The sequence below is a fragment of the Triticum urartu genome, chromosome 1A (genome assembly GCF_056163025.1).
Source record: "Triticum urartu cultivar PI428250 chromosome 1A, HENAU_Tu73, whole genome shotgun sequence".
In the NCBI taxonomy this organism is placed as follows: Eukaryota; Viridiplantae; Streptophyta; class Magnoliopsida; order Poales; family Poaceae; genus Triticum; species Triticum urartu.
In genome coordinates, this window is record NC_141873.1 from 66,006,679 (window position 1) to 66,150,857 (window position 144,179).

General features: G+C 42.9%; 2 protein-coding genes and 2 pseudogenes across 3 annotated transcripts; all 4 read left to right on the plus strand.

Moving 5' to 3' along the window:
• Positions 1-888: 888 nt before the first annotated feature.
• Positions 889-1,924, plus strand: LOC147990048 (zinc finger BED domain-containing protein RICESLEEPER 3-like). Its single transcript, XM_087521730.1, has 2 exons — positions 889-1,749; positions 1,847-1,924. Exons 1-2 carry the CDS (start codon positions 889-891, stop codon positions 1,922-1,924), a joined length of 939 nt encoding a protein of 312 aa, XP_087377856.1.
• Positions 1,925-31,149: 29,225 nt separating this feature from the next.
• On the plus strand, positions 31,150-32,202 carry LOC147990049 (uncharacterized). The gene has a single exon (XM_087521774.1). It carries the CDS (start codon positions 31,255-31,257, stop codon positions 32,110-32,112), a length of 858 nt encoding a protein of 285 aa, XP_087377900.1. The 5' UTR covers positions 31,150-31,254; the 3' UTR covers positions 32,113-32,202.
• A 246-nt stretch (positions 32,203-32,448) lies between these two features.
• Positions 32,449-34,867, plus strand: LOC147990050 (endoglucanase 14-like; annotated as a pseudogene).
• A 7,032-nt stretch (positions 34,868-41,899) lies between these two features.
• On the plus strand, positions 41,900-44,420 carry LOC125555782 (endoglucanase 14-like; annotated as a pseudogene). Its single transcript, XR_015611685.1, has 6 exons — positions 41,900-41,989; positions 42,103-42,321; positions 42,445-42,864; positions 43,295-43,381; positions 43,471-43,623; positions 43,713-44,420. The product of XR_015611685.1 is annotated as an endoglucanase 14-like (transcript).
• Positions 44,421-144,179: the final 99,759 nt, after the last annotated feature.

Here is a 144,179-nt window from a genome sequence, read left to right on the forward strand (position 1 = left end):
GGATATTGTTCAGTCCCCTGGAGGTGAGACTGATGTGTTTGTTGTTAGTTCAGAAGAAGACAATGCAAGAACAGGAGAGAAACGAAAGAAAGGGGTGAAAGTCAAGCGCAAGGTCACTACCAAGGGCAGTAGCAAGTCCAGTACTAGCAGGGAGAGTTCAGATTGTTGGACTTTTTTTGAGAAGGTGAAGGTGAAATCAGAAAAGGATCCTAAGGTTGAAGAGTTGAAGGCAAAGTGCATGCATTGCCACAATTTATACATATATGTTCAAGGTTCAAGCACCACAACACTTAATAGGCATATGAAGAAGTGTAAGATCTTCAAGAACAAGGTTGCGACGAAACTTATACAATCACGGCTTGGGTACAAGCCGTCCAATGTTAGAGGTGAATCCGGTCTTCCTCTAGGTGTGCCATCCAATGGGTATGAGCACACAACTATGAAGGACATTGGAGGATGCAGACTCGTGTGCTTGCGTTCATGGAGTTGGACCCCCCTCACAGTGGAAACGTCATGGCTGTTGCGTTGTTTGAATGTGTGACTGAATGGAAGATAGAAAACAAGATAGTGTCCATCACACTAGACAATGGATCAAACAATGATTCAGCTGTTAGAGATTTGAAGGCAATGTTTTCTGTTCGAAGAGGGACAGACCTTGAAGCCAAATATTTCCATGTCCGGTGTTGTGCTCACATTGTCAACTTGGTAGTGCAGGATGGGACAGCCTGCATGAGCACTTTGGTAACGAACCTAAGGGAGACAGTGAAGTACTTCAAGAAGTCCCCTTCCCGGCTACACAAATTTGTTGAGATTTGCAGGAGTTTAGGCCTTAAAATTGGAGCGCATTTGACCCTAGATGTTTGCACGAGGTGGAGTTCTACATACAAGATGTTGGAAACTGGCCGACCATATAGGCAAGCCTTGGTGTCTTATGCTGATTCGGATGCCAAGTACAAGTGGAAGCCTACAAACAAAGAATGGGATATGTTTCAGCTTATTGAACCATTGTTGTTTGCTTTTGCTAGAGTGACTACAGCCTTTTCAGGTCAATCCTATCCCACCGCCAACATATTTTACCCCCACATTGTGAGTATCAAAATTGCTTTGAGAAAAGCCATGGTTCATAAGGACAAAACCTACAATGCTATGGGACATGCTATGATGGACAAGTTCAACAAATATTGGGAAGAACCAAACAATGTCATGGTTCTTGCCACTTTCCTGGATCCAAGGTACAAAATGAAGTACGTGGATTGGTGCTTTGGGCAGATCTATGATGAGGATAAGGCTGAAACTGAGTTGTCTGCATTCAAGAAAGATTTGGACAAGTTGTATGAGAAATTTGATTCTCAAAAGAGGCAAGCTGAACCTCAATGCAAGAATACTTGCAATACAAGTACCTCAATGCCACCTGCAGATTCTGAGTTTCTCTCATTCTTATCATCCACTTCTACAAAACGATCTAAGAGTGAATTGAGAAACTATATGGATGATGCAAATGAGGGTATGGTCGCCACTTTCAATCTGCTAGAGTGGTGGAAGGTGAATGCACTTAGGTATCCTGTTTTGGCAAACATGGCAAGAAGATTCTTAACTATCCCTGCTAGCTCGGTGTCTTCTGAATCCACTTTTAGCACCGGTGGAAGAATTCTGGATGATTATCGAAGCTCTCTAAAACCATACATGGTGGAGGCATTGGTGTGTGGCGGAAGCTATATCAAGGGTGCTCACAAAGACTTAAATGTGTTGGTATGATTTTGATCTATGCTTTATGTCGTATGATTTCAATATGCATCATGTTATTGCCATAAACTAAAAATCTAATGGCTAACTTGCACAAAACTAGGATGTGGAAGAAGATGATGAGGAGGAGGATGTGGAGAAGGTCAAATTGCCTAAAAGTGTGGCAGATTGCAACTACTAGTAAGTATGTTACTTGTAAGATTTTTTTAGTTTACTTTTGTTACTTGTAGGCTTTTCTTATTTACAATAACCATTGTTACATGTAGGATACATTGTAGGGAGAAGACCATCAAGATGCATTTGTTAAATTTGCACATGGAAGTAAATCAAGCAATGGATCTATATTGGTCATCACCCTTGAATGATGGAGTTCTTGCATGGCTTATGTTTCCTGAACTTTAGATGTGACATATGTCAACTTCTCAACCTTGGACTATTAAGTTTATGTTGTCATTGAACTTTGAACTATGGATGTGACATATGTCATCTTATTTTGCTAAACTCATGAATGGTTTATGTTCATCTCAATTTCTTCAGTGTTGTACAAACTTGGGTGCATTTGATGTCCAAATTTCAGTGTACTTGTTGTCCAAACCTGTGTGTATTTTTCTGTCAATAGTTTCAGACATTCAGTGTTAATGCTGTCCAAACTTGGGTGTACATGCTGTCAAAGTTTTAGGCTTTCAGTGTTGATGATGTCCAAAGTTAGCACTTGGGTGTATTTGCTGTCAAAGTTAGCACTTAGCACATATAAATACTACTATATTAGGAAGAGAGGGAGTAGTCTGCACGCTGATGTGCAGTGCACACGAACTGCCGAGTTGGACCGAGCCAGCACACAGCTCGGGTCGAGCATGCTACTTAGGCTCGCCTGAGCAGTTAGCTCGGGCTGGCTCGGCTCGTGCTGGGCGAGCTAATGGCTGGCTCGGCCCGAGCTCGGCTCGGCTCGGCTCGCGTCCAGGTATAGCTTCGCCAAGCTCATTATGTTAGGTACTACACCATAAACCTCATGAGCCCAGAGGTAACATGTGCGCCCCACACCACATTGCACCTGCATTTCAGATAGTAGATTAGATGTCTCCACTTTTTAAACTGACAGAAGTTGAACTTCAAAGTGCAATCCTAAATCCCTACAATTGAATGAATTGCCGATTTGGGTAGTATTATGATGTGATACGTTTCCAACGTATCTATAATTTTTTATTGTTCCATGTTGTTATATTATTAATTTTGGACGTTTTATAATCATTTTGTAGTCATTTTATGTCATTTTTTGGTACTAACTTATTGACATAGTGCCAAGTGCAGTTGCTATTTTTTGCATGATTTTACATCGCAGAAAATCAATACCAAACGGAGTCCAAATGCAACGAAACTTTACGGAAACTTTTTATGGACCAAACGACACCTAATGGGCCAAGCTATGACTGGGGGTGCTCCTAGGAGAGCACAACCCACCAGGGCACGCCAGGAGGCCCAGGCATGCCCTGGTGGGTTGTGCCCACCTCGGGTGCCCCCCGGACCGCCTCTTTGCTCTATAAATACCCCAATATTCCAGAAAACCTAGGGGAGTCGACAAAAATCAATTCCAGCCACCACAGAGTCTAGAACCACCAGATCCAATCTAGACACCATCACGGAGGGGTTCACCACTTCCATTGGCGCCTCTCCGATGATGCATGAGTAGTTCTTTGTAGACCTTCGGGTCCGTAGTTAGTAGCTAGATGGCTTCTTCTCTCTCTTTTGATTCTCAATACAATGGTCTCTTGGAGATCCATATGATGTAACTCTTTTTACGGTGTGTTTGTTGGGATCGGATGAACTTTGAGTTTATGATCAGATCTATCTTTTTATATCCATGAAGGTTATTTGAGATTCTTTGCTCTCTTATATGCATGATTGCTTATAGCCTCGTATTTCTTCTCCGATATTTGGGTTTTGTTTGGCCAACTTGATCTATTTATCTTGCATTGGGAAAAGGTGCTTTGTAGTTGGTTCAATCTTACGGTGCTTGATCCCAGTGACAGAAAGGGAACCCTGAGGATGAACTACACCCTCCTCGTCATGGATAGCACAAGCGCGCTCGTGGTACATCAAGATCATGCCAAATCAAGAACACGAGAGAGAGAGAGAGAGATCAAACACATAGCTACTGGTACATACCCTCAACCCTGAGGGTGAATGTCACGCCCTCGATGCGGCTATATCTCCCACGTGTCGAAGCACGACTTAGAGGCATAACCGCATTGAAAGCAATGTCGCAAGTGAGGTAATCTTCACACAACCCATGTAATACATAAGGGACAGAGGTACATAGTTGGCTTACAATCGCCACTTCACACAATACATGAATAAATCATTACATCATCCAGATACAATCAAGGTCTAACTACGGAACCAAAATAAAAGAAGACTACCCCAAAAGCTACACATATCCCCGATCGACCCCAACTGGGCTCCACTACTGATCAACTAGAACGAAAAAACACAAAGGACAAGATCTTCATCGAGCTCCTCCTGAGCTTGGTTGCGTCATCTGCACGGTAACCTCGACACCTGCAAGCTGGTTTTGGAAGTATCTCTGAGCCACAGGGACTCAGCAATCTCACACCCTCGCGATCAAGACTATTTAAGCTTATGGGTAAGGTGAAAGGTATGAGGTTGAGCTGCAGCAAGCGACTAGCATATATGGTGGCTAACATACGCAAATGAGAGCAAGAAGAGAAGGCAAAGCGCGGTCTATAAAAGTATGATCAAGAAGTGATCCTAGAACAGCCTACGTCAAGCATAACTCCAACACCGTGTTCACTTCCCGGACTCCGCCAGAAAGAGACCATCACGGTTACACACGCGGTTGATGCATTTTAATTAAGGTCAACTTCAGGTTTTCTACAACTGGACGTTAACAAATTCCCATCTGCCCATAACCGCGGGCACGGCTTTCAAAAGTTCAAAACCCTACAGGGGTGTCCCAACTTAGCCCATCACAAGCTCTCACGGTCAACGAAGGATATTCCTTCTAGCGGGAAGACCCGATCAGACTCGGAATCCCGGTTACAAGACATACTCGACAATGGTAAAACAAGTCCAGCAAGACCACCTGATGCGCCGACATCCCGATAGGAGCTGCACATATCTCGTTCTCAGGGAAACACCGGATAAGCAATCCGTACAACTAAAACCAGCCCTCGAGTTTCCCCGAGGTGGCGCTGCAAGGGGCTCTAGTTTGGACCAACACTTAGACAAGCACTGCACGGGGGGTTTAAAATAAAGATGACCCTTGGGCTAGCCTAACCCAAGGGAAAAAAAGCTAGGTGGCAAATGGTAAAACCAATGTTGGGCCTTGCTAGAGGAGTTTTATTCAAAGCGAACTGTCAAGGGGTTCCCATTATAACCCAACCGCGTAAGGAACGCAAAATCCGGGAACATAACACTGATATGACGGAAACTAGGGCGGCAAGAGTGGAACAAAACACTAGGCATAAGGCCGAGCCTTCCACCCTTTACCAAGTATATAGATGCATTAATTAAATAAGATATATTGTGATATCCCAGCAAGTAAACATGTTCCAACAAGGAACAACATCTCCATGTTCCAACAAGGAACAAACTTCAATCTTCACGTGCAACTAACAACGCTGTAAGAGGGGCTGAGCAAAGCGGTAACATAGCCAAACAACGGTTGGCTAGGACAAGGTAGGTTAGAGGCTTGGTTCAACAATATGGGAGGAACGATAACCAAGTGGTAGGTATCGCAGCATAGGCATAGCAAAAGAGCGAGCAACTAGCAAGCAAAGATAGAAGTGATTTCGAGGGTATGGTCATCTTGCCTGAGATCCCGCAAGGAAGAAGAACGAGTCCATGAAGAAGACAAACGGATGTAGTCGAACGGATCCTCACAAACGCAACGTTATCGGACCCAACCCGAAGAAGCAACACCGGAAAGAAGCACACAACATAGTAAACAACCAACACATGAACATGGCATGATGCACAACTAACTATGATGCATGTCCGGTTTAATGATAGATGGCATGTCAAAGTGCACAAGCAATCCTACAAATTAAGTGGAGCTCAATATGCATCGGGATGCATATTGACAAAACACCACATCAATTATTTAGTTCTCTCCCGTTTAAGTACTCAACAATATTAAATGTTGGTTAACATGGCAAGAGGTGAAGCATAACAAAACTATACCCATTAAACAGTTTAAATGGGGCCGGATATAACAAACAACAAATCCGGTAAATCCCCATATGCATTAGTAGTTTATTGCAACAACAATTTAAACATTTTAATTGTTGTTATCATGATGCGGATGACATGAACAAGTTTATGCAATTTTTATTAAAAGTTGACAAGAGCATTATAAGGCATTTGTCACCGTGGTGTAAGGGAAAAGGGTGCCATGGCAACGATAACGAAAACGGTGCCACGGCAGCGTTCCAGTTCCGGTAACTTGATTCAGATACCGATGCAAAGGAGAAGTGTGCGGATGCGTGCAAAAAATGGTGGGGCGCTCCCGGATTCCGGGTGTCCCAAGGGTTAGTGGCATGGAAAACGAGTGACAATACGGACACGATGCAGACAAAGGGTGCATCTCATCCAACATGCATTCATGCGTTCACGGGCGTCGTCTCGGGGTTATACCTTTGAAGCGTGCGTTTTCGAAGTGTATCGTGTCGGCGTAGAGGAAGTAGTGGAAGTAGTCGTTCTCTCATGCTCAAGGGTCGACGGTAGAGGTTCTCGCGATCTCGGCGATGGTAGTGGTACATGTTTATCGATAGTCGAACATGACGATCCGGAGAGGGTACTTGGCAACATGCACGTCGTCGGTAGTTGTACACAATCGTTGTCGGACTTGACGGGTTCGAGGTCTCCGGGTGTAGTGGTACTTGGCGTCCCATCGTGTAGTCGTTTGTCGTAGTCGGACTTGACAAAATGCACACCGGCTATAGTTGTACACGATTCGTAGACGTTCGGGTCTCCCATAGGGGTACTCGTTACATCTCCAGGTGTAGTGGTACTTGTCATAATCCGAAACGGTCTTGGCGATCTTGACGGATCCAAGTGACACCAGGCATACGTCCAAGGTAGTCTTTGGACTTGGGCTCCGGGTAGATGACTTCAGGGTCTCAGTCAGGAGCACTTGTGGCAAAGAAGTGCCCGTGAACGAGACGATGCAGCACGAACAGGAGGCGGATGTCACGTTCGGCGAGCGGCGGGGCTCCCTGGTCGCAGTCGGTAGGGACAGCACGAGGCGGTGACGAAGGGGAGGTCGCAGGTGGAGCTGCTGGAGGTGGATGCAGAGGGTCGAACAGGAACGTGGCGGCGCAGCAGCAGCTAGCGAGGCATGGGGGAGGCCTTGCGCGGCGCCGGAGACGGGGAACGGGTGGAACCGAGGTTCCCCGGCAGCAGGGACGGCGTCTAGCGATGCGCGGCCCGAGAAGCTCGATGCAGGACGCGGGAGGAGGCTAGAAGGCGCGGCGGCGGCTTGCTGGACATGGACGCGATGGCGCAGCAGCAGAAAAGCTTCGGTGGAGAAAGCGGAGCGCTCGTGCTGCTCGGAATTGAGCCTTTGCTCTCCCGAGCAAGGAGGCGGCGATGGTGGTGGAGCGCTCTGGCGAGACGGGGACGCGGGGGAAGGAGTAGAGCGCGGCAGGGCCGGTCGGGTCGCCAGCGCGGCAGGGCAAGTCGGTTCACCGACGCGGGCGCCATGGCCGGAGGCGGGGAGGCAGCGGCGAGGTCTTGCGACGTTCATGGAGGGGCAAGGCAGGAACGTGATGGGAGGAGGCTGCTGGAGGCGGCTGATGCTCGAAGGGAGGAGATCGTGAGGATGAGAGGGAGAAGGATCGAGCGAGGCAGCACTCTCCCTCTCCTTGGCGATGCGTGAGTGGCGGCGCGAGGGAGGAGAACGAGGGAAGGGAGTGGGGATCGAGAGAAAGAGGTAGCGATCGGTTAGGGTTAGAGCAGTGGGCTGCGGGATGGCCTTGGGCCAAATGGGCCTAGGCGCAGATGGCTGGGAGGCCCAGCTGGGCTGACTTCCACCCCCCCCCCCCCCACTCTCTCTCATATTACTTTAGCAGAAAAGACCAGAAAAGAGAGGAAAAGAAAGAGAGGTTTAGGAAAAGATTTTGGACAAGGGGATAATTTTCCCGAACTCACAAAAATACGCTTGTTCCGTGGAAATAGAGAAGGCCAAGATTGGAAGATGTAAATTCAAACTCATTTGAATTTAATTCAAATGGGTTTGAACTAGGACTAGGTTCTAGGAGTTTCCAAAAATGTTGAGAATTTTGGTAGAGCTCCGGAAAATGATAAAAGAATAAATGGCAAGGTTCGAGGTCAAGCAGCGAGATAACAAAGGCATGGGGAAATTTGCAAGTGTGTTTTAGGTGATTCCATAAGAATGGATTATTTTATAATAGCTCCACTAATATCGGGAGGATATATTATAAAGACAAGTCATCCTTCCCTCGATTTAAATGGATCGAAGATCCACACAAATTATTTAGTTGAGATGCAAAAGATTTATGACATGATGCAAAGATGAATGCAACAAACCAACAACTCACACGACGAAAACCCGGAAACCCTGGAAGGCATCTGAAGCTCCGGCCTTGGGGCGTCACAACACTCCACCACTATGAGAGGATCTCGTCCCGAGATCTAGAATGGCACCGGAGGGAAAACAGAAGAGAAAGAGAAGAGGTAAAACTAAGTTGCTTCTTTGACAAACGAGTGAAACCAAGAAACCTTGAAAAGTTGAACAAATTGAAAGAAAGAATACAACGGAGATGAACGAAATTGAAAACACACCGCTAGAAAAGACGAACAAGGGAGAACAGCTTCGGACAGCACTCCGGTTAAATGGATAAGCACGAAAAAACATGATCTTTGACAAAACGAGATGATGGGTGAAAAGAACAACATCGCAATGCCTCCGGAAGAGAGAAATAGAAGCTAGATCATTGAAATAAAAGAATGGAGAAGAAAAGCCAACTTCTGTCACAAAAGAGTTTGAAAAGCATCCTTAGGAGAAGGGTCAAACGGAGTTGTTGCAAAAACCAACAACGAAAACAGTAAGCTTGTAGTGGGCTTATGGAAAACATCTCAAAACCAAGAGGTGAAAATCTGCCACTAACGAAAACGATATATTGGACTGATAACAACAAGGAGATGAGAAACTTATCTCACTGATAGGATAAATGAAGAACATGGATCATTTATAAGCACCATAACTAGCAACAATCCTTAGGGAAGGCTATAGGTGAAACATGACACAAGATAACTCCAACGAAGAGATTGGTGGATTTAAAATACCTCATTCTTCACAACATGTGAATCATGAAACATGAACTCAAGTTATCAAGAATGACATAATACCACCTCCAATGATACGGAAGAAAGAATTGCACTCCGGATAGAAAGAAGAAGAATGCTTGAGCTCCTCTGAAAAGAATCTTGATGAACACTTCGAGAAGGAATTAAATCCTTGATGAACCATCACGTAGAACCTTCATGAAGAACTCCGGTAAACGAAAATGAAGAGAAGTTGGAAACACAAGGTGAAACCTTGTAATGATTTAGATGGATCTCCGTGATAATTAGAGCTTGGAACTCCGGGAAAAAAGAGGAGATGAAAACAATTGAAAACCGAGAGCTTGATGAGCCTCTGGAATAAGGAATTAAATCACTTGGATGAAACAAGAATAAGAATTACATTATGCTTATCCTTCACCAAATTAAATTGATGACAATCAACGGATTTGGCATATTACTTATTCTCGTAGAAAAGATTAAGAGAGTATAACATCAAACTTGGGAAGGTCTTCAATGAAACACCGGTAGGATTGAAACAACGAATGAATTTGTATGATAACGAAAAAAGAAGAATCTTGATCAAACCACCGTAAGAATTAAAAATGAATGAAGTAAAGACAAAGAAACACTGGGAAGAATTATGAAATGAACGAAGATACTTCTGAGGATTTAGATCCATGAGAACGAAGAGATTACGAGCTGATTAAAGAATATTGAATGATGCACCGGTGAGATTTGGGGAACGAGAGCTGAAAACTGAGCATGAATAAACCTGAATTGAAGGACTCCGGATAAAAAAACTGAGAAGACTCTTGAATTGTTCCGGATAGATGAGAAGAATTGCCACAATCAAAACAATTATGAGAGGATGGCCTCGAACTAGAACCACAAATCTCTGAGAAAACGGATAAGATATGAAGGTAAAGCTCTTCTTCGGTCTTCAAATGTTGAGAGTGACGACGAGAAACATCACCGTGAATTGTTAAGATACTCTGGAATGAAAAATGGAAAGGCTGAGTCAACGGTGAAAAGAATTTGAAAGATCTTGGAGAAAGACATTTGACTGATGACAATTCATTCTCACGTCAAACTTTAAGAATTTGAGGATAGCTCCGGGAAAATAAGAAGAGTCAAGTAAGATCCTGGAAAAAGACATGTGGGTTAGGGCCCACTAAGAAGAAACACCGTTGAAATGATTTAAAAGAGAGGATTGCACCGGTTGAATTAAATGACTTGAATGAGAGAACATCCTCGAAAGATCTTGAATGAATGCAGAGTGGAAAACACGAATCTTCGAGACATCTTGAGCACTCCAGAACAATTGAATAGTGAGATGTGAAAGATTAAGAGTTGCAACGGCATGGGAAAACATTTGAAATGAGGAAAGGGATATGATCGACGAAGCTTGACTTGAAACCACCGGAGATGAAAAGAATGAAGAATGACGAACTTGAAGCTCCATTAGAATCTTCATGAGAATCACCGGATAAGAACATTGACGGAAAAGGAATAGAGAGGCTTCCCATGAACAAAATGATACTTGAATAAGAAATCTGAGTCCTTGAAGAGAAGGGTGGGAGGGAGGGAAAACAAAGGCAACCTGGATACGGATGAAACAAACACCGTTCAGAAGAAACTGATACTTGATCTTGCGGATGTTGAAATGATCGGCTTCACTTGAAGAGAAAACACACCGGTTAAAAAGGATTGACAAAAACAATCTTGATGAACATGAAGGATTTGCATTCACATCGGAGTATGAGAACACCACTATGAGAAAGGTATGGAATCAACATTTGACTTCGAAGCAACTCGAATACCACATCTCAAAACAAAACAAGGATTGGCTTGCAGAATAAGCCAGAACAAACATATGATAGAGATTTCGTCCGAAGTTTTCGTGGTGGGGCCTACACGGGCTCGATCGTACAGGACCATCATGTACAAGGCAGTGCACATGACATACGAAGCGTCCCCGAGTCGGCATAGCCAAGGACTCTTTAAGACACAACGAGACCACTATAAAACCAACCGTAGATAGGCGGACCACTAGACGTCAAACCCCAATTTCATATCATACATCTGTCGGAAAGATATACTAAGAGCTACTTGAATTCCCACTTATAAACTCCCGAAATTTTCCGGTTATGCAATCAGGTGTTGGGGATACAGGGGAAGCATAATATCTCACCCAAAACTAACAAATCCTACATCCAGCTGTATCCATCCTTCAACACATAACCAAGAAACCTTCGGAAATCATCTACCTCAACCTTCGAAAAGCATCCGTTATACGAGTTATGGCGATACTCCCGAACTCCCGCCCCAGTACTGGGTGGCGTCGAGGTTATCTCACCAACAACTGCATAAAAGAGATTTTCGATGTCGGCGAACTAAACTCAGGTATTCCAGAACTGCAACAATAAAATTGTGACGACAACACCTCGGAGCTCAACTCCCCGGGACACCGCCACAACCCCTAAATGTCAGGAGGCACCAAGAACAATGTTCTCGTCACAAAACCATCAGAACGATTCCAAAATACCTGCGTGATCCTAAAAAAAATTTTAGTGAAAATTTGAGAAGAGAAGAGTCAAAACTCTACGTCAGGATGCCTTACCAGAGCGATGAAGGGACTGGGGAGTAAAAAGAATTCCTAAACTCTCCGACATATAATTCCTAATGACTCAAAACATTTTTCTAGACTCAACAACAGCAGCTAATTCAATCAAGCAGTGGGGCTCCTAAGGTCGAGGAAGGCTCTGATACCAACTTGTCACGCCCTCGATGCGGCTATATCTCCCATGTGTCGAAGCACGACTTAGAGGCATAACCGCATTGAAAGCAATGTCGTAAGTGAGGTAATCTTCACACAACCCATGTAATACATAAGGGAAAGAGGTACATAGTTGGCTTACAATCGCCACTTCACACAATACATGAATAAAGCATTACATCATCCAGATACAATCAAGGTCCGACTACGGAACCAAAATAAAAGAAGACCACCCCAAAAGCTACACATATCCCCGATCGACCCCAACTGGGCTCCACTACTGATCAACTAGAACGAAACAACACAAAGGACAAGATCTTCATCGAGCTTCTCCTGAGCTTGGTTGCGTCATCTGCACGGTAACCTCGGCACCTGCAAGCTGGTTTTGGAAGTATCTGTGAGCCACAGGGACTCAACAATCTCACACGCTCGCGGTCAAGACTATTTAAGCTTATGGGTAAGGTGAAAGGTATGAGGTGGAGCTGCAGTAAGCGACTAGCATATATCGTGGCTAACATACGCAAATGAGAGCGAGAAGAGAAGGCAAAGCGCGGTCGATAAAAGTATGATCAAGAAGTGATCCTAGAACAACCTACGTCAAGCATAACTCCAACACCGTGTTCACTTCCCGGACTCCGCTGGAAAGAGACCATCACGGTTACACACGCGGTTGATGCATTTTAATTAAGGTCAACTTCAGGTTTTCTACAACCGGACGTTAACAAATTCCCATCTGCCCATAACTGCAGGCACGGCTTTCGAAAGTTCAAAACCCTGCAGGGGTGTCCCAACTTAGCCCATCACAAGCTCTCACGGTCAACGAAGGATATTCCTTCTAGCGGGAAGACCCGATCAGACTCGGAATCTCGGTTACAAGACATCCTCGACAATGGTAAAACAAGTCCAGCAAGACCACCCGATGCGCCGACATCCCGATAGGAGTTGCACATATCTCGTTCTCAGGGCAACACCGGATAAGCAATCCGTACAACTAAAACCAGCCCTCGAGTTTCCCCGAGGTGGCGCTGCAAGGGGCTCTAGTTTGGACCAACACTTAGACAAGCACTGGCCCGGGGGGTTTAAAATAAAGATGACCCTTGGGATAGCCTAACCCAAGGGAAAAAAAGCTCGGTGGCAAATGGTAAAACCAATGTTGGGCCTTGCTAGAGGAGTTTTATTCAAAGCGAACTGTCAAGGGGTTCCCATTATAACCCAACCGCGTAAGGAACACAAAATCCGGGAACGCAACACCGATATGACGGAAACTAGGGCAGCAAGAGTGGAACAAAACACTAGGCATAAGGCCGAGCCTTCCACCCTTTACCAAGTATATAGATGCATTAATTAAATAAGATATATTATGATATCCCAACAAGTAAACATGTTCCAACAAGGAACAACATCTCCATGTTCCAACAAGGAACAAACTTTAATCTTCACCTGCAACTAACAACGCTATAAGAGGGGCTGAGCAAAGCGGTAACATAGCCCAACAACGGTTTGCTAGGACAAGGTGGGTTAGAGGCTTGGTTCAACAATATGGGAGGCACGATAAGCAAGTGGTAGGTATCGCAGCATAGGCACAGCAAAAGAGCGAGCAACTGGCAAGCAAAGATAGAAGTGATTTCGAGGGTATGGTCATCTTGCCTGAGATCCCGCAAGGAAGAAGAACGAGTCCATGAAGAAGACAAACGGACGTAGTCGAACGGATCCTCACAAACGCAACGTTATCGGACCCAACCCGAAGAAGCAACACCGGAAAGAAGCACACAACATAGTAAACAACCAACACATGAACATGGCATGATGCACAACTAACTATGAAGCATGTCCGATTTAATGATAGATGGCATGTCAAAGTGCACAAGCAATCCTACAAATTAAGTGGAGCTCAATGTGCATCGGGATGCATATTGACAAAACACCACATCAATTATTTAGTTCTCTCCTGTTTAAGTACTCAACAATATTAAATGTTGGTTAACATGGCAAGAGGTGAAGCATAACAAAACTATACCCATTAAACAGTTTAAATGGGGCCGGATATAACAAACAACAAATCCGGTAAATCCCCATATGCATTAGTAATTTATTGCAACAACAATTTAAACATTTTAATTGTTGTTATCATGATGCGGATGACATGAACAAGTTTATGCAATTTTTATTAAAAGTTGACAAGAGCATTATAAGGAATTTGTCACCGTGGTGGAAGGAAAAAGGGTGCCACGGCAACGATAACGAAAACGGTGCCACGACAGCGTTCCAGTTCCGGTAACTCGATTGAGATACCGATGCAAAGGAGAAGTGTGCGGATGCGTGCAAAAAATGGTGGGGAGCTCCCGAATTCCGGGTGTCCCACGGGTTAGTGGCATGGAAAACGAGTGACAATACGGACACGGTGCAGACAAAGGGTGCATCTCATCCAACATGCATTCATGCGTTCACGGACGTCGTCTCGGGGTTATACCTTTGAAGCGTGCGTTTTCGAAGTGTATCGAGTCGGCGTAGAGGAAGTAGTCGTTCTCTCATGCTCAAGGGTCGACGGTAGAGGTTCTCGCGATCTCGGCGATGGTAGTGGTACATGTTTATCGGTAGTCGAACATGACGATCCGGAGAGGGTACTTGGCAACATGCAAGTCGTCGGTAGTTGTACACAATCGTTGTCGGACTTGACGGGTTCAAGGTCTCCGGGTGTAGTGGTACTTGGCGTCCCATCGTGTAGTCTTTGTCGTAGTCGGACTTGACAAAATGCACACCGGCTATAGTCGTACACGATTTGTAGACGTTCAGGTCTTCCGTAGGGGTACTCGTTACATCTCCAGGTGTAGTGGTACTTGTCATAATCCGAAACGGTCTTGGCGATCTTGACAGATCCAGGTGACACCAGGCATACGTCCACGGTAGTCTTCGGTCTTGGGCTCCGGGTAGATGACTTCAGGGTCTCAGTCAGGAGCACGTGTGGCAAAGAAGTGCCCGTGAACGAGACGATGCAGCACGAACAGGAGGCGGATGTCACGTTCGGCGAGCGGCGGGGCTCCCTGGTCGAAGTCGGTAGGGACGGCACGAGGCGGTGACGAAGAGGAGGTCGCAGGGAGAGCTCCTGGAGGTGGATGCAGAGGGTCGAACAGGAACGTGGCGGCGCAGCAGCAGCTAGCGAGGCATGGGGGGGCTTGCGCGGCGCCGGAGACGGGGAACGGGTGGAACCGAGGTTCCCCGGCAGCAGGGATGGCATCTGGCGATGCCCGGCCCGGGCGGCTCGATGCAGGACGCGGGAGGAGGCTAGAAGACGCGGCGGCGGCTTGCTGGACTTGGACGCGATGGCGCAGCAGCAGAAAAGCTTCGGTGGAGAAAGCGGAGCGCTCGTGCTGCTCGGAATTGAGCCTTTGCTCTCCCGAGCAAGGAGGCGGCGATGGTGGTGGAGCGCTCCGGCGAGACGGGGACGCGGGGGAAGGAGTAGAGCACGGCAGGGCAGGTCGGGTCGCCAGCACGGCAGGGCAAGTCGGTTCACCGACGCGGGCGCCATGGACGGAGGCAGGGAGGCAGCGGCGAGGTCTTGCGACGTTCATTGCGGGGCAAGGCAGGAACGTGAGGGGAGGAGGGTGCTGGATGCGGCCGATGCTCGAAGAGAGGAGATCGGGAGGATGAGAGGGAGAGGGATCGAGCGAGGCAGCACTCTCCCTCTCCTTGGCGATGCGTGAGTGGCGGCGCGAGGGAGGAGAACGAGGGAAGTGAGTGGGTATCGAGAGAAAGAGGTAGCGATCGGTTAGGGTTAGAGCAGTGGGCTGCGGGATGGCCTTGGGCCAAATGGGCCTAGGCGCAGATGGCTGGGAGGCCCAGCTGGGCTGACTTCCACCCCCCCCCCCACTCTATCTCTCTCTCATATTACTTTAGCAGAAAAGACCAAAAAAGAGAGGAAAAGAAAGAGAGGTTTAGGAAAAGATTTTGGACAAGGGGATAATTTTCCCGAACTCACAAAAATACGCTTGTTCCGAGAAAATAGAGAAGGCCAAGATTGGAAGATGTAAATTCAAACTCATTTGAATTTAATTCAAATGGGTTTGAACTAGGACTACGTTCTAGGAGTTTCCAAAAATGTTTAGAATTTTGGTAGAGCTCCGGAAAATGATGAAAGAATAAATGGCAAGGTTTGAGGTCAAGCAGCGAGATAACAAAGGCATGGGGAAATTTGCAAGTGTGTTTTAGGTGATTCCATAAGAATGGATTATTTTATAATAGCTCCACTAATATCGGGAGGATATATTATAAAGAGAAGTCATCCTTCCCCCGATTTAAATGGATTGAAGATCCACACAAATTATTTAGTTGAGATGCAAAAGATTTATGACATGATTCAATGCACATGATGCAAAGATGAATGCAACAAACCAACAACTCACACGACAAAAACCCGGAAACTCTGGAAGGCATCTGAAGCTCTGGCCTTGGGGCGTCACAGTGAACTACTCCCTCCTCGTCATGGAGAGCACCGGGATGATGAAGACGGCTAACGGTGATGCTTTTCCCCTCTGGCAGGGTGCTGGAACAGGGTCCCGATTGGTTTTTGGTGGCAACAGAGGCTTTCGGCGGCAGGACCCTGATGTCTACTACACAACCTTCTTCTTGTAGACGTTGTTGGGCCTCCAAGTGCAGAGGTTTGTAGGACAGTAGCAAATTTCCCTCAAGTGGATGACCTAAGGTTTATCAATCCGTAGGAGGCTAGGATGAAGATGGTCTCTCTCAAGCAACCCTGCAACCAAATAACAAAGAGTCTCTTGTGTCCCCAACACACCCAATACAATGGTAAATTGTATAGGTGCACTAGTTCGGTGAAGAGATGGTGATACAAGTGGTATATGGATAGTAGATAATGGTTTTTGTAATCTGAAAATATAAAAACAGCAAGGTAACTAATGATAAAAGTGAGCGTAAACGGTATTGCAATGCTAGGAAACAAGGCCTAGGCTTCATACTTTCACTAGTGCAAGTTCTCTCAACAATAATAACATAATTGGATCACATAACTATCCCTCAACATGCAACAAAGAGTCACTCCAAAGTCACTAATAGCGGAGAACAAACGAAGAGATTATGGTAGGGTACGAAACCACCTCAAAGTTATTCTTTCCAATCAATCCGTTGGGCTATTCCTATAAGTGTCACAAACAGCCCTAGAGTTCGTACTAGAATAACACGTTAAGACACAAATCAACCAAAACCCTAATGTCACCTAGATACTCCAATGTCACCTCAAGTATCCGTGGGTATGATTATACGATATGGATCACACCATCTCAGATTTATCTATTCAACCAACACATAGAACCTCAAAGAGTGCCCCAAAGTTCCTACCAGAGAATCACGACGAAAACGTGTGCCAACCCTTATGCATAGGTTCATGGGCGGAACCCGCAAGTTGATCACCAAAACATACATCAAGTGAATCACGTGGTATCCCATTGTCACCTCAGATAGGCACGGCAAGACATACATCAAATTTTCTCAAATCTTTAAAGACTCCATCGATAAGATAACTTCAAAGGGAAAACTCAATCCATTACAAGAGAGTAGAGGGGGAGAAAACATCATAGGATCCAACTATAATAGCAAAGCTCGCGATACATCAAGATCGTATCACCTCAAGAACACGAGAGAGAGAGAGAGAGATCAAACACATAGCTACTAGTACATACCCTCAGCCCCGAGGGAGAACTACTCCCTCCTCGTCATGGAGAGCACCAGGATGATGAAGATGGCCACCGGAGAGGGATTGCCCCCTCCGGCAGGGTGCCAGAACGGGTCTAGATTGGCTTTCGGTGGCTACGGAGGCTTCTAGCGGCGGAACTCCCGATCTATTGTGTTCCCTGATGTTTTTAGGTTATATGGAGATATATAGGCAGAAGAAGTACGTTAGGGGGGGCACGAGGGGCCCACGAGAGTGGAGGGCGCGCCCAGGGGGGTGGGTGCGCCCCCTGCCTCGTGGCTTCCTCGTAGATCCCCTGACGTGCACTCCAAGTCTTCTGGGCTTCTTCTGATCCAAAAATAAGTTCCTGAAGTTTCAGGTCAATTGGACTCTGCTTGGTTTTCCTTTTCTGCGATATTCTAAAACAAGGTAAAAACAAAAACTGGCACTGGGCTCTGGGTTAATAGGTTAGTCTCAAAAATCATATAAAATAGCATATAAACTTCCAAGGTTGATAATATAATAGCATGGAACAATCAAAATTATAGATACGTTGGAGACGTATCAGCATCCCCATGCTTAATTCCTGCTCGTCCTCGAGTAGGTAAATGATAAAAACAGAATTTTTGATGTGGAATGCTACCTAATATATTTATCCATGTAATTCTCTTTATTGTGGCAAGAATATTCAGATCCATAAGATTCAAGACAAAAGTTTAATATTGAGATAAAAATAATAATACTTCAAGCATACTAACCAAGCAATTATGTCTCTTCAAAATAACATGGCCAAAGAAAGTTATCCCTACAAAATCATATAGTCTGGCTATGCTCCATCTTCACCACACAACGTATTCAAATCATGCGCAAACCCGATGACAAGCCAAGCAATTGTTTCATACTTTTGGTGTTCTCAAACTTTTTCAATCTTCACGCAATACATGAGCGTGAGCCATGAACATAGCACTATAGGTGGAATAGAATGGTGGTTGTGGAGAATACAAAAAGGAGAAGATAGTCTCACATCAACTAGGCGTATCAACGGGCTATGGAGATGCCCATCAATAGATATCAATGTGAGTGAGTAGGGATTGCCATGCAACGGATGCACTAGACCTATAAGTGTATGAAAGCTCAACAAAAGAAACTAGTGGGTGTGCATCCAACTTGCTTGCTCACGAAGACCTAGGGCATTTTGAGGAAGCCCATCATTGGAATATACAAGCCAAGTTCTATAATGAAAGATTCCCACTAGTATATGAAAGTGACAACATAGGAGACTCTATCATGAAGATCATGGTGCTACTTTGAAGCACAAGTGTGGTAAAAGGATAGTAGCATTGCCCCTTCTCTCTTTTTCTCTCATTTTTTTATTTTTTATTTTTTTATTTGGGCCTTCTCTTTTTTATGGCCTCTTTTATCTTTTTTTATTTGGGCTTCTTTGGCCTCTTTTATTTATTTATTTATTTATTTTCGTCCGGAGTCTCATCCCGATTTGTGGGGGAATCATAGTCTCCATCATCCTTTCCTCACTGGGACAATGCTCTAATAATGATGATCATCACACTTTTATTTACTTACAACTCAAGAATTACAACTCGATACTTAGAACAAGATATGACTCTATATGAATGCCTCTGACGGTGTACCGGGATGTGCAATGATGCATGAGTGACATGTATGAAAGAATTATGAATGGTGGCCTTGCCACAAATATAATGTCAACTACGTGATCATGCATAGCAATATGACAATGATGAAGCGTGTCATAATAAATGGAACGGTGGAAAGTTGCATGGCAATATATCCCGGAATGGCTATGGAAATGCCATAATAGGTAGGTATGGTGGCTGTTTTGAGGAAGATATATGGTGGGTTTGTGGTACCGGCGAAAGTTGCGCGGTACTAGAGAGGCTAGCAATGGTGGAAAGGTGAGAGTGCGTATAATCCATGGACTCAACATTAGTCATAAAGAACTCACATACTTATTGCAAAAATCTATTAGTTATCGAAACAAAGTATTACGCGCATGCTCCTAGGGGGATAGATTGGTAGGAAAATACTATCGCTCGTCCCCGACCGCCACTCATCAGGAAGACAATCAATAAATAAATCATGCTCTGACTTCATCACATAACGGTTCACCATACGTGCATGCTACGGGAATCACAAACTTCAACACAAATATTCCTCAAATTCACAACTACTCAAATAGCATGACTCTAATATCACCATCTTCATATCTCAAAACAATCATCAAGTATTAAACTTCTCATAGTATTCAATGCACTTTATATGAAAGTTTTAATTATATCCCTCTTGGATGGCCATCATATTAGGACTAGTTTCATAACCAAAGAAAACTACCATTCTGTTCTAAAGACTCTCAAAATGATATAAGTGAAGCATGAGAGTTCATCTATTTCTATAAAATAAAACCACCACCGTGCTCTAAAAGGATATAAGTGAAGCACTAGAGCAATGACAAACTACTCCTAAAGATATAAGTGAAGCTCAATGAGTAGTCGAATAATTATGCAACTATGTGAAGACTCTCTAACATTTAAGAATTTCAGATCTTGGTATTTTGTTCAAAAAGAAAGCAAAACTAAATAAAATAAATGACGCTCCAAGAAAAACACATATCATGTGGCGAATAAAAATATAGCTCCAAGTAAAGTTACCGATGAACGAAGACGAAAGAGGGGATGCCTTCCGGGGCATCCCCAAGCTTAGGCTCTTGGTTGTCCTGGAATATTACCTTGGGGTGCCTTGGGCATCCCCAAGCTTAGGCTCTTGCCACTCCTTATTCCATAGTCTATCGAATCTTTACCCAAAACTTGAAAACTTCACAACACAAAACTTAACAGAAAACACGTAAGCTCCGTTAGCGAAAGAACACAAAACACCACTTCAAGGTACTGTAATGAACTCATTCTTTATTTATATTGGTGTTATATATACTATATTCCAACTTCTCTATGGTTCATACCCTCCGATACTACTCATAGATTCATCAAAATAAGCAAACAACACATAGAAAACAGAATCTGTCAAAAACAGAACAGTCTGTAGTAATCTGGATCAAACTTATACTTCTGGAACTCATAAAATTCTGAAATAAATTTCCAGACGTGAGGAATTTATCTATTAATCATCTTAAAAAGAATTAACTAAATATCACTCTCCAATAAAAAATGACAGCAATTCTCGTGAGCGCTAAAGTTTCTGTTTTTACAGCATGATCGCAAAGACTTTCCCCAAGTCTTCCCAACGGTTCTACTTGGCACAAACACTAATTAAAACATAAAAACACATCTAAACAGAGTCTAGATGAATTATTAATTACTAAATAGGAACAAAAAGAAAGGAACTAAAATAAAATTGGGTTGCCTCCCAATAAGCGCTATCGTTTAACGCCCCTAGCTAGGCATGATGATTCCAATGATGCTCACATAAAAGATAAGAATTGAAACTTAAAGAGAGCATCAAGAAGAATATGAATAGCACATTTACGTCTAACCCACTTCCTATGCATAGGAATTTTGTGAGCAAACAACTTATGGGCACAATAATCAACTAGCATATGAGGGCAAAACAAGCATAACTCTAAAACTTTAAGCACATAGAGAGGAAACTTGATATTATTGCAATTCCTACAAGCATATATTCCTCCCTCATAATAATTTTCAGTAGCATAATGAATGAATTCAACAATATAACCAGCACCTAAAGCATTCTTTTCATGATCTACAAGCATAGAAATTTTATTACTCTCCACACAAACAAAATTCTTCTCATGAATAATAGTGGGGGCAAACTCAACAAAATAATTATCATGTGAGGCATAATCCAATTGAAAACTAAAATCATGATGACAAGTTTCATGGTTATCATTATTCTTTATAGCATACAAGTCATCACAATAATCATCATAGATAGCAACTTTGTTCTCATAATCAATTGGAACCTCTTCCAGAATAGTGGAATCATTACTAAATAAAGTCATGACCTCTCCAAATCCACTTTCATCAATATAATCATCATAAATAGGAGGCATTCTTTCATCATAATAAATTTGCTCATCAAAACTTGGGGGGCAAAAAATATCACCTTCATCAAACATAGCTTCCCCAAGCTTGTGGCTTTGCATATCATTAGCATCATGGATATTCAAAGAATTCATACTAACAACATTGCAATCATGCTCATCATTCAAATATTTAGTGCCAAACATTTTATAGCATTCTTCTTCTAACACTTTGGCACAATTTTCCTTTCCATCATACTCACGAAAGATATTAAAAATATGAAGCGTATGAGGTAAACTCAATTCCTTTTTTTATAGTTTTCTTTTATAAACTAAACTAGTGATAAAACAAGAAACTAAAAGACTTGATTGCAAGATCTAAAGATATACCTTCAAGCACTCACCTCCCCGGCAACGGCGCCAGAAAAGAGCTTGATGTCTACTACACAACCTTCTTCTTGTAGACGTTGTTGGGCCTCCAAGTGCAGAGTTTTGTAGGACAGTAGAAAATTTCCCTCAAGTGGATGACCTAAGGTTTATCAATCCGTAGGAGGCGTAGGATGAAGGTGGTCTCTCTCAAGCAACCCTGCAACCAAATAACAAAGAGTCTCTTGTGTCCCCAACACACCCAATACAATGGTAAATTGTATTGGTGCACTAGTTCGGGGAAGAGATGGTGATACAAGTGGTATATGGATAGTAGATAATGGTTTTTGTAATCTGAAAATATAAAAACAGCAAGGTAACTAATGATAAAAGTGAGCGTAAACGGTATTGCAATGCTAGGAAACAAGCCTAGGGTTCATACTTTCACTACTGCAAGTTCTCTCAACAATAATAACATAATAGGATCGCATAACTATCCCTCAACATGCAACAAAGAGTCACTCCAAAGTCACTAATAGCAGAGAACAAACGAAGAGATTATGGTAGGGTACGAAACCACCTCAAAGTTATTCTTTCCAATCAATCCGTTGGGCTATTCCTATAAGTGTCACAAACAACCCTAGAGTTCGTACTGGAATAACACCTTAAGACACAAATCAACCAAAACCCTAATGTCACCTAGATACTCCAATGTCACCTCGAGTATCCGTGGGTATGATTATACGATATGCATCACACAATCTCAGATTCATGTATTCAACCAACACATAGAACCTCAAAGAGTGCCCCAAAGTTCCTACCGGAGAATCACGACAAAAACGTGTGCCAACCCCTATGCATAGGTTCATGGGTGGAACCCGCAAGTTGATCACCAAAACATACATCAAGTGAATCACGTGGTATCACATTGTCACCACAGATACGCTCGACAAGACATACATCAAGTGTTCTCAAATCTTTAAAGACTCCATCCGATAAGATAACTTCAAAGGGAAAACTCAATCCATTACAAGAGAGTAGAGGGGGAGAAAACATCATAGGATCCAACTATAATAGCAAAGCTCGCGATACATCAAGATCGTATCACCTCAAGAACACGAGAGAGACAGAGAGAGAGAGAGATCAAACACATAGCTACTGGTACATACCCTCAGCCCCGAGGGAGAACTACTCCCTCCTCGTCATGGAGAGCAGCGGGATGATGAAGATGGCCACCGGAGAGGGATTGCCCCTCCGGTAGGTTGCCGGAACGGGTCTAGATTGGCTTTCGGTGGCTACGGAGGCTTCTGGCGGCGAAACTCTAGATCTATTGTGCTCCCCGATGTTTTTAGGGTATATGGAGATATATAGGCGGAAGAAGTACGTCAGGGGGGGGGCCACGAGGGGCCCACGAGGGTGGAGGGCGCATCCAGGGGGGGTGGGCGCGCCCCCCTGCCTTGTGGCTTCCTTGTAGATCCCCTGACGTGCACTCCAAGTCTTCTGGGCTTCTTCTGATCCAAAAATAAGTTCCGTGAAGTTTCAGGTCAATTGCACTCCGTTTGGTTTTCCTTTTCTGCGATATTCTAAAACTAGGTAAAAAAAGAAACTGGCACTGGGCTCCGGGTAAATAGGTTAGTCCCCAAAATCATATAAAATAGCATATAAATGCATATAAAACATCCAAGGTTGATAATATAATAGCATGGAACAATCAAAAATTATAGATACGTTGGAGACGTATCAAACCCCCAATCTAGGTTTATTTCTGGGGGTTTCTATATTTATAGGAATTTTTGGCGTCGAGAACAAGTCAGGGGGGTCCACGAGTCAACCACAAGGTCGGAGGGCGTGCCCTAGGGGGTTGGGCACGCCCTCCACCCTTGTGGAGGCCTCGTGGCTCTTCTGGCCCAACTCTTTTGCTTCGGGGGCTTCTTCTGGTCCATAAAAAATCACTGTAAATTTTCAGGTCATTTGGACTCCGTTTGATATTCATTTTCTGTAGAACTCAAAAACAATGAAAAACAGAAACTGGCACTTGGCTCTAGGTTAATACGTTAGTCCAAAAAATCATATAAAATAGCATATAAATGCATATAAAACATCCAAGATTGGTAATATAATAGCATGGAACAATCAAAAATTATAGATACATTGGAGACATATGATTCATACTTTCACTAGTGCAACCTCCCAACTTTGCTAACATAATTGAATGATATAACAATCCCTAAACGTGCGACAAAGAATCACTCCAAAGTTCTAATCAATTGCAGAGAACATATGATGAAATTGTTGAAGGTAGTAAACCACCTCAAAATTATCCTTTCCGATCAATCTATTGAGTCATCCATATAAGTGACACAAACAACCCTATAGTTCGTACTAAAATAACACCATATGGTACGCATCAATCAGCTCTAATGTCACCTAAATACTCCAATGTCACCACAAGTGTCCGTGAGTCAATTATTCGATATGCATAAAAAAATTCAGATTCATAATATTCAATCCAGCACAAAGGACTTCAAATAGTACCCCAAAGTTTCTATCGGAGAAAGCCGGATGAAAATGTGTATCAACCTATGTGCCTAGATTACCAATGTCACCACCGGAATCCACAGGTTGATTACCAAAACGTATATCAAGCGACTCAATAGAATACCCCATTGTCACCACGGGTATCCAGATGCAAGACATACATCAAGTGTTCTTAAATCCAAAAGATTCAGTCAGATAATAATGAAAACTCAAAGGGAAAGACTCAATTCATCACAACAAGATAGAGAGGGAAGAACACCATATGATTCATCTATATTAACAAAGCCCATGGTACATCAAGATCATGTCGGACCAAGAAGACAAGAGAGAGAGAGAGAGAGAGATCAAACACATCGCTACTGGTACATACCCATAGCCCCGAGGGTGAACTACTCCCTCCTCGTCATGGAGACCGTCGGGATGAGGAAGATGGCCTCTAGTGATGATTTCCCTCTCTGGCAAGGTGTCGGAAAAGGCCTCCATTTGAGATCTCTTCGGAACAAAGGCTTGTGACGGTGGCATGGAAGTTCTAGGTTTCTTTCTGGGGGTTTCCCAATTTATAAGAATTTCCAGCGTTGGTTTCCCACCAATCGGAGTTACATGGGACCCACGAGCTTAGAGGACATGCCCTAACCCCAGGGCACATGGGGTGAGCTCGTGACTCCCTCGTGGATCTTCTAATCCTTGCTCGAAGCTTCAGGGGTCTCTTATGTTCCATAAAAAATCATTGTAAATTTTCGTGGCATTTGGACTTCGTTTGGTATGGATTTTCTGCGAAAAAAGCCAAAAAACATGAACTAGCACTGGGCACTAGGTCAATAGGTTAGTCTATCGAAATCATATAAAAGTGCACCAAAACCATGTAGAGTTTAGGTAAATGTGGCATGAATTCTCCATAAATTATAGATACATTGGAGATGTATCATACCGCCAACACCGTCCAAAATGGAACCATCTGTATTGAGTTTGACACGTCCAATCGCTGGGGAAGTCCATGGGACTAAAATAGTGGGGGCAATATTTCATGTGTGTGATGTAAGGGGGTAGCAAAACTGAACGAGAGCCCTTCATTTTAGAAGGTCATCATCTGAATGAATTGCTATGGATTGCAAAGATGATTGATAGTTTGACAAAAACTTGACTGAGACATCCACTAGGGGTGGGTTTGGAGTGAACGATTCTTACGTGCCAGATTCTCAAAAATAACATCAACAGTCGCGCCCTTGTATCCTCATCAATTTCCCAGATAAATTGGATGAACCAATTTGACCCAGTTGGTTTGATACTCGATGCTTCAGGTAGAGCCTATACAACAACCATGGCACACCATAAATTTCTTGCATTTGTGCACGTACAGAACGTATAGAAGGAGTCTTCATAATCGGAACCACAGATCGGGCACAAGAGAATTGACTCCAGCCTCCGTCTCTTTTTGTTACACCAAGTTGCAAGGGAGTTGTTTGCTAGGCGCCATGCAAAACTCAACACCTTTGGGGGCATTGGGCAAGTCCACAGGGCCTTCCAGCCCTCACGCCGTCCATTCGAAAGGTGGCTGGACGTAGATTGTTCTGGAAATCGGTAACCGGTAGCTGCTTGGTCGGCTTGGGAGTAGTGGTTATCGGTGAATTGGCCTATTAACTAGATTAATCGGTCGAACACGAATATGTAGATAAAATAGAACCTACCAATATATATCTGATTTTTATGTATTATACCGTAGTCTCATGCTCTCACCTATGTAATAATATACCAAAATATGCTACTGTTTGGTCGAACACTGGCTATTGAGGAGTGAGAGTTGGATGGGAGGGGTTACGAGCCAACATTTTGGGCTTTTTTTGCCCAGAAGTTAATGGGCTGGCAGCGACTAATCTACCTAACAACCGATTAATTGAGTGTAGTACTGAGTCTATCATAGTACTCTCGTAGTGTTATTGTGTTTCAGTTTGACCTCATGTTTAAATTTGAACATTTGGTATTTTGAAATGCCGTAATATGCAATGACCATGTGCCCTATTTTACATCATCAGCTATGGCAGAAAATATCTGATACACTATTTCAAAACATTTCCTACGCAAAACAAATCAGGCGCCCTAGTATACATCATCTGTTGGAGATGCTTTAATACCAGGATCATCAATATTCTTATACTACCTTGAGCCCCCACGTGCAAGTAGCGAACCCAAGACTGTTAGCACTGATAAGAAAAAACATCTATATGCTCAGAGGGCAAAGTTTTGGGTGGTGGCAATTGTTGAGAGGGCGATGGCGTCATGTCCTTTTTTAAGGTGGACCAGGCGGTCGGTAGCCTCAACCGACTCCCAGGATGACAACTAGGTAGCTTGGCAGCCTCCCTCCTGTTTTGGCGATGTTTAATTAGTGAAGTTTAATTGTGTGTACTTCAAACTATTTAGGGTGTATTTTGGATTTGACTCATATTAACTATGGAATGTAATTATGTTAAGTGTTGAGTTAAATTTTGTGGTATTTCATTTGAACTATGAGTTGTTGTTTAATTGTTGTTTAATACCATGTTGTGTTCAATTTTGTGCTATGCAATTTGAAAAGGATAGATGTGTTGGGTCCCACATGGCAGTGGCCAATGTGATCGAGCTAGGTCTAGGTCCCATGCATCAGTGAGGGGGCTCGTAGGGGCAAATCGGTCAATACAACGTCTCATTAACGGTCAAACGACTTTCATAGGATGAAATCGTGACAAAAGAGCAAAAGCATAAGTGCACGCACGAAAACTAAGGGCAAAAGAGTAGGGTGAGCACGAACTAATGACAAGAATGTCATTCTCAACACCAAAAAACAAAATGTAAGAATGTAACATTTTTTCCTTGTTAGACGGCTCTCATATTGCTCATGTTCTAAAATAGGCTTTTTAATTGTATTGCAGTGTTGCTTGTTTGATGGAAGGTTAAGGTGTAATCTCATGGATTTATATCTTGTTTTCTCAAACTAAAAGAAAAGTTGCCAATTGTAGCAAACCCCTTCTATGAGGCCCAACAACTACTACTAATCTATTGGCTATTGGGCGAACCAACCTGTGGCCTAGCCCACCAGGGTTCAAGTCCTGCTGCGTGCATTTATCCTGGAATTATTTCACGATTTCCGGCAATGCGTGTTCAGAGGAAGGAGACGTTCCCATCAACTACGAGGCGTCTACGGTGGCACTAGTAGAAAAAGGGGCTTTTGTGCGGGCCTGGCCAGCCCATTAGTCCCGGTTCTTCCACGAACCGGGACCAATGGATGCATTCGTCCCGGTTCGTGAGCCCAGGGGGGCGGCTAGGGCCTCTTGGGCATTGGTCCCGGTTCGTATGGACCCATTTGTCCCGGTTCCAGGCACGAACCGGGAACAATGAGCCTCGCTCCTGGCCCACAAACATTGGTCTCGGTTCTTGGCTCGAACCAGGACAGAAGGCTGGGCTTTAGTCCCGGTTCCAGCCATGAACGGGGACAAATGAGTTGCCTATATATACCCCGTCGCTGCAACAGAGCACTCCATAGTGCTCAGTTTTTTCTGGCCGGCGAGGAGAGGGCATTTGGGTGCTCTAGCTCACCTCCTATGCACACGAGGTGTTCGATGAAATGCCCAAGCCACGCTAGTTAAGCTTTCTCCTCTCGAAGCTCGACCTCCAAGCTCCATTTTCCCCGAGATTTGTCTAGGTTTAGCGGTCAGTCACGTCCCGTCCCCGTCTTCACCGCCGTCGATCGCCTGCGCCGATCTCGTCGCCTGCACCACTATGGTGAGCCTCTTATCTTCTTCTGAAATAAAAATATTCTTACTTTAGATAGATACTTGTCTAATTTTCTTAATTTTATTATTGCTTGTGCTTATATAGTGCGACGGTTTTGGTATCCGCCCCCATCGGCCCTCGTCCTGACTATGATTCGGATGTGGTATATATTATCTTTTATAACTATTTGGTTCATTTATTGTTTAGACGTAGGGTTGTTACCTCCTCCGAGAGGGGCCCGAACTCGTAAAACCCTTGTGTTACACATGCACGGTAGCTAGGATCAGCCCTTGTTCGTACCCTACTTCTTACTATCAGAATCATAACCATGATATCGGACACCGCACCACCACCTCCATTGAGCCGAGGATGCCGTGCCACACTGCTAGGCTGAGGAGCAGGACGCGCAAGGCTAGAACGCGATCAAGAAGGAGGACGAGACTGGCCTCTCGCTGATCAAGGAGGAGGACGAGGCAAGCCCCTCAGTGATCATGCTTGAGTCCGATGACAAAGAAGAAGAGTTCGAGGTGGATAGAGAGATTGAGTCTTCATGGAGCTTTGGAACCATGTCGACGACGGGGATCATGGTGATGAGTAGTGCGTGCGTAGTACCGAGTTTATCGTAGTACTTTCATAGTGTTATTATGTTTAAGTTTGCACTCGTGTTTAAGTAAGAACATTTGGTATTTCGTAATGTCCTAATATGCAATGACCATGTGCCCTATTTTCATCATCTGCTATGGCAGAAAATGTTTGCTGGCCTATTTTTAAATCATCTGATACACATAAAAAATCCAGTGCCCTAAAACTTTCTTTGGATTCCCTATTATACATCATCCGTTGGAGATGCTCTAATATCGAGGTCATCAATATTCTTATACTACCTTGAGCCCCCACGTGCAAGTGGCATAACGGATACTGTCGGGACTGATAATAAGAAAAACATCTCTACGCTCAAAGGCCAAAGTTTTGGGTGGTAGCAACTTTTGGGACGGCAATAGTGTCATCTCCTTTTATAAGGTGGACTAGGTGGTAGGATGCCTCATCCGGCTCCCGGGATGACAACTTGGTGGCTTTGGAGCCTCCCTCCTGTTACGGCGATGTATAATTAGTGAAGTTTAATTATGTGTACGTCAAACTATTTAGGGTTGTATTTTGGATTTGAAGGTTCAAATCGATTGACTCGTATTAACTATGAACTGGTATATGATTAAGTTAAGTGTTGAGTTCAATTTTGTGGTATGCCATTGGAACTATGAGTTGGTGTCCAATACAGTGTTAAGTTCAATTATGTGATATGCCATTTGAAAAGGATAGATGTGATGGTCAAACGGCTTTGAAATGACGAAATCGTGATAAAAGAGCAAACGAGAAGAGTGAGGACCGACTAATGGCAAAAATGTCATTCTCTCAAAAAAAGATAAGAATGTAAATATTTTCTTCTTAGACGGCCCTCACATTGCTGATGTTCTAAATAGGCTTCTTTTTTGCGGAAAGGGTCTGATCTATTATAAAGAGTAATTATTTTTTTCTTAGACGGCCCTCACATTGCGCATGTTCTAAATAGGCTTTTAAATTGTATTGCAGTGTTGCTTGTTTGATGGAAGCTAAGGGTGTTATCTCATGGATTGATATCTTGTTTTCTAAAACTAACAGAAAAGTTGCCAATTGAAGCAAACCACTTCTATGAGGCCCAGAAACTACTGCTAATCGATTGGCTATTGGAGTCGTAAAAACCCATCTCATTTTGTGCAAGAAGCTAAAGAGCTCAGCCCGTGATTCCCACATATCCATCTGTTCTCTCACTCGAGAAGATCAAGTCACTCAGGCGCAGTGCAGTGAGACGCTTTTCATTATCCATCTTTTTTTGCGGGGTATTCATTATCCATCTTGTATGTTAACTCTTCGATCTCCAAAGATAGTATAAAAATCTCATAGTAATCAATATAGTCCTTTTATTCCCAAAATAGATTCATATGCACCGATAAATGCATGATCTGCGGCGTATCCAAAAAATATATGAACTGGCTGTAGGAAATATCGACCTTCTCCAATGAAGTTAATTCCGCCAAATAAGTTCAGATACGAGGAGGATAAGGTTTACATTTGGCACCCGGTTTCTGAAGGTCGCAAAATCTCCTCACATCGTCAAAACAAATTAATACTCGTTCATGCATGGCGCGTAATTATTCTAGGATATCAATGCGTGCATTTCTGATGGATTTGTTTCACCAATCAATAGTGGATTGAAACCTTGTTCCTCTCACCCCACCTCCTTACTTGCGCCTATAAATACACTCGTCCCGTCGACGGGAGGAGCATACTCGCTCATCACTCTACTGCACACATAAGGCAGTGGTACAATACAACGATAGGACCTAACAAGAAACTAGCCGGTAGTTTTTGTTGTAGAGAAACTAGCTAGTGAACGCCGAGGGACGACGAAGATGGTGGCAAGTGTTGGAATAAGCCACGGTATGGGTGGTGATCATGTGCGTATGTGCGCGATGATCGAGCCAGTCGCCGGTCCGTTGCCGTGTCGCGGCCGTGGCAAGGTGTACGTATGGGCGTACGTGTGTATCGTGTGTGCGTGCGCGCGCATGCATGGGGCGTGTAGGTGCACGAGTACGTGCTTGTGTTTGCGTCAAGGTCTAGATCGAGTCCGGACGTTGGTTTGACCACGTTCGAGGATAGATTAGAGTCAAGCCAGGTTTGTAGCTAGCTCCGTTGTGTAACAACGGTGGGCGCGTGATGGCATCTAGGTCAAGCGGAGGAGTGGGCAGCTCACGTTGGATGACCGGATCGCCAGGAAGCGTATGTGGGGTGACCGCGGCGTGCGTGGGCGCTACGTTCCGGTTAGCTACAAATACGGCTGTATATCGAGTCAGTTGTAACAGTTCGATCTGGAAAAAATCGTTGTTTGGCAGCGACGCGTCACAAAATCTCTGTGTGCTCACTTCTTCTTCTACCTCCGTCCCTAGAGAGCTAGCTAGGGTTAGACCCAACATTTGGTATTCAGAGCCTCGTTGCAGGAGGTGATCGCCGGCGATGTCGATCGTGCCGTACGCCGGCGGGTCGGGGAGCTCGCTACCGACGCCCGTTCCCATGCTCACTGGTGACAATTACACCACGTGGGCAATCAAGGTAGAGGCCAACCTGGACGCGGCCGGGCTGTGGGAGGCGGTGGTCGTGCCGGAGGACGCGGCGGCGGCCGTCATCGCTAAGAAGGACAAGCCCACGCGCGCCTACCTGCTCGGTGCACTCGCCGAGGACCTGCTGCTGCAGGTATCGTCGAAGAAGACCGCGGCGGAGGTGTGGAGCAGCCTCAAGGCCCGGTTCGTCGGGGCCGATCGCGTCAGGGCGGCATGGCTGGGCACGTTGCGCAGCGAGTTCGAGCTCTTGCGGATGGACGGCGGTGAGTCGCTGGACGCCTTCGCGGGCAAGATCAGTGGCATGGCGGCGCGCTACGCCGGGCTGGGATCGACTCTTGACGACACGGCGATGGTGAAGAAGCTGCTGGACTGCGTCCCGGATCGCTTGTACGCGGCGGTCGCCGGGATGGAACAGTTTTGCGACCTCTCGACGCTGCTGTTCGAGGACGCGCTGGGACGCCTGAAGGCGTTCGAAGAGTGGCTGCGTCGGCGTGGGCAGGCGGGCGGCGAGCGGGCAGGCGGCGAGCTGATGTTCACGGCAGCGCAGTGGCGGGCGCGGGAGCGGCAGCTGGGCGGCACATGGGACGACGACGACGGCAGGAGCGTGGCGTCGGGAGGAGGAAGACGCCGCGGCCGGTGCTACAATTGCGGCGTGCGCGGCCACTTCTCGAGGGAGTGCACGAAGCCGAAGAAGGAGAAGAACGAGCAGGCTCTCCTCGCCGACATCGACGCCGAGGGGCCAGCCCTCCTGTAGTTCGTGGCTTAGGAGGAGAGTGTTGGAATAAGCCACGGTATGGGTGGTGATCATGTGCGTATGTGCGCGATGATCGAGCCAGTCGCCGGTCCGTTGCCGTGTCGCGGCCGTGGCAAGGTGTACGTGTGTATTGTGTGTGCGTGCGCGCGCATGCATGGGGCGTGTAGGTGCACGAGTACGTGCTTGTGTTTGCGTCAAGGTCTAGATCGAGTCCGGACGTTGGTTTGGCCACGTTCAAGGATAGATTAGAGTCAAGCCAGGTTTGTAGCTAGCTCCGTTGTGTAACAACGGCGGGCGCGTGATGGCATCCAGGTCAAGCGGAGGAGTGGGCAGCTCATGTTGGATGACCGGATCGCCAGTAAGCGTACATGGGGTGACCGCGGCGTGCGTGGGCGCTACGTTCCGGTTAGTTACAAATACGGCTGTATATCGAGTCAGTTGTAACAGTTCGAGCTGGAAAAAATCGTTGTTTGGCAGCGAGGCGTTCGTCGCCACAAAATCTTTGTGTGCTCACTTCTTCTTCTACCTCCGTCCCTAGAGAGCTAGCTAGGGTTAGACCCAACAGCAAGGGCTAGGGTGCTGCTCGTTGCCGCCGTGGTATGGTTTTTGGCAACCACGGCGTGCCAAGCCGCCCAGCCGGACTACGCCACCGCACTCACCAAGTCGCTGCTCTACTTCGAGGCGCAGCGCTCCGGTAGGCTGCCGCCAACTTAGCGGGTCCAATGGCGCGGCGACTCGGCCCTCAAGGACGGCGCCGACCACGGGGTAAGCACGTCGGCGATGCATGCATCTGTATTACTACTCCCTCCGTTTCATATTTCTCATCGCTAATTTAGTATGTATTTGGTTCGTGCATGATGCTGACATGCTTGATCCATCGATGTGTAGGTGGATCTCACCGGCGGCTACTATGACTCCGGGGACAACGTCAAAGTTCGGGTTCCCCATGGCGTTCACGGTGACGATGCTCTCGTGGAGCGTGGTGGAGCATCGTGACCGGCTAGCCGCGGCGGGGGAGCTGGACCATGCGTGCTGGGAGCGGCCGGAGGACATGGACACACCCCGGAGGACCCACATGGTGAACGCCACCCACCCAGGCTCCGACGTCGCTGCCGAGCGGCCAGCGCTGCCTCCGTCGCGTTCACGGGACCGCACGGCGACCCTCGGTATGCGTTGACGCTTCTGAAGCACGCGAAACAGGTGCATATTTTTACTTGCTTATTATATTCAGAAAGACTGCTGCATGTTTTGAGTTTTGGCACACGTATGCATATTGCATTGCATGCACAGTACACAGATTACACAATGGATGGTGAAAAAACCATTGGTGTAATAGTACGAGTACTAGATAAGAAAATAGAGCGGCGCACATATTAACCTGCCATTTTCATCGCGCAGTTATATACATGCACAGCACAAATTGGACGGTTTCTGTGGCTACAATCAATTTGAAAATAATGTGAGGGAATTTATTCAGCAAACCATTTCATAAAGCCGTAGTCATATAGTAGCTAAAAATGAATGTCAAATGAATTAATTATTGCTAGGAAACTGAAGGTGGACTTGTATTTGTGCACACGGACAGACAAAAACTGTATCAGCTAATTTCGTCAATCACTTGCTTCTGCAGTTGTTTCAGTTCGCCAAGAACCACCGTGGCCTCTACCAGAACAGTATTCCATCGGCCAGAAGTTTCTACAGTAGCAGCGGCGACGAGGTAGGAAGCACATCACTAATTAATGTCACAATAATGAACAGAAAAAATAGCAGTATTGTAAAGCAAATACCGAAACTTGTTTGGAACAGGACGAGCTGCTGTGGGCAGCTGTCTGGCTCTACATCGCCACCGGCCACCAGGAGTACAAGGCCTACATCGCCGGCGCCAACAACGTCGGCGGGGTGCGGCAGTCGTTGGGCTGGGACGACAAGTTCGTCGGAGCCCAGGCACTGGTCGCCAAGGTAAATGTACCAGATGATCTTAGTAGGTCTGATGAAGCCACAACAATTTTTAGCTTCAGTAACTGATGACTATGCCGGCCATACTGCAGCTCATCCTCCAAGGGAAGCTGCCCAACAACGGCCGCCACGCCGAGATGAGGAGCAACGTGGAGAGCTTCCTCTGCAACGTCCTTCAGCACGGTGACGGCCGCAGCGGGCGGCTCACCCCGGGCGGCATGCTCTACCTGCAGCCCTGGTCTAACCTGCAGGACGTCACGACGGCGATGTTCGTCCTCATCACGCACGCCGACCACCTGGCGGCGGCGAGGGCTTCCCTGCAGTGCGGCGGCGTGAGGCTGCCACCGGCGCAGCTCGTCTCGTTCGCACGGTCACAGGTGGACTACATCCTTGGCAAGAACCAAATGAAGATGAGCTACATGGTTGGGGTTGGAAAGAGGTACCCGTTGCAGCCGCACCACCGCGGCGCGTCGCTGCCATCCATTAGGAAATACCCGGGGAAGATCTCCTGCGGCAAGGGAGCCGAGTACTTCCACAGGTCTGCGCCCAACTTGAATGTGATTGACGGCGCCATCGTCGGAGGGCCTGACAACAACGACCATTACGACGATTCTCGGGGAAATTACCAGCAAGGCGAGCCATCGACCTACACTGTCGCGCCCATCGTCGGAGTTCTTGCTAGGCTTCTGCATAACTGATGTTCCTGTTTTCAGTCAAGAGATGTGCAATGTCAATGCCATCCTTGTAATTTTCTTATACCGACAACAACACAGGCATTGTTTCCTTCCAGACATTGAAAAGAACTTCAACATCACCATAGTCCAACTTGACATTTTATTCCCTTCCAAATTTTGTAAGAAACTTCAACATGTAGATCTCATCATATTGGCAAGAGTTCTTGTTTACACTAAGGGGTAGAGGCTTCAAGAGCAGGTAGACATTCCCTTATCACCTCTGCAGCATGCTCCAGCTCCTTCTCCGACACATGATGAGCGCAGGCATAAGCCTCACCACATTGCCTTTCCCGGACGTCAGCAAAAAGACACCAGCATCCAAGCACGCATCCACTAAAGGACCAGCTGGTACGTCAAGCTCGATGCCAATGATGAGACCGGCCCCACGGATCTCTTTGACATGAGGGTTTCCACTCAGCTTAGTTTTGAGCAGCTGCTTGAAGTTTTTTTTGAGCGAAAGAGGTTTCCCCTCCGATTTCCATTAAAGAAACCAGCATAACGAGTGCATTTTGAGGACCAAGTTCCAACACAAACATAAAGCTACGATCTAACAGTGGCCACAGTTTTAGACAGGAAGCATTACATCTTAAGCTATTACATCCAAAAGACAGCCATCTAACACATAAACCAACTGGTTAAAAAAAGGAGACTGGGCTACAGAGGGTTTTTTTACCGAAAAAGGCTTTCGCCCCGCTTTATATATAAAGCAAACCGACAAGAGCACACATACAAGCACTAGTCCAGAACACACACACCCAAGTCTCACACGAAGAAGTACAAGGGTTTTGCTCAGGGCACAGCTCAACAAGCCCTAAATACAGAGTTTTTTCACGCTTATGCATCTACTAGGAGGAAGAGGAATTTAATTAAAAAACTGAAAGTTGATGGTGGGAATGAGTTGGAAGGTACAACTGCCTTGTCTCCTCATATTCAAAATTATTTTACTAAACTTTTCACTTCTGAAGTCCAAAAAACAGATCTGGTTCTGTTAGAAAAAGTGAATACAAAATTAACATCGCAAATGAATGATTTCCTGTTATCTCCATTCATGGCAGAGGATGTACGTAAAGCAGTTTTTAGTATTGGTGATTTAAAAGCGTCAAGTCCTGATGGCCTTCATGCGGTGTTCTTTAAAAATTATTGACACATGCTGGGAGATGAGATCAGTAATGAAGTCCTTTTAGCAATCAATTCTCGGCAAATACCAGCGGAGTGGAATGATACATGCATTGTTATGATCCCAAAGATTGACACTCCAGAACTGGTAACACAATTCAGACCCATTAGTTTATGCAATGTCCTGTACAAAATAATATAAATATGCTTTCATTGAGATTAAAAAGCATTCTCCCTGAAATAATCTCCCCAGCCCAGAGTGCTTTCGTCCCGAGGAGACTCATATCAGATAATATATATTCTTATTGCTTATGAATGCGTGCATAAGATTAAAAATAAAAGATCTGGCCAAGCAGGTTTGTGTGCGGTTAAACAAGATATGCATAAAGCTTATGACCGTGTTGAATGGATATTTCTGAGAAACATGATGCAGAAGCTTGGATTCCATGAACAATGGAATGAGATAATAATGGCTGGTGTTGAATGAGTGCGGTATAAAGTAAGATTCATTTCACATATGAGACTGGTATATTTACCCCTACTAGGGGGATTAGGCAAGGGGACCGTACAGGGATTGTCTTCTAGTTTGAAGAAGAAGCTGGTGGCGTAGAGGGGATTAGAGTGTGTAGAAAGGCACCATCATTATCACACCTTTTATTCGCTGACGATTCTCTGATTCTCATGAAAGCATATGTTTTAAATGCAACTTCCTTACAGCAAGTTCTAGATACCTACTGCGAGAGTTCGGGTCAGATGGTGAGTTTGGCAAAATCAAGCATTTACTTCAGTCCTAATACAAGTGTCCTCACGAGATCTGAAATTTGTCAAGAGTTAAATATTGATACTATGGCACTTTCTGATAAATATTTGGGATTACCTACATTAGTTGGGGCAGACATGAGTGATTGCTTGAGACACTTTTGTGACAGAATTAGATAGCAAATCCAAGGATGGATGGAAAAACAATTGTCTAAAGGGGGTAAGGAGATTCTACTTAAAGCTGTGGCCCAAGCTATTCCTGTTTTTGCTATGTCTATGTTTTGCATTCCTAAAGGCATATGTAAGGAGATAACTGATATTATTGCGCAATTCTGGTGGGGAGATGATGATGAACACAAAAAGATGCATTTGTATGCTGGTGGAAACTTTGTTATCGAAAAAGTGAGGGGGGAATGGGATTTAGATATCTTTATTCTTTTAACTTGGCAATGTTGGCGAAACGGTGTTGGAGAATTATTATAAATGCCGAGTCATTGTGTGCAAAGATATTGAAGGCAAAATATTTCCCAAATAGTAGCCTTCTGCAAGCAAGTTTGAAGAATGGCTCATCATTTACGTGGCAAAGCATTATGAAGGGACTAGAAATATTTAAAAGAGGCCATATTTGGAGAATTGGATCAGGAGAGGAGGTTAATATCTAGAGTGATCCTTGGATCCCTTCTAGCCGAGATAGGAAGATCATTACACCCTATGGTCATACACTATTGACAAGTGTAAGTGATCTAATTGATCCAAACATGGGAACATGGGATGAAGAGTTGATCAAATCAATTTTTAATCTAGTAGACATTCGCAGGATCCTTCAAATTCCTTTGAACCACAATGTGCTTGATGATTTCATAGCTTGGCACCCCTAAAAGAAAGGTCTTTTTACAGTCAGGTCAGTGTACCATATTCAGTGGTTACATACTTATAGACGGCATGCAAACACTACAAGGACCCCAGGAAGTTCAAACTCGCCCGCGGTATGGAGTGTGCTATGGAAACTTGTGATACCACATGAAGTTTCAATTTTCTGTTGGCGCCTACTCCACGGAATTATCCCTTTAAAAGGTATCCTCGCTAACCGTCACGTTGGGTCAATAGGAGCTTGTCCCATTTGCCATCAGCATAGTGAAGATATCAGGCATGTTTTTCCAATGTTCCCACGCACCCCAACTATGCCGGAGGTTGGGAATAAGTGATATTATACTGTGGGTCTCACGCTGGACAGTTTCGGTTCAGTGATCTTTGAGCATTTTGTGCTACAGCCGGAATCACCTTATCAACTAATCCCTGATTTAGACCTCAAAAAATTATTGCTGTCGACTGTTGGTACCTATGGTGGACGCGCCACAGAATTACTCACAATGAACCATGTCCCCCACCAGCAAGATGGTCCATGTCAGTCTTGGCTATTGCTAATAATTTCCAGAAATATTGTGCCAAGAAGATAGCAAATTCTGTACCGCGGTGTTGTAAGCCAGAGCCAAAGTTCATGAAGTTGAATGTAGATGCGTCATATTATACCGATGAGGGCGTTGGAGCAACCGTTGCTATTTTGAGAGATGGAAAAGGAACTTTTTTGGCGTCCCAATGTAAGTTTATTCCCATTGCCAGACGTAGTTACCACTGAAGCTTTAGCCATGAGAGATGGTCTAGTTTTTGCTAATAATATGGGATTCCACCGGGTTGAGGTTGAGTCAGACATGAGAGATGTCATCAACTTTGTAATGGACAAAAGAGATGGTGGGATGTGGCAGCAATTATTTTTGCGGAGTGCTTTGATGTTGGTGCAACAATTGGGAAGGTCAAGTTTAAGCATTGTAGTAGATCGGCAAATCAAGTGGCGCATGTGCTAGCTAAGTTTAGTTTGTAATAAATTCTCTAGCTCCTGGTTGGATGATCCTCCGGATTGTCTAGTTAACAAACTCATAGATGATGTATCTTTGTTTAGTGATCAATAAAGCTAGCCATGATGGCCTTCCCTAAAAAAAACTATCCCTGGTCAGTTGAGAAGCGCTAAATACAGAATCCGTTGGAGTTTTGTTCAAATCATGGTTGACTAAAGCTTGACGACAGGCGCTGAGTGCCTCTGCAGTACTCGGGCTGAATCAAGTTTTTAGTACACTCATTCTACAAAATCTCAACCGATTCGGTGGCTAATGTTTGGGTTGCCATTTAGCACTAGAAGTAGGGTCATAAAGAGTACATCTAGACCGAATGTAGGGCCCACAACACCAGACACCGAAATCCTCGGGATAGCAATCCATACGGGTGGCAATCAAGATCCATTCCACTCGGATTACATTCATCCACTCGGAAGACATTCATCCACCCGGACGCGTCAAGCCACTTGGCTGCCCCATGAGGATTCATACAAAGGAAGACAGATGGACAGCTTGGTCTCTAAAGCATCAAGAGGCGCATGTCTTCATGAGTTATCAGTAAGTATTCAATGCATCAGTTACTAAGAGTAATGCCTATAATGACCTCAATCATCAAATCCCTCTGTAACGTAGCTAGCCCAAGGGGCGGCACACTCTACATACGCCACTCGTAGCATTAAGACAAGGGTTGACATCCATGATATATAATCACCAGATACAAGGAGAAAACACAACTCCCAGAGCTCGAGACGTAGGGTTGTTACCTCCTCTGAGAGGGGCCGAAACTTGTAAATCCCTTGTGTTACACATGCGCGGTAGCTAGGATCAGCCCTTGTTCGTACCCTACTTCTTACTATCAGAATCATAACCATGATGTCGGACACCGCACCACCACCGCCATTGAGCCGAGGATGCCGTGCCACACTGCTAGGCTGAGGAGCAGGACGCACAAGGCTAGAACGCGATCAAGGAGGACGAGACTGGCCTCTCGCTGATCAAGGAGGAGGACGAGGCAAGCCGCTCTGTGATCATGCTTGAGTCCGATGACAAAGAAGAAGAGTTCGAGGTGGATAGAAAGATTGAGTCTTCATGGAGCTTTGGAACCATGTCGACGACGGGGATCATGGTGATGAGTAGTGCGTGCGTAGTACCGAGTTTATCCTAGTACTTTCATAGTGTTATTATGTTTAAATTTGCACTCGTGTTTAAGTAAGAACATTTGGTATTTCGAAATGTCCTAATATGCAATGACTATGTGCCCTATTTTACATCACCTGTTATGACAGAAAATGTCTGCTGGCCTATTTTTAAATCATCTGATACACATAAAAAATCCAGTGCCCTAAAACTTTCTTTAGATGCCCTATTATACATCATCCGTTGGAGATGCTCTAATATCAAGGTCATCAATATTCGTATACTACCTTGAGCCCCCACGTGCAAGTGGCATAACGGATGCTGTCGGGACTGATAATAAGAAAAACATCTCTATGCTCAAAGGCCAAAGTTATGGGTGGTAGCAACTTTTGGGACGGCAATAGTGTCATCTCCTTTTATAAGGTGGACTAGGTAGTAGGAGGCCTCATCCGGCTCCTGGGATGATGACTAGGTGGCTTTGGAGCCTCCCTCCTGTTGCGGCGATGTATAATTAGTGAAGTTTAATTATGTGTACGTCAAACTATTTAGGGTTGTATTTTGGATTTGAAGGTTCAAATCGATTGACTCGTATTAACTATGAACTGGTATATGATTAAGTTAAGTGTTGAGTTCAATTTTGTGGTATGCCATTGAAACTATGAGTTGTTGTTCAATACAGTGTTAAGTTCAATTATGTGATATGCCATTTGAAAAGGATAGATGTGATGGTCAAACGGCTTTGAAATGACGAAATCATGATAAAAGAGCAAAAGAGAAGAGTGAGGACCGACTAATGGAAAAAATGTCATTCTCTCAAAGAAAGGTAAGAATGTAAATATTTTCTTCTTAGACGGCCCTCACATTGCTGATGTTCTAAATAGGCTTCTTTTTTGCGAAAAGGGTCTGATCTACTATAAAGAGTAGTTATTTTCTTCTTAGACGGCCCTCACATTGCGCATGTTCTAAATAGGCTTTTAAATTGTATTGCAGTGTTGCTTGTTTGATGGAAGCTAAGGGTGTTATCTCATGGATTGATATCTTGTTTTCTAAAACTAACAGAAAAGTTGCCAATTGAAGCAAACCCCTTCTATGAGGCCCAGAAACTACTGCTAATCGATTGGCTATTGGAGTCGTAAAAACCCATCTCATTTTGTGCAAGAAGCTAAAGAGCTCAGCCCGTGATTCCCACATATCCATCTGTTCTCTCACTCGAGAAGATCAAGTCACTCAGGCGCAGTGCAGTGAGACGCTTTTCATTATCCATCTTTTTTTGCGGGGTATTCATTATCCATCTTGTATGTTAACTCTTCGATCTCCAAAGATAGTATAAAAATCTCATAGTAATCAATATAGTCCTTTTATTCCCAAAATAGATTCATATGCACCGATAAATGCATGATCTGCGGCGTATCCAAAAAATATATGAACTGGCTGTAGGAAATATCGACCTTCTCCAATGAAGTTAATTCCGCCAAATAAGTTCAGATACGAGGAGGATAAGGTTTACATTTGGCACCCGGTTTCTGAAGGTCGCAAAATCTCCTCACATCGTCAAAACAAATTAATACTCGTTCATGCATGGCGCGTAATTATTCTAGGATATCAATGCGTGCATTTCTGATGGATTTGTTTCACCAATCAATAGTGGATTGAAACCTTGTTCCTCTCACCCCACCTCCTTACTTGCGCCTATAAATACACTCGTCCCGTCGACGGGAGGAGCATACTCGCTCATCACTCTACTGCACACATAAGGCAGTGGTACAATACAACGATAGGACCTAACAAGAAACTAGCCGGTAGTTTTTGTTGTAGAGAAACTAGCTAGTGAACGCCGAGGGACGACGAAGATGGTGGCAAGTGTTGGAATAAGCCACGGTATGGGTGGTGATCATGTGCGTATGTGCGCGATGATCGAGCCAGTCGCCGGTCCGTTGCCGTGTCGCGGCCGTGGCAAGGTGTACGTATGGGCGTACGTGTGTATCGTGTGTGCGTGCGCGCGCATGCATGGAGCGTGTAGGTGCACGAGTACGTGCTTGTGTTTGCGTCAAGGTCTAGATCGAGTCCGGACGTTGATTTGGCCACATTCAATGATAGATTAGAGTCAAGCCAGGTTTGTAGCTAGCTCCGTTGTGTAACAACGGCGGGCGCGTGATGGCATCCAGGTCAAGCGGAGGAGTGGGCAGCTCACGTTGGATGACCGGATCGCCAGGAAGCGTACCTGGGGTGACCGCGGCGTGCGTGGGCGCTACGTTCCGGTTAGCTACAAATACGGCTGTATATCGAGTTAGTTGTAACAGTTCGAGCTGGAAAAAATCGTTGTTTGGCAGCCAGGCGTTCGTCGCCACAAAATCTCTGTGTGCTCACTTCTTCCTCTACCTTCGTCCCTAGAGAGCTAGCTAGGGTTAGACCCAACAGCAAGGGCTAGGGTGCTGCTCGTTGCCGCCGTGGTATGGTTTTGGGCAACCACGGCGTGCCAAGCCGCCCAGCCGGACTACGCCACCGCGCTCACCAAGTTGCTGCTCTACTTCGAGGCGCAGCGCTCCGGTAGGCTGCCGCCGACTCAGCGCGTCCAATGGCGCGGCGACTCGGCCCTCAAGGACGGCGCCGACCACGGGGTAAGCACGTCGGCGATGCATGCATCTGTATTACTACTCCCTCCGTTTCATATTACTCGTCGCTGATTTAGTATGTGTTTGGTTCGTGCAAGATGCTGACATGCTTGATCCATCGATGTGCAGGTGGATCTCACCGGCAGCTACTATGACTCCGGGGACAACGTCAAGTTCGGGTTCCCCATGGCGTTCACGGTGACGATGCTCTCGTGAAGCGTGGTGGAGCACCGTGATCGGCTGGCCGCGGCGGGGGAGCTGGGCCACACGCTCCAGGCAGTGCGGTGGGGCGCCGACTACCTGGCCAAGGCGCACGCCCACCCCGATGTGCTCTACGTGAATGTTGGCAACGGCAACTCAGACCATGCGTGCTGGGAGCGGCCGGAGGACATGGACACACCCCGGAGGGCCCACATGGTGAACGCCACCCAACCAGGCTCCGACGTCGCTGCCGAGCCGGCGGCAGCTCTGGCCGCTGCCTCCGTCGCGTTCACGGGGCCGCACGGCGACCCCCGGTATGCGTTGACGCTTCTGAAGCACGCGAAACAGGTGCATATTTTTACTTGTTTATTATATTCAGAAAGACTGCTGCATGTTTTGAGTTTTGGCACACGTATGCATATTGCATTGCATGCACAGTACACAGATTACACAATGGATGGTAAAAAAACCATTGGTGTAATAGTACAAGTACTAGATAAGAAAATAGAGCGGCGCACATATTAACCTGCCATTTTCATCGCGCAGTTATATACATGCATAGCACAAATTGGACGGTTTCTGTGGCTACAATCAATTTGAAAATAATGTGAGGGAATTTATTCAGCAAACCATTTCATAAAGCCGTGGTCATATAGTAGCTAAAAATGAATGTCAAATGAATTAATTATTGCTAGGAAACTGAAGGTGGACTTGTATTTGTGCACACGGACAGACAAAAACTGTATCAGCTAATTTCGTCAATCACTTGCTTCTGCAGTTGTTTCAGTTCGCCAAGAACCACCGTGGCCTCTACCAGAACAGTATTCCATCGGCCAGAAGTTTCTACAGTAGCAGCGGCGACGAGGTAGGAAGCACATCACTAATTAATGTCACAATAATGAACAGAAAAAATAGCAGTATTGTAAAGCAAATACCGAAACTTGTTTGGAACAGGACGAGCTGCTGTGGGCAGCTGTCTGGCTCTACATCGCCACCGGCCACCAGGAGTACAAGGCCTACATCGCCGGCGCCAACAACGTCGGCGGGGTGCGGCAGTCGTTGGGCTGGGACGACAAGTTCGTCGGAGCCCAGGCACTGGTCGCCAAGGTAAATGTACCAGATGATCTTAGTAGGTCTGATGAAGCCACAACAATTTTTAGCTTCAGTAACTGATGACTATGCCGGCCATACTGCAGCTCATCCTCCAAGGGAAGCTGCCCAACAACGGCCGCCACGCCGAGATGAGGAGCAACGTGGAGAGCTTCCTCTGCAACGTCCTTCAGCACGGTGACGGCCGCAGCGGGCGGCTCACCCCGGGCGGCATGCTCTACCTGCAGCCCTGGTCTAACCTGCAGGACGTCACGACGGCGATGTTCGTCCTCATCACGCACGCCGACCACCTGGCGGCGGCGAGGGCTTCCCTGCAGTGCGGCGGCGTGAGGCTGCCACCGGCGCAGCTCGTCTCGTTCGCACGGTCACAGGTGGACTACATCCTTGGCAAGAACCAAATGAAGATGAGCTACATGGTTGGGGTTGGAAAGAGGTACCCGTTGCAGCCGCACCACCGCGGCGCGTCGCTGCCATCCATTAGGAAATACCCGGGGAAGATCTCCTGCGGCAAGGGAGCCGAGTACTTCCACAGGTCTGCGCCCAACTTGAATGTGATTGACGGCGCCATCGTCGGAGGGCCTGACAACAACGACCATTACGACGATTCTCGGGGAAATTACCAGCAAGGCGAGCCATCGACCTACACTGTCGCGCCCATCGTCGGAGTTCTTGCTAGGCTTCTGCATAACTGATGTTCCTGTTTTCAGTCAAGAGATGTGCAATGTCAATGCCATCCTTGTAATTTTCTTATACCGACAACAACACAGGCATTGTTTCCTTCCAGACATTGAAAAGAACTTCAACATCACCATAGTCCAACTTGACATTTTATTCCCTTCCAAATTTTGTAAGAAACTTCAACATGTAGATCTCATCATATTGGCAAGAGTTCTTGTTTACACTAAGGGGTAGAGGCTTCAAGAGCAGGTAGACATTCCCTTATCACCTCTGCAGCATGCTCCAGCTCCTTATCCGACACATGATGAGCGCAGGCATAAGCCTCATCACATTGCCTTTCCCGGACGTCAGCAAAAAGACACCAGCATCGAAGCACGCATCGACTAAAGGACCAGCTGGTACGTCAAGCTCGATGCCAATGATGAGACCGGCCCCACGGATCTCTTTGACATGAGGGTTTCCACTCAGCTTAGTTTTGAGCAGCTGCTTGAAGTTTTTTTTGAGCGAAAGAGGTTTCCCCTCCGATTTCCATTAAAGAAACCAGCATAACGAGTGCATTTTGAGGACCGAGTTCCAACACAAACATAAAGCTACGATCTAACAGCGGCCACAGTTAGACAGGAAGCCTTAAGCTATTACATCCAAAAGACAGCCATCTAACACATAAACCAACGACTAGGCGGAACCAGGCGTCCTCCATCGTCATTCATCACCATCACTGCACCAGAGGCTTCACACAAAAGCGCCATCCTTGAGCAGCCCTGTAAATTTCACTTGCCACCTGCTCTATGAGTCTTGCTCCCAGCATCAACATTTTTTCTTCTGGGTCCTTTTTCTGCAAAATAGCCCAGTCTGTGATCCAGCTGCACATCATTTTAATGATGCACATTGGGTCATTAATCTTTTTTCTATCAAAGATAATATCATTTCTGCAAATCCAGATCGCCCAAAGTAGGGCTAAAGTGCCAGTCAGAACTAGTCTCTTATCATTTTTCTGAAATCTACTAAGCCAACTACCAAAACAATCTTTTAAATTGGCCGGAATTTGTTTTAGATCAAAAGCACGCCCAACTAAATTCCATACTAGTCTAGCAACCGAATAGGAGAAGAATAGATGATCAATAGTCCCATCTTTCCCACACAAAACACAATGTTTATCACTCTTCCACCCCCTTTTCAGTAAATTGTCTCTTGTCAGAATACTTTTTTTTATTCAGCAGGCACAGGAAAAATTTAATTTTTGCTGGTACCTTTCCATAAGAATTTCCGTGGAAAACCCACATCAGTCTTGATAAGATGAAGGTATAAGGATTTAACAGTAAATTTTCTATCTGCAGTAAGCATCCACATAGGTCTATCCCTCCCTCCATACATGAGAACCTCTTCACATCTTTCTCTTAGGCTCTTCCATAAAAGATCAGTATCACCAAACAGAGATCTTCTAAAAATAAAAGAGTCCCCATCCTTTATCAATGGCTTCTCTAACAGAGATGCTTCTCTAACAGAGATGCCATGATCATTACTAATAAAATATAGTGAAGAATACGCATCTTTCAAAGGTTTGTTTCTCACCCACCAGTCTTCCCGGAACCTATTGTTTTTTCCATCTCCTAGTTTCTTTTTTATATGTGGGTAGAAGTATTTTTTAATTTTGATGAGACTAGACCAGAATTAGGAGGGTCCATTCTTGTGCCCCACTCCAGACAGACATTTGTCTTTGATGTATTTTCCTCTAATGATATGTTGCCATAATCCCTCGTCGTCTTCTAGTTTCCACAACCATTTAGCAACTAAAGCAATATTGAATAATTCCAAGTTTGTAACCCCCAATCCCCCTTGCTGTTTTGGTAGACAACAAGTCTTACATTTAACTAAGTGGTATTTCTTTTTATCTTCTTCAGCCCACCGCAACATCCTGGCTCTGTACAAGTCCACTTTTTTCTTCACTCCAGCTGGAAGAAGAAAGAAGGACATCATATAAATAAGAATATTTGTAAGACAAGGCTGCACTAGAGTAACTCTGCCAGCTATATTAAGCAATCTGTCTTGCCAGCAGGCACATCTTTTCTCAATTTTCTCAGTCATATTTTTCCACATGTTATTTCTAATTCTTTTATGAGAAATAGGTAATCCAAGATATTTCAGAGGCATCCCCCCCCCCCCCAAAGCACATGTAAAGATTTCTTTGTACTTTTCAATTTTGTTTTTAGCTTCCCCCAACGGATAAATTTCACTTTTGTGGAAATTAAATGTCAGTCATGACATTTGTTCAAAAGCAGTCAAGATGAATTTAAGATTTCTGGTAGATTCCTCATCATCTTGTAATAGGAATATGGTATCATCTGCATATTGTAACATATTCACACCATTTTCATGGAAATCAGCAAGCACTCCTTTTATATACCCTTCTGTTCTAGCTTTGTCCAAAATGATGGCTAAAGCGTCAACAGTTAAGTCAAAAAGCAGAGGAGACAAAGAGTCTCCTTGCCTAAGATCTTTATGATTTTAGAAAAAGGGCCCACACTGTCATTGACTTTAACTCCCACCTGACCCCCTCTCATGGTGTGCATAATCCAATCACACCACTTGTCCGGGAAGTTTTCGAGTTTTAGCATTTTATGCACAAAAGGCCACTTGATTTTATCATTTGCTTTTTCAAAATCCACTTTGAACAACATAACACTTTGTTTCTTAGTGTGTATAGAATTTAATGCTTCATGGAGAATAACCACTCCTTCCATGATATATCTCCCTTTCACAAAGGCTGTTTGAATGGGAGAGATAATGGGATTAACCACCCTACTAAGTATGTTCATTAAGACTTTAGTGATGATTTTGAAGCCAACATTCAGAAGGCAAATTGGCCTAAACTTCTGAATTTGTTTAGCACCTTTAGTTTTAGGGACCAAAGTAATGATCCCATAATTGAGTCTGACTAAGTCTATTTTGCCACTATGAAAGTCATCCAGTATAGCCTTCAAGTCCATTTTAACCATTTCCTAGACATGTTGGTAAAAACCTATTGCAAAGCCATCAGGGCGAGGGCTTTTGTTTTTCTTCATAGAGAGCACCACATCTTAGATTTCTTCCATAGTGAAAGGTTTAAGTAGGATCTCTTGCTCCTGAGAGGAAATCCCTTCAGGAGCATGAATATTGAGATCAATATTAGAAATATCTGCTTGTCCAAAAAGTTTTTTATAGTGTCCAGTAATATATTCCATGAGCTTTTTCCCCCTTCAATCACTTCCCCTTCCTGTTCCAGAGCCAAGATTCTATTCTTTCTCCTTCTCCCATTCACCTTGGCATGGTAATATATGGTGTTGGAATCACCTTCTTTAATCTCTTTGTCCTTGTATCTTTGTAGCAATTTGATTTCTTCTAATTTAAGAAGATCTTTTAATTCTTTTCTTAGATCTCTCTGTAGCTCTCTATTGTGTGCACAAAGGGCCCAAAGTTCAGCATTTTAATCAATTTTATCCAACATATCCAAGAGCTCCTTTTTCCTTTTTCTGTAAAAAACATTGGTATTCAAAATCCATCCCTTAATTTTTTGTCTGATATTTCTTAATCTTTTCTGCCATCTATCTAATCTGGATCCTGTACAATTGATCCCCTAATTATTTTCAACAAATTCTTTAAATCCATCCATCAACAACCAGACATTCTCAAATCTAAGAATAGCCTTTGTAGGTTATGATCCCCAGTATCCAACAAGATATGATCTGAGATCTCTCTCTCTCTAGAGCATTAACGATAGCCAAATGATATTTATCTTCCCAGTCAGGACAAATTAAGACTCTATCTAACTTCTCAAATGTGGGTTTTGGCGAATTATTAGCCCAAGTATATTTTCGACCATTCAAAGGCAAATCTCTAAGGCCAGCATGTTCTATGATGGCATTAAAAACAAAACTGAAGTGGTCAGTCCCTCTAGTTTATTAATTTTATAACTATTTCTAATTAAGTTGAAATCTCCTCCAATCACACAGAGCTGAGGATTGTCCTGGTAAATTCTAGAAAGCTCTGCAAGAAAAGCTTCTTTTCCATCTTTTTGGGCATCACCATAAACTGTAACTAAATTCTAATTGAATTTAGCTTTTTTATCAAACAGAAGTAGTCTAACAAAGTATGTCCCTTTTTCAACTTGAATCAAATCAAAGCAATCACTATTAATCCCTACCACCCCCCAGATTTACCTCTAGGGGCAATCCATTCCCAGAGAAATTTGTTTCCCCCAGAAAGGTTATGTAATTCATTTTTTGGAAAAGTCATTCTTAATAGTCTCTTGTAACCCAACAAAATCTAGATGTTTTTCTGGAATTATATCTCTGATAACCCACAAATATAGGGGATCACAACAGTTTTCGAGGGTAGAGTATTCAACCCAAATTTATTGATTCGACACAAGGGGAGCCAAAGAATATTCTCAAGTATTAGCAGCTGAGTTGTCAATTCAACCACACCTGGAAACTTAATATCTGCAGCAAAGTGTTTAGTAGCAAAGTAATATGATAGTAGTGGTAACGGTGGCAAAAGGTAACGGTAGCAAAAGTAATTATTTTGGTTTTGTAGTGATTATAACAGTAGCAACGGAAAAGTAAATAAGCGAAGAATAATATAGGAAAAGCTTGTAGGCATTGGATCGGTGATGGAGAATTATGTCGGATGCGATCAATCATTTAACAGTCATAACCTAGGGTGACACAGAACTAGCTCCAGTTCATCAATGTAATGTAGGCATGTATTCCGAATATAGTCATACGTGCTTATGGAAAAGAACTTGCATGACATGTTTTGTCCAACCCTCCCGTGGCTGCGGGGTCCTATTGGAAACTAAGGGATATTAAGGCCTCCTTTTAATAGAGTACCATACCAAAGAATTAACACATAGTGAATACATGAACTCCTCAAACTACGGTCATCACCGGTAAGTATCCCGATTATTGTCACTTCGGGGTTAACGGATCATAACACATAATAGGTGACTATAGACTTGCAGAATAGGATCAAGAACTCTCATATATTGATGAAAATATAATAGGTTCAAATCTGAAATCATGGCACTCGGGCCCTAGTGACAAGCATTAAGCATAGCAAAGTCATAGCAACATCAATCTCAGAACATAGTGGATACTAGGGATCAAACCCTAACAAAACTAACTCAATTACATGATAAATCTCATCCAACCCATCACCGTCCAGCAAGCCTACGACGGAATTACTCACACACGGCGGTGAGCATCATGAAATCGGTGATGGAGGAAGGTTGATGATGACGATGGCGACGGATTCCCCTCTCCGGAGCCCCGAACAGACTCCAGATCAGCCCTCCCGAGAGAGTTTAGGGCTTGGCGGCGGCTCCGTATCGTAAAACACGATGAATCCTTCTCTCTGATTTGTTTCTCCCCGAAAGTGAATATATGGAGTCAAGGTTGAGGTCGGTGGAGCGTCAGGGGGCCCACGAGGCAGTGGGGCACCCCTAGGGGGTTAGAGCGCGCCCCCACCCTCGTGGACAAGGTGTGGGCCCCCTGACGTGGATCTTTCTTCCAGTCTTTTTTATATATTACAAAAATAATCTCCGTTGATTTTCAGGTCATTCCGAGAACTTTTATTTCTGCACAAAAATAACACCATAGCAATTCTGCTGAAAACAGCGTCAGTCCGGGTTAGTTCCATTCATATCGTGCAAGTTAGAGTCCAAAACAAGGGCAAACGTGTTTGGAAAAGTAGATACGATGGAGACGTATCAACTCCCCAAGCTTAAACCTTTGCTTGTCCTCAAGCAATTTAGTTGATAAACTGAAAGTGATAAAGAAAAACTTTTACAAACTCTGTTTGCTCTTGTTGTTGTAAATATGTAAAGCCAGCATTCAGATTTTCAGCAAATATTATGAACTAACCATATTCACAATAACACTTAGGTCTCATGTTTACTCATATCAATGGCATAATCAGCTAGCGAGCAATAATAACAAATTTCGGATGACAACACTTTCTCAAAATAATCATGATATGATATGACAAGATGGTATCTCTCTAGCCCTTTCTGAGACCGCAAAACATAAATGCAGAGCACCTTTAAAGATCAAGGACTGACTAGACATTATAATTCATGGTAAAATAGATCCAGTCACAGTCATACTCAATGTAAACTAACAGTAATGGATGCAAATGACAAAGTTGCTCTCCAACTGGTGCTTTTTAATAAGAGGATGATGACTCAACATAAAATTAAATATATAGGACCTTCGCAGAGGGAAGCAGGGATTTGTAGAGGTGCCAGAGCTCGGTTTTGAAATAGATATGAATAATATTTTGAGCGGTATACTTTCATTGCCAACATAATAACCAAGATATCTCGATATCTTCCATGCTACACACATTATAGGCGGTTCCCAAACAGAATGGTGAAGTTTCTACTCCCCCTCCACCAACAAGCATCAATCCATGGCTTGCTCGAAGCAACGAGTGCGTCCAACTAACAAGAGTCCCGGGGGAGTTTTGTTTGCAGTTATTTTGATTTGATTTGCATAAAGCATGGTACTGGGCATCCCGATGACAAGCCATTTTCTCATGAGTGAGGAGCGGAGTCCACTTCTCTTGAGAATAACCCGCCTAGCATGGAAGATACAAACATCCCTAGTTGATACATGAGCTATTCGAGTATACCAAACAGAATTTTTATTTGAAGGTTTAGAGTTTGGCACATACAAATTTACTTGGAATGGCAGGTAGATACCATATATAGGTAGGTATGGTGGACTCATATGGAACAACTTTGGGGTTTGTGGAATTGGATGCACAAGTAGTATTCCCGCTTAGTACAAGTGAAGGCTAGAAAAAGACTGGGAAGTGACCAGCTAGAGAGCGACAACAGTCATGAACATGCATTAAAATTAATCAACACTGAATGCAAGCATGAGTAGGATATAATGCACCATGAACATAAATACCATAGAGGCTATGTTGATTTTTTTTCAACTACATGCGTGAACATGTGCCAAGTCAAGCCACTCGAATCGTTCAAAAGAGGATACCACCCTATCATACCACATCACAACCATTTTAATAGCATGTTGGCACACAAGGTAAACCATTATAAGCTCCTAGCTAATTAAGCATGTCATAAGCAACTACAATCTCTAATTGTCATTGCAAACATGTTTCTTTCATAATAGGCCGAATCAGGAACGATGAACTAATCATATTTACAAAAACAAGAGAGGTCGAGTTCATACCAGCTTTTCTCATCTCAATAAGTTCATCATATAATCATCATTATTGCCTTTCACTTGCACGACCGAATAGTGTGGATAATAATCTGCACGTGCATTGGACTAAGCTGGAATTTGCAAGCATTCAATTCAAGAGGGAAGACAAGGTAATATGGGATCTTTGTTAGATCAACAATAATGCATATAAGAGCCACTCAACATTTTCATTATGATCTTCTCCTCTCGACCCCCAAACAAAAGAGACAAAACTATTTACACGGGAAAGCTCCCAACAAGCAAAAGAAGAACGAGAAATATTTTTGGGTTTTATTTTTAATTACTACTACAGCATGAAAAGTAAACTAACTAAAAGCTACAACTATTTTTTGGTTTTTCTAAGGTTTTTCAAACACACAAGAAGAAAACATAAAAAGGGAAATAAACTAGCATGGATATTACAATGAAAAAGTATGAGCACCGACAACTAGCATGAGTGTGTGAACAGGAATGTAATGTCGGTGAGAGATACGTACTCCCCCAAGCTTAGGCTTTTGGCCTAAGTTGGTCTATGGCCATGATTGCCCTGGCAGATATCCAAAGTTGTAGCTAGGGTCGTACTGAGAAGGATCCCCCTGGTGCCACTGGTTGGCGATCTCTTTCGGATTCCACTAATAAACAGACTACCGGTGAGGATCAAATTGTGGTTCCGGCTCTGGCTCTGTAGCTGGTGTGGGGTATCGGTAGGCGTGGATGGCCTCCGGTGGAGCAAGGTACTTGCCTGCAGATAAGTCAAACAAGGAAGGAGCAGGCAAAGTAATAGTCTCAGGGTGATTTTTATCAAATATCAGCTTGTACTTAAGCATCTTTTCCTTATTCTTAACGATAAAATCATGTGCTACCATACTCTTATAGTCTAGAAAAATAGGAGGCAGCAACTTCTCTTCCTTCTCATAATGCCTAATAGGTATGTTAAAATGTGCAGCGAGGCGCGAGGCAAAGATACCTCCCAAGATGGGGCCCTTAGTATGGTTAAGATTTAACCGCTTTGCAACAATAGCACCCATACTAAATGTGTCATCACGGAACAAGGCATGGCGCAAAATAACAATATCAGGGGCACTAAGGTTGCCACCGTTTCCGCGACCAATTAAGCATCTACTAGAAAATATTGCAAAGTAACATAAAATAGGAAAATGTATGCTAGTAATTCTTGCATCAGAAACTTTCCTCGTTTCCCCTACAGCAATTGTATCAATAAACCCTTCCACATCGTCACGATGTGGTTCCTCTACAATGCCCTCAAAAGGTATCAAACAAACCTGACAAAAATCACGAAGTGACATCTCCTTATGCTCATCATATAAATAAAATTCCACCGTAGGTCATGAGCTCCTAGCATGGAAATGAAAGTTTTGCACAAAGATATTGGTCAGTAAGAGATACTATTTGTGTTGGTTGTGGAGGAAGGCGGTGAGGCCTGCATTCTCAGCCAATTCATAGAAATCATCATAAATCCCGGCTGCTCTCAAGAAATCATCACAAGGCCATTCACACGGCCGAACCTCCGCGGTGCGAGGGAGATTATACTTGGGCTTCTTGTTCTCTTCACTTTGTTTATCCTTCGAGCTTCGGCTCAATGATCCCCTCAAAAATCTCTTCATCTTTTTCTGAAAATTTCTATATTTTTTAGTAACTTCAAAATAAAAGTGAACCAAACTCAACAATATTGATGGCAACTACTCCTACAAGTGCCTAGAGGCAATATCATGCATTAAAACTACTTTTGACCATATAAATTTGACATGCAAGATCAAGAACAGGGTCACCTAAGCAGCAAAAATTTGCAATAAATAAAGCACTAGAACAAAAACTAATTGGACCATTGGAGGAGTCACATACCAAAGAATAATCCCCCAAAGCAGTTTTGTGAATGGAGCTTTGAGCTAGGGGATTGAAAATGGCAGCAAGATGAGCTAGAACTCGGGTTTGAGCTGGTTGGTGATTATTTTTGGGAGGAAGGAGTGTGTGGTAGCTGGAATAAGTGGAGGGGAGCCACCATGGGCCCACGAGGCGGGGGGCACGCCCTGGGGGGTGGGCGCGCCCTGGACCCTCGTGGCCAGGTGCTTGCTCCCCCTGGTGTGTTCTCAGTGCCAGATATTCTCAAATATTCTAGAAAAAATCATATTTAATTTTCAGGGAATTTGGAGAACTTTTATTTTCGGGGTATTTTTTATTGCATGGAAAATTCAGAAAACAGACTGAAAAATACTATTTTTGCTTTATTTAATATAAATTATAGAAAGTAAAAAGAGGGTACAGAGAGTGGTGTTTTCTAACTTCATCCATCTCATGCTCATCAAAAGGAATCCACTAACAAGGTTGATCAGGTCTTGTTAACAAACTCATTTCGAATAACATGAAACCGGAGAAATTTCGAATAACACTAGGTTACCTCTACGGGGATATGCATGTCCCCAACAATAAGAATATCATATTTCTTATTGACAGTAGGAAGAGGAAATTCAAAACCTCCAATAGTGATTGTTGAAATTTTTCCAATAAAATTGATACTGTGGACTTGAGGTTGTTTCCTCGGAAAGTGTATCGGATGCTCATTACCATTAACATGAAAAGTGACATTGTTTTTGGTGCAATCAATAACATCCCCTGCAGTATTCAAAAAGGTTCTTCCAAGAATAATATACACACTATCGTCCTCGGGAATATCAAGAATAGCAAAGTCCATTAAAATAGTAACGTTTGCAACCACAACAGGCACATCCTCACAAATACCGATAGGTATAGCAGTTGATTTGTGAGCCATTTGCAAAGATATTTCAGTAGGTGTCAACTTATTCAAATCAAGTCTACGATATAAACAGAGAGGCATAACACTAACACCGGCTCCAAGATCACATAAAGCAGTTTTAACATATTCTTTTAATGGAGCATGGTATAGTTGGTACTCCTGCATCTCCAAGTTTCTTTGGTATTCCACCCTTAAAAGTGTAATTAGCAAGCATGGTGGAAATTTCAGCTTCCGATAGCTTTCTCTTATTAGTAACTATATCTTTCATATATTTAGCATAAGGATTCATTTTAAGCATGTCAGTCAAACACATACGCAAAAAGATAGGTCTAATCATTTCGGCAAAGCGCTCAAAATCCTCAAAATCCTTTTTCTTGGATGGTTTAGGAGAAAAATGCATGCGTTTCTGAACCCATGGTTCTCTTTCCTTACCGTGCTTCCTAGCAACAAAGTCACTCTTGTCATAACGTTGATTCTTTGATTATGGGTTATCAAGATCAACAGCAGGTTCAATTTCTACATCATTATTATTGCTAGGTTGAGCATCATCATGAACATCATCATTAACATTATCACTGGGTTCATGTTCATTACCAGATTGTGTTTCAGCATCAGAAATAGAAATATCATTGGGATTCTCAGGTGTGTCAATGACAGGTTCACTAGAAGCACGCATAGTCCTATCATTTTTCTTTTTCTTCCTTTTAGAAGGACTAGGTGCATCAATATTAATTCTCTGAGAATCTTGCTCAATTCTCTTAGGGTGGACCTCAGGATACAAAGGTTCCTGAGTCACTTTACCTCCTCTAGTTGCAACTCTAACAGCAAAGTCATTATTTTTACTATTCAATTCATTCAGCAAATCATTCTGAGCTTTAAGTACTTGTTCTACCTAAGTGGTAACCATAAAAGAATGTTTACTAATAAGTTTAAGTTCACCTTTAACACTAAAGTTATCAAATTCATCCAAACATTGGCTAGCAAACTTAGCGGGGGGGATTTCAGCTTTATCATATCTATAGAGAGAGTTTACCTTTACTACCTGTGTCGGGTTATTGGGACTGTGAGTTTCTTCAATAGGTGATGAATTAAGACCATGTATTTCTTCAACAGGAGGTAAATTCTTAACATCTTCAGCTTTTATACCTTTTTCTTTCATAGATTTCTTTGCCTCTTGCATATCTTCAGGACTGAGAAATAGAATACCCCTTTTCTTCAGAGTTGGCTTAGGAGTTGGTTCAGGAAGTGTCCAATTATTTTAATTGGTCAACATATTATTCAATAGAATTCCAGCTTGATCAACTGTTCTTTCCCTGAAAACACAACTAGCACAACTATCCAGGTAATCTATGGAAGCATCAGTTAGTCCATTATAAAAGATATCAAGTATTTCATTTTTCTTGAGAGGATGATCAGGCAAAGCATTAAGTAATCGGAGAAGCCTCCCCCAAGCTTGTGGGAGACTCTCTTCTTCAATTTGCACAAAATTATATATTTTCCTTAAGGCAACTTGTTTCTTATGAGCGGGGAAATATTTAGCAGAGAAGTAATAAATCATATCTTGGGGACTACGCAAACAACCAGGATCAAGAGAATTAAACCATATCTTAGTATCACCCTTTAATGAGAAAGGAAATAATTTAAGGATATAATAATAGTGAGTTTTCTCATCATTAGTGAACAGGGTAGCTATATCATTTAATTTAGTAAGATGTGCCACAAAAATTTCAGATTCATAGCCATAGAAAGGATCAGATTCAACCAAAGTAACTATATCAGGACCAACAGAGAAATCATAATCCTTATCAGTAATAAAGATAGGTGAAGTAGCATAAGCAGGATGATATTTCATTCTAGCATTCCGAGTTTTTTCTTTAAGCTTAGCTAATAACTTCTTAAGATCAGATCTATCATTACAAGCAAGAAAGTCTCTAGCAGTTTCTTCATCCATAAACTAACCCTCAGGAACAACATGCAATTCATATCTAGGGGGAGAATCTTCATCATCACTTTCATCAATATTACAAGTTTCAATAATTTCATTCTCTCTATCCCTAGCAAGTTGTTCATCAAGAAATGCACCTAGTGGCACAGTATTATCAAGCATAGAAGTAGTTTCATCATAAGTATCACCCATAGCAGAAGTGGCATCATCAATAGCATGCAACATATCAGAATTAATAATAGAAGCATGTTTAGGTGTCGCAAGCTTACTCAAAACAGAAGGTGAATCAAGTGCAGATCTAGATGGCAGTTCCTTACCTCCCCTCGTAGTTGAGGGAAATTTTTTGGTTCTTTGATCTTTCAAGTTCTTCATAATGATAAGCAGATATAAATCCCAAGTGACTCAAAGAATAGAGCTATGATCCCCAGCAACGGCGCCATAAAATGTTCTTGAGAACCCACAAGTATAGGGGATCGCAACAGTTTTCGAGGGTAGAGTATTCAACCCAAATTTATTGATTCGACACAAGGGGAGCCAAAGAATATTCTCAAGTATTAGCAGCTAAGTTGTCAATTCAACCACACCTGGAAACTTAATATCTGTAGCAAAGTGTTTAGTAGCAAAGTAATATGATAGTAGTGGTAACGGTGGCAAAAGGTAACGGTAGCAAAAGTAATATTTTGGGTTTTGTAGTGAATATAATAGTAGCAATGGAAAAGTAAATAAGCTCGTAGGCATTGGATCGGTGATGGAGAATTATGCCGGATGCGATCGATCATGTAACAGTCATAACCTAGGGTGACACAGAACTAGCTCCAGTTCATCAATGTAATGTAGGCATGTATTCCAAATATAGTCATACGTGCTTATGGAAAAGAACTTGCATGACATCTTTTGTCCTACCCTCCCGTGGCAGCAGGGTCCTATTGGAAACTAAGGGATATTAAGGCCTCCTTTTAATAGAGTACCATACCAAAGCATTAACACATAGTGAATACATGAACTCCTCAAACTAGGGTCATCACGGGTAAGTATCCCGATTATTGTAACTTCGGGGTTAACGGATCATAACACATAATAGGTGACTATAGAATTGTAGAATAGGATCAAGAACTCTCATATATTGATGAAAACATAATAGGTTCAGATCTGAAATCATGGCACTCAGGCCCTAGTGATAAGCATTAAGCATAACAAAGTCATAGCAACATCAATCTCAGAACATAGTGGATACTAGGGATCAAACGCTAACAAAACTAACTCGATTATATGATAAATCTCATCCAACCCATCACCGTCCAGCAAGCCTACGATGGAATTACTCACACACGGCGGTGAGCATCATGAAATTGGTGATGGAGGAAGGTTGATGATGACCATGGCGACGGATTCCCCTCTCTGGAGCCCCGAACGGACTCCAGATCAGCCCTCCCGAGAGAGTTTAGGGCTTGGCGGCGGCTCTGTATCGTAAAACACGATGAATCCTTCTCTCTGATTTTTTTCTCCCCGAAAGTGAATGTATGGAGTCAAGGTTGAGGTCGGTGGAGCGTCAGGGGGCCCACGAGGTAGGGGGCACGCCCAGGGGGTAGGGCTCTCCCCCACCCTCGTGGACAGGGCGTGGGCCCCCTGACGTGGATCTTTCTTCTAGTATTTTTTATATATTCCAAAAATAATCTCTGTTGATTTCCAGGTCATTCCGTGATCTTTTATTTCTGCACAAAAATAATACCATGGCAATTCTGCTGAAAACAGCGTCGGTCTGGGTTAGTTCCATTCAAATCATGCAAGTTAGAGTCCAAAACAAGGGCTAAAGTGTTTGGAAAAGTAGATACGACGGAGACGTATCAATCTCTAACAAAATTTCTCTTAATATCTTGCCCTATGCCTCTTACATTCCATAATATACCTATCATTATTTCTTTTTCTTCCTTTTTTCATCCCACCTATTGAGATGGCATGCTGCCCAACACTATTGGCTGGTGTGCTGATAACCCACAAGTATAGGGGATCGCAACAGCTTTCGAGGGTAGAGTATTCAACCCAAATTTATTGATTCGACACAAGGGGAGCCAAAGAATATTTTCAAGTATTAGCAGCTGAGTTGTCAATTCAACCACACCTGGAAACTTAGTATCTGCAGCAAAGTGTTTAGTAGCAATGTAATATGATAGTGGTGGTGAAAGTGCGTTATATCGACTAGAGGGGGGGTGAATAGGCGATTTTTATGAAAGTCTTCAAAACGTGAGAGTTATGAAGACAAACAGTGAAGATTATGCCTATTACTATGCAGCGGAAGTTAGATTACACTAGACCAGCCATGGTCATGTATTCAATAGAGTGAAAGCGCAATGACAAACAGCTTCAGTGTAATAAGGATCAGGTAGGAAGAAGTTATGAAGCGGAACAGATCATACATTCATGTTGTGAAGACAAAAGATAAAGCAAGCATGCAATGGCTTCACAATGAATAACTGTAAGTAAGGGAAGTGAAGATGAAACCAGTGACACGTTGAAGACAATGATTTGTTGGACCAGTTCCAGTTGCTGTGACAACTGTACGTCTGGTTGGAGCGGCTAGGTATTTAAACCAAAGGACACACAGTCCCGGACACCCAGTCAAGGACACTCAGTCCAAGACACCCAGTCCTCACCGTTTTCTCCTTGAGCTAAGGTCACACAGACCTCGCCCAATCACTCTGGTAAGTCTTCAAGGTAGACTCCCAAACCTTCACAGACCTCGTTCACTGGCAATCCACAATTTCTCTTGGATGCTCAGAATGCGACGCCTAACCGTCTGGAGGATGCACAGTCCTCAAGTGTAATAAGTCTTCAGATCACACAGACACGAAGACTTAAGTGATGCCCAATTTACTCTGGCTCTGGGTGGTTAGGGCTTTTCTCCTCACTGGGAATTTTTCTTTCAAAGGCTTCGAGGTGGGTTGCTCTCAAACGACAAAAGTCGTGCACTGAAATCTGAGCAGCCAACCCTTTAAGGTTGTGGGGGGGTGGACTATTTATAGCCACTAGGCAACCCGACCTGATCTGTCTGAAATGACCCTGGGTCACTAAGGAACTGACACGTGTACCAACGGTCGGATTTCGAACTCACACGGCAACTTTACTTGGGCTACAAGTAAAGCTGACTTGTCTGACTCTGGACAAGATTTTCTCTCATAGTCTTCGCTCGAAGACATAGGATTTGAATTTGGCATCACTTCAGTCATTCTGACTGGTTCTTTTCGACCCCACTTAACAGTACGGTGGTTCCTATGACACAACATGAATGAAATAAAACTACGAAGGATCTAGGTCTTCGAGTTCCACAAGCTTCATAGGGAGTCTTCTCATGTCATTGTCTTCAATATGAATATCTTCATAAACCACCATTGTCTTCAATGTCTTCGTACATTTTTAGGGGTCATCTCTGGTAGTGAAACCGAATCAATGAGGGACTTCTACCTGTGTTTTCCTGCAATTCTCACAAACACATTAGTCCCTCAACTAGGTTTGTCGTCAATACTCCAAAACCAACTAGGGGTGGCACTAGATGCACTTACAATCTCCCCCTTTTTGGTGATTGATGACAAACTAGTTGAAGTTTTCAACGGGAAACATAATTTGCGAAATTGTAAAAGATTTGTCTTCATAAGTTGCAAGGGCTCCCCCTGAAGATGTGCATATAAGTAATTTGCTTCTTGAATGCAAATGCACATGGCAGGTTGTACTTGTGGAGATCCACTTCAACTTATGACAATCCACTATGCATGTGAAAGTATATGAAGATAATGACATGCATAATGGAAAATGGACGTCTGCAGAATGAGATGAATGCGGAATTTATCTTCGCAACACGGAGTGACAAACAGGTAGCAGACGACCATCAAGGCTAAGTGTTACAACTCAATGAAGAAAATGTAGGAAAAAAACGGGAGTTGTAAGCACGAAGCAAAATGTAGCAAATATATGAAGGCACCCGCCCATAGTGACCCGCTTGAAGACTATCACCATCATATGCTTCTCCCCCTTTTGTCAGTGATAACCAAAAAGGTTTGAAGACATAGAGGTTTCTACGTGTTCCCAGGCGCAGCAGGGTCGGTGGAGTTGTTTGGCGGCGGTGCAGACGAGCTTGGTGCAGATTCGACGCGCGTTGAAGCAGGTGGAGATGATGTCGCGTCGTCTTCTTCTTCAATAATCCGGGCAGACACGGTGGCAGCAGAAGAAGAGAACTCTGACTCTTCAAGTGATGGTGTGCTGCGCATCACCGCTCTTCTTGGAGGCGTGGAGTCAAATTTGAAGTGCTCTGTGAAGCCATCCTCATGCAGTTCAGCTTCAGGGCACATCATGGTGAGGCCCTTCCAAGTGCGGCGACAGGTCTCGTGTGTGACAAATGCATTCTTTGTTGCCATATTTCTGATGCGATTGACGTCTTGCATGATGCTTCTCATCTGCCTCTTGAGCCAGTCGTGATGCCTATCTTGCTTTTGGTGAAGAGCCACAAGAAGCTCTCTGTCATTGAGTGCACGAGCGCGCTTCTTGGGTCTCTTTGCAGCTGTGCTGTTGGTGGCTTCAGTTGATGCAGGGGCACGTGTGGTGCCAGCCATTGGATACACTCGGGAGAGAGCTTCAACACCTTCAATATTTTGAGTGAAGCTCTGGTGTTCTGCATTCTGAAGACTTAGTGGTTGCTTGGCCGGCTCTGGATAGATTGCTTCAGCAGATGTGTCCACATCTGGCAAAAATATTCTATGATTGTGGGCTGAGGGTTGATAGGAGATTGCAGAGTGAAGCTTGATCAGCCTCATAACCCAAGGAGCATAAAACTTTAATCCAAACAGTTCTGAAGCAGATGCTGCAAATTGACGGATGAAGAGATCCTGTGCATTGAAGCATTTGCCGTGAAGAATGCAGAAGATGAGAGTCTTCATTGCACCATCAATCGTTGCATATCGAGAGTGTCCCTTGACAGGCCATAGAGTCCGCCTTATGATATGATATATTGTTCTGGGCAGGTACTCTAAGTCTTCAACGAAGAACCTAGTTGGATAGGGTGCATTTGGAGGAAATGGCTTCATCATTGAGAGCATTTGACTCATATCTGGCTCAGGACGCTGAAATATGCTCTCAATTGCTTCAGCATGGAGTTGGCACCCTTCTTCAAAGAATTCGCCAGGAGTGGGAAGGCCAGTAAGCTCAATTAGGTCGAAAGCATTGGCTTCATGATGGATATTGCCTGTCATCCACTCCAGGATCCATGTCTTCGGATCTCTGTTATAGCCTTTGATATGCAAAGTGGCATAGAACTGGAGCAGAAGCTCTTCGTTCCAGTGCTCTTCGTCAGTGATAAATGGCAGCAAACCCACTTGCTTGAAGCAATCCAGTGCTTCTTCCAGACCAGGCAGACCTGCAACAGCTTCAACCTCAAGGCGCTTGTGAGGAAAGATGCGGCCTTGGTTGTAGAGGATGCATGAATAATAGCTGCGCTGTTGATGGCTCCAGAACCTATCTGATACAATCCGTTCCCTTGAATAAGCGTTCTTGGAGCGGTCAAAAAACGTGTTATCTTCCCTGAAGCCGTTGATGTTGAAGGAACCAGGAGCTGATGCAGGACCTGGGAACCTTGGTAGTTGTGGGATCGGCTTCTGGACCTGGGGCCTGTGCGCAATATGATAGTTGAATTGTGGTCCGGCAGCAGACTCAGGCACAGAATGTTTAGGAGCAGTAGCTTCGGTGTCTTCTGAAGCTGTTGTTGGGGAGGGCTCCACATTTGCTTCGGCGTTCTCCTTGAGAACTTCTTCTTGTTGGTGCGGGGGAGTTGGAGCTTGTGGTATTTCTGCTTGCTCTTCGGCTGATGCAGCCGGAATGTCTTCAGCAGCCTGAGCCCTTGTCCCTTTGCGAAGCCTATGGAGTGTAGGCGCTGGTGGAGTTGCAGTGGGATGGGGCTCATCTTCCTCCTGTGGGCTATCTGCCCACGACGCATTTTGTGTGATTGGCGTCAATGGACGACCAATACTGATCTGTTCGCTTGTCTCAAGCTGAGGAAGGGCTGCATCATCATGCACATTGTCTTGGGGATCAATGTCTTCAGCAGCATTGGGGTTGGCTGCTGGAATGTCTTCAGCGTGCGGAGCCTCTATGTAAGCAGGCTCATGCACTGTCAACTGACGATCTGCGTCAGGATAGCGGACGCAGAGTGGTTCAACTATCATGGGCTCTGTGGGAGCAGCCCGAGATTTCTTTGTCTTGCGCTTCTTGATGATGGGTTCAGAAGGAGAGGCTTCAGAATGTTTTCTCTTCTTAGCTTTAGCCTCCGCAGTCCGTGTCTTCTTGTGCTGTGAGGCGGTTGATCGACTCTTTGGCTTCAAGCCAGTCGTTGCAGCGGGGAAGACAATCGGAGCATCAGGTTCTGACCTTGGCGCTTCAGGTTCGGTCACAGCCACCTTCTTTTTCTTCTTCGCAGCCATCCTGGGGTCAATGCCGGGACGTCCAAGCGCCTTGCGCTTTTCTGCCTCATTGTAGGCCTGCACGCAGTGATCAGCCAAAGTCTTCATGCGTTCTCGCGAGCCTTGAGCTTCAGCACGCGTCTTCAGGAAGCTCTCTTTCAGCTCATGCAACATGGTTTTGAAGTTTTTCACTTCTTGCACACTGAGCTTGGACACGTGCTTCTTGAACTAAGCTTTTTCATAATCAATTTTCTGCTTCAGTTCTACAATGCGCTGGGCTATTTCAAGTTCTGAAGCAATTGCACCTTGAAAGGCAACGCTGAGGCCTATGGGTAGCTGCAGATCATTGAAGCTTATGTCTGGTGCGTCAAACCATTCATCGATGAAGTTGTGGATGATGGCGACATCAAACAGAGGCAGATTGTTGAAGATTTCGGCCTCCTCCTTGCTCTTGATGAGCTGCTCAAGAGCATCATCTCCAAGATCTTCATCACTTGAGAGATCAATGGCTTCGCAGCGCAGAATGTCAGCAGCTGTGAGCTCTTTGCCTGTGTGTGGCTGAGGCTTCTTGGATTCTTGGGGCTTGGACACTCGTGATAAGCCTTCTGACTGCACACTGGCTTCAGGAGGTGCAGTTGCTAAAGGCTTCACTCTTGCGATCTTGGGAGAAATGGCTGGCTTTGAAGCTTTTGGAGCTTTTGGCTTCTTCTGCTTTGGCTTCGGAGCAGCAGGGGCGTCATCTGACTCAGTATCTCCTGGAGGGTCATTCACAGCAGTCCCTTGGACTAGGATGCGAGTGATGAGGCCTGCAAGATTGGCATACGGCCCGATGATATTGGGATCGGCGTTGCGTGTGCCATCTGCCCTTGGTGAAGAGGGACCAGGGTTGAAGTCAAGCCCAAATTTCTTCTTGTTTATCTTTGCTGACTGTTGTGCAAACTGAAAGTTGCGCTTGAAGAGATTATCATCGCGACACCAGAGAAGTGATGACGGATGTGCCTCAGCCGGCTGTGGTCCTCTCACCATGCATGGATAGAAGCCTTGAGCAATGGCTTCGTCTCTGGACCTGGGTACGAGATTTTTGTATAATACATCTCCCCAAGGTCTCTTGATGGCGCACTTCTCCGCATATTCCTGAGTGACGAAGCGGTAGTGGAACCATTGCTCTGCCCAATATCTTCGAATCCATTGGATTCGTGTCTTGCGCTGACCATAGCTTTCTTCAGGATCAGTTTTGTACATTTCTGCCAATTCATCAGGCAGATCTTTGGACGTTTCACCACGTCGCTGTCTGCCTCCCTTCCTTGCTGCTGTTTCTGAAGCCATGAATAACTTGGAAGGCTTCAAGATGTTCAAAGGCTTCAAAGGCTTCCTTTTGCAAGAACTGGCTTCAGGCGAGTTGATGTGATGCTGCAAGTACTCTGCAAATGAATGCAGACTATGAGAACCAAAGGATTCTCCCACGGACATGTACCTGTGACAGCATTAAGGTGCGAGGGAAGGGGAAGAGGTCATATGCATTCTCAGAAGATTTTGAAGATAAATCGGTTTAGAAGACATTGACCTCATTATGCGAAGACATTCACTTATAGATAAGAAGTTGGTTCCAGATTTGTACGAACCCATAGATCAGTACAAGTGAGGAATCTAACTACTTTATGAATCACAAGTGAATATACTAGGCATGTTATGAGATGCAGCGAGAGATTTAACTGGTGTGAAGAGAAACTTCTTATGGCAGAAAGTGATTGAACTGTAGGATCAAAAGAAGCTGTAAAAAGAGGTTTTATTTACCACACTTGGAACTGCTAGACGAAGTGAGAGTTGAGGCCGAGCAGTTCGATCCTCCGTGCCCTAACTTGGCGACGGAAGACACCTACGGCGACGGCGGAGAAAGTGATGTCCGCTGTCGGCGTGAAAACGGCGTCGGAGAGGTTGCGGCAGTGAAGCGCTTCGTCGCCGGCATCGTCGAGTGCTAGCGGTGGCGCTAGGGTTCGTGCGAGGGTGGAAGAAGGAGATAATGACCGCACTGAATCGTATATTTATAGGGATAGAGGCGGCACTGCGCTATTACGCAGGTACCCCTGGCGGTTCGCATTTGAGGCATGCGTGGCCAGTTAGAGGACGATTGGGATTTGTTCCACGTCCCACGCACGCCTAAATTATCGGGCGGTCGTTCCTGCTTCTCCGGATCTTATGTGGAGGCATGAGCATTAAAACTGACTTTTATGGTTGTCTCAATGTCTTCGGCTGACAAGGACACAGTGAAGACATTCGACAGTTTCAACAGAATGCATATGACTTGGAGAGATAGAGTTTGAGATAGAAAGCATAGAGAGGTTAGGGTCCAATCACATTCACTTAGTTCAAAAGATTCAACCAAGAAGACATAGCTATAAGTGAATGCTGTAGAGGACAGAACATCAGTACATATATATCCATATAGTCAACGCAGTGAAGATAATCATGAAGAGATACAGAGAATGAAGCCAAACCAATTGTGAAGACATTGAGAGGTGACGCCATGAGAGAAACACTTTAAAATGGAACGTTTGGTGGTGGCGTTACCCACCGTATAGGAAGTATTAGACCCAGACACGGCGCACAATTATCGTGGCGCTCCGAAGTCAAATTCCACATTAATGTATTCACACTTAGAATGTATGTCTTCATTGATTGAAGATATACGCTACTTCGTGTGTTGCACATCTAAGTCATCAATATGCATAAGTGTTAGGATGTGTGCCTGATCACAGGACATTTGAGGATTCCAAGATATTTAGCTCACACCGTAACTTGCAAAATCTCTTCTCATCCAAGGGCTTTGTGAAGATATCTGCCAATTGCTCTTCAGTGTTGACGTCTATGATATCAATGTCTTCCTTCACAACATGATCTCTGAGAAAGTGATGACGAATTTCAATGTGCTTTGTCTTCGAGTGCTGAACTGGGTTGTTGGCAATCTTGATGGCGCTTTCGTTGTCGCAGTAAAGTGGCACTTGCTTCAGATGAATGCCATAATCCTTGAGTGTTTGCTTCATCCACAGAAGCTGAGCGCAGCAAGATCCAGCAGCAATGTATTCAGATTCAGCAGTGGAGAGAGATACACAGTTCTGCTTCTTTGAAGACCAACATACAAGTGATCGTCCCAGAAAATGACACGTGCCTGATGTAGATTTGCGATCAACTTTGTCACCAGCATAATCAGCATCTGAAAATCCAACCAGATCAAACTCTCAGCCCTTTGGATACCATAATCCTAGAGTTGGGGTGTGAGCCAAATATCGAAGAATTCTCTTCACAGCTAAGTGATGCGACTCCTTTGGTGTCGCTTGAAATTGAGCACACATGCAAACACTAAGCATGATATCTGGCCTAGATGCACATAAATAAAGCAAAGAACCAATCATGGAGCGGTATACCTTTTGATCGAACTCTTTACCATTGTCGTCAGGACCCAGATGATGTTTGGCTGGCATTGGTGTTGTGAAGCCTTTGCAGTCTTGCATACCGAACTTCTTCAGGCACTCTTTAAGATATTTCTCTTGAGATATGAAGATGCCGTTGCGTTGTTGCCGTATTTGAAGACCGAGGAAGAACTTCAGCTCCCCCATCATGGACATCTGATATTGCTCTTGCATCATATATCCAAACTCTTCACTATACTTCTGATTGGTGCAGCCGAAGATAATGTCATCCACATATATTTGGCACACAAACAGTTCACCATCATATGTCTTCGTGAAAAGAGTGGGATCTAGGGAACCAGGTATGAAGCCTTTGCTTTTTAGAAAGTACTTGAGTGTATCATACCAGGCCCTAGGGGCTTGTTTGAGGCCATACAGTGCCTTGTTGAGCTTGTATACCATATCAGGATGTTTTGGATTTTCAAAGCCAGGTGGTTGTGCAACATACACTTCTTCTTCAATCTTGCCATTGAGAAAGGCACTTTTCACATCCATTTGATATAGAAGTATGTTATGATGATTTGCATAGGCCAGCAGTATGCGTATGGCTTCAAGCCTAGCCACAGGAGCAAATGTTTCATCGAAGTCAATGCCCTCCACTTGAGTATATCCTTGAGCAACTAGACGAGCTTTGTTTCTGACAACTTGACCATGCTCATCTTGCTTGTTGCGGTATATCCATTTGGTGCCTATTATGTTGTGCTTCTGTGGATCAGGACGCTTAACCATCTCCCATACATTATTCAGCTCAAACTGTTGAAGCTCTTCTTGCATAGCTTGAATCCATTCAGGTTCCATTAAGGCTTCTTCAACTTTCTTGGGTTCTAATATTGAGACAAAAGCGAAATGCCCACAGAAGTTTATTAGCTGAGTTGCCCTTGAACGAGTGAGTGGACCAGGTGCATTGATGCTGTCCAGTATTTTGTCAATTTGTACTTCATTTGCAACACGAGGGTGTGTGGGGCGAAGACTTTGCTCTTGCTGATCCATGTGGTCATTTGAAGGTATGTCTTCAGGCTGAGCATTGTCTTCATGTGGATCAGGTGCTGAGATGATAAGTTCTTCTTCAGGTTGAGCTTCAGAAGGTACAATTTCTCCAGTTCCCATAAGCTTGATTGATTCATTTGCTGGAACTTCATCTAGCACATTTGGCAATTGCTCTCTTTGTGATCCATTGGTTTCATCAAATCGCACATCCACTGTTTCAACCACTTTGTAGTGGAAGAGATTGAAGACTCTGTAGGAGTGGGAATCCTTTCCATATCCAAGCATGAAGCCTTCATGTGCTTTTGGTGCAAACTTTGAGGTGTGGTGTGGGTCCTTGATCCAGCACCAAATACTCTGAAATAACTGACATTTGGCTTCTTGCCAGTTAGGAGTTCATAGGATGTCTTGTTCAGGAGCTTGTGAAGATAAACACGATTGATTGTATGGCATGCAGTATCAATGGCTTCAGTCCAGAATTTTCTTGGAGTCTTGTATTCATCTAGCATTGTTCTGGCCATCTCAATGAGTGTTCTGTTCTTGCGTTCGACGACGCCATTCTGCTGTGGCGTGTATGGAGCTGAGAATTCATGTGTGATGCCCAAGGTGTCCAGATATGTATCAAGACCAGTGTTTTTGAATTTAGTGCCATTGTCACTTCTGATGTGCTTTATCTTGGCGCCAAAATTGTTCATAGCTCGATTTGCGAAGCGTCTGAAGACATCCTGCACTTCAGTCTTGTAAAGGATTATGTGCACCCAAGTATATCTAGAATAATCATCAACAATTACGAAGCCATAGAGGCATGCAGAAGTAGTAAAAGTTGAGTAGTGAGTGGGACCGAAAAGATCCATGTGAAGCAGTTCGAAGGGTTGTGTAGTAGTCATGATTGTCTTCGAAGGATGTTTTGCCCTTGTCATCTTCCCTGCTTCACAAGCACCGCATAAGTGATCTTTCTTAAACTTGACGCCCTCGATGCCTGTGACGTGCTTTTTCTTCGCAAGGGTGTGGAGGTTCCTCATGCCAGCATGCCCAAACCTTCGATGCCAAAGCCAGCATTCTGAAGCTTTTGCAAGAAGACATACTGCAAGTTGTGGTCCTGCTGAGAAATCTACCACATACAAATCACCTTTCCTATACCCTTCAAACACTAGAGATTTGTCAGATTCCATTAGCACCAGGCAGCGATATTTGCCAAACATTACAATCATATTCAAATCACAAAGCATTGAGACAGACATTAAGTTGAAGCCAAGGGATTCAACAAGCATGACTTTATCCATGTGTTGATCCTTTGAGATTGCAACTCTACCTAGACCCAATACCTTACTTTTACCAGTGTCAACGAATGTAATGTGGCTCTTGTTGGATGGACGTAAAGTTGAGTCCATAAGAAGGCTTCTTCTGCCAGTCATGTGATTTGTACATCCACTGTCAATAATCCATTCTGAAGACTTTGAAGTCGCTGGTATCGTACCCTACAGTGCAGTTAGGGGGATAGGCTTCACGAAGAGTGTTGTGAAGCATAAACATTTGACGAACCAGTGGGTTATGAAAACTTAGATCCAGATTAGGACTAATGGGGAGAGTAGCATGCGATTCAGGAACGAAGTACATAATGATGCCATTTGGGCATTTTATCTTGCGCCCCACAAGATTTTTATGGTCCCCAGCAATAGCATCAGAAGATTTTGTTTTTGTGCTGGAGACCTTTCCCTGCAAAGGAGAGTTAAGCTTTCTTAACCACCCACATCTTCAAGGGTGGCTTAGAAGCTATGAGTCTAAGTGCAGCATCTGAGAATTTTGGCTTTGAAACCTTAGCAAACAGTCTAGCAGGTGGACAATAATACTCATAGGAATAAGCAGAATAATTTTTGGTCATATGAACATGACGGTTCGACGAACCACTCTCATATTCATATGCCTGAGTATGGTTCCCCTGCAAAACATTTGCGTTAGTGCGACTCAGGTGAGTCCCCTGTTTGTATGAAGCATTTGGACCATATGAAGCCTTTCGTCTGAGGTTTGTCTTCTTCAAGTGAGGTGTCATGAAGACATTCACAGGAAGATTTTCCAGACATGTTTTCGGAACCCAGATCTTCTTCATAGGCGGTCCATTCCTGCAGTTAGTACCAATGTACCTGGCAAACACTTCATCATTCTGATTCTTAACCAGTTTATAGTTTGCATCAAAGGATTCATCAATGGTAATTGGGTTAGCACAAGTGAAGCCAGACAGATTGGATGGATCTGCTGAGGATTCCTTTGCAGCAACCCATGTGGTTTTGGGGTACTGCTCAGGTTTCCAGTAAGACCCATCTGCATTAATTTTCCTCACGAACCCAACACCCTCTTTCCTAGGGTTTCGGTTCAGAATCTGCTTCTTAAGGACATCACATAATGTCTGATGCCCTTTTAGACTTTTGTACATCCCTGTTTCAAGCAATGTCTTCAACCTAGCATTCTCATCAGCAATAGCAGTGGTATCCTCAGCAGAGGGGTTAGTTACCACGTCAACAGTTGAAGATATTGAAACAGTAGTAGCAGTGGAACATTCAGCAACAGAAGCAGCATTATCACGTTCAATGCATTTAAGACATGGTGGTTCAAATCCTTCCTGAGCGGGACTGATCTGTTCAGCGCGAAGTGACTCGTTTTCCTTTTGAAGATCTTCATGAGCCACCCTCAATTTCTCAAGTTCTTGCTTCCTTTGAAGATAATCATAGGAAAGCTTTTCATGAGTTGTTGAGAGAGTATCATGACGATCTTCAAGTTCCTGATACTTAACGTGAAGGTTTTTTATGTCTTCAATTAAGGATTCAGATCGAGTCATTTCAGCACCCAACAGATCATCGCTTCTGTCTAACAATTTTTGAATATGTTCCATAGCTTTCTGTTGTTCAGTTGCAATTTTAGCAAGTGTTTTGTAGCTAGGTTTTGAATCACATTCAGAGTCATCGTCACTAGATGTTTCATAGCGAGTAGTGCGTGTGTTTACCTTGGCACCGCGTGCCATGAAGCAGTAGGTAGGAGTGGAGTCGTTCTTGTCATTTGCGTCGGTGTCGGTGATGCAGTCATTGTCTTCAGTGTTGAAGATGGACTTGGCGACGTATGCTGTAGCCAGACTCGCAATGCCAGAATCAGACTCCTCCTCAGACTCCACCTCTGCCTCCTCAGATGCGGACTCCTCCTCTGAATCCATCTCCTTTCCAACAAATGCACTTGCCTTGCCAGATGAGCTCTTCTTGTGTGATGAAGACTTTGATGAAGTTTTGGAAGAAGACTTTGAGTATTTCTTCTTCTTCTTGTCGTCAGAATCATATTCCTTGCTCTTCTTCTTCCTTCTGTTCTCATTTTCCCACTGTGGACACTCAGAGATGAAGTGTCCAGTTTTCTTGCACTTGTGACATGTTTTCTTCTTGTAGTCATGAGCAGAAGCTTCATCATTCCTTGAGCTTGATCGTGAAGATTTCCTGAAGCCTTTCTTCTTAGTGAATTTTTGGAACTTCTTTACTAGCATTGCAAGTTCTCTTCCAATGTCTTCAGGATCATCAGAACTGCAGTCAGATTCTTCTTCAGATGAGGAGACAGCTTTTGCCTTCAAGGCACGAGTTCGCCCATAGTTTGGGCCGTAGATATCTCTTTTCTCAGAAAGTTGAAACTCATGTGTGTTGAGCCTCTCAAGTATGTCAGACGGATCGAGTGTCTTGAAATCAGGACGTTCTTGAATCATCAGGGCCAGGATGTCAAACGAACTATCAAGTGATCTCAGCAGCGTCTTGACGATTTCATGTTTGGTGATCTCAGTGGCCCCGAGGGCTTGAAGCTCATTTGTGATGTCAGTGAGCCGGTCAAATGTGTGCTGGACATTCTCATTGTCATTTCGCTTGAAGCGGTTGAAGAGGTTGCGAAGAACACTGATTCTTTGATCTCTCTGGGTTGAGATGCCTTCATTGACTTTTGAGAGCTAGTCCCAGACTAGTTTGGATGTCTTCAAAGCACTCACACGGCCATACTGTCCTTTGGTCAGATGACCACATATGATATTCTTGGCAGTGGAGTCCAGTTGAGTGAACTTCTTGACATCAGCAGCAGTGACACCTTCTCCAGCCTTGGGAAAGCCGTTCTCGACGACATACCATAGGTCGATGTTAATGGCTTCAAGATGCATGCGCATCTTATTCTTCCAGTAGGGATATTCAGTTCCATCGAAGACGGGGCAAGCAGCGGAGACTTTGATTATCCCTGCAGTCGACATAGCTAAAACTCCAGGTGGTTAAACCGAATCACACAGAACAAGGGAGCACCTTGCTCTGATACCAATTGAAAGTGCATTATATCGACTAGAGGGGGGGTGAATAGGCGATTTTTATGAAAGTCTTCAAAACGTGAGAGTTATGAAGACAAACAGTGAAGATTATGCCTATTACTATGCAGCGGAAGTTAGATTACACTAGACCAGCCATGGTCATGTATTCAATAGAGTGAAAGCGCAATGACAAACAGCTTCAGTGTAATAAGGATCAGGTAGGAAGAAGTTATGAAGCCGAACAGATCATACATTCATGTTGTGAAGACAAAAGATAAAGCAAGCATGCAATGGCTTCACAATGAATAACTGTAAGTAAGGGAAGTGAAGATGAAACCAGTGACACGTTGAAGACAATGATTTGTTGGACCAGTTCCAGTTGCTGTGACAACTGTACGTCTGGTTGGAGCGGCTAGGTATTTAAACCAAAGGACACACAGTCCTGGACACCCAGTCAAGGACACTCAGTCCAAGACACCCAGTCCTCACCGTTTTCTCCTTGAGCTAAGGTCACACAGACCTCGCCCAATCACTCTGGTAAGTCTTCAAGGTAGACTCCCAAACCTTCATAGACCTCGTTCACTGGCAATCCACAATTTCTCTTGGATTCTCAGAACGCGACGCCTAACCGTCTGGAGGATGCACAGTCCTCAAGTGTAATAAGTCTTCAGATCACACAGACACGAAGACTTAAGTGATGCCCAATTTACTCTGGCTCTGGGTGGTTAGGGCTTTTCTCCTCACTGGGAATTTTTCTTTCAAAGGCTTCGAGGTGGGTTGCTCTCAAACGACAAAAGCCGTGCACTGAAATCTGAGCAGCCAACCCTTTAAGGTTGTGGGGGGGTGGACTATTTATAGCCACTAGGCAACCCGACCTGATCTGTCTGAAATGACCCTGGGTCACTAAGGAACTGACACGTGTACCAACGGTCGGATTTCGAACTCACACGGCAACTTTACTTGGGCTACAAGTAAAGCTGACTTGTCTGACTCTGGACAAGATTTTCTCTCATAGTCTTCGCTCGAAGACATAGGATTTGAATTTGGCATCACTTCAGTCATTCTGACTGGTTCTTTTCGACCCCACTTAACAGTACGGTGGTTCCTATGACACAACATGAATGAAATAAAACTACGAAGGATCTAGGTCTTCGAGTTCCACAAGCTTCATAGGGAGTCTTCTCATGTCATTGTCTTCAATATGAATATCTTCATAAACCACCATTGTCTTCAATGTCTTCGTACATTTTTAGGGGTCATCTCTGGTAGTGAAACCGAATCAATGAGGGACTTCTACCTGTGTTTTCCTGCAATTCTCACAAACACATTAGTCCCTCAACTAGGTTTGTCGTCAATACTCCAAAACCAACTAGGGGTGGCACTAGATGCACTTACAGGTGGTAGCGGCAACAAAAGTAAAGACATCAAAAGTAATGTTTTTGGTATTTTGTAGTGATTGTAACAGTAGCAGCAGGAAAGTAAATAAGCGAGAACCAGTATATGGAAAACTCGTAGGCACCAGATCAGTGATGGATAATTATGCCAGATGCGGTTCATCATGTAACACTCATAACATAGGGTGACACAGAACTAGCTCCAATTCCTCAATATAATGTAGGCATGTATTCCGTATATAGTCATACGTGCTTATGGAAAAGAACTTGCATGACATCTTTTGTCCTACCCTCCCGTGGCAGCGGGGTCCTATTGGAAACTAAGGGATATTAAGGCCTCCTTTTAATAGAGAACTGGAACAAAGCATTAGCACATAGTGAATACATGAAGTCCTCAAACTATGGTCATCAGTGGGAGTGGTCCCGATTATTGTCACTTCGGGGTTGCCGGATCATAACGCATAGTAGGTGACTATAGACTTGTAAGATAGGATCAAGAACTCACATATATTCCTGAAAACATAATAGGTCCAGATCTGAAATCGTGGCACTCGGGCCCTAGTGACAAGCATTAAGCATAGCAAAGTCATAGCAACATCAATCTCAGAACATAATGGATACTAGGGATCAAACCCTAACAAAACTAACTCGATTACATGATAAATCTCATCCAACCCATCACTGTCCAGCAACCCTACGATGGAATTACTCACGCACGGCGGTGAGCATCATGAAATTGGTGATGGAGGATGGTTGATGATGACGACGGCGACGAATCCCCCTCTCTGGAGCCCCGAACGGACTCTAGATCAGCCCTCCCGAGAGGTTTTAGGGCTTGGCGGTGGCTCCGTATCGTAAAACACGATGATTTCTTCTCCCTGATTTTTTTCTCTCCGAAAGAAAATATATAGAGTTGGAGTTGGCGTCGGAGGGCATCCAGGGGCCCATGAGGTAGGGGGGCGCGCCCTAGGGGGGGCGCCCCCCACCCTCGTGACAAGGGTGTGGGCCCCCTGGTCTTCATCTTTGGCGAGGATTTTTTATTGTTTTTTCTAAGATGTTCTGTGGAGTTTCAGGTCATTCCGAGAATATTTGTTTTCTGCACATAAAACAACATCATGGCAATTCTGCTGAAAACAGCGTCAGTCTAGGTTAGTTCCATTCAAATCATACAAGTTAGAGTCCAAAACAAGGGCAAAAGTGTTTGGTAAAGTAGATACGACGGAGACGTATCAACTCCCCCAAGCTTAAACCCTTTCTTGTCCTCAAGCAATTCAGTTGACAAACTGAAAGAAAGAAAGAAAAACTTTTACAAATTCTGTTTGCTCTTGTTATTGTAACTATGTCAAGCCAGCATTCAAGTTTTCAGCATATATCATAACTAACCACATTTTCAATAATTCTCAGGTCTCATAATTACTCATATCAATAGCATAATCAACTAGTAAGTCATAATAATAAATCTCGAATGACAACACTTTCTCGAAACAATCATAATATGATATAACAAGATGGTATCTCGCTAGCCCTTTCTGAGACCGTAAAACATAAATGCAGAGCACCTTTAAAGATCAAGGACTGACTAGACATTGTAATTCATGGTAAAAGAGATCCAATCATAGTCATACCCAACATAAATTAACAGTGATGAATGCAAAAGACAGCTGTGCTCTCCAGCTAGTGCTTTTTAATAAGAGGGTGATGACTCAACATAAAAGTAAATGGATAGGCCCTTCGTAGAGGGAAGCAGGGATTTGTAGAGGTGCCAGAGCTCGGTTTTGAAATAGAGATAAATTGTATTTTGAGCGATATACTTTCATTGTCAACGTAACAACTAAGAGATGGCTATATCTTCCATGCTAAACACATTATAGGCGGTTCCCAAACAGAATGGTAAAGTTTATACTCCCCCTCCACCAACAAGCATCAATCCATGGCTTGCTCGAAACAACGAGTGCCTCCAACATACATCAGGTCCCAGGGGAGTTTTGTTTGCAATTAATTTTGATTTAGTTTGCATAAAGCATGGGACTGGGCATCCCGGTGACCAGCCATTTTCTCGTGAGTGAGGAGCGGAGTCCACTCCTCTTGAGAATAACCCGCCTAACACGGAAGATAAGGACAGCCTTGGTTGATACATGAGCTATTTGAGCATACAAAACAGAATGATTATTTGAAGGTTTAGAGTTTGGCACATACAAATTTACTTGGAACGGTGGGTAGATACCGCATATAGGAAGGTATAGTGGACTCATCTGGAATAACTTTGGGGTTTAAGGGATTGGATGCACAAGCAGTATTCCCGCTTAGTACAAGTGAAGGCTAGCAAAAGACTGGGAAGCGACCAACTAGAGTGCGACAACAGCCATGTAGATGCATTAAAATTAATAAACATTGGATGCAAGCATGAGTAGGATATAATCCACCATGAACATAAATATTGTGAAGGCTATGTTGATTTTGTTTCAACTACATGCGTGAACATGTGCCAAGTCAAGTCACTTAAATCATTCAAAGGAGGATACCACCCCATCACACCACATCATAACCATCTCAATAGCATGTTGGCACACAAGGTAAATCATTATAACTCATAGCTAATCAAGCATGGCACAAGCAACTATGATCTCTAATTGTCATTGCAACCATGTTTATTCATAATAAGCCGAATCAAGAACGAGGGACTCATCATATTCACAAAAACAAAAGAGGTCGAGTTCATACCAGCTTTTCTCATCTCAGTCAGTCCATCATATATCATCATAATTGCCTTTCACTTGCACGACCGAACGGTGTGAATAATAATAAGAGTGTATGTGCATTGGACTAAGCTGGAATCTGCGAGCATTCAATAAACAGGAGAAGACAAGGCAATATGGGCTCTTGGTTAAATCAACAATAATGCATATAAGAGCCACTTTAACAATTTAATTATGGTCTTCTCCTACTGCCCCCCAAAGAAAAGAAAAGAAATAAAACTATTTACACGGTAAAGCTCCCAACAAGCAAAAGAAGAACGGGAAATATTTTTGGGTTTTCTTTTTAATTATTATTACTACAGCAGAAAAATAAACTACTACTAATTTTTTTTGGTTTTTCTTAAGGTTTAACAAACACATAAGAAGAAAGCAGGAAAAAGAAAATAAACTAGCATGGATATTACAGTGAAAGAGTATGAGAATCGACATCTAGTAATGAGTGTGTGTGAACATAAATGTAATGTCAGTGAGAAATATGTACTCCCCCAAGCTTAGGCTTTTGGCCTAAGTTGGTCTATGGCCACGGCTGGCCTGGCGGATATCCATAATAATAGTTGTTGGGGTCGTACTGTGATGAGGAGGAAGAAGGCTCCGATTGCCACTGGCTGGCAATCATCTCCGGATCCCACTGATAGTTAGACTGCCGTGAAGGATCAAATTATGGTTCCGGTTCTGGCTCCTCGGCTGGTGCAGGGTTCCGGTAGGCGTGAATAGCCGTCAACAGAACAAGGTACGTGCCTACAGTCAAATCAAACAAAGAAGGAGCAGGCAGGATAATAGTCTCAGGATGATGTTTGTAAAAGAACAATTGATATTTAAGCTCTCCTTCCCTATTCTTAACAATAAAATCGCGTGCTGATACGTCTCCAACGTATCTATAATTCTTGATTGCTCCATGCTATATTATCTACTGTTTTGGGCAATATTGGGCTTTATTATCCACTTTTATATTACTTTTGGGACTAACCTATTAACCGGAGGCCCAGCCCAGATTTGCTATTTTATGCCTATTTCAGTGTTTCGAAGAAAAGGAATATCAAACGGAGTAGAAACGGAACGAAATCAACTGGAGAAGTTATTTTTGGAACGAAAGCCACCGGTTAGACTTGGACTCCACGTCAGGAGATACGGGAGGTGCTCACGAGGGTGGGGGGCGCCCCCTAGGGCGCGCCCCCCTGCCTCGTGGGGCCCCCGTAGCTCCTCCGACGTACCCCCTGCACCCATATATACCTACGTACCCTAAAACTTCCAGAACGCACATTGGATCGGGAGTTCCGCCGCCAGAAGCCTCCGTAGCCACCGAAAACCAATCTAGACCCGTTCCGGCACCCTGCCGGAGGGGGCAATCCTTCTCCGGTGGCCATCTTCATCATTCCGGTGCTCTCCATGACGAGGAGGGAGTAGTTCTCCCTCGGGGCTGAGGGTATGTACCAGTAGCTATGTGTTTGATCTCTCTCTCTCGTGTACTTGAGGTGATACGATCTTGATGTATCGCGAGCTTTGTTATTATAGTTGGATCCTGTGATGTTTTCTCCCCCCTCTACTCTCTTGTAATGAATTGAGTTCCCCCTTTGAAGTAATCTTATCAGATTGAGTCTTTAAAAATTTGAGAACACTTGATGTATGTCTTGCCGTGGATATCTGTGGTGCCAATGGGATATGAAGTGATTCACTTGATGTATGTTTTGGTGACCAACTTGTGGGTTCCGCCCATGAACCTATGCATAGGGGTTGGCACATGTTTTCGTCGTGATTCTCCGATAGAACTTTGGGGCACTCTTTGAGGTCCTTTGTGTTGGTTGAATAAATGAATATGAGATTGTGTGATGCATATCGTATAATCATACCCACGGATACTTGAGGTGACATTGGAGTATCTAGGTGACATTAGGGTTTTGGTTGATCTGTGTCTTAAGGTGTTATTCTAGTACGAACTCTAGGGCTGTTTGTGACACTTATAGGAATAGCCCAACGGATTGATTGGAAAGAATAACTTTGAGGTGGTTTTGTACCCTACCATAATCTCTTCGTTCATTCTCCGCTATTAGTGACTTTGGAGTGACTCTTTGTTGCATGTTGAGGGATAGTTATGTGATCCAATTATGTTAGTATTGTTGAGAGGACTTGCACTAGTGAAAGTATGAACCTTAGGCCTTGTTTCCTAGCATTGCAATACCGTTTACGCTCACTTTTATCATTCGTTACCTTGCTGTTTTTATATTTTCAGATTACAAAAACTATTATCTACTATCCATATACCACTTGTATCACTATCTCTTCGCCGAACTAGTGCACCTATACAATTTACCATTGTATTGGGTGTGTTGGGGACACAAGAGATTCTTTGTTATTTGGTTGCAGGGTTGCTTGAGAGAGACCATCTTCATCCTACACCTCCTATGGATTGATAAACCTTCGGTCATCCACTTGAGGGAAATTTGGTACTGTCCTACAAACCTCTGCACTTGGAGGCCCAACAACGTCTACAAGAAGAAGGTTGTGTAGTAGGCATCATGTGCCACCATACTTTTATGATCATGGTCATTAAATATCAAATGCAAATTGTTTCATGACCGTATCGTGTCCAAAAATTGTGATGACTTGATTTCCCTTGCACATCATAATGAACTTAGTTTGCTATTGGGTTATGAAGAAATGAAACGTATAACTGAGGGTATTCCAAAATTTAATCTCGATAAACTTCTTGGTTTTGATCTAGAGAAGATTTATATGTATTGTGCGGTGAATATTGAAAATCCTTATATTGCCAATTACATAAAGAAAAGAAAACAAATAGAATATGAAGAGAATGCTAACGAAAGGGAAGAGACTTCCCAATATTCTCCTATTATTTCTTATGATGAATCAGGTAACGAAGAGGAGCCCTCTATTCAACCAATCTCATTAATAAGGAGCTCCAAAAAGAGGATTGAACCAACGCATGATGTGGTGAAGAAGAAGAAAAGAAAAAGGAAGAGAGGTAAAAAGATATATCTCCCAAATAATGCTACTCCTATTACTATTGTGCCTCATTAAAATATAATTGTGGAAGATAATGATACTTCTTATGATCTTGAAAATCTTTTTGGCACTTGCTTGGAAGAATATAATAATTGCCATACTATTGGTGCTACCTATACTATTAATGATGAGAGTGATTATGCTTATGATATGAAAAGGCCCAAGCTTCGGGAGGCTATGTTTGATGAGGATGACATATTTGAGAATATAGTTGCTGCAATTAATGTTTGTCCGAAGCTTAGGGAAGCTATGATTAATGAAGATGATATTTTTAGTCTCCCAAGTTTTGATATGCAAGTTTATAATGATGATAGCATGCCCCCTACTTATGATGATTATTGTGATGATACTTATGCTATAAAAAGTAGTGATTATATTTATAAAACTTGTCATGATTATGATTACCCCTTCTCTGAACCTTATTCTTTTAATATGGAAACAATTTATAGTATTCGAGTTTCCTATGATACTCCCATTATTCATGAGAAGAATTTTGCTTGTGTGGAGAGTAATAAAATTTCTATGCTTGTAGATCATGAAAAGAATGCTTTAGGTGCTGGTTATATTGTTGAATTCATTCATGATGCTACTGAAAATTATTATGAGGGAGGAACATATGCTTGTAGGAATTGTAATAATATCAAGTATCCTCTCTATGTGCTTAAAGTTTTGAAGTTATGCTTATTTTACCTTCCTATGCAAGTTGATTATTGTTCCCATAAGTTGTTTGCTCACAAAATCTCTATCCATAGGAAGTATGTTAGACTTAAATGTGCTAGTCATATTCTTCATGATGCTCTCTTTATGTTACAATTCTTATCCTTTATGTGAGCATCATTGAAATCATCATGCCTAGCTAGGGGCATTAAACGATAGCGCTTGTTGGGAGGCAACCCAATTTTATTTTTTTATTCCTTGCCTTTTGTTCCTGTTTAGTAATACTAGACTCTGTTTAGATGTGGTCATATGCTTTTAATTAGTGTTTGTGCCAATTAGAACCTTTGGGAAGACTTTGGGAAAGTCTTGTTGATCATGCTGTAAAAAACAGAAACTTTAGTGCTCACGAGATTAGCTGCCATTTTTTATTGGAGAGTGATATTTTGTTAATTCTTTTTGCAGATGATTAATAGATAAATTCCTCAGGTCCAGCAATTTATTTGATAATTTTATGATCTCCAGAAGTATACGTTTGATTCAGATTACTACAGACTGTTCTGTTTTTGACAGATTCTGTTTTTCATGTGTTGTTTACTTATTTTGATGAATCTATGGCTAGTAAAATAGTTTATAAACCATAGAGAAGTTGGAATACAGTAGGTTTAACACCAATATAAATAAATAATGAGTTCATTACAGTACCTTGAAGTGGTGATTTATTTTCTTATACTAATGGAGCTTACGAGTTTTCTGTTAAGTTTTGTGTTGTGAAGTTTTCAAGTTTTGGGTAAAGATTCGATGGACTATGGAATAAGGAGTGTCAAGAGCCTAAGCCTGGGGATGCCCAAGTCACCCCAAGGTAATATTCAAGGATATACAAGAGCCTAAGCTTGGGGATGCCCCGGAAGGCATCCCCTCTTTCGTCTACTTCCATCGGTAACTTTACTTGGAGCTATATTTTTATTCACCACATGATATGTGTTTTGCTTGGAGCATCAATTTATTTTGTTAGGATTTGATTTCTGTTATTTATAACAATGTTTTTCATCTTTTATTTAAATAAAAGTGGCATTGATAGCCTTTACTATGCCTATGTTACAAGTATATATGCTGCTGTTTGAAAACAGAAAGTTTACCGCTGTTGCAATAATTCCCTAGAAAAGTCAGAATGTGATAAAATGTTTAAACCCTTTGCATATTAAGCTCTGATAAATTTACTACAGTGGGAATTTTATTTCATAATTTTTGGAGCTAGGGAAGTATGGATGTTGCAGCATTCTTTACAGACTATCCTGTTTAGGCAGATTGCTGTTATGTTTGCATTGTTTGCATATGTTTGCTTCTTTAATGATTCTATTTGAGGATAGGACTATTAAATATGCAGAGACATTTAGTATGCAATGTTGAATAATAATTTTAGTGATTTGCTATAGGAAAATATGATAAGGTTTTTGTAATGGTTTATACTAACTTATCTCACGAGTCCTTGTTGAGTTTTGTGTGGATGAAGCTTTTGAGATTTAGGGAGACCGTGATATGAGAGGAATTAAGGAGACACAAAATCTCAAGCTTGGGGATTCCCAAGGCACCCCAAGATAATATTTCAAGAAGTCTCAAGCATCTAAGCTTGGGGATGCCTCGGTTGGCATCCCACCTTTCTTTCTTCAACAATTATCGGTTAGTATCGGTTGATCCTAAGTTTTTGCTTCTTCACATGATGTTTGCCATTCTTAGAATGTCATTTTGTTTTGCTTTGCTTGCTGTTTGAATAGAATACCAAGATCTGAAATTATTAAATGTTAGAGAGTCTTCACATAGTTTCATAATTATTAAACTACTCATTGATCCTCACTTATATCTTTCGGAGTAGTTTGTCATTTGCTCTAGTGCTTCACTTATATCTTTTAGAGCATGGTGGTAGCTTTATTTTGAAGAAATAGATGAACTCTCATGCTTCACTTATATTATTTTGAGAGTCTTCAATATCATGGTAATTTTCTTAAAATCCTAATATGCTAGGTATTCAAGAATAATAAAATTCTCTTATGAGTGTGTTGAATACTATGAGAAGTTTGATACTTGATAATTGTTTTGAGATATGGAGATGGTGATACTAGATTCATGCTAGTTGAGTAGTTGTGAATTTGAGAAATACTTGTGTTGAAGTTTGTGATTCCCGTAGCATGCACGTATGGTGAACCATTATGTGATGAAGTCGGAGCATGATTTATTTATTGATTGCCTTCCTTATGAGTGGCGGTCGGGGACGAGCGATGGTCTTTTCCTACCAATCTATCCCCCTAGGAGCATGTGTGTAGTACTTTGTTTCGATAACTAATAGATTTTTGCAATAAGTATGTGAGTTCTTTAAGACTAATGTTGAGTCCATGGATTATACGCATTCTCACCCTTCCACCATTGCTAGCCTCTCTAGTACCGCGCAACTTTCGCCGGTATCATACACCCACCATATACCTTCCTCAAAACAGCCACCATACCTACCTATTATGGCATTTCCATAGCCATTCCGAGATATATTGCCATGCAACTTTCCACCGTTCCGTTTATTATGACACACTCCATCATTGTCATATTGCTTAGCATGATCATGTAGTTGACATTGTATTTGTGGTAAAGCCACCATTCATAATTCTTTCATACATGTCACTCATGCATCATTGCATATCCCGGTACACCGCCGGAGGCATTCATATAGAGTCATCTTCGTTCTAGTATCGAGTTGTATCATTGAGTTGTAAATAAATAGAAGTGTGATGATCATCATTCAATAGAGCATTGGCCCCCCAAAAAAATAAAAAAATAAAGGCCAAATAAAAAAGGGAAAGGCCAAATAAAAAAATAAAAAAATTAAAAGGGATAATGCTACTATCCTTTTTCCACACTTGTGCTTCAAAGTAGCACCATGATCTTCATGATAGAGAGTCTCCTATGTTGTCACTTTCATATACTAGTGGGAATCTTTCATTATAGAACTTGGCTTGTATATTCCAATGATGTGCTTCCTCAAAATGCCCTAGGTCTTCGTGAGCAAGCGATTTGGATGCACACCCACTAGTTTCTTTTGTTGAGCTTTCATATACTTATAGCTCTGGTGCATCCGTTGCATGGCAATCCCTACTCACTCACATTGATATCTATTAATGGGCATCTCCATAGCCCGTTGATATGCCTAATCAATGTGAGACTATCTTCTCCCTTTTTGTCTTCTCCACAACCACCATTCTATTCCACCTAAAGTGCTATATCCATGGCTCACGCTCATGTATTGCGTGAAGATTGAAAAAGTTTGAGAACATTAAAAGTATGAAACAATTGCTTGGCTTGTCATCGGGGTTGTGCATGATTTAACTATTTTGTGTGGTGAAGATGGAGCATAGCCAGACTATATGATTTTGTAGGGATAGCTTTCTTTGGCCATGTTATTTTCAGAAGACATGATTGCTTTGTTAGTATGCTTGAAGTATTATCATTTTTATGTCAATATGAACTTTTGTCTTGAATCTTATGGATCTGAATATTCATACCAGAATTAAGAAGAATTACATTGAAATTATGCCAACTAGCATTCCACATCAAAAATTATCTTTTTATCATTTACCTACTCGAGGACGAGCAGGATCTAAGCTTGGGGATGCTTGATACGTCTCCAACGTATCTATAATTGTTGATTGCTCCATGCTATATTATCTACTGTTTTAGGCAATATTGGGCTTTATTATCCACTTTTATATTACTTTTGGGACTAACCTATTAACCGGAGGCCCAACCCAGATTTGTTGTTTTATGCCTATTTCAGTGTTTCGAAGAAAAGGAATATCAAACGGAGTCGAAACGGAACAAAATCAACTGGAGAAGTTATTTTTGGAACGAAAGCCACCAGATAGACTTGGACTCCACGTCAGGAGATACGGGAAGTGCTCACGAGCGTGGGGGATGCCCCCCTAGGGAGCGCCCCCTGCCTCGTGGGGCCCCCGTAGCTCCTCCGACGTACCCCCTGCACCCATATATACCTACGTACCCTAAAACTTCCAGAACGCACAATGGATCGGGAGTTCCGCCGCCAGAAGCCTCCGTAGCCACCGAAAACCAATCTAGACCCGTTTCGGCACCCCTGCTGGAGGGGGCAATCCTTCTCTGGTGGCCATCTTCATCATCCCGGTGCTCTCCATGACGAGGAGGGAGTAGTTCTCCCTCGGGGCTAAGGGTATGTACCAGTAGCTATGTGTTTGATCTCTCTCTCTCTCTCTCTCATGTTCTTGAGGTGATACGATCTTGATGTATTGCGAGCTTTGCTATTATAGTTGGATCCTATGATGTTTTCTCCCCCCTCTACTCTCTTGTAATGAATTGAGTTTCCCCTTTGAAGTAATCTTATCAGATTGAGTCTTTAAAGATTTGAGAACACTTGATGTATGTCTTGCCGTGGATATATGTGGTGACAATGGGATATCACGTGATTCACTTGATGTATGTTTTGGTGACCAACTTGCGGGTTCCGCCCATGAACCTATGCATAGGGGTTGGCACACATTTTCATGGTGATTCTCCGGTAGAACTTTGGGGCACTCTATGAGGTCCTTTGTGTTGGTTGAATAGATGAATCTGAGATTGTGTGATGCATATCGTATAATCATACCCACAGATACTTGAGGTGACATTGGAGTATCTAGGTGACATTAGGGTTTTGGTTGTTCTGTGTCTTTAGGTGTTATTCTAGTACGAACTCTAGGGCTGTTTGTGACACTTATAGGAATAGCCCAACGGATTGATTGGAAAGAATAACTTTGAGGTGGTTTCGTACCCTACCATAATCTCTTTGTTCGTTCTCCGCTATTAGTGACTTTGGAGTGACTCTTTTTTGCATGTTGAAGGATAGTTATGTGATCCAATTATGTTAGTAATAATGAGAGGACTTCCACTAGCGAAAGTATGAACCCTAGGCCTTGTTTCCTAGCATTGCAATACCGTTTACACTCACTTTTATCATTCGTTACCTTGCCGTTTCTATATTTTTAGATTACAAAAACTATTATCTACTATCCATATACCACTTGTATCACCATCTCTTCGCCGAACTAGTGCACCTATACAATTTACCATTGTATTGGGTGTGTTGGGGACACATGAGACTCTTTGTTATTTGGTTGCAGGGTTTCTTGAGAGAGACCATCTTCATCCTACACCTCCTACGGATTGATAAACCAGGTCATCCACTTCAGGGAAATTTGGTACTGTCCTACAAACCTCTGCACTTGGAGGCCCAACAACGTCTACAAGAAGAAGGTTGCGTCTAGGCACATCAATATTATTTCTTTCAGAATCTTGCTCGATTCTCTTAGGGTGGCCTTCAGGATACAAAGGTTCCTGAGTCATTCTACCAGTTCTAGTAGCCACTCTAACAACATAATCATTTTTCTTACTATTCATTTCATCAAGCACTTCTTTTTGATCTTTAAGTACTTGTTCTACTTGAGTGGTAACCATAGAAGCATGTTTGCTAACAAGTTTAAGTTCACCTTTAATATTAGCCATATAATCACCCAAGCGTCTAATCATATAAGCATTTTCTTTTAATTGTCTACCAAAATAAGCATTGAAGTCGTCTTGCTTAAACATAAAGTTATCAATCTCATCCAAGCACTGACTAGCAATTTTAGTAGGAGGGACTTCAGCTTTATCATATCTATGGTGTGAATTTACCTTTACTACCTGTGTCGGGATATCGGGATCAGGAGGTTCTTCAGTAAATAAAGAATTGAGATCATATGTTTCTTCAACAGGCGGTATATTAAGAACATGTATTTCTTCAATAGAAGGTAAATTCTTAACTTCTTCAGCTTTAATACCTTTCTCTTTCATAGATTTCTTTGCCTCTTGCATATCTTCAGGACTGAGGAATAGAACACCTCTCTTCTTCGGAGTTAGTTTAGGAATAGACTCAGTAATTGGAGCAGGAGCTGGCTCAGGAGGTGCCCAATTATTTTCATTTGTCAACATATTATTCAATAGAATTTCAGCTTCATCCGGTGTTCTTTCCCTGAAAAGAGAACCAGCACAACTATCCAGGTAATCTCTGGAAGCATCGGTTAGTCCATTATAAAAGATATCAAGTATTTCAGGTTTCTTAAGAGGATGATCAGGCAAAGCATTAAGTAACTTGAGAAGCCTCCCCCAAGCTTGTGGGAGACTCTCTTCTTTAATTTGCACGAAGTTGTATATTTCCCTCAAAGCAGCTTGTTTCTTATGAGCAGGGAAATATTTAGCAGAGAAGTAACAAATCATATCATGGGGATTATGCACACAACCAGGATCAAGAGAATTAAACCATATCTTAGCATCACCCTTTAATGAGAACGGAAATATTTTGAGTATATAAAAGTAACGCGATATCTCATCATTAGTGAACAGGGAAGCTATATCATTTAACTTAGTAAGATGTGCCACAACAGTTTCAGATTCATAGCCATAAAACGGATCAGATTCCACCAAAGTAATTATATCAGGATCAACAGAGAATTCATAATCCTTATCATGAACACAGATATGTGAAGTAGCAAAAGCAGGGTCAGGTTTCATTTTATCTCTAAGTGATTCTTTGTTCCATTTAACTAATAACCTCTTAAGCTCATATCTATCTTTGCAAGCTAAAATAGCGGCAGAAGATTCCATATCAAAAAGACAACCCTGAGGAATAACATGCATGTTTTCATCATCACTATCATCATCGTATTCAGATTCAATAATTTCTTTTTCTCTAGCCCTAGCAATTTGTTCATCAAGAAATTCACCAAGGGGCACAGTAGTATCAGGCATAGAAGCAGTTTCATCATAAGTATCATGCATAGCAGAAGTGGCATCATCAATAACATGCAGCATATCAGAACGAATAGCAGAAGCAGGTGTAGGTGTCGCAAACTTACTCATAACAGAAGGTGAATCAAGTGCAGAGCTAGATGGCAGTTCCTTACCTCCCCTCGTAGTTGAGGGATAGATCTTGGTTTTTGGATCTCTCAAGTTCTTCATAGTGTCCAGTAGATATAAATCCCAAGTGACTCAAAGAATAGAGCCATGCTCCCCGGCAACGGCGCCAGAAATTGGTCTTGATAACCCACAAGTATAGGGGATCGCAACAGCTTTCGAGGGTAGAGTATTCAACCCAAATTTATTGATTCGACACAAGGGGAGCCAAAGAATATTCTCAAATATTAGCAGCTGAGTTTTTAATTCAACCACACCTGGAAACTTAGTATCTGCATCAAAGTGTTTAGTAGTAAAGTAATATGATAGTGGTGGTAGCGGCAACAAAAGTAAAGACAGCAAAAGTAATGTTTTTGGTATTTTGTAGTGATTTTAACAGTAGCAACGGGAAAGTAAATAAGCGAGAACCAGTATATGGAAAACTCATAGGCACCGGATCAGTGATGGATAATTATGCCAGATGCGGTTCATCATGTAACCGTCATAACATAGGGTGACACAGAACTAGCTCCAATTCCTCAATATAATGTAGGCATGTATTCCGTATATAGTCATACGTGCTTATGAAAAAGAACTTGCAGGACATCTTTTGTCCTACCACTAGTAGAAAAAGGGCCTATCGTCCCGGTTTGTAAGGGCCTTTTGTCCCAGTTCCTGAATCGGGACTAAAGGGTCGGCACTAATGCCCTGTCCCTTTAGTCCCGGTTCAATCCAGAACCAGGAAAGATGGGACTCCACGTGGCCTGTGCGCGGAGCCCAGGCAGGAGGGCCTTTGGTCCCGGTTGGTGGAACCAACCGGGACCAATAGGCATCCACGCGTCAGCATTTCTATGGCTGGGGTTTTTGTTTTTTTGAAAGGGGGGGGGGTTGGGGGTTTTGGCGGGTTAATTTAGGTGTTTCATATATTGTGTTAGCTAGCTATAATTAATAGAGAGAAGTGTCCTCTCTTATGTTCGTGCTTGGTCGACGCTACGTACTATACATACGTATAGAGAGGACTAGACACGCTAGCTAGCTAGTAAGCAAACGAAGGAAACAGAAGATCGTCATGAACATATATGCATACAGAGAGAAGTGATATCGACCACCTCTCCTTCTCCGAGAGATTGGTCGAACAACAAGTTCTCGTATATCTATCCGACACTACCGACTACATATATACAATAATTATCTCTTACAAATATAATCTCCTAACATACGGACTCATGGTCCACATAGTATTCTCCGTCTTCAGCAATCACGTGGTCAAGAAAGAATGCTGCCAATTCCTCTTGAATTGCTCGCATGCGAGCTGGTGCTAGGAGTTCATCCCACTTCCGAAACATCTAATTTGAAGAAGGGGGTCAATACATATATATATGAATGAATGAAACTCAACACAAATGATGGTAATAAAATAAAATTGTGAATGTTGTTATTTACGCACTTCATATTGTTCGTCAGAGTAGCCCCGCTCACAGGTCGTGTGGCGGATGGACTTGCAAACGTAGTATCCACAGAAATCACTCCCTTGTTCCTGCCACAACCACTTTACAAGAAATAGAGGTCAATCAAACTGATAAGCAAGAATGCCAAATGGTATTGATGAAACTAGCGCTTGAATCACTAGGAGATGCGCAGAACATGCTACTATAGTACTTACTTTTGGGTGTCTAAATTGCAGCTTCTTCAGGAGTCCCAGAGCTTTTTTGGTGAATTTTCTCCAAACCCTGCCAGACAAATAAAACAATTACTTGATATATCAGGAAATGAACAAAGTTGTTGATATGGTGGATAATGATCGATTTAACTTACTTCTCGAGCATTTGAGTCATGTCCGCATAGTCCTGGGGATCTTTTCGTCTTGAGTCTAAGACGGTTACTAGTCCCTGCTCAAGCTTAATCTCTAGGACAATATAGTGGAAACTGCACACGCATGCATAACTCATCAATTACATTACTATAACCTTGACTAATATATAAGGGAAACCGAATATGCACAAGACAGTAACACTCACTTGAAGTTGTAAGGAAAGTGTATTATATCTTTGTTTTCATTTATTACCAACGATCGTAGCAAGTTGGCCTCAGTATCTGCGGCATGAAATTTAACCTGAGTTGCATCTAAGAGATTTGTGTTAATGAACCCAATATCACCGATTTGTCTTTTCTTCAATTCGACAATCTTCAATCTGCATAATATAGTGAGGATAATTATAAGTACATGCAATGAAAGAGTTGAGCTATATAGAGAGACTTAATGACAGAAGTAGTACTACTTACAGACAGTAGTAGGTGACCGTTGCTTTATCGAGGGCCAATTGATTGAAAAATTGAAAGAACTCCTCAAATGGAACAGGCAACAGTTCAATTCCAACGAGGTCATGCTCCTTTTTAACTCTCACATACAAAGTACTCCTCCCCCAGACTCTCTGTAGATTTTCAATTACCAATCATGCAATCTTTGCATCATCGTTGATATAGACCTTTCATCTTTGACGAGAGGCTTCCCGTATTCGTATCTTTGTATCTGCACCTCCATGAAATCATAATGTACATCGTCGGGCAGGTAATCTCCAAGATTGCTATAACCGGGCACCATCCTCGGATCATTAGCGTTGATGTCGCTAGGCACCTTGAGCGGGGGGCACGATTGCTTCGCTTGTTCGCCGAGCTGGGCAATTTGTTTCCCAGCTCGTCGTTCTTTCAGCCTTTGATCACTGACAGTAATTCCCGACTGCTCCGCTTCATCAAATTCCTTTCCAATAATGCGCTCATAGTTGCCTTTCGGCAGAGTCTTGGGTGGTTTTGTCAGGGCAGCCAGAGTGCGCTTCGCTTTCACCGGATCTACCTTCTCCTCCAGAGGTGGATGTTTCTTTGCTTTCATCCCTTCAAAGAAGTACCTCACTTCTTCTCGCGCGATCTCGGCGTTCTCCTCTGGGGTCCTCTCGTATGGTAACTTCTCTGGAGTCTTCAGAGAAGGACCGAATCTGTATGTCCTCCCGCCTCTGGCTATACTGCTAGACGCCGGCAGAGCAGATGGAGCGGTTGTCTTGTTTACTTTCTTACGAGGCGGAGGACAAGGACTACGACGCGCCGGAGCAGCCGGAGCGGTGGCAGGTCTCTTCCGCCCTTGCTGACGAGGCGGAGAAGGAGGAGGCTGGCTGCTCAGGCGCGTCGGCGCAGGCGGAGTGCCGCCACGCGCCGGGGAAGGAGTCGGCCGAGTGCCCTGATCGTCACTCACCGGAGGAGGAGGCGGTGGAGGAGGCGGAGTGCCCTGACTCGCCCGAGGAGGAGGAGGAGGCGGTGGAGGAGGCGGAGTGCCCTGACTCGCCAGAGGAGGAGGAGGAGGTGGAGGCGTCTGCTACATCTTGAGCTTGCATTGGTTTTCCCCGAAGAGGAAGGGATGATGCAGCAGAGTAGCGTAGGTATTTTCCTCAGTTTTTGAGAACCAAGGTATCAATCTAGTAGGAGCCCACGCTCAAGTCCCTCGTACCTGCACAAAGCGATAGCTACTCGCAACCAACGCGATTAGGGGTTGTCAAGCCCTTCATGGTCACTTACGAGAGTGAGATCTGATAGATAGAATATTTTTGGTATTTTTGATATAAAGATGCAAAGTAAAAAGTAAAAGCAAAGTAAATAGCAAAACAAGATTAAAGTGATGGAGATTGATATGATGAGAATAGACCCGGGGGCCATAGGTTTCACTAGTGGCTTCTCTCGAGAGCATAAGTTTTCTATGGTGGGTGAACAAATTACTGTTGAGCAATTGACAGAATTGAGCATAGTTATGAGAATATCTAGGCATGATCATGTATATAGGCATCACGTCCGTGACAAGTAGATCGAAACGATTCTGCATCTACTACTATTATTCCACTCATCAACCGCTATCCAACATGCATCTAGAGTATTAAGTTAAAAACAGAGTAACGCTTTAAGCAAGATGACATGATGTAGAGAGATAAATTCATGCAATATGAAATAAACCCCATCTTGTTATCCTCGATGGCAATGATACAATACGTGTCTTGCTGCCCCTTCTGTCACTGGGAAAGATCACTGCAAGATCGAACCCAAAGCTAAGCACTTCTCCCATGGCAAGAACTACCAATCTAGTTGGCCAAACCAAACGGATAATTCGAAGAGACTTGCAAAGATAACCAATCATACATAAAAGAATTCAGAGAATATTCAAATATTGTTCATAGATAGACTTGATCATAAACCCACAATTCATTGGTCTCAACAAACACACCACAAAAGAAGAAGATTACATCGAATAGATCTCCACAAGAGAGGGGGAGAACATTGTATTGAGATCCAAAAAGAGAGAAGAAGCCATCTAGCTACTAACTATGGACCCGAAGGTCTGAGGTAAACTACTCACACTTCATCGAAGAGGCTATGATGATGTAGAAGCCCTCCGTGATGACGGCCCTCTTCCGGCGGAGCTCCGGAACAGGCCCCAAGATGGGATCTCGTGGATATAGAAAGTTGCGGTGGTGGAATTAGGTTTTTGGCTCCTGTTCTGATCGTTTGGGGGTACGTGGGTATATATAGGAGGAAGGAGTACGTCAGCAGAGCACCGAGGGGCCCACGAGGCAGGGGGGCGCGCCCTAGGGGGGTGGGCGCGCCCCCCACCCTCGTGACTGCCTCTTTGACTCCTTGGAGTAGGGTCCAAGTCTCCTGGATCACGTTCGGTGAGAAAATCATGTTCCCAAAGGTTTTATTACGTTTGGACTCCGTTTGATATTCTGTTTCTCCGAAATACTGAAATAGGCAAAAAACAGCAATTCTGGGTTGGGCCTCTGGTTAATAGGTTAGTCCCAAAAATAATATAAAAGTGGAAAATAAAGCCGAATATAGTCCAAAACAGTAGATAATATAGCATGGGGCAATAAAAAATTATAGATACGTTGGAGACGTATCAGGCATCCCCAAGCTTAATTCCTGCTCGTCCTCGAGTAGGTAAATGATAAAAAAGAGAATTTTTGATGCGGAGTGCTACTTGGCATAATTTCAATGCAAAATTTCTTAATTGTGGTATGGATATTCAGATTAGAAAGATTCAAGACAAAAGTTTATATTGACATAAAGAATAATAACACTTCAAGCATACTAATAAAGTAATTATGTCTTCTCAAAATAACATGGCCAAAGAAATTTATCCCTACAAAATCATATAGTCTGGCTATGCTCTATCTTCAGCACACAAAGTATTTAAATCATGCACAACCCCGATGACAAGCCAAGCAATTGTTTCATACTCTAACTTTTTTGAAACTTTTTCAATCTTCATGCAATACATGAGCATGAGCCATGGATATAGCACTATATGTGGAATAGAATGGTGGTTGTGGAGAAGACAAAAAGAGGGGAAGACAGTCTCACATCAACTAGGCGTATCAACGGGCTATGGAGATGCCCATCGATAGATATCAATGTGAGTGAGTAGGGATTGCCATGCAACGGATGCACTAGAGCTATAACCATATGAAAGCTCATCAAAAGAAACTAAGTGGGTGTGCATCCAACTTGCTTGCTCATGAAGACCTAGGGCAATTTGAGGAAGCCCATCATTGGAATATACAAGCCAAGTTCTATAATGAAAGATTCCCACTAGTATATGAAAGTGATAACATGAGAGACTCTCTATCATGAAGATCATGGTGCTACTTTGAAGCACAAGTGTGGTAAAAGGATAGTAACATTGTCCCTTCTCTCTTTTTCTCTCATTTTTTATATTTTTTTATTTGGGCCTTTGCTTTTTTTATGGCCTCTTTTTTTATTTGGGCTTCTTTGGCCTCTTTTATTTTTTATTTTTTTCGTCCGGAGTCTCATCCCGACTTATGGGGGAATCATAGTCTCCATCATCCTTTCCTCACTTGGGACAATGCTCTAGAAAATGATGATCATCACACTTTTATTTTTCTTACAACTCAACAATTACAACTCTATACTTAGAACAAATATGACTATATATGGATGCCTCCGGCGGTGTACCGGGATATGCAATGAATCAAGAGTGACATGTATGAAAGAATTATGAATGGTGGCTTTGCCACAAATACGATGTCAACTACATGATCATGCTAGCAATATGACAATGATGGAGCGTGTCATAATAAACGGAACGATGGAAAGTTGCATGGCAATATATCTCGGAATGGCTATGGAAATGACATGATAGATAGGTATGGTGCTGTTTTTAGGAAGGTATATGGTGGGTGTATGATACTGGCGAAAGGTGCGCGGTATTAGAGAGGCTAGCAATGGTGGAAGGCTCGGAAAAAGTGCATATAATCCATGGACTCAACATTAGTCATAAAGAACTCATATACTTATTGTAAAAATCTAGAAGTTATCAAAGCAAAGTATTACGCGCATGCTCCTAGGGGGATAGATTGGTAGGAAAAGACCATCGCTCGTCCCTGACCGCCACTCATAAGGAAGACAATCAATAAATAAATTATGCTCCGACTTCATCACATGACGGTTCACCATACGTGCATGCTACGGGAATCACAAACTTTAACACAAGTATTCTTTAAATTCACAACTACTAAACTAGCATAACTCTAATATTATTACCTCCATATCTCAAAACAATTATCATGCTTCAATCTTCTCTTAGTATTCAACGCACTCAAAAGAAAATTTCACATATCTTGAACACCAAGCATATTTATATTGAGCAAATTACCATGCTATTAAGACTCTCAAAATAATTTAAGTGAAGCATGAGAGATATATAGTTTCTTTAAAACAAACCACCACCGTGCTCTAAAAGATCTAAGTGAAGCACATAGAGAAAAATTATAACGCTCAAAAGATATAAGTGAAGGGCATAGAGCAAAACTACATAGCTCAAAAGATTTAAGTGAAGCACATAGAGTATTCATTCAAATTTCAATTCAAGTATGGCTCTCTCAAAAGGTGTGTACAGCAAGGATGATTGTGGCATACTAACAAACAAATACACAAATAATACAAGACGCTCCAAGCAAAACACATATCATGTTGGTGAATAAAAATATAGCTCCAAGTAAATTACCGATGGAAGTGGACGAAAGAGGGGATGCCTTCCGGGGCATCCCCAAGCTTTGACTTTTTGGTGTCCTTGGATTATCTTGGGGGTGCCATGGACATCCCCAAGCTTAGGCTCTTGCCACTCCTTGTTCCATAATCCATCAAAAGAATTCACCCAAAACTTGAAAACTTCACAACACAAAACTCAAAATAGAAAACTCGTGAGCTCCGTTAGCGAAAGAAAACAAAAGACCACTTCGAGGTACTTTAATGAACTCATTCTTTATTTATATTGGTGTTAAACCTACTGTATTCCAACTTCTCTATGGATTATAAACTATTTTACTAGCCATTGATTCATCAAAATAAGCAAACAACACACGAAAAACAGAATCTGTCAAAAACAGAATAGTCTGTAGTAATCTGTAGCTAGCGCAAGATCTGGAACCCCAAAAATTCTAAAATAAATTGCTGGACGTGAGGAATTTATCTATTAATCATCTTCAAAAAGAATTAACTAAATAACACTCTTCAAATAAAAATGACAGCAGTTCTCGTGAGCACTGAAGTTTCTGTTTTTTACAGCAAGTTCAACAAGACTTTCCCCAAGTCTTCCCAACGGTTCTACTTGGCACAAACACTAATTAAACACAAAAAACACAACCAAAACAGAGTCTAGATAATTTATTTATTAAATAACAGTAAGGAAATATATTGGTTTGTCTCCCAACAAGCGCTTTTCTTTTAAAGCCTTATAGCTAGGCATAATATTTCAATGATGCTCACATGAAAGACAAGAATTGAAGCACAGAGAGAGCATCATAAAACACGTGACAAATACATCTAAGTCTAACATACTTCCTATGCATAGGCATCTTATAGGCAAAAAAATTCTCATGGCAAGCAAAAACTAGCATATGCATGGAAGAGGAAAGAAACAATAGTAATCTCAACATAACGAGAGGTAATTTAGTAACATGAAAATTTCTACCACCATATTTTCCTCTCTCGTAATAATTACATGTAGGGTCATAAGCAAATTCAAAAAAATAGCTATCACATAAAATATTTTCAACACGATCCACATGCATGCAAAGTTGACACTCTTCCAAAATCGTGGGATTAACATTAACTAAAGTCATGACCTCTCCAAACCCACTTTTATCAAAAATTTCATAAGATTGAATATTCTCCAAATATGTGGGATCTAAAGTTGACACTCTTCCAAACACACTTTCAATATTATTGCAAAAAATATTATCAATTCATATTCATCATGGGGATTAAATAAATTTTCAAGATCATAAGAAGAATCACACCAATCATGATCATTGCAACAAGTAGAGGACATAGCAAAACTAGCATCCCCAAGCTTAGGGTTTTGCATATTTTTAGCACAATTTACATCAGTAGAATTTATAGCAAAACCATTGCAATCGTGCTTTTTATTCAAAGATCCATCATGAATCACTTCATAAAGTACTTCATCACAATTTTTAGATTCACGAATTTCAGGAAAAACCTCATAAAGATAATCTAGTGCACTCAATTCACTAGCAATAGGTTCATCATAATTGGATCTCTTAAAGAGATTAGAAAGTGGATGAGGATCCATAAACTTTTAGCAAGGGATGATGCAAGCAGAAAGAAGGCACATGGTAACAAAATATTGAATGGAGGAAGGGTGAATAAAACGGCAAGGGTGAAGTGGGGGAGAGGAAAACGAGAGGCAAATGGCAAATAATGTAATGCGAGATATAGGGATTGTGATGGGTACTTGGTATGTTGACTTTTTGCGTAGACTCCCTGGCAACGGCGCCAGAAATCCTTCTTGCTATGTCTTGAGCTTGCATTGGTTTTCTCCAAAGAGGAAGGGATGATGCAGCAGAGTAGCGTAAGTATTTCCCTCAGTTTTTGAGAACCAAGGTATCAATCCAGTAGGAGCCCACGCTCAAGTCCCTCATACCTGCACAAAGCGATAGCTACTCGGAACCAACGCGATTAGGGGTTGTCAAGCCCTTCACGGTCACTTACGAGAGTGAGATCTGATAGATAGAATATTTTTGGTATTTTTGATATAAAGATGCAAAGTAAAAAAGTAAAAGCAAAGTAAATAGCAAAACAAGATTAAAGTGATGGAGATTGATATGATGAGAATAGACCCGGGGGCCATAGGTTTCACTAGTGGATTCTCTCGAGAGCATAAGTTTTCTACGATGGGTGAAAAAATTACTGTTAAGCAATTGACATAATTGAGCATAGTTATGAGAATATCTAGGCATGATCATGTATATAGGCATCACGTCCGTGACAAGTAGATCGAAACGATTCTGCATCTACTACTATTACTCCACTCATCGACCGCTATCCAGCATGCATCTAGAGTATTAAGTTAAAAACAGAGTAACGCTTTAAGCAAGATGACATGATGTAGAGAGATAAATTCATGCAATACGAAATAAACCCCATCTTGTTATCCTCGATGGCAACGATACAATACGTGTCTTGCTACCCCTTCTGTCACTGGGAAAGATCACCGCAAGATCGAACCCAAAGCTAAGCACTTCTCCCATGGCAAGAACTACCAATCTAGTTGGCCAAACCAAATGGATAATTCGAAGAGACTTGCAAACATAACCAATCATACATAAAAGAATTCAGAGAAGATTCAAATATTGTTCATAGATAGACTTGATCATAAACCCACAATTCATCGGTCTCAACAAACACACCGCAAAAGAAGAAGATTGCATCAAATAGATCTCCACAAGAGAGGGGGAGAACATTGTATTGAGATCCAAAAAGAGAGAATAAGCCATCTAGCTACTAACTATGGACCCGAAGGTCTGAGGTAAACTACTCACACTTCATCGGAGAGGCTTTGATGATGTAGAAGCCCTCCGTGATGACGGCCCTCTTCCGGCGGAGCTCCGAAACAGGCCCCAAGATGGGATCTCACGGATATAGAAAGTTGCGGCGATGGAATTAGGTTTTTGGCTCCTGTTCTGATTGTTTGGGGGTACGTGGGTATATATAGGAGGAAGGAGTACGTCGGCGGAGCACCGAGGGGCCCACGAGGCAGGGGGGCGCGCCCTAGGGGGGTGGGCGCGCCCCCCACCCTCGTGACCGCCTCTTTGACTCCTTGGAGTAGGGTCCAAATCTCCTGGATCACGTTCGGTGAGAAAATCACGTTCCTGAAGGTTTTATTCCGTTTGGACTCCGTTTGATATTCTGTTTCTCCGAAATACTGAAATAGGCAAAAAACAGCAATTCTGGGCTGGGCCTCCAGTTAATAGGTTAGTCCCAAAAATAATATAAAAGTGGAAAATAAAGCCCAATATAGTCCAAAACAGTAGATAATATAGCATGGAGCAATCACAAATTATAGATATGTTGGAGACATATCAGCGTCGAGTTCGGAAGGTTGATGAGCTCCTTCCGCCATAGGCATGGAGTCTTCAGAGCAGAACCCAGCCGAGTCTCCCCTTCACCGGTAGGGTGGTCAAGATGGAGGTCCTCAAATCCCTTCGTTATTTCATCCACCATCACCCTAGCATATCCTTCTGGAATCGGCCGGCAGTGAAAAGTTGCGCCGGGTTCAGTAGGAAAAACAGAGCCAACAGCCGCCTTGACCTTCATATTAATCCATTGCATCATAAGGAGGCAATTTTGAGACTCCGTGATAGCATCCACGGGATAGCTGGCAGGAGCCGTCAAGACATGCTCCGGCTGAAGCAGCTCGGTGGAAGCCACGCTGCTTCTCCGCTGAGATGGCGGGGTAGCTTCGTGGGAAGCTTCGACAGTTCGTTTGCTGCGATTTGCTTCTCGTCCCTCTATCGCTTGTACCCTAGCTTGCAGCGCCTGCAGTTGGGTCTGCTCCACTTTCTTCCTCCTCTCATGGCATTTGTAACCGCCCGCGTCCGGAAACCCAACCTTCCATGGAATGGAGCCTGGCGTGCCTCGTGTCCGTCCAAGGTGCTCAGTATTTCCAAGGGCCATTGTGAGCTCATCGTTCTCTCTGCCTGGAACGAACGTCCCTTGCTGCGCTGCTTCGATATACTGCTGAAGCTTCTTGACTGGCATGTCCATTTGATCGTTTGTCCAAATGCACTTCCCCGAAGAACCAAGTCCGGCAACGGTCTGGCCAGTTAATTGTCTCTGGTTCGATCCCTTTATCAACCAGATCATTCTCAGTCTTGGCCCACTTAGGCCGGGCCACGAGGTAGCCACCTGACCCCGTGCATTGGTGATGCTTCTTCTTCGCAGAATTTTGCTTGTTTGTCGCCGACATCTTATTACTCTTTTCCATTGTCTTGTGGGCCACAAATGCGGGCCACTGATCTCTGATCTTCTCATATCTGCCCTTCAATTCTGGTGTCTCTTTATTTTCAACAAACTTATTCAGCTCTTTCTTCCACCTCCTGAATAGTTCTGCCATCCTCTTAAGAGCAAAAGACTTGATTAATTGCTCTTTTAACTGGCTTCTCCGGATCATCCTCTGGCGGTAGGGTGAAATTGACTTTAGCTTAGTCCGAAGATCATTTTTCTGCATATCATTGACATAAGACACCTTAGGGTCTTCTGTAGCCGGCTTTAACCATTGCTGGATGCTGATCGGGATCTTGTCCCTAACCAGAACCCCGCACTGAGCAACAAATGCGCTCTTTGTCCGGAGGGGTTCAATCGGTTGGCCGTCGGGCGCGATTGCTATGATCTCAAACTTTTCATCCGAGCTCAACTTTTTCTTCGGGCCTCGTCTCTTTACCGAAGTTGTGCTCGATCTGGAGGGCTAGAAAAAAGAACAAAGACTTAATTAACATGTGTACATACCAAAACAATGAATGCATCAATTAGTAGTCAGCACAAGCTTAACTAATATATATACCTGGCCGGACTGAGTTCAGTAACCGGAGACGTCATCACGGTCTCCTTGCACCGACATTGGGTCACCGGAGCTGTCCTCACGGTCTCCTTCTTGCACCGGCATTAGGTCACCGGAGCCATCATAAGCATAGCCAGCTGCTTCCAGACCATCGGTGTCGTTGAGAAACAATGAGCAGATGGCATCACTTCCTCGTGCGATTATGTTCCCCAACAACTCTTCTTGTGCTTCGTCTCGGGCGGTGTCCATAGTTTCTACAAATATTTACAACATGGCAATTATTATTCAAACATGACAGATGGATATATTAGTGGCAAACGTAGAACTAATATTAATTAGTGGCCACGACGCTGCTTCTCTAGGGTTTGGGGTGGCCTCGACAATGCTTCAAGGATAAAAAAAGAAGAGGAGGAATAAAAAAAGAGGAGAAGAAAGAATAGAGGAGTAAGAACTCCTCTATTCTTTCTTCTCCTCTTTTTTTCTTCTTCTTCCTCTTTTTTTATCGGGAATGAGGGTCGCCGAGCGGTAGAGGAAACCCTAAATAGCAAGTATCGTGGGTGTGAGATACATGTGGCCGTCGGTGTCGGACACTACATCCATGTCCCACAAGTGACGTGGGCGTCGAAGACTGCGTCACTTGTGGGACGTGGATGTATTGTCCGACACCGACGGCCACATGTATCTCACATCGACGATACTTGCTATTTAAGGTTTCCTCTACCGCTCGGCGACCCTGACCCTCGACGACCCTCATTCCCGATAAAAAAAGAGGAAGAAGAAGAAGAAAAAGAAGAGGAGAAGAAAGAGGGTCAGGGTCGCCGAGCGGTAGAGGAAACCCTAAATAGCAAGTATCGTGGGTGTGAGATACATGTGGCCGTCGGTGTCGGACACTACATCCACGTCCCACAAGTGACGCAGGTCGACACCCGCGTCACTTGTGGGACGTGGATGTAGTGTCCGACACCGACGGCCACATGTATCTCACACCGACGATACTTGCTATTTAGGGTTTCCTCTACCGCTCGGCGACCCTGGACGACCCTCGTTCCCGATAAAAAAAGAGGAAGAAGAAGAAAAAAAAGAGGAGAAGAACTCCTCTATTCTTTCTTCTCCTCTTTTTTTTCTTCTTCCTCTTCTTTTTTTATCCTCTTCTTCCTCTCATGTTCGACGACCCTCGACCCCTCGGCGACCCTAGACCCCCTCTCGACCCTCGTTCCCGATAAAAAAAGAGGAAGAAGAAGAAAAAAAGAGGAGAAGAAAGAATAGAGGAGAAGAACTCCTCTATTCTTTCTTCTCCTTTTTTTTTTCTTCTTCCTCTTCTTTTTTTATCCTCTTCTTCCTCTCATGTTCGACGACCCTCGACCCCTCGGCGACCCTAGACCCCCTCTCGACCCTCGTTCCCGATAAAAAAGGAGGAAGAAGAAGAAAAAAAAGAGAGGAGAAGAAAGAATAGAGGAGAAGAACTCCTCTATTCTTTCTTCTCTTCTTTTTTTTCTTCTTCCTCTTCTTTTTTTATCCTCTTCTTCCTCTCATGTTCGACGACCCTCGACCCCTCGGCGACCCTAGACCCCCTCTCGACCATCGACACTTCGGCGACCCCCTCTCGACCCTCGACCCCTCGGCGACCCTAGACCCCCTCTCGACCCTTGTTCTCGATAAAAAAAGAGGAAGAAGAAGAAGAAGAAGAAAAAGAGGAGAAGAAAGAATAGAGGAGAAAAACTCCTCTATTCTTTCTTCTCCTCTTTTTTTTCTTCTTCCTCTTCTTTTTTTATCCTCTTCTTCCTCTCATGTTCAACGACCCTCGACCCCTCGGCGACCCTAGACCCCCTCTCGACCCTCGTTCCCGATAAAAAAAAGAGGAAGAAGAAGAAAAAAAGAGAGGAGAAGTAAGAATAGAGGAGAAGAACTCTATTCTTTCTTCTCCTCTTTTTTTTCTTATTCCTCTTCTTTTTTTATCCTCTTCTTCCTCTCATGTTCGACGACCCTCGACCCCTCGGCAACCCTAGACACCCTCTCGACCCTCGACACCTCAGCGAACGTCGACCGCCTCTCAACCCTTGACCCCTCGGCGACCCTAGACCCCCTCTCGACCCTCGTTCCCGATAAAAAAAGAGGAAGAAGAAGAAAAAAAAGAGGAGAAGAAAGAATAGAGGACAACTCCTCTATTCTTTCTTCTCCTCTTTTTTTTCTTCTTCCTCTTCTTTTTTTATCCTCTTCTTCCTCTCATGTTCGACGACCCTCGACCCCTCGGCGACCCTAGACCCCCTCTCGACCCTCGACACCACGGCGACCGTCGACCCCCTCTCAACCCTCGACCCCTTGGCGACCCTAGACCCCCTCTCGACCCTCGACCCCTCGGCGACCGTCGACCCCCTCGAATGAACCTCTCAAAGTGGAACATATTGTGTAGAAATACGGGCCCCAGGATGACAATCTCGTCGACTAGATGAACTAGGACGTGCGTCATGATATTGAAGAAGGATGGTGGGAACACCAGCTCGAAACTGACAAGACATTGCGCCACATCACTCCTTAGCCTTGGTACGATTTCTGGATCGATCACCTTCTGAGAGATTGCATTGAGGAATGCACATAGCTTCACAATGGCTAATCGAACGTTTTTCGGTAGAAGCCCCCTCAATGCTACCGGAAGCAGTTGCGTCATAATCACGTGGCAATCATGAGACTTTAGGTTCTGAAACTTTTTCTCTGGCATATTTATTATTCCCTTTATATTCGACGAGAAGCCAGTCGTGAACTTCATACTAAGCAGGCATTCAAAGAAGATTTCTTTCTCTTCTTTCGTAAGAGCGTATCTGGCAGGACCTTTATACTGCTTCGGAGGCATGCCGTCTTTTTCGTGCAAACGTTGCAGGTCCTCCCGTGCCTCAGGTGTATCTTTTGTCTTCCCATACACGCCCAAGAAGCCTAGCAGGTTCACGCAAAGGTTCTTCGTCACGTGCATCACGTCGATTGAAGAGCGGACCTCTAGGTCTTTCCAGTAGGGTAGGTCCCAAAATATAGATTTCTTCTTCCACATGGGTGCGTGTCCCTCAACGTCATTCGGAACAGCTAGTCCACCGGGACCCTTTCCAAAGATTACGTGTAAATCATTGACCATAGAAAGTATGTGATCACCGGTACGCATGGCGGGCTTCTTCCGGTGATCTGCCTCGCCTTTGAAATGCTTGCCTTTCTTTCGACATTGATGGTTGGTCAGAAGAAATCGATGATGGCCCAGGTACACATTCTTCCTGCATTTGTCCAGGTATATACTTTCAGTGTCATCTAAAGAGTGCGTGCATGCGTGGTATCCTTTGTTTGTCTGTCTTGAAAGGTTACTGAGAGCGGGCCAATCGTTGATGGTCACGAACAGCAATGCCTTTAGGTTAAATTCCTCCTGTCTGTGCTCATCCCACGTATGTACACCGTTTCCATTCCACAGCTGTAAAAGCTCTTCAACTAATGAACTTCCGCTTCATGCACATCCAAGGAGGAAGGTTATACATACATAGAGTCACGGGCCAGGTGTTGTGATTGCTGCTCTGCTCCCTGAAAGGATTAATGCCATCTGCGCTTAAAGCAAACCATACATTCCTTAGGTCCTTTGCAAACTCATCCCAGTACTTTCTCTCAATTTTTCTCCACTGCGACCCATTAGCGGGTGCTCTCAACTTCCCGTCTTTCTTTCGGTCCTCACTGTGCCATCGCATCAACTTGGCATGCTCTTCGTTTCTGAACAGACGTTTCAACCGTGGTATTATAGAAGCATACCACATCACCTACGCAGGAACCCTCTTCCTGGGGGGCTCGCCGTCAACATCACCAGGGTCATCTCGTCTGATCTTATACCGCAATGCACCGCATACCAGGCATGCGTTCAGATCCTTGTATGCACCGCGGTAGAGGATGCAGTCATGAGGGCATGCATGTATCTTCTCCACCTCCAATACTAGAGGGCATACAACCTTCTTTGCTGCGTATATACTGTCGGGCAATTCGTTATCCATTGGAAGCTTCTTCTTCAATATTTTCAATAGTTTCTCAAATCCTTTGTCAGCCACAGCATTCTCTGCCTTCCACTGCAGCAATTCCACTACGGTATGAGCTTTGTGTTGCCATCTTCGCAATTGGGGTAAAACCCTTTTTTGTGATCCTTTAACATGCAATCGAACTTCAGCTTCTCCTTTTGACTTTCGCATTGCGTCCTTGCATCGACAATGACCCGGCGGAGATCATCATCATCATCGGGCACATCGTCTGGTTCCTCTTGATCTTCAACAGCTTCACCCGTTGCAGCATCATTGGGCACATCGTCTGGTTCCTCTTGATCTTCACCAGCTCCCCCCGTTGCAGCATCACCGTATTCAGGGGGCACATAGTTGTCATCGTACTCTTCTTCTTCGCCGTCTTCCATCATAACCCCTATTTCTCTATGCCTCGTCCAAACATTATAGTGTGGCATGAAACCCTTGTAAAGCAGGTGGGAGTGAAGGATTTTTCGGTTAGAGTAAGACCTCATATTCCCACATTCAGTGCATGGACAACACATAAAACCATTTCGCTTGTTTGCCTCAGCCGCATCGAGAAACTCATGCACGCCCTTAATGTACTTGGAGGTGTGTCTGTCACCGTACATCCATTGCCGGTTCATCTGTGTGCGTTATATATAATTAAGTGTCCAAATTAATAGAAGTTCATCATCACATTAAAACCAAAGTACATACATAGTTCTTATCTAACAACATATAGCTCTCCAGAGCATCTAATTAATTAAACCATACATTGAAACTATGTAAAACATTTCAATGTGAAAACAAATGCGATCATAATCGCAACCAAGGTAACAATTGATCCAACGGCATAATGATACCAAGCCTCGGTATGAATGGCATATTTTCTAATCTTTCTAATCTTGAAGCGCATTGCATACACCTTGATCTTGTGATCATCGACGACATCCGCAACATGCAACTCCAATATCGTCTTCTCCTCATCATTTTTTTTTATTTTTTCCTTCAACAAATTGTTTTCTTCTTCAACTAAATTTAACCTCTCGACAATAGGGTCGGTTGGAATTTCTGATTCACATACATCCTACATAAATAAAATATATGTCACGTTGGTCGGCATAATTTTCATAAACAATAAATGAACCAATAGTTATAAAGATAATATATATACCACATCCGAATCATAGACAGGACGAGGGCCGACGGGGGCGGATACCAAAACCATCGCACTATATAAGATGCAATAATAAAAGTAAGAAAATAATACAAGTATCTATGTAAACATACAAGTAAGAATATTTTTTCCTTTCAAAAAGAAGATAAGAACAAGAGGCTCACCACGGTGGTGCCGGCGATGAGCTCGGCGCGGGTAATCGACGGCGGTGAACACGGGACGGGGCGTGACGGACCGCTAAACCTAGACAAATATTGAGGAAAATGGAGCTTGAAGGTCGAGCTTGGAGAGGAGAAAGCTTAAGTAGTGTGGCTCGGGCATTCCATCGAACACCTTGTGTGCATAGGAGGTGAGTTAGAGCACCACCAAGCCCTCTCCCCCTCGGCAAGAAAAAAATAGAGCAGTGTGCTCTGCTCTTACGCGAGGGGGTATATATAGGCACCTCATTGGTCCCAGTTGGTGGCATGAACCGGGACTAAAGGGGAGCCTTTGGACCCGGTTCATGCCACCAACCGGGACCAATGGTGGTGGGCCAGGAGCGAGGCCATTGGTCCCGGTTCGTCCCACCAACCGGGACCAAAGGTCCAGACGAACCGGGACCAATGGCCCACGTGGCCCGGCCGGCCCCCTGGGCTCACGAACCGGGTCCAATGCCCCCATGGGTCCCGGTTCTAGACTGAACCGGGACTAATGGGCTGACCCAGCCTGGACCGTTGCCCCCTTTTCTACTAGTGTACCCTCCCGTGGCAGGGGGGTCCTATTGGAAACTAAGGGATATTAAGGCCTCCTTTTAATAGAGAACCAGAACAAAGCATTAGCACATAGTGAATACATGAACTCCTCAAACTATGGTCATCACCGGGAGTGATCCCGATTATTGTCACTTCGGAGTTGCCGGATCATAACGCATAGTAGGTGACTATAGACTTGCAAGATAGGATCAAGAACTCACATATATTCATGAAAACATAATAGATTCAGATCTAAAATCATGGCACTCGGGCCCTAGTGACAAGCATTAAGCATAGCAAAGTCATAGCAACATCAATCTCAGAACATAATGGATACTAGGGATCAAACCCTAACAAAACTAACTCGATAACATCATAAATCTCATCCAACCCATCACCGTCCAGCAAGCCTACGATGGAATTACTCACGCATAGCGGTGAGCATCATGAAATTGGTGATGGAGGATGGTTGATGATGACGACAGCGACGAATCCCCCTCTCCGGAGCCTCGAACAGACTCCAGATCAGCCCTCCCGAGAGGTTTTAGGGCTTGGCGGCGGCTCCGTATCATAAAATGCGATGATTTCTTCTGCCTGATTTTTTTCTCTCCGAAAGCAAATATATAGAGTTGGAGTTGGCGTGTAACATCCCAAATTTTCAATTTGTAATGTTATACATTAGATCATTATTGCATATCATACTTTATTTGCATTTTGGATGATCCTAGAAAATCCTACGCAACTAAAGGACCCTCGGAGAGAGTTGGGGATTTCGTTATTTTCATATTTGAGTTTTCTCAAATTTTGAAAATAGGATCATTTGATTTTATTTATTTTATCTTCAATTATTTCTATTACAAAAATATGAGAGAGGGAATAAAATGACTTTCCCAAAATAAAGAAATATTTAGGATTTAATAAAAAAATCAAATAAGATTTTTATTTGGATTTATTCGCTATTTTATATGAACTAGGGAAAAATGCGCGTTTTTTGAAATTGCATTTAGGCCCCAAATAAATGTTCATCCTGTGCGGCTTGATTTTAGAAGCCGGGGAAAATTTATTTCGGGATTTTTGGAGTCCGTTTATTATTCCTTTTGTTTTTTTTATGAGCGTAATTATTTAAAAAAAAGAGTCTGAACCAACCTTGGGCCGTAACCGGCCAGGACTCCGCCTGGCCGGGCCTTCAAATAGCGGCGTCGAGGCCCGAGGCCAGCCCAGCCGCACCCCGCCCCCGAAACCCTAACCCTAGGCCGCCCGCGCCGCCGCCGCCGTCACCCCGCGCCGCCGCCGCCCGCGCCTCCCGCCGCCTCGCCGCGCCGCCGCCCGCGCCGCCTCGCCGCCGCCGCCGGACCGCCGGAGGTAGTTTTTCGCCGCCTTTTTTTTAGAAAACCGATCGGTTTTCCCTCGGTTTTGTTCTTTTTTAAGTTTCGGTTTTTGTAATAGATCAAGTTTTCCGGTTTATTTAATTAGCGAGCGTTCGTCCGTTCATTCATTTTAACGAACGTTCGTCGTTTTTCTTTTTCTCGGATTAAATCCGCGATTTTTCAGATCGTGATTCCTGATCCGATTTTCGTTTTAGTCTAACTTTTCCCTCGTTTATTGGAATCAGGCGATTCAAGTGCCTGGAGTTTCTTCTTGAAACCCTCTTTCCGTTTAACCAACTCAAATAAGTTTTTGGCACTGTAAAAATTTCCCTAGATCCAGAATAGTAAACGAAGCCTGTTTCTTTTGCCGTTTGTCTTTCGTTGCTTCGTTCGATTTGATTCTTTTTGCCAACCGGGGTTCTTAAGTTGAAATTTCTAGTTAGATCTTTTATTCGAGTTTTACCTGTGCACTAGTTGAGTACTTATTGTATGCTTTTTTGTTTACGATAGAGTATCCGGAGTGCGCCGCTTGCTACTTCGAATCGCTAGGTTTTGCGGATCATCAGCAAGGCAAGTAACACTTTGATCATACCTCCTACTACCCAATTTTATTGCATTAGATCAATCCTCACACATTGCATGATTAGGATCTAATTAAATTGTGGGCTTGGGAAGTAGTTGAGGTAGTACCTATTACCTGTTATTATCAAACCTTTGGGAGTTACTTCTACGTTTGCTTATTGTGCCATGCTATGCTAGTAGACGTGGATTGGGTGAGTGTATCCATGACAGATGTGAGATTGTTAAATTAATGGTTTATCTAAGGTGGCAACTTAAATACACATATGGGTGGATTGAGGCACCTGGGTATTCCAGGGATTGCCTGTTTTTCTTTTAGACCGCCACCCAGGCTCAAAGGGATCATGAGATTATTCATGCTAGAAACTTTCGTGTGCAACCACAAGCTACTATGGGCTCTAGCATAGTTGATTAAGTCATGTGAACTCTTACAGTGGTAGACTAGCAGATGTAGGGGAAAGTAGGTGTAACGGTCTACCCAATCGTAAGGTGCTAGCGCTTCTGAAAGACTATGTCTCGGTCATCCGTTTCTCAAACACCATGTAGTGCGAGAAACCAAACGGAGGCGATCGAGTCTTGTGGGGAAAAGTGCGCAAACCTCTGGAGAGTGTATAAACTAATCATGATTAGTCGTGTCCCCGGTTATGGACATCTTGAGTATCTAGTACTTGGATTATAGTGTGAATCTCATCATGTTACTCTAAAATTAATTTTGTTGGGTTATGTTTAATGATGATGCTTAATTGGGATTGAGAATGCTGTCAACCATTCTCAATGTTTAACAACTACCATGATAGTTAAATAAAATTTATTCCTTTGCAGTAGGGACAAATTGGCTTTACGCAAAACTGTAACCATAGAGCTTCCACCAGCCAAATATGCATATAGAATAGCCTATATCATTCCATTACTCTCTATGTGTTACTTTGCCAGCATATTCCATGTGCTGACCCGTTTCGGGCTGCAACGTTAATGTTGCAGACTTTTCAGACGACGATTAAGGTGCTTTTGGGTCCTGGTTCTATACTAAGTGATGCCGTTGGAGTTGATGGACTCACTTATCTACCAAGCCTTCCGCTGTTATCATTGTTAGATGGCCTTAAGCCATATTTATTGTAATAAGTTCTCTTTTGAGACACTCGATGTAATAAGTGTGTGATTGCTACTCTGTTATAAATCCTTCAAGTACTGTGTGGTGTCAGCATTACTGATCCAGGGATGACACCTGAGCACAGAGATTGGACCGTTTGAGGTTTGCTCGCTACAAGATGGTATCAGAGCACACGCTGACTGTAGGACACGACCACTAAGCAAAAGACCTAGATCGCTACTCACTCTTCTCATTCTGACTTCTCATCTTTTCTACTCGTTTAGGATGGCGGATGCAAGGAACAAGTTCACGCAACCGGAGGAAGATACCCCTTTGGACGTCACTTGAAGGAAGTCACTAGATATCTGAACATAGGAGTACCAAGTTTCACCGGAACCTACAACGCCACTTTACCGGAAGAAGAGCGTTGGATGATTCAAGTTCAAGTTCCAGCAAGGACGTTCATGCTAGTCACAGAGCCCATAGAGTTTTCTTTTGATGCACCAACTTGGAATCTAGGAAAGAGCATGGCAGCTCACATCGCCATGGGACGCATTGGAGAAGTTTACCGCAATGATCTCAAGGATACTATCTACCAGATTTGTGGGCACCGAGATGAGCACTGGGAGATGATCAGCACCAGGAAGGATAGATCAGTTGTAGCTTTTATCCAAGAGTTAAACCAGCACATTCGACGTCAGGAGAACCAGATGTGCGCCGACATGATAGATCTAAACAAGGCAAAGACAAGAATCAAGGAACTGGAGGAAGAACTCAAGGCTACGCGTGAAGATTATGAAGAGGAAATTGAAGTATTAGTGGAGAAGAATGACGATCTGATCAAGAATATTGGAATATTTATGGGAGGCCCTACACCAGTAGAAGAAGACGAAGAACCCAAGGAGATTCGCCCGGAAGACTACATCATCATCGACGACACCAACTCGGATCCAGATGATAGCGATGATGACTATGTTGATGAAGCTGGAGCAGATATAATGGAGTCTGTAATCGAAGAATATTTCTAGTAGACCACCAAATCAGTAGTAGTAGTCCACCATGTAAATAAAGTAGTCCGAGCACTTTTGCGATAGTTAGATCAATTGTATGCCCTTGTTGATTGATTGAATGAAGTGAATTGTTTGCTCTTGCCTCATGTGCATATGGGTAGTGTTTTCTCTTTAGACCCCCCCTCTATTCTTAAATCTCATCTTTTCTAAACCCTTAGATGCCTCCGAGATGTGACCCCGGATTTACCTTCCCACCGGAGCTCACTTAGTTGATCCAGCAGTAGAGCACATTGATCTAGTTGCTAGTCCAGAACCAGAATAAGGGGAACAACAACAACAACCCACCGCCACCAACACCTGTTGATCATTTAGCCCGTTTTCTTAGGCTGAATCCACCGGTGTTTTCCAGTAGCACCGAGCCGATAGTAGCAGATGATTGGCTCCGCAAGACAGCAAGGGAGTTGACCACCGCAGGATGCACAGATGCGGAAAAAGTGAAGTTTGCCGCGCATCAGCTTGAAGGACCCGCAGCATCATGGTGGGAGAATTTCACAGCCACTTTCCCTGTCGACACTGTCATGTGGGACAAGTTTCAGCAGGCTTTTCATACTGCCCATGTTTCAGCAAGAGCTATGGCCATGAAGAAGCGAGAGTTTCGCAACTTGCGCCAAGGAGGACGGACAGTTGGCCAGTATGTGGAGGACTTTAGTAAGCTAGCACGTTATGCCCCAGATGATGTTGCTACGGATGCAGCTAAGCAGGAGAAGTTTCTGGAAGGACTGAATGATGAGTTGAGCATGCAGTTGATGGTAGCAACCTTTAACAACTACCAGGAGTTCGTATATCGTGCTCTCATGATTAAAGGGAAGCAGCACCAGATTGAGAATCACAAGAGGAAGTATGGACAAGGGAAGTACAATTCAAGAGCTCAGCAGAAGCCACGTTTTACCCCTAGACCGGGAGGACATTTTCAGCATACCCATGGAGGAGGTAGCTCGCACAATCACAATGGCACCAAGAATGGTAATGGGAATGGAGGAAGCAACGTCCAGAACCGCACCAACCCATCGACCCCAGCCAAGAGAGACCTGAGCCAAGTCACTAGTTTTAAGTGCCAGAAGACTGGACATTATGCCAATGAATGTCCTGAATCACAGAATGGTAATGGCAATGGAAGCTCTGGGAAGAAGACGAACCCTTTCAATAGGGGATAGGTGAACCACGTTAACGTGGAGGAGGTTGAAGAGCAGCTGGATGCAGTAATCCGTAAGTTTTTGGTTAAGTCATTTACTGCACTCGTTCTTTTTGATACTGGTGCATCGCATTCATACATATCAAGGGGATTTGTGGATCAGTATAGTCTACCCACCAAAGTTCTTAGAACACCTATGTTAGTAAGCTCACCAGGAGCGGAGTATATGGCTAGCCAAGGATGTTTTCAAGTGCCATTGAGTATAGGTAGGCATGTGTTTCCCTCGGATTTGGTCATTTTGGAATCACAAGGATTTGATGTAATTCTGGGTATGGATTGGCTGTCGATGTATGGAGGAAACATAAATTGCGCCAGTAAGTCGATCTTGCTTACCACCCCATAAGGGAGAAGGATCAAGTATGTATCCCGGCATGTGCCGAAGAGGACTCAAGTAAATTGTCTAACAGGAGTTGTGCAGGAGGAAGTACCAGTAGTGAAGGATTTCCCTGATGTATTTCCAGAAGAGTTGCCAGGAATGCCGCCGGATAGAGATATTGAGTTTTTGATTGAGCTTTTGCCAGGCACAGGGCCAATATCAAAGAGACCATATAGGGGTAGAGATTAAGAAGCAGATTAAGGAGTTACTGCATAAAGGATATATTCGCCCAAGTTCTTCACCTTGGGGATAGCCAGTACTTTTAGTGGAGAAGAAAGATGGATTGTTAAGGATGGTTGTTGATTATCGAGGATTAAATGAAGTAACCATCAAGAACAAATACCCACTACCGATGATCAATGATCTATTTGATCGATTGCAAGGAGCTAAGGTATTTTCCAAGATCGATCTGCGATCAGGATACCACCAGTTGAAGATTCGAGAACAGGATATACCTAAGATGGCTTTTACCACCAGGTATGGGCTGTACGAGTATACCGTTATGTCGTTTGGTCTGACTAACGCACCTGCATATTTTATGAACATGATGAACAAAGTGTTTATGGAGTTTTTGGATAAGTTCTTCGTAGTGTTCATTGATGATATCCTTGTTTACTCGAAGAATGAGGAGGAGCATAAGGAGCATTTGCGTTTGGTACTTGGTAAGCTCAGAGAACACCAGTTATATGCCAAGTTTAGCAAATGTGAGTTTTGGTTGAAGGAAGTTGGATTTCTCAGACACGTTATATCCGGAGAAGGTATAGCAGTAGATCCCACTAAGGTTGATACCGTGACAAATTGGGAAGCCCCAACAACAGTTGGAGAGATCCATAGTTTTCTTGGACTCGCAAGATACTACCGGAGATTCATTGAGAATTTCTCAAAGATTGCGAAGCCTATGACGGAGTTGTTGAAAAAGGATACCAAGTTCATATGGACTGAAGAATGTGAGGCTAGTTTCCAGGAGTTAAAGAAACGTTTGGTTACCTCACCAGTATTGATTTTGCCAGATTAGACCAAGGATTATGAGGTGTATTGCGACGCTTCATGTCGAGGACTTGGAGCAGTGCTTATGCAGGAGGGAAGAGTGGTTTCCTGTGCCTCACGATAGCTTAAGCCGCATGAGTTAAATTATGCTACGCATGATTTGGAGTTATCAGCCGTAGTGCATGCGTTAAAAACTTGAAGACATTTTCTCATTGGAAACCATTGTGAGGTGTACACGGATCACAAGAGTTTGAAATATATTTTCATGCAGAAGGAGTTGAATCTCAGGAAAAGGAGATGGTTGGAGCTCATCAAGGATTATGATATTAAATTGCATTATCACCCCGGAAAGGCTAGTGTAGTAGCTAACGTGTTGAGCCGTAAAAGCCACGTCAACACAGTAATGACGGGAGATTTACCAAGGGAGTTAGCCGAAAATCTTCGAGAGCTATGTTTGGAAATAGTTCCAAGAGGCTATGTAGCAGCACTGGAGATTCAGTCTACTTTGATGGATAAGATCATAGAAGCTCAAAAGAATGACAAGGAGATTGCTTCTATTAAGGAGAAAATGAGAAAAGGAAAAGCTAAAGGATTTCGTGAGGATGAGCACGATACCTTATGGTTTGAAGACCGTGTTTATGTACCAAATGATTCAGAGATCAGGAAGTTAATTTTACAAGAGGCCCATGATTCACCATATTCGATTCACCAGGAAATAACAAAATGTATTTGGATTTGAAGGACACCTTCTGGTGGACCGGAATGCAGAAGGATATTGCGGAGTATGTAGCAGTTTGTGATGTATGTCAGAGAGTAAAAGCAGAGCATCAGAAGCCAGCCAGATTGCTACAGCCATTGCCGATACCCGAATGGAAGTGGGATAAGCTAGGCATGGATTTTATTACAGGATTGCCCAGAACACATTCAGGCTATGACTCGATATGGGTTGTAGTCGATCGTTTGACAAAGGTAGCTCATTTCATTCCAGTAAAGACTACCTATACCAGTGCAAAGTTGGCAAAGATATACATGACCAGAATCGTATTTCTGCATGGAGTTCCAAGGAGCATAGTATCAGATAGAGGAACCCAATTTACCTCAAAGTTCTAGAATCAGTTGCATGAAACTTTGGGTACCAGACTGGAGATTAGCACAGCGTTCCACCTGCAGACAGATGGACAGACCGAGAGAGTCAACCAGACTTTGGAGGATATGCTGAGAGCTTGTGCGCTAGATTACGGATCTAGTTGGGACAAGAATTTGCCATATGCAGAGTTCTCTTACAACAACAGTTATCAATCCAGTTTGAAGATGGCCCCTTTCGAAGCCTTGTCTTGGGATGAAGTTGGAGACCGCTAGTTGTTTGGACCGGATCTGATAAAGGAGTCTGAACAGAAAGTGAAATTGATTCGTGATAGGCTCATGGTAGCTCAATCCAGGCAGAAGAGTTATGCAGATTCTAAACGCAAGGAGATAGTTTACGAAGTCGGAGACCGAGTTTATCTTCGAGAATCTCCACTTCGAGGAGTTAAGCGCTTTGGAGTTAAGGGAAAGTTAGCGCCACGTTTCGTAGGCCCATACAAAGTTTGGAGCGTATGGGAGAAGTAGCCTATAAGTTGGAATTGCCCAAAGGATTGTCAGGAGTTCACGACGTGTTCCACGTTTCCCAGTTGAAGAAGTGCCACGCAGAGATGGCTGATATACCGCTGAGAGATATAGTGTCGCTGGAAGCGATTCAGTTGGACAGTGATTTGACCTATGAGGAGAAACCAGTTAAGATTCTAGAGTATGCCAGTCGAGTCACCCGCAGCAAGGCTATCAAGTTTTGCAAGGTTCAGTGGAGCCACCACACAGAAGATGAAGCCACCTGGGAACGAGAGGAGGAATTGCTGAAGGACCACCCTCACTTATTTTCTAGCCAACCCGAATCTCGAGGGCGAGATTCATCTTAAGGGGGGTAGGTTTGTAACATCCCAAGTTTTCAATTTGGAATGTTATACATTAGATCATTATTGCATATCATATTTTATTTGCATTTTGGTTGATCCTAGAAAATTCTACGCAACTCAAGGACCCTCAGAGAGAGTTGGGGATTTCTTTATTTTCATATTTGAGTTTTCTCAAATTTTGAAAATAGGATCATTTGATTTTATTTATTTTATCTTCAATTATTTCTATTACAAAAATATGAGAGAGGGAATAAAATGACTTTCCCAAAATAAAGAAATATTGAGGATTTAATAAAAAAATCATATAAGATTTATATTTGGATTTATTTGCTATTTTATATGAATTAGGGAAAAATGCGCGTTTTTCAAAATTGCATTTAGGCCCCCAAATAAATGTTCATACTGTGCGGCTTGATTTTACAAGCCGGGGAAAATTTATTTCGGGATTTTTGGAGTCCGTTTAGTATTCGTTTTGTTGTTTTTCGAGCGTAATTATTTAAAAAAAAGTTCAAACCGACCTTGGGCCGTAACCGGCCAGGACTCCGCCTGGCCGGGCCTTCAAATAGTGCCGCCGAGGCCCAAGGCCAGCCCAGCCGCGCCCCGCCCCCGAAACCCTAACCCTAGGCCACCCGCGCCGCCGCCCTGCGCCGACGCCGCCTCGCCGCCGCCGCCGGACTGCCGCCGCGCCGCCTCGCCGGACAGCCAGATCCGTCGCCGCCGGAGGTAGTTTTTCGCCGCCGTTTTTTTTAGAAAACCGATCGGTTTTGTTCGGTTTTTTTAGTTCCAGTTTTTTTAATAGATCGGTTTTTCCGGTTTATTTAATTAGCGAGCGTTCGTCCGTTCGTTCGTTTTAACAAACGTTCATCGGTTTTCTTTTTCTCGGATTAAATCCGTGATTTTTCAGATCGCGATTCCTGATCCGATTTTCGTTTTAGTCTAACTTTTTGCTCGTTTATCGGAATCAGGCGATTCAAGCGCCTGGAGTTTTGTATCGAAACCCTCTTTCCGTTTAACCAACTCAAACAAGTTTTTGCCACTGTAAAAATTGCCCTGGATCCAGAATAGTAAATGAAGCCTGTTTCTTTTGTCGTTTGTCTTTCGTTGCTTCGTTCGATTTGATTCTTTTTGCCAACCGGAGTTCTTAAGTTGAACTTTCTGGTTAGATCTTTTATGCGAGTTTTACCTGTGCACTAGTTGAGTACTTATTGTATGCTTGTTTGTTTGCGATAGAGTAGCCGGAGTGCGCCGCTTGCTACTTCGAATCGCTAGGTTTTGCGAATCATCAGCAAGGCAAGTAACACTTTGATCATACCTCCTACTATCGAATTTTATTGCATTAGATCAATCCTCACACATTGCATGATTAGGATCTAATTAAATTGTGGGCTTGGGAAGTAGTTGAGGTAGTACCTATTACCTGTTATTATCAAACCTTTGGGAGTTACTTCTACGTTTGCTTATTGTGCCATGCTATGCTAGTAGACGTGGATTGGGTGAGTGTATCCATGACAGAAGTGAGATTGTTAAATTAATGGTTTATCTAAGGTGGCAACTTAAATACACATCTGGGTGGATTGAGGCACCTGGGTATTCCATCGATTGCCTATTTTTCTTTTGGACCGCCACCCAGGCTCAAAGGGATAATGAGATTATTCATGTTAGAAACTTCCATGTGCAGCCACAAGCTACTATGGGCTCTAGCATAGTTGATTAAGTCATGCGAACTCTTACAGTGGTAGACTAGCAGATGTAGGGGAAAGTAGGTGTAACGGTCTACCCGATCGTAAGGTGCTAGCGCTTCTGAAAGACTATGTCTCGGTCATCCGTTTCTTAAACACCATGTAGTGCGAGAAACCAAACGGAGGTGATCGAGTCTTGTGGGGAAAAGTGCGAAAACCTCTGTAGAGTGTATAAACTAATCATGGTTAGCCGTGTCCCTGGTTATGGATATCTTGAGTATCTAGTACTTGGATTATCGCGTGAATATCATCATGTTACTCTAAAATTAATTTTGTTGGGTTATGTTTAATGATGATGCTTAATTGGGATTGAGAATGCTGTCAACCATTCTCAATGTTTAACAACTACCATGATAGTTAAATAAAATTTATTCCTTTGAAGTAGGGAAAAATTGGCTTTACGCAAAACTGTAACCACAGAGCTTCCACCAGCCAAATATGCATATAGAATAGCCTATTTCATTCCATTACTCTCTATGTGTTACTTTGCCAGCATTTTCCATGTGCTGACCCGTTCGGAGGGCATCCAGGGGGGCCACGAGGTAGGGGGCACGCCCTAGGGGTGGCCCCCACCCTCGTGAGAAGGGTGTGGGCCCCCTGGTCTTCATCTTTGGCGAGGATTTTTTATTATTTTTTCTAAGATGTTCCGTGGAGTTTCAGGTCATTCCGGGAATATTTGTTTTCTGCACATAAAACAACATCATGACAATTCTGCTGAAAACAGCGTCAGTCCGGGTTAGTTCCATTCAAATCATACAAGTTAGAGTCCAAAACAAGGGAAAAAGTATTTGGAAAAGTTGATACGACGGAGACGTATCATGTGCCACCTCTCATTTTCTTGTTGCTAGAGAAGATCTTCTTAAGATTATCATAACAGTCCAACTCTAATTCATCATCAGAGTGGTCATTTTCAGAGCATAAGTCCTCTAGGTCAGCATCTCTAATGTCAATAGGACTTGAAGAGTTAGCTTCTTTCTTTTTTTTCCTCCTCATTTTTCAAACTTTGGAGATATTGAAAAGTCCATTTTGCATCATGCTTTTACATTGATATTTAATGCATTATGGGCTATTATCTATTATATTATATACATAATACAGAAGGCAAACAAGCCATTAGGTTCGTCCACATTTGTTAATATTATTTACACTGTCAGATCAAAATAATAATGGCTGAAGGTTTTTACGTAACATATTAATGTGTATGTACCAACATATCGGACTATCATGTTGTCACATATACAGCTCATCCAATGTAATTAGACTAGGCATGGAAGCGTCAACACATAAAAAATGACTAGGCAAGGAAGCGTCATCACGTAAAAAAGGGTAGGAAGAGTTAGGTTCACGTACGGGCCACTTCAAAAAAAGGTTCACATACGGGCATCAATATGGTAAAAAAATCCTCACACGTTGCATATAAAAAGAGATGTACGTTCTAGAAGCTGATTCTGATTTTGATTCACGTCCTACAGCTCTACCGAAACCTCAAAGCCATAAGCCTCTCGAACAGTCCAGGTTTTAGGGTTTCTAATGATCTGCCCTAGGGCCGAGCTATTCCTCCTGTGCAACTGCAGCTCACCTTCTATAGATCCACTAAAACCCCAAAACTATGCCTCTCGAGCAGCCCAGTTCTAGGGTTTCTGATGGTCTACTCTAGGGCCGCACTATTCATCATGTCCTGTGTGGCTGCAGCTCACATCCTACAGTGCCACCAAAACCTTGAAGATTAGGTGTCCACTCTCCGCAAGATCTTCTCCTCAATCGGTTAGGTGTTGAAGATTCTGCCTCCCAAGCAGCAACCAGTCGCATCTCATCATCCTGTTCCTGTCCATAGGAAACACTTGACAAGAATCATGTCGCAAAGTAGGAAGAATGCTATCGTTCTATCTTGGAGTTGTGTCATACATAGGTCGATCAAGGCATGTAGGACTGTCTGCAAGAGGATAGATCAGCATGGTCTACAAGCATAGTAAGATGACCACCAAGGATGTGACTTACAAGTGGCATAAAGAGAACCAAATCGACCCCCAGATGCAGGTATTACTTGGCGTAATAGCAGAATTGTTTGAAACATGGCCCTATCCTCTTTCTAGATTCAATCAACTCCTCGCCCTCCTCTGTCTAATAGTTAGTTAGAATTTGGACATGCTTGCCAAGTGTTTGACAAAATCTATAAAGACATGTATATCCAATGGTATTTTTTTGAGATCATTGTGCATATTAGATTTACAGTTTGAAAAAGGATAAATTTATGTATACAAGCTAACTACTATCCTTAGGACTAATGTGTAAAGGTCCTGAATTCAGGATATAACAGATTACATATTATACAATGTGTTAGTAACATAAGCTACTATTGTTTGCCTAATTTTTATGATATACAAGATGCTATATGCAACTCTTATCATTGAAAAATGAGCATAATAGATTATTTTTGTAGTCATTAAGTAACAATAGCTATTGTATTGTGTGCAGATTTTTCCTAGAAGATGATATGTGTGTGAATCCTTATAAATTCAAGTGATTTCCATTAATTCTGAAATTTGAATGGTTAGTAAGAGTTGATGTCCGTAATCAGTTCATCCATTCGAGTTAAGATATTTTCCACATGTCACCAATGTACAATTTGCATATTTGATCCCTGCAAGCATTTTCTAATTACATTCATTTTTTTGAAATAATTCTAATTACATTCATGGTTACTATGGAAGGACTATTATACATTTATCCGGGTGGTCAGAGACAATCGTAGTGTTGCATGTTGTTTCAATCCTACTCCTGAAGGCTATATTCTACTAGATATGTTCCAATCAGTCTATGTTTCTATGACAATAACTATAGTTTTTGAGTGTCTAATATATGTTAAAGGCAATGCTACAATTCTATTGCACAATTTTTCCTGTACAACATTCTATATGCTATTCCTTATCGCTGCGAAATGAGTCTAATAGATTATTTTGTAGTCTTAAAGTAACAGTAGCTATTTTGTTGTCTGTGGAGTATTTTTGTAGAAGATGACATATGCGACAAGATATTCCCATAAATTCTGAAATTTGAAAGGTTAGTAAGAGTTGTTCTAAATCATCAGTTCATCCATTCGGGTTCAAATATTTTCCATAGGTCATGAATGTACAATTTGCATATTTAATCCCTGCATGCATTTTCTAATTACATTCATGGTTACTATGGATGGTCTACTAAATTCAGACATGCTCTTTAGTGAGTTTTATGTTCTTGGTAATAGCTCTTCTGTCTAGCCTTTTCAGTTGAGGAGAATAATGAAAAAAGCTCCAGTGTTATATGCATCACCTACAACACATGCGAAAACTCTATTGCATATCAATTAACACATATGGACCAAATTCAGTTAATAAATACAAGCCCTTTTCTTTTGTCTTAAAAACACATATCATTAATATAACTTGCTAATACTATATGGTAACAACAAATAGAAATAATACACCTTTTTATCAAACTACAGGGAGGAAGCATACATGTGACGAATCAGCCGGTGTGCAGCAAATAGTAATGATGCAAAGTTGTAGCACATTACATAGGTGGAAGCTGACAGAAGCAGCAAGCCCACAACATGCCTCCACCTGTGGTCTCTCACTAGTAGAAAACAGGGCTTTGGTTCGGGCCTGGCTAGCCCATTAGTCCCGGTTCAGTTACAAACTGGGACCCATGGGGATATACGTCCCGGTTCGTGAGCCCGGGGGGCCGGCAGGGGCCTCGTGGGCATTGTCCCAGTTCGTCTGGACCCATTTGTCTCGGTTCTAGGCACGAACCGGAACCAATGGGCCTTGCTCCTGGCCCACATACATTGGTCCCGGTTCGTGGCTCGAACTGTGACAGAAGGTGGAGCTTTAGTCCCGGTTGCAGCCACAAACCGAGACAAATGAGCTGCCTATATATACCCCATCGCCGCAGCAGAGCACTCCACAGTGTTCAGTTTTTTCTAGCTGGCGAGGGAAGGGCATTTGGGTGCTCTAGCTCATCTCCTATGCACATGAGGTGTTCGATGAAATGTCCGAGCCACACTAGTTAAGCTTTCTCCTCTCGAAGCTCGACCTCCAAGCTCCATTTCACTGAGATTTGCATAGGTTTAGCCTCACGTCCCGTCCCCATCTTCACCGCCGTCGATCGCCTGCGCTGATCTCGTCGCCGACACCAGCGTGCTGAGCCTCTTGTTCATATCTTCTTTCTAAAAGAAAAATATTCTTACTTTAGATAGGTACTTGTCTAATTTTCTTACTTTTCTTATTGCTTGTTATTATATAGTCCGATGGTTTTGGTATCCGCCCCCGTCGGCCCTCGTCCTGGCTATGATTCAGATGTGGTATATATTATCTTTTTATAAATATTTGGTTCATTTATTGTTTATGGCAATTATGCCGACCAATGTGACATAGATTTTGTTTATGTAGGAGGTAGTTGAACCGGAAATTCCGACCGACCCTATTGTCGAGAGGTTAAATTTAGTTGAAGAAGAAAACAATTACTTGAAGGAAAAAATTGAGGAGGAGAAGATGATATTGGAGTTGCATGTTGCAGATGTCGTCGATGATCATAAGATCAAGATGGATGCAATGTAGTTGAAGATGAGAAAGATTAGAAAATATGCCATTCATACCGAGGCTTGGTATCATTATGCCGTTGGACCAATTGTTACCTTGGTTGTGATTATGATTGCATTTGTTGTTGCATTGAAAGGTTTTACATAGTTTCAACGTATGGTTTAAGTAGATGCTCTGCAGAGCTATATGTTGTTCAATTTGAACTATGTATGTACTTTGGTTTTAATGTGATGATGAACTTCTATTAATTTAGTCACTTATCTATCCATGTGAATCTGTAATGGTTTTTGACACACAAAATTATATATAATGCAAGCAGATGAACCGACAATGGATGTATGGTGACAGACACACATAATTATGTTTCTCGAAGTGGCTGAGGCAAACAAGCAGAATGGTTGCATGAAAAATAAGAAATGAAGTCAGAAAGGCTTGAAAACCGGTTCGTGGATTTGAATGGTGCATTTTGAACACACAAAAAGTCTGGAGTTGAAATAAGTTCAAAAAAATGAAATCCCTTTGTAATAGATGAGTTTTCGTCTGAAATCCTGATACTTCAAAAGAGATTGTCCATTTTGTACACGAAGTGCATCTAGTTTTTGCCGTAACCATCTCTACTTTTTAGCACATGCTATGTGGGTGAAATGATGATACCATGCCAACTTTCAACCTTTTCAGAGTTCATTTGTAGTGGTTTTCAATTTCAGGGCCATTTAGTGCAAAAAGAATGAACTAATAGCAAAAATAATGAAATAGAAAACTTTTATGAAACTATGATAGAAAAAAATAATAAACTAAAATAATGAACTAGAAAACTTTAATGAAACTCTAATAGAAAAAACAATGAACTAGAAGACTTTAATGAAACTCTAATAGCAAAAGGAATCAACTAAAAAGCTTTCATAAACCACTAGTATTATTGAAACTAAAATTATATAAAATTTATGCAACTAAAATTATCAAAGTATTTTCTGTTCCAAACATTATAAGCAAAAAGAATTTTCATAAATAACTTTTTTGTTAGAAACTTTAATAGCAAAAATAATTATCATAAAAAATTTTGTTAGAAACTAAAATAACAAAAACTGTTTTGAATATAAAGATAAAACACAGTAATATTAAATAGCAGGAAAAAGAATCACTCCAAAATCTATTTTTATAGTAATGTTAATCACAAACTAGTGATTCACACAAATTTCAAAGAATTCAAATATAAACTATTCAAATTGGAAAACTAATGGCACTAACAGAAAGTTTATTATTTTTATTACCTAAAATAAAACAGAATCACTAAAAAATAGTAACTATTTTATTTTTATAGTAAAGTGTTAATCACAAACTAGTGATTCACACAAATTTCAAAGAATTCAAATTTAAACTATTCAAATTGGAAAACTAGTGGCACTAACAGAAAGTTTATTATTTTTGTTACCTAAAATCAAAAGGAATCATTGAAAACAGTATTTTATTTTTATAGTAAAGTTAATCACAAACTAGTGATTCACACAAATTTCAAAGAATTTAAATTTAAACTATTCAAATTGGAGAACTAATGGCACTAACAGAAAGTTTATTATTTTTTATTACCTAAAATCAAAAAGAATCACTGAAAAACAGTAAATATTTTATTTTTATAGTGAAGTTAATCACAAACTTGTGACTCACAAATTTCAAAGAATTCAAATTTAAACTATTCAAATTGGAAAACTAATGGCACTAATAGAAATTTTATTAACTTTTATTACCTAAAATAAAAAAGAATCATTAAAAAACAGTAAGTATTTTATTTTTATAGTAAAGTTAATCACAAACTAGTGATTCACACAAATTTCAAAGAATTCAAATTTAAACTATTCAAATTGGAAAACTAATGGCACCAACATAAAGTTTATTATTTTTATGACCTAAAATAAAAAAGAATCACTGAAAAACAGTAAGTATTTTGTTGTAAGTAGAAACAAAATAAAATAAATAAAGCAACAAAGATAACAAAAAACTAGAGAAAATAAAATGAAAAATGCCACCTACTGGGCCACCACGGCCTGAATACGACTAGAAACCCACCCATGGTCCAGGATTCAGGCCCGCATTAGGCTCAGTAGGCCCACAGGCAGATAAAGTGACGTTAGGCCCGTAAGCCTGCATTAGAGAGGAGCTCGAAGTGGTCAGTGCAGCAGCGCTTATAAACCACTGTCGAAGCCTCTCGGCTAGCGAGGTGGGACTAAACATCCCACCGCACCGCGACAGTTCCAGCACAAGACCATTGGTCCCGGTTTGTGGCTCGAACCGGGACGAAAGTTGGACTTTGGTCCCGGTTCGTGGCACCAACCGGAACCAACGCCACCCCTTTAGTCCTGGTTGGTGCCAGCAACCGGGACCAAAGGCACCCCAAAGGGCGGGAAGTAGAGGCCTTTGGTCCCGGTTGGTGGCACCAACCGGGACTAAAGGGGGCATTGGTCCCGGTTGGTGGCACGAACCAGGACGAATGCTTCGTGTATATAAGCAAGACTTGTGAAAATTTCCACTTCTCATCTCGCAGTTGCCGCCCCGATGACACAGACGACATCGATGCCGCCAGGCTGCCGCTCCCAACCGCCGTCTCCGCCGTCGTCGTCGCCCCTGCCCCAGCCTCGCCGCACCCTTCCCTGACCTCGACACTCCCTGCCCCGACCTCGCCGTCGCCGAGCCTTGCCCCGACCTCGCCGTCGTGCACGCCGAGCGCCCTGCCCCGACCTCGCCGCCTGCTACCTCTTGAGCACTGCGTTGATTTTCCCCGAAGAGGAAGGGATGATGCAACAAAGTAGCGTAAGTATTTCCCTCAGTTTTTGAGAACCAAGGTATCAATATAGTAGGAGGATATGCGCGAGTCCCTCGTACCTGCACAAAACAAATAAATCCTCGCAACCAACGCAAATAGGGGTTGTCAATCCCATAGGGCCAATTACGAGAGTGAGATCTGATAGATATGATAAAGATAATATTTTTGGTATTTTTGTGATAAAGATGCAAAGTAAAATAAAGGCAAAGTAAATAGCAAAGTAGTAGGAGAACAATATGATAAAGATAGACCCAGGGGCCATAGGTTTCACTAGTGGATTCTCTCGGGAGCATAAGTATTCTACGGTGGGTGAACAAATTACTGTTGAGCAATTGACAGAATTGAGCATAGTTATGAGAATATCTAGGCATGATCATGTATATAGGCATCAAGTCCGAGACAAGTAAACCGACTCCTGCCTGCATCTACTACTATTACTCCACTCATCGACCGCTATCCAGCATGCATCTAGAGTATTAAGTTAAAAACAGAGTAACGCCTTAAGCAAGATGACATGATGTAGAGGGATATACTCATGTAGTATGAAGAAAACCCCGTCTTGTTATCCTCGATGGCAACAATACAATACGTGCCTTGCTGCCCTTACTGTCACCGGGAAAGGACATCACAAGATTGAACCCAAAGCTAAGCACTTCTCCCATTGCAAGAAAGATCAATCTAGTAGGCCAAACCAAACTGATAATTCGAAGAGACTTCCAAAGATAACCAATCATACATAAAAGAATTCAGAGAAGATTCAAATATTGTTCATAGATAGACTTGATCATAAACCCACAATTCATCGGTCTCAGCAAACACACCACAAAAAGAAGATTACATCGAAGAGTTCTCCACAAGAGAGGGGGAGAACATTGTATTGACATCCTAAAAGAGAGAAGAAGCCATCTAGCTACTAACTATGGACCGTAAGTCTGAGGTAAACTACTCACACTTCATTGGAGGGGCTATGGTGTTGATGTAGAAGCCCTCCGTGATCGATGCCCCCTCCGGCGGAGCTCCGGAACAGGCCCCAAGATGGGATCTCGTGGATACAGAAAGTTACGGCGGTGGAATTAGGGTTTTGGCTCCGTTTTTGATCGTTTGGGGGTACATGGATATATATAGGAGGAAGGAGTGCGTTGGTGGAGCAACAGGGGGCCCACGAGGGTGGAGTGCGCGCTTGGGGTAGGTGGGCGCGCCCCCCTACCTCGTGGCCTCCTCTCTTGTTTCTTGACGTAGGGTCCAAGTCTCCCGGGTCTTGTTCGTTGAGAAAATCACGTTCCCGAAGGTTTCATTCCGTTTGGAGTCTGTTTGATATTCCTTTTCTTCGAAATCCTAAAACAGGCAAAAAACAGCAATTCTAGGCTGGGCCTCCGGTTAATAGGTTAGTCCCAAAAATAATAGAAAAGTGGATAATAAAGCCCAAATAATGTCCAAAACAGTAGATAATATAACATGGAGCAATCAAAAATTATAGATACGTTGGAGATGTATCACCGCCGCTCGCCTGCATTGTGAGCCTCACCGCGCCGTTCCCCCTCCTCTCACCACTCCCCCCCCCCCCCCCGCACCCCAACGGCGCCGCGCATCCGCCCCAACACCGCCGCCCGCCCCGACGCCGACGACGAAGGCCCTGTTCACATATATAGATTTTTTTTGTTCATATTGTAGTAGTAGATGATGACGATGATGATGTATGTATGTTCATATGTAAAAGTTAGGATTTGTTCTGTTCATAGAATTTTTTTGGTGATATTATTGTAGAATATGCAAATGTTTGTATGTTCATATGCAAAGAATATGTCATTTTTTATAGAATTTTAATGATTTTTTTCTGTTGTAATTTTTTTCATAGAAATTTTATTTTTTTCTGTTGTAATTTTGTTCATAAAGTAATTTTATTGTTTATGTTTAGATTAGGAAGAAGGAAAATAGAAAGGAGAAGAAGAGGAGAAATAAATAAGAAGAGGAAAAAAGGAAAAAAAGAGGAGAAGAAGAAAGGAATAGAGGAGAAGAAGAAGAAAAAGAATATTATTATATTTTTTCTTCTTCTTCTTTTTTCTTCGATCTTCTCCTCTTTTTATTTCTTCTTCGTCTTCTTATTTTTATTGGGTATGTCATTGTCGATACCCCCACCCAATAACTTCAACACGAGGGGGGCCGATATACCCCCTCCCCGATAACATTATTTTCCCATGTATGTATTTCGTCGTTGTCGATATAACCACCTCCCGGATAACTTCGACATGAGGGGCGGTCGATATATATACCCCCTCTCGACCGTGATAACTTATACCACGGGAGCACCCCCCGGCCCTCTCGCTCGACCAAAACTCTCGAGGACACCCAAACCATAGAAAAAAACGATGTCGGTCTCCTACCCCCTCCCGCCACGCCCTACCCGACAAACTCTCTCAAGGCCACCCAAATTTACCAAGTTAAAAGATGGTTGTCATCGAGGCCACCCCAAACCCTTGAAGTGTTGTCGAGGCCACCCCAAACCCTAGAGAAGCGTCGAGGCCACTAATATGATTCCTTATTGTGATTAGCTAGCTAGTTATACATTTGCCACTAATATATCCATCTGTCATGTTTGAATAATAATTGCCATGTTGTAAATATTTGCAGAAACTATGGAGCACCCCCGAGACGAAGCAACAGAAGCGGTGTTGGGGGACATAATCGCAGCCAGAAGCGATGCCGTCATGTCGTTTCTCAATGAAACTGATGGTCTGGGGGGACAGGGTGAAGAAGCAAGCTACGGTGATAGAACAATGGAGGAGGAAGGACATGATTATGATGGCTCCGGTGACCAAATGACGATGGAAGAAGGACAACTTGATGACGGCTCCGGTGATCGAATGTCGGTGGAAGAAGGACACCGTGATGACGGCTCCGGTGACCGAACGGAGTCCGGCCAGGTATATATATATTAATTAAGCATGTGCTAACTATAGCTAAGTGATGCATTAATTGTTTTTGGTATGTACACATATTAATTAATAACTCTCGTCTTTCTTCTTTTTTCTAGCCCTCCGGATCGAGCACAATTTCGTTAAAGAGACGAGGCCTGAAGAAAAAGTTGCGCTCGGATGAAAGGTTTGAGATCACAGCAATCGCGCGCGATGGCCAACCAATTGAACCCATCCGGACAAAGGAAGCATTTGCTGCTCAGTGCAGGGTTCTTGTTAGGGACAAGATCCCGATCAGCATCCACCAATGGTATAAGACGGGTAAAGATGACCCTGAGGTGTCTTATGTCAACGATATGCAGAAAGATGATCTTTGGACCGCGTTGAAGGCAAATTTCACCCTACCGCCAGAGGAGGATCCGGAGAAGCCAGTTTAAGAGCAATTGATCAAGTCTCATGCTCTTAAGAAGATGGCAGAACTATTCAGGAGGTGGAAGAATGAGCTGAAAACAACGTTTGTTGACAAAGAAGAGACACCAGAATTCACCGGCCGGTATGAGAAGATCAGAGATCAGTGGGACGAATTTGTGGCCCACAAGACATCGGACAAGAGTAAGAAGATGTCAGCGACAAACAAGAAAAATGTTGCGAAGAAGAAGCTTCACCATCGCACGGGATCAGGTGGCTACCTCAAAGCCCGACCGTTGTGGCCAAGGCTGAGAATGACCTGCTTGATAAAGGGGTCGAACTAGAGACATTGAACTGGCCAGACCGTTGCCGGACTTGGTTCTTTAGGGTTGGCGGAACCTTGGACCATGTATCAAGGAAGTGTCGTTGGATGAACGAGCAATTGCGAATACCCGTCACGAAGCTTCGGCAGTATATTGATGCAGCGTAGCAAGGGACATTCGTTCCAGAAAGAGAGAACGACGAGCTCACAATGGCCCTCGGGAATCCTGAGCACCCTGGACGGACACGAGGCACGCCAGGCTCCGTTCCGTGGAAGGCTGGGTTTCCGGATGCATGCGGTTACAAATGCCAGGAGAGAAGGAAGAAAGTGGAGCAGACCCAAATGCAGGCGCTGCACGCAAGGGTACAAGCAATAGAGGAACGAGAAGCAGATCGTAGCAAGCGACCTGCCGAAGCTTCCCCCGAAGCTACCCCGCCATCTTAGCAGAGAAGCAGCGTGGCTTCCACCGAGGTGCTTCAGCTGGAGCCTGTCTTCACGGCTCCTGCTAGCTACCCCGTAGACTTAATCACGGAGTCTCAACATTGCTACCTTATGACGCAATGGATGAAATTGAAAGTCAAGGTGGCTATTGGCTCTGTTGCACCTCCTGAACCTGGCGCAACTTTTCACTGCCGGCCGATTCCAGAAAGATATGATAGGGTGATGGTGGATGAAATAACTGACGGATTTGAGGACCTCGAGCTTGACCACCCTACGGGTGAAGGGGAGACTCGGCTAGGTTCTTCTCTGAAGGCTCCATGCCTATGGCGGAAGGTGCTCATCAACCTTCCGAACTGTACGCCTCCGCCTCCTCCTCCTCCGGCGAGTCAGGGCACTCCGCCTCCTCCTCCGGCCAGTGATTAGGGCACTCAGCCTCCTTCTCCGGCGCGTGGCGGCACTCCGCCTCCTTCTCCGCCTGCGCCAGCGCGCCCGAACAGCCAGCCTCCTCCTGATCCGCCTCGCCGGCAAGGGCGGAAGAGATCCGCCACCGCTCCGGCTACTCCGGTGCGTCGTAGTCCTTCTCCTCCGCCTCGTAAGCAATGAAAGAAGACAGCCACAGCCGCTCCGTCTGCTCCGGCGTCTAGCAGTACAGCCAGAGGCGGGAGGCAATACAGATTCGGTCCATCTCTCAAGCCTCTAGAGAAGTTACCATACGAGAGGACCGCGGAGGAAAACGCGAAGATCGTGGAAACCGAAGTGAAGGACTTCTTTGATGGGGTGAAAGCAAAGAAACATCCACCTCCGGAGAAGAAGATAGATTCGGTGAAATTAAAGCGCACTATCGATGCCCTAAGGAAACCACCAAAGTCTCCACCGAAAACAAACTATGAGCGCATTACTAAAAAGGTATATATTGAAGCGGAGCGGTCGGGAAGTACTATCAGTGATCCATGGTTACCAGAACAACGAGCTGGGAAAAAAAATTGCCCAGCTCGGCGAACAAGCAAACCAATCGTGCCCCCCCCCCCCACTCAAGGTGTCTAGCGATATCGTCGCTAATGATCAGAGGATGGTGCCCGGTTATACCAATCTTGATGATTACCTGCCCGACGATGTAGATTATCAATTCTTGGAGGTGGACGAACACAAATACCATTACGGGAAGCCTCTCGTCAAATATGAAAAAGCTCTAACAACGATGATGCGAAGATTGCATGATTGGTACATGAAAACCTGCAGAGAATCTAGGGGATGAATACTTTGATGCTGAGAGTTAAAGAGGAGCTCGACCTCGTTGGAATTGATCTGTTGTTTATTCGATTTGAGGAGTTCTTCCAGTTTTTCAATCAAAAGGCCCTCGATAAATTAACGGTCACTTGCTACTGTCTGTAAGTACTACTTCTGTCATTAAGTCTCTATATACAGCTCAGCTCTTTCATTGCATGTATTTATAGTTATCCTCACTATATTATGCAGATTGAAGATCGTCGAGTGCATAAACGCAGAAATATATGATATTGGGTTCATTAACACAAATCTCATAGATGAATTTGTTGTTAAAAAGAATGCCAAAGAAGCCAAGGCCAACTTGCTCAAATCGTTGGTAATAAATCAAAACAAAGATAAAATACTCTTTCCTTACAACTTCAAGTGAGTGTTACTGTCTTGTGCATATTCGGTTTCCCATATTACTGGAGGTTATAGTAATGTAATTAATTGATGAGTTATGCATGCGTGCGCAGCTTCCAATATATTCTCCTGGATATTAAGCTTGAGCGGGGACTTGTAATCGTCTTAGACTCGAGACGAAAAGATCCCGAGACCTATGCGGACATGACTAAAATTCTCAACAAGTTCAATCGATCATTATCGCACCATATCGGCAACTTTTTGTTCATTTCCTGATATCTCAAGTAATAATTATTATCTTTGTCTTGCAGGGTTTGGAAAAAGTTCACCGCAGAAGCTCCGGGACTGTCAAAGGAGCTGCGATATACATACCCAAAAGTAATTACTACTAGCTAGCTACTTCCGGTCATCTCCCGTTGATTCTAGCTACTTTCATCGATGCCATTTATAATGCTTCATTATCAGTTTGATTGACCTCTATTTCTCGTAAAGTGCTTGTGGAAAGAACAAGGGAATGATTTCTGTGGATACCACGATCTGCGAGTTCATCTACAATGCGACTTGAAAAAATAAGCGGGGCTACTCTCAAAGACAATTTGATGTGCGTAAGCAATAATATTCACAATTTCATTTTATTACACCATCATTTTTGTTGAGTTTCATATATATATATATATATATATATATATATATATATATATATATATATATTAACCCCTTCTTCAAATTAGACGTGGCAGATGCGAAATGAACTCCTATCAGAAGATCGCATGAAAGCAATTCAAGAGGAATTGGCGGGATTCTTTGTTGACCAAGTCATCAATAAAGCCGGAGAATACCATGTTGAAGCTGAGTTCTTATATAATTAGGGGAGATTATATTGTAAGAGATCTTATTGTATACATGTAGCCAGTAGCGTCGGATAGATATACGAAAACTTATTGTTCGCGCAATCTCTCGGAGAAGGAGAGGTCGATATCACTTCTCTCGGTATGCATGACAAACTTCTGTACTTAATGGTTTTCTTCATTTGCTTACTAGCTAGCGTGTCGAGGACCTCTCTATACGTATAGTACGTAGCGTCGACCAAGCACGGAGATAAGAGAGGACACTTCTCTCTATTAATTAATTATCTACCTAACACAATATGTGAAACACCTTAATTAACCACATAAAACCCCCAAATCCCCCCTCCCCCTTTCAGAAAAAACAAAAATCCTAGGCCTTGAAAACCTGACGCGTGGATGACTTTTGGTCGCTGGTGGTGCCACCAATCGGGACCAAAGGCCCTCCTGCCTGGGCTCGCCGCAGCGGCCACGTGGAGGCCCATCTGTCCCGGTTCGTATAAGAACCGGGACTAAAGGCCAAGGGATTTTGTAACGACCCTTTAGTCCCAGTTCCTAAACCGGGACAGATGGGTCTTACGAATCGGGACAAATGACCCTTTTTCTACTAGTGTCTCTACATGACAATGAAATATTGAACACTTTTTTGCTATACGAAACTTCATATAATTAATATGGATGTGTTGAAGAGACAGTAACCAAAGTTCGGCAGAATGTTAACTAAAAAAAAGTATAAGCTCAATTCCCTAAAGCAATGCAAGGCACATCAATGGCAAGATAAATAATTCTACAATTTATATCCTAGAAATAGTCAGAATGTACTAGCTTATTGTCTGAATTATAATAAAACAGAAGAACTAAGTAACTCAACCTTATCTCTGAATAAATTTAACGGATCAACTAAGCAAACAAGCTTTTATAAAGTACATATATATACTGTGCGCAAAAAAAGAAAAATGCAAAAGATGTTGGGAGAGTAGTAAGGCAGTCATATCCATCCCTACTACTCTGCTATAGACGACGAGGAACACTATGAAGAACATGGCTGTCGAACCCGACGGCACAGTTCTCGGCCCAGTGGCACAAACAGGAGAGCAGCGCCACTCAACAAAACGGATTTATCATATTTTCCAGTGGCCTCCCATGCGACCGCTTTGCCTCACAGACCTCGATGCTAGGGGCGCAGAATCTGAGGCTGGAACGCATGCCCCAGCCTCGATCCGATCTGGCCTCAAGAGCATCTCCTTCCCAGCTTTAGTGATGCACGGGCAGGCCAGTGGATGGATTTGGTCCAGCCACTCACTTTCACATGGACGAACAAACTTCTCATAGCCATAGAAAATCTACATACAAAAACCAAAATCCGCGCCATTGCTGGAGCCTACAAGACCAAGCATCTGGCAAGGGAGGAGAAGCATTGGGAAGAGGAGATATTACCTGGAGGAGAGGAACCGCTCAGGTTCAAAGGGGCCCAACTCCACGGCCATCCAATTGACGGCGGCGGCGAGCAGCAGGCACGTGTGGTCGAGCTGGAGGACCTGCCGTCGCCGAGAGCATGCAGCCACCGCACTCCGCCGCAAATCCCCCTTCTCACCCCGTCCTCCTCCCTTGGCAGGATCTAGCAACGAATGTGGATGAATCTATGGATCAGGCAATGAACGGTGAAAAAGAAAGAGAAAATTCCTTATTTGACACTATTTTAAAATGTGTTTCCCTATTTGATACTGGAAAACTTTTTCTTCCCTATTTAACATGGTGTCTAAATTTTATGCATTTCATGATACTTTTGTCTATTTTTCATCTAACATTATTAAATTGCATGTAAAAAAGATAGTTTTGCCCCTCGTATAATATGAACCGGTCATCTGGAATACGTCAATGAGCTGTCGACTACAGTACACGCCCCGTCCCTGTGGTCGAGCTCCTCGGCCGCACGTCCTGGCAAGAGGCAACCTGGGCAAGGCGTCGCGCACGTCTTTGCCAAACAGCAAGACACGCCTGATTAAAATGGACTCAACCGGATTCCACTCCATACACAAGGACCAGCTCGTGGACTCGGTCAATACGCGCGCATGCAGGGTGCAAGTGCAACGATGCCGCGCTCCGCATGCCTCCGCCTACTCGACAGTCTTTCTATTTAGATTCGGTAGCGAGCTGCTCCACTCGTTGTACCGGTATGTATATGTCACTTCACAGATGTGATTAATACAAGCAAAGTTACACCATGCAACTCAGAGCACTTGTAGATGCATGTACACCAGAGCTAGCATAAGCGGTTGATTGATTTTTTTTTGAAAGTTGGCTGACACAGCTACCAAACCGAGCCGGTTGGATACATACATACATACAATATTAACATTTATCAAAATTTTGATCACATATCACATGAAGAGCAAAAACGTCTTTTCAGGTGTCATTTGACATAGTTATAATGCTTAAAATTGACAAAAGTGTCATAAAGGCCATAAAATTTCGACGCATTGTTAGATAAGGAAAAAAATTGCAATGTTAAATAACGCAAAAAGTTTTAAGACAATGTTAAATAAGAAATTCTCTCAAAAAGGAACCGGAGGAGAATGAGAATTTGTGTTTTCTTTTTTTGGCTGGGAAGGGTAGCAGGCTGAGTCGTTGACCCATGGTCAGTTGGCTGTAACTTATAGAGTACTATAATATATCACTCCGTTTTTAAATACAAAGTTTTTATAAAGATTTCACTATGGACCATATACGAATGTATATAAATACATTTTAGAGGTAGATTCGTTCATTTTGCTCCGTATATAATCTATATTGAAATCTCTACAAAGACTTATATTTAGGAACGGAGTACTTATGAAGTGAAAACTAATATTTATTAGATTTTTCTATTTCATATATTCACTCCTATGGTTTCATTTCATTTCTTACTCAATTGGGTATATTAGGTACAGAATATATTGTGGGGAATTAGCTCCAGAATTTTCTCAAAAAAAAGAGATACATAATTCAGTATTCCATGATGGATTAGGAACATGTAGTAAAAAACAAAGAAAGAAATGTTGGGCATTCACACAAAATGAATTTTTGGCAAACTAAAATAATAGACAGAGATAACTGAAACACAAAGAATAGTATGAAGAGGAAAAATGCACATGGAGGCGCTCAACTGAAACACAAAGAATAGTATGAAGAGCAAAATGCATATGAAAGTGTTCAGCTAACAATAATTATGAACTTTTGAGCAGTGTCAAAGAACAAAAAAAATACATGTCCATATGAGTAAGAAAAATAGCAAACACATATCAATTATAAAAAATATAAAATATACCAAACCTAGCCGCACAATTAATGGCTGAGATATAAAAATAGATGCGCGATAAATATACTTGTGCGGACAAACAAAGACGGATGTATCGATATAGGACATACCGATTTGGACAGGAAAAGCTATATGAGGCACACCATTGCCGTGGGACAACAGCCCAACGCAGCAGCTCACGAGAGAAAAAAAAACAGGCCAGGATAGAGTCTGGCTAGGAGGCACCGCATCCATGTCTACACGTTTCTGGAAAAATAATCCATGTCTACACGTACTCCCTCCGGTCCTTTTTACTTTGCATATTGGATTTGTCAAAAGTCAAACTTTGCTAAGTTTGACCAAATTTATATTAGAAATTATTAGCATCTATAATATTTAATAAATATAATATGAAAATATGAAAATATATTTCAAGATGGATCTAATGATATTTGTGTTGTTATGTGAATGTCTATAATTTTTTATATAAATTTGGTCAAAGTTGGATGAGATTGACTTCGGACAAACCTAATATGCAGAGTAAAAAGGACCGGAGGGATTACGTGCTAATGAAGGGTTCTCATTTTTTTTAAATGATTGTTTTTCCTCATACAAATCGGATTGGGTGTCAATAGTAAATAGGTGTATGAGAATCATGCCTTAACATTTAGAAAAAAAACATCCATGCGAAAATAGCACAGTATGAATGCGATTTTCATGAGGTCAAATTGAGTTTTCTACTTGGGATCTAGTATCACAGCCCGACTAAGTTTACCGCGACACCTCAAGTGCATTGCAGTCTGTTTTCATTTGGCGTGCAGGTTTGCTGCCGCTCGCATAATCGAGCGGTGGACATTACGTGGCGTCAAAAGATCCCGAGAGAACATTCGGTCGGTAGAGTTTCCTTTTTCCTTTGCATACTACTCCGATTGAGTTGAGTCTATATAGAAATGATTATGGTATTTTGACTCTCAAGAGTAATAAAATTATAACGGCACACTTTTATAAATTATAAAAAACAACATGCACAGAATTATGGCATGCCATATTACCTCAAATTCTTTGTGATTAAAATTTGTATCTAGTGTTATTTGATTTCATCACAACAAAAGAAAATGTTCTTTCTAAGATATTTGAGTCCCATGAAAAGTAAATTTGTACAGCGAAAAATCCTTAAACGAACCAGTCCTCCAAAATGTTAAGAAAAATATCCTACAAATCGAGGGGTCTGTACACAAGACAACCATACTACCGGTGCCACGCATTTCAACCTACAAAAGATAAAAATAGAAAAAAGAACATGTCGTGCAAGCAAACCCAAATATAAATCACTAAAGTAGTAATCTAAACACTCTTATATTTCTATACTGAGGGAGTAGTTAGTTAAAGCAAACAAACTTCTATATAGATAATACATTTCCTATGCATAAACTTCTCACCATGATCGATCATATGCATACGAATTAAAAAAAATACATGCACGTGGATTAGTTTTAAAAGAAAATGAATAATGAGATGGATATATCAGTGCAAATTCTGTCACTATTTCAGTTATAAAGTATAGACGATTATTTGATTATATAATATAGCGATGTGGGTTGAGTAAATCTAGAAGACTACAAAATGCAACTCTTTCTACCCTGTGAGAAAAAATGTAACATCACGATAGCTCATAGTATTCTAGAAGTGTCACCGGAGAAAAGAAAAACAAAGTTATTGCACTAAGAAAATATACTATACCCCGTCATATGCACCTGAATTAATATGGAAGAACATATGTATCCTAACCGAATATTGCAGTGTTCAGTACTATGGGTATTTCATCTATAAGTTCTAGATACATCTTTTCGGTTAATTCATACTATGATTAAATCTAGAAAGTACAAAACCAAAATATAAATTTGCTAGACATGTATTATTATAATCATTGAAAGGGACATAAAAATGATCGGCTAGGGAGACACTTCAAGAGTACCCATATAATGAGGTAAGTCCACTTTACCGTCCTTTATATTACTATCTCATGATCCTTACAAACAAACTAATACGGCTAATGAAAGGATTTTACTGAAGTTAGACCTTTTTTTACAACATATACATGCTTTCTCTTTTTTGGGTAATCAGGTGGTTCTATTGAATGTTACAAGCATTACATTCAGTCAATATAAGCTCAGAGATATAACCTGGTCGACACTGCATCCAATATGCCGTGCTACGGACCGTGCGAGGATAATTGGCTAGACAGTGTGTGGACCCTATTTTCATCTTTTTTAAGCACCCGATTTTGATCTCTTAAAACCTTAAGAGGCTTAATCTCCCTAACTGCTATAAAATTCTTAATCTCCTTGACTAAATTACCAAACTCTGACTTGAGAAGCGTGATGTCCAATATAGAACACAATGCTACCATTGAATCAGATAGCACCAGAATCAGAACAAATTAACCATTTAAGAGAAAGGTTCATCCCTAGCATGATTTCGTGGAATTTTCCTTCCATGGCATTCTTGCAACTTCTCACAACATATACATGCCTTCTCAATCATTTTAATATATTGAGCGATAATCAATGCTAATGTAGCACAATTCAGAACTTACTATAATTTGTATGGTGCAAGTTTCCAAGGGTGCAAACCATTTTTCTCTCAAATTGTAAATGTTTGCCAAAGGTATTAAAAATCTAATAACTACGAAAACATAAACAACAACATACAAATCTAGCCGCGCAAATGCGCGGGTCACACCGCTAGTTTATTTATAACCTAAAAAACCTTAAGATATCTTGCAAATTCTAGCAACAATAGAGAAATAGGTATTTGCAACAATATATTTAAACTCAAATGAGAATTTTTTAGGAAACTAAATAAACTGTATAACGCATGTTTAAGGATAGATATAAAACACACAAAAATACTTTTTTGTTCGACATCCTAGTTACACTAAAGAACTTCACTTTGGCTAGCATAGTTTAGTTCGATCCTAGTACTAGAGAAGATAAAAAGTGTACAACTTCGAAAAATGTAGAGCAGGCTATGCCAATAGATATTGTTGTTCACAAAGTAATAGCTAACATATTGCAGTTCCTAAAAATGGAAGTTCAAATTTCCTACTAGGAACAAGAAATTTTAGAAGTTCATGAAGCAGAGGGATAAAATATAACTGACATGGTGCATTACGTTTTAATTAAATAAAACATTCATAATAAAATTTTGTCTACTGATACCTTTTTAACAATAAAAGGTGGTTGTTAGAGGTTGTTTTAGGTGCTTTCTGTTTTGGAGAACCTCTCAATTTTGGCAATTTTAAAAATTTCTTTATTGATGTTAAGAAAATCTTACGGCAAGTTTTATAATTTAAAACTTATGAAATTCCAACTTTAAAAAAATCAGACCTCTTGAAAATTTCACTTATGAAAATTGAGTTATTTTAGCAGATGTGCCTGTGTGGGCCCCACCCTTGGCCCGACAGCGTGCCAACTATTCAAGTGCACGCGCCTGTGTGGCCCAAACGCGTAGCCTGACAACATGACTCTAGCACGGCAACTATTCTAGAGCATGTTCCTGCATGAGGCCTATCCCCTGGACTGGTATCTCCAGCTTGCTAGTTGCAACACAAGTGCCTTCTTCATCCACACTCCTTGTGTCAATGTCGTAGCTCAAGCATGCCAGCTATTGTAGTGCACGCGCATATTTGGCCTCACCCTTGACCTGCCAATGCGGCTCTTGCATGCCAGCTTTGGCACCATACGTGTGTGGGTGGTCTCCACCCCTTCTCTTACATCGCGCCCCAACACGGCTCGCTGTGAGCTCTCTGGCACAACCGATGAGGAAAATAATGTCTTGGCATTCCCACCTAGTGTTCTCAAGCGTGTCTTCACTCACTACATGTGTGGTAGACCATGGAAGAGCGACTTCATTATCTACTTAGGATGCTTCTTCCTGGCCGTCATTTTCCCTCCTCCGTGTGCTCAAGTTATCTCTCTTTACCTTTAGGTTCAATTAAATTTTTGACAAAGGAGAAAGTATTTGTCACATGAATTACCTATTTTGTCTAATTGTTTCTTTGTGCGCATTCCCCAGTAGTCCGCGCACGAGTAAATAGATAATATGTTTTGATCCCAAAGTTGTATAATCGGGTTTTTAGTAAGGAAATATCATTCATTTGTCCCCTTTATGTTTTATTTTATTTTAGAGCGTTATGAACATAGTAAATCATGTGCTGAGCTTGCTATTCTCATGTGAGACCCTTAGTGGTGTGCTAATGATTGATCATACAACACGTTACCATTCTTGAAAATGTGCACGGTTAATATAGGGGAGACCGCACATGCAGCATGCTATGTCCATCACCCCACGGCACACGCCTTATAAATGCGAATGAGTCACTATCCACTACATTAGACCAATGTAAAAAATAGCACGCTATAAAATTCAGCACCGCCCTTCTCCAGATGCTATTAAAGTTATAACATGCTAATAGTGTGCTATATTTGGAAATAGCCTTTTGGATAATTTTTTTAAATATATCACAAATTTAAAGCTTGCATAATTTGCGAGGATGAAGACTTTGGGAGGAAATAGAATAAGGCTGACACCGCTACTTGGAGATAGGATGAAGAGAGGTTGCTCTAATGTGGTGGTTGATTTGCTGGCACCGTCGGCATGGTTGACATCGACTCTTACTTGCTAGAGATGGAGGCATAGCCGACCCCTCCATTGGAGATGGGACGAAGAGAAGCCACTTCCACTCACAAACCACCTCCGCAACCGTCTCTCACGAGTCACGACTCCGCCAATGCCAGTCAAGAGACGCCGACGCTGCCCTCAGTCATGAGCTAGTGGAAAAGTGGTGAGAATTTGGCTATGTTTGGTTGTATGCATTGTTGTATGGCTTTTGTATGTGTTGCATATCCAAGAGTGAGATGAATTGGCCTAATGCGGCAATGCTTGATGGGCTACTATGTGATACACAGAAAACACTACAATATTATTTAGTTTAGTGTTGAAATAGTGTGTTATATGTGAATAGCGCTGTAGTGAGGAAATTAGCTAAAACATAATCCGAACCTTCTAGATATGCTATACAGACGCTATAGCATTGAAATAGAATGCTTTTTTTATTTCGTGTAATTGCAATGCTTGTAGTAAGCTGCCATTTTCAAATCTCTGGTATAATTGCAGGATTTATCATATAGTATGGTAAAATTAAATGAATGAATCGAGATCCAAAACTTTCAGGTCTGGTATAAGAAATATATCACTCCGAGAATATCATCGCATGGAAAAAATATTTAGGAAATAGCCATGATAGGGTTGTACAATTATGTACTTCACATTATGTCAAGCAAAAAAGGGATAGCATTGCATATGTGTAATACACTTTCATATGTATCTTAGTATCGAAATGCCCTCAAAAAATCTATTTGGGGACTTGAATTAAATGACACGACTATAGTGGGTTTGCCTTGCTCCTCTCTTCGAAACTCCATTCAGGTCAAACACAACTCACCCAATGAAATCATCTTTAACAATGACTATGATATAGTAGGATTGGATGCGTTCTTTTGGGAAGGCAAATACATGGTTACACTTGGGGTTAGTGTTCTTCTTAAAGCGATGGGTGGTGCACTTGTAACATCTAACTTATTCTCCGCATATGGGTCACAGCTCCCAGTCACATCTTTTGCATGGAGGCCTTTGGCCTTGACAACACGCACCTAGAGTTATGACATCTTCTCCATAAGGTCGTATGTGCTTGTGCTCTTTTTCACCTTCTGCCATAAAACCCCCAACGTGGAATAATGCCTCTTTCAAGGAGTAGTATCTAGGTCGGGGCTACGGTGGCTGCATCTTGTTAGTTCATAGAAGGACACACTTGTGCCTACAAGAAAATCCCTAACAAGGTATTACCCAGCAGAGCTTCAAGTATGGCAACAATGACACATCAAGTTATGGTTGTACATTTATGTAATTCACATTTTTTGAAAAGAAAAAAATGATTAGCACTAAATATCTATTATACAAATCATATGTAGTCAGTATAGAAACACCCTGAAAAAGAATCGACATGGAACTTGAATTAAATGGTGCGACTGTAATGGGTTTGCCTCGCTCGTCTCTTTGGAACTTCATTGAGGTCAAACATAACTCGCCCAATGAAATCATCCTTAACAAAGTCTTTGTCTTTAACAATGATCGCGATATAGTGGGATTGGATGCATTCATTTGGGAAGGCAAGTACCTGGGTACATTCAGGGTTAGTGTTCTTCTCAAATTGATGGGTGGTGCACCTATAATTTCCAAGCATAATCTCCACATATGGGTCACAACTCCCGATCACAATCTTTACATGGAGGTGTTCGGCCTTGTTACATGCACATACATACTTCCTCTCCAGAATGTCAAATGTCCTTGTGCTCTTCTCACCTGCTACTAGGAATCCCCCAAGGTGAGATAATGTCTCCTTCGAGGAGTAGTCCCAAGGCCATGGTTATGGTGGCTTCAACTTGCCATTTCATAGAAGGACACACTTGTGTGTCCAACAAAATCCATGAATAAATATTACCAAGAAGAGCTTCAAGCATGGTAGAATTGACACATCATTACGACAATCATAATAGGATTGATGATTAGACATGGTAAGTCAAGGGTTATTACTGAGTAATGCTACGCCGCTAGATCATAGAAGCATTACCCTTTCATCCCTCATTCCATGCATGATCCTAAATTGTATTTAGTTGTACCCAAAAAAACCTAATATATCTTGCAAATTCTAGCAACAATAGAGAAATAAGTACTTGCAACAACACATCTAAACTCAAATAAGAGATTTTCAGAAAACTAAATAAACTGTATGATGCTTGCTTAAGGATAGATACAAAACTTGACACATAATTACTTTGTTTGTCGACATCTGAGTTACACTAAAGAACTGCACTTTGGCTAGCATAGTTTAGTCAAATCCTAGTATTAGAGAAGATAAAAAGTCTACAACTTCGAAAAATGTAGACCAGGCTACACTAATAGAGATTGTTGTTCAAAAAATACTAGCTAACGTATTTCACTTCCTACAAATGGAAGTTCAAATTTCCAACCAGGAACAAGCCATTTTAAAAGTTCATAAAGCAAAAGGATGAAACTTAACTGACATGGCCCATTACCTTTTCATTAAACAAAAAAAAGATTCATAATCATAGTTTGTCTACTGATACATTTTTAAGAAATCAAAGGTGGTTGTGAGAGGTTGTTTTAGGCGCTTTCCGTTTCAGAGAAGTTCTCAATTTTGGCAATTTTGAAAATTGCTTTACTGACTTCAAGAAAATCTTATCGCAAGTTTTATAATTTGAAACTTATGAAATTTCAACTTTAAAAAATCGAACCTCTTGAACATTTCACTTTCTAAATTTGCACTTATGAAAATTGATTTTTAAAAAAATACGAACTTATGGGATTTCAAAATTTCCAGGGATCAACAACTGAAGAAAATCCCATGTCTATCAGGCCTCACCCTAGACTGACAAGGCAGCTCTAGAACACTAGTTGTTATAGAAGACATGCTTGTGTGGGCCCCACCCTTGGCCCGACAGCACACCAAAGCGCACGTGCTTGTGTGGCCCTAATGCGTAGCCTGATGACATGACTTGAGGACGCCAACTGTTTTAGTACATGGGCCTGCATGTGCCACAATCCCTGGACCGATAGCTCCAGCTTGCTAGTTGCAACACAAGTGCCTTCTTTGTCCCTACTCCCTATCTCGACGTCGTAGCTCAAGCATGCCAGTTGTTGCAGTGCACACACATATTTTGCCTCACTGTTGACCCAACAAACTGGCTGTTGCATGCCAGCTTTGGCAGCATACATGTGTGGGTGGTCTCCACCCTTCCTTGACATCGCGACCCCAACACGGTTCCCATGTGTGTGCCCCTGTGAGCTCCCTGGCACAAAGATGAGTTAAATAATGTCCTGGCATCCCCACCTAGTGTTCTCAAGCATTTCTTAGCTCACTAAATGTGTGGTTGACCATGGAAGAGCGACGTTATCTACCTAGGAAGCTTTTTCGGGGCCGTCATTTTCCCACCTCCGTGTGCTCAAGTAATCTCTCTTTACCTTTAGGTCCAATTAAATTTTTCACAAGGGAGAAAGTATTTGTGACATGAATGACCTATTTTCTCCAATTGTTTCTTTGTGTGCATTCCCTAGTTGTCCGCGCACGGGTAACTAGCACTAGTAGAAAAAGTGTCAAATGTGAAGCACATTAGTGCCGGTTTGAATTTGAGCCGGCACTAATGTGTCCATTAGTGCCGGTTCCAATGACTAGGCGGGAGGAGCTCTTTAGTACTGGTTCGTGGCGAACCTTTAGCACCGTTCGTGCCACGAACCGGTACTAATGAGAGTGGTGGCAGGATGTTATCAAAGTGGGGCCCCTCCAGCACCTTTAGTACCGGTTCGTGCCACGAACCGGTACTAAAGGTCGTCCTATATAAACCCTTCGTCCACCAGCACTCTGTTCTTCCCCCTTTCCCCTCTCCCTCTTCTCTGTTCTTCCCTTCTTCCTCTCGAGTTCATCAAAAAATTTGCCCCAAATTTGTCAAGATTTGTAGGCCCCCATCTATTCAAATGATCACAAAGGTTAGCAACTTTGTCCTTTCATCTCTCATTGCTAGATTAGCTCTTGCATTGGTTTATATAGTGATTAATTGTGGGTTTTAGTAATTTGGGAGGAATTATATGTGGTAGTATTGGATTTATATGCAAATTGAGGTCAAAATAACACTTAGTTTGCATATGTAGGTGTGGTTTACTTAGTGCCTTCTAAATCCCCATCGTAACCACCGTCGATCGCCCGCACCGTCCCGTCGCCGGCACCACCTTGTGGTGAGCCTCTTGTTCATGAAATTTTATATAAAAAATTGATGTTTGTGTGATTTGGATATATAGTTACTCATATAATTATCTTACCCGTACGTTGTTTGTTATACATAGTGCCATGGTTTTGATATCCGTCCCCGTCGGCCCTCGCCCTTGTTATGATTCGGATGTGGTATATTATCTTTTAAAACTATTTGTTGCATTTCGTGTTTATGACAAATTATTCCCATCAAGCTGACATAGATATTTGTATGTAGGAGGTAGTTGAACCGGAAATTCCAACCGACCCTATTGTCGAGAGGTTAAATTTAGTTGAAAGAGAAAACAAGGATTTGAAAGAAAAATTGAAAAGAATTGAGGGGGAGAAGATGGAATTGGAGTTGCATGTTGCCGATGTCGTCGATGATCACAAGATTAAGATGGAGAAAATGCGCTTGAAGATTAGAAAGATTAGAAAATATGCCATTCATAGTGAGGCTTGGTATCATTATGCTGTTGGATCAATTGTTACCTTAGTTACGATCTTGATCGCATTTAAATTCTTTAGCTAGAGAGTTATTTGTTTGTTGCATTTAAGTGTTGTATGAACTTTATGTATTGTATTAATTTGGTGTTTTCGGTGATGTGTATTGAAGATGAGACGGCAATGAATGTACGATGACCGATGCTCTCCCGAGTTCATTAATGGCGTGCATACTTTTCTGCTTGCGGCTGAGGCAAACAAGCGGGCGGATGGTTTTATGCCTTGTCCATGTGCTGGCTATAAGAATGGTCACAATTACTCTACATCAAGAACCATTCACGTCCACCTGTTTGAGTCCGGTTTCATGACCCACTATAATGTTTGGACCAAGCACGAAGAAAGAGGGGTTATGATGGAAGACAATGAAGAAGAAGAGGACGACGACAGCTATCCTGGCCATGGGTTCCCTGGATACGATGATACAACAATGAGGGAAGAAGCTGAGCCAGTAATGCGGGACGAAGCTGAGCCGGCAATGCGGGAAGAAGCTGAAGAAGAGGCATCGGATGAGCTCGTTGATGATCTGGGTCGGGCCATTGCCGATGCAAAGAGAAACTGCGCAAGTGATTTGGAGAAGAAGAAGTTGCAGCGCATGTTAGAGGATCACAAAAAATTGTTGTACCCGAATTGCGTAGCTGAGAAAAAAAGCTGGGCACCACAATGGAATTGCTACAATCGAAGGCAGAGAATGGTGTATCTGACAAGGGATTTGGAAAGTTGCTGGTAATGATAAAGAATATGCTTCCAAAGGACAACGAATTGCCCAAGAGTACGTACGAAGCAAAGAAGGATGTCTGCCCTCTAGGGTTAGAGGTGCAGAAAATACATGCATGCCCTAATGATTGCATCCTCTACCGCGGTGAGTACAAGGATTTGAACGCTTGCCCGGTATGTGGTGCATTGCGCAATAAGATCAGCCGCGATGACCCTGGTGATGTCGAGGGCGAGCGCCCCAGGAAGAAGATTCCTGCCAAGGTGATGTGGTATGCTCCTATAATACCACGGTTGAAACGTTTGTTCCAAAACAAAGAGCATGCCAAGGCGATGCGATGGCACAAAGAAGACCGTAAGAAAGACGGAAAGTTGAGAGTACCCGATGACGGGTCGCGGTGGAGAAAAATCAAAAGAAATTACGGGAAGGAGTTTGCAGATGATGCAAGGAACGTATGGTTTGGTCTAAGCGCAGATGGCATTAATCCTTTTGGGGAGCAGAGCAACAACCATAGCACCTGGCCTGTGACTCTATGTTTGTATAACCTTCCTCCTTGGTTATGCATGAAGCGGAAGTTCATTATGATGCCAGTGCTTATCCAAGGCCCTAAGAAAACCGGCAACGACATTGATGTGTACCTAAGGCCATTAGTTGAAGAACTCTTACAACTGTGGAATGGAACAGGTGTACGTGCGTGGGATGAGCACATGGGGAAGAATTTGACCTAAAGGCGTTGCTGTTCATGACCATCAATGATTGGTCTGCTCTCAGTAACCTTTCAGGACAGACAAGCAAGAGATACCGCGCATGCACACACTGTTTGGACGATACCGACAATATATATTTGGCTAATTGTAAGGAGAATGTGTACCTGGGACATCGTCGATTTCTTCCGAGCAGGCATCCCGTAAGAAAGGAAGGCAAGCATTTCAAAGGTGAGGCGGATCACCGGACGAAGCCTCGCCACCATACTGGTGCTGATGTACATGATATGGTCAAGGATTTGAAGGTGGTCTTTGGAAAGGGTCCTGGTGGACAACCTATTCCGAATGACGCGGACAGACGCGCACCCATGTGGAAGAAGAAATCTATATTTTGGGACCTGCCCTATTGGAAAGACCTAGAGGTCCGCTCCGCAATCGACGTGATGCACGTGACGAAGAATCTTTGTGTGACCCTGCTTGGCTTCTTGGGTGTGTATGGGAAGACAAAAGATACACCTGAGGCACGGGAGGACCAGCAACGTATGCATGGAAAAGACGGCATACATCAGGGTCATGCAAGCTACGCTCTTACCAAAGAAGAGAAGGAAATCTTCTTTGAATGTCTGCTTAGTATTAAGGTACCGTCTGGCTTCTCGTCGAATATAAAGGGAATAATAAACATGGCAGAGAAAAAGTTCCAGAACCTAAAGTCTCATGACTGCCACGTGATTATGACGCAACTGCTTCCGGGTGCATCGAGGCACTACTAGGAAAAGGCCTACTAATGGCGCACAGGTTTTGCCTACTAATGGCGCATTACCAGTGCGCCATTAGTAGCACGCCACTAGTATATCTTACTAATGGCGCACCACAGGTGCGCCATTAGTATCTGGTATACTAATGGCGCACCAACTAGTGCGCCATTAGTATGTAACAACATGCGCCATTAGTGTGCCTCCCGGGGGGCATACGAAACCATGGCTTTGTCATACTAATGGCGCATTCTCTGTTGATGCGCCATTAGTATCCTTTGGCATACTAATGGCGCACCTGGTGGTGATGCGCCATTAGTATGAATATTTGTTTTTTTTCCTTTTCTGATTTTTGCGCTGGTTACAAAATATATTATTAGACAGAATATAAAATATATTATTAGACAGAATATAGACAGCAGCACACAGCAACATCAGATTCATCGAATACAATAGAAGATTAGTCTCCGAATACAATTCATCATATTAGTCTCCGAATTCAAAAGACCGAACAAAGATAAAACATTACAAGTCTCAAGACCGCGAGTATCGAGTTTGTCTTCACATTACAAGTCGATATCGATCATCTAAACTACCATCACATAGAAGAGAGCTGTGGTCATCACGATGAGCATCATCGCGATCAAACTGGTCTTCATCCGGTTCCTCCAACGCTCCCTCCTCTCTCCTGCTAGATAGCGGGCATATCTAGATTCGGCCTCCGCCCTAGTGGTGTACCCTTTGTAACTATTACCGCTGAAACGGTGAACCTGTCTCCGACACTCCTCCCAGTCGTCGTAGACTCCGGGAACCTTACCCTTGTACATGACATACGACGGCATCTCTATGCACAAGCCAAACAACAGACAATACATAAGCAATATGTAAGTGTGCAACAAAAGGATCGGAAGAGAAAAGCAAGACATTAATAG

Bases quoted from the DNA above. Each gene is read 5' to 3' on its own strand.
- LOC147990048 (XM_087521730.1), top strand. From the start codon at position 889: ATGTTGGAAACTGGCCGACCATATAGGCAAGCCTTGGTGTCTTATGCT. The intron at 1,750-1,846 runs GTATGATTTTGA...GCACAAAACTAG, and splicing joins ACAAAGACTTAAATGTGTTG to GATGTGGAAGAAGATGATGA.
- LOC147990049 (XM_087521774.1), top strand. From the start codon at position 31,255: ATGTCGATCGTGCCGTACGCCGGCGGGTCGGGGAGCTCGCTACCGACG.